Here is a 118,339-nt window from a genome sequence, read left to right on the forward strand (position 1 = left end):
GTTGTGTTTTTATGACATCTTGCTCAATCTTTATAGCCTCACAGCAATTACTGTCACTGCTTTAGAGTTGAAGCTAATGAAATTCTTGTGGTGGCCTCCACCACATATAACTCACCACAAAATTAAGCTGGACATTTATGGAGTTATACCATCAGTGCTGTAAATAAGCAGAAGTTGGAATGTGCAAGTGTATTTTGCCAAACTAGGTGAATTAACTCATTAGAATAAGAAAAAAAGTTGACCAGTCAGAGAAATTAATGCAAAATTATTTCAGTGCAAAACAGCAAAGTGTAGAAATTATAATCTTACTAATTACAGCTGCAGTCCTTGCAGTTCAGGATGGGTTTCTAGTTTGTTACTCAAATTTGGGAATATCTACCACCAGAAAGTCACCATCACAGGTGAGCAAAAGACCAGCATATATCATCCTGACACCCATCAGCTTGCAGTTTGATAACTTTGGTGCCTCTGGAGTCCTCTGATTCCAACAGCCCTTCAGTATCTCTTGGCACAAGGATGAGCTGCACCCTGTTGGAGTGTTTTATTTCTAGTCCCAGTGCAAGATCTTCTTTTTGGATTAACAAAGTCCTGTATGGTTTTTACTCTCAATGCATTACAAGGCTTCCTTCTCAACACAGCAGTGTGACAGGAGGGGGGAGGCTCCTTTCCTGGGCATCAGAGATAAGACACCAGATGCACTTATGGGAAGAGTCCAATGTTTTTAGAAGCAGGTCCATGTGCAGCCTAAACAAAACGGAGACTTGTGACCTTCGAGCATAAAACCAAAAGTCAAGCCAAGGTTTGTTTGGATTCGGGTTGAGTAGTATCTCTGGAAAAGAGGAGACACCAACAATATCCCACCATTGGATTGCTTTCCCTTCACTCAGTCCCACACAGGCAGTGGAGAATTATTATTGACCCCTGTAAGGCTATGATTGTACCTGGAAAATTTATCCAAATGAAAAGGTCTCCACAGTAAATAGTAATACTAAATAAAAATAAATGTTTCCTGCCCTTTTTAGCTTGTGTATTTCAAAGCTACTTTGCAAAGGAGGGAAATAATATGCAGCTATAGCAAAACTAAAGAAAAAAAATCCCACCACAGTGAAATTGTTCAGATATATTTTTCCTTTCCTCTTGTGACTGCATTTGAAAAGCAAAGCAGGGAAATTCTCTGAAGAGCCTTGAATAAAAGCCAGTTTTAAAGCAGAATCCTCCATATGGATCTACTGAATTGTAGGCAGTGAAACCCATGATACCCTCAGAAGAAATGTCAGAGCAACCCCTTCACAGCTATTTAGCCCTTCCAATTCCACCCTCTGCAGGATTATGAGTGAGCAACTTTATGCCAGGCATGTTAAACTCTAATGTGTGACTCTGCAACCCAACAACAGGCTTACATGAATATTATGAAAGTATTATTTACATTGCAGTAATTCCCAGGTACTCCAGTTGAGAGTAGAGCCCCAGTAGTGCTGCTCAATTGTAGGCTGAAGTTCAATTTAAGCTCTGGAGAGCAGCTTTCTAAAGCTAAAAAGAGAGCCCCTGCTGCTGTACAGAAGGAAGTTTAATTGCCTTCTGCTTGGGTGTGCTGCATTGTCCCTGCTGAGGGCACAGCCCAGAGGAGCAGGGACAGAGCAGGGATAAATCCAAGGGCTTGGGCTGCTTCTGGGCACCAGCCATGTGCATTTCCCTATCCTTTTTAACATGCCACAGCAATCTCATGCCACATCAGCCCCCATTCCTCTGTGTCCTCCCTGGACCTCCCTCCTGGGGGTTCAGGTTGACCTTTAAAGGTCCCTTCCCACCCAAACTGCTCAGTGATCCTGCAGCTGCCCCTCGTGTGTTCATGGGCTGCCCTCTCTTTATCCATCAGCTCCCAAATGCAAGCTCTCCTACCAAGGCCTCCTCCAAACAGGTCTCTGTGCCTTGGCCACAGTGGGAGCCTGTAGCAGGCCCAGGGCCTGCAAGGCCTCCTTGGCGGTCAGGAGCCTGAGCTAGGAAATGCCGAGTCACGATGACTGGGCCTTAGAAGCCCCTCTCTTCCGCCTTTCGGACCCTGCTTATCTCTCTGTAAGCCTACAGGTCACTTTCCCCTGACCCTTGCTATTGGACAATTTCCAAAACCCCTGTAGGGTATAACAACCTCTAATTGTGCCTGGTTCGGCAGAAGAGCTGTCACTGAGACCCTTCGTGGGACACCCTCATAAAGAATCCTGCGGAACCTCACACAGCGCTTCTCCTCTCTCTCCCTGTGTCTGCTGCTGAGGCCACAATCAAGCTAAAGAGCTGAAATCACAAAGCTGATAATCACTGAGAGCTGAAATCACTTGAGCTTGCTTGGCTGCCTGCAGCTGGGAATGGCGTGGAAGTTCGGACGCTGTGCTGAGCTCCACTGAGCTATCCTGGCCTCGGCAGTCCATTGGGCCTAGCCCGGCTGGAACCTGCCATGACAGGAGCCCTCTCCAGACAATCCCTTTCCCACCAGAGCTCCTTCCAGCTGGGATTTTCTGCCAGCTGGTGCAGAGGTTCCCAAATCCCTGAGAGAGAATGGCTCATACCCTAACAGCAGCATGCTCTAGGGACATCCAAGAGACAGGGATGGTGCTTGGAGCAAGATTTGGGGCAGTGAGCAGGGAGGAACTTGCCCTCATCAGCAGGGATTGCTGCAAGTCACCTATTAATTGTGCTGAAGGAAAAGCTAATACCATGAAGGTGTTACCCAACAGGCTCTCACCCTGGGAATCAGAGCATTTTTAATTGAGACAGAAAAAGGGGAGTTTGACTTCACTTTCCCCCAACTCCTGAAATTCCAGAGAGCTCAGACATGACTGCTCTCCCAACTGTTTAAATGACAAGTTAAAGCTGCAGGGTTCAGCAGTCAAGGGCTGCTTAGAAGCACCACAGTGCTTGATTTTCATTCGTGTGAGCTTTGCAAATGGAGCTGGTAGGAATGCCTTATTCCCTCTTTTCTCCTTGGCTGTTGATGTATAATGCTGCAAGCTGACTGGTTTGATGCAATTCTGGGAGATGAGGAAAAATGATATGTTAGAGATAGCCCAAAATACAGCAGAGTGTACTAGGGTAGAAAATGAGCTTCAGTCTGGTGCAATGTTCCTTCTCAAAATCTGACTGCGATCACATTTTTGTCTGAATTTGTGAAAAGTGCATCATTTTTGTCTTCTTAGGTGACAAAACAGCAGTTTCACTACTGTCCCAGCAACCCTGCAAAATCCTAGCTATGCTTTTGGCATGGCTGCTGCTTGCTGTGGCTCACACAAGAGCTCTTCCACCAGCATTCTTCACAATCAAAGTCAAAAATTATTCTCTCTGAAGAGAAAAAATGTTGTCACATAGGAAGAGATTTAATTAAGCAATGGGGATTTATTTTATTTTCTTTCCTCTTGTGTTTTGGTTTTTTTTGTTTTTTTTTTTATTTGCTTGGAGAAACATCTTTTGTACACAGTTTTCCTGGGGGCAAATTACTGCATTTAATTTTATTTTAAACCTTGATACACAATCAATAATGCCTCAAGTCTGGAAGCAAAACCATGTTAAGAAGAAGGCTATTTATGTTTGTTAGAAGTGACCAAACTCTGCTGCTGTTCCAAAAAGCTGCAAAAATAAGGTGTGGAAATAACCCAAAGAATTCTCTCTGTGTCTTGGTAGTCTGCTTTTATATGTGGACATATAATTCATATCCCAGTGATGGTCACTCATGTGTGCCCAAATCCTTGGGCTCCAGACTCTGTAGCAAAGTTCTTCTACCTGCCTTGGGTGGAGAGGGAGAATAGAAGCAGAAATGGTCTTTTATTGGATCTCTGTCCTGATTTTTTAAAAATTAAGACTGAGAAAAAAATTAACCCAGAGAGGCTCCCACTGTGACTGGGCAGTGCTATTGCACCATCTCTGTGTGTGACTGCATCATCCACAGGAGTCCAAAGCTGTGTTCACTCATACCACAACTGGATTAAGCTTCCTTCCTCTGAAACTTTTCTTTTTCCAAACCACCAGATGTGAAGCTTTTAGAATTCTCTTCACTCTTAGTCCAATTTCATCAAAATTCTCTCAGCACTCACATTATGGTCCGTTTAGCCCAGACTGCCAATTCGTGACTGGTGGAAATCTGGAAGCAATTCTTGCTTAGTGCAAAGTGCCAGGCTTAAATCCAAGATTTGATGGATGTGACAGTTAATTTCAACTGCAGATATTTCCCTTTGTCATGTGAATCATTTCAGTTTATTTCTGTTTAGATGTACTTGAGAAAAATCTCTCCAGAACATTGTCATTTTACTGGTGCTGCTCTGCACAGCTCTGGGTCTGTTTCTCACACACATTTTTGATTTCAAAGTGAGGATTCCATGAGAATGCCATGGTTTTAACAAGCAGCTCCCACCAAAATTTACTCCTTTAACTTGTGATACACCCTGATAAGCTCCTTTAAAAGATGAGTTTGCACAAAAGAGGGATTTGCAGATTATAAATAACATGGAGTTTTGATTGTGTAGGGTAATCATCTCTACAACACAATCCACCTTCCCAAAAATCTTGTTAAAACCACATATTTTGGGGGGAAACCCATTTTAAAAACCCCAACAAGGCAACAAAGAAACATAATATTTGGGTTTTTTTAGTTTTAAGATTATCAGAAGTAGGAAATGCACTATTCCATTGCTACAGCTTCCTAATGGATTCAAGAAATGGGAATTCAGCATTAGTACAGCTTGGTAATAGTTCTGTATCCTCACTTTTCAGACTTTGCATGTCATTTTTAGTTTGAGTTTATAGCTTCATCTAGACAATTGAACTTTTTTGTTTGGTAGGTGGAAGAGCCTTCTCTAATCAGATTTTTGCTCCCCTGTAGGTAGATATTTACAGCCTATCATATAATTATCACTCTCTCCTTATTAAGCTAAACAGGCTGAGCTAGTTAAGAAATCCCAAATCTCGTTTATTACCCAGTCATCAAGAGCTGATTTATAGGAAATGAGACATTCTTCCTGTCATGTCCTTGGTGCCTTGATTAAATTTCTCTTCAGACATGAATTTATGCTAACCCAATGCCTGTTTGGTGATTCTTCTTTGCCCTCCTGAACAATTCAGTCAGGTTGACTTCCTCTGGGGACAGGTTCTCCTTCAGCTGCAGTGAAACCACTCTGCACAGGTTTCTGTCTGCAGCTGAATCCTTCACTTGCTAGGTGTGCATGCCTTCCAGAGCTTGTGGCTCTCTGCACTCCTGTTCCTGATTCAGAAATTATTTTTATTCAGTGCCTCTAAATTGGTCAAAAGTCCCAAAATTTTGTAAATGTCATATGAGGCTGCTGTTGGTGTGTACCAGTGCAACTTGGGAGGCTCTATGGAAGATTTACACCACGAGGCTCAGCCCCAGGAGAGGGAGAGCAGGACTTCTGTGATCCCTGCTCGTCTTGGGATGGAAATTGGTTTCCTTATTCACAGAGTGAACTTTGCAAGACCAATCACCTCTCTTGGGTGATCAGATTGCTGTTTTGAAAGGAGTTGTGACTGTCTCAAGGTTTCCCTTGAGCAATCAACAGTTTTATCCCATACCACCCTCCCCTCTTTTTGATCAAATGTATCATCAGTTTTTATTTGCTTTCTAATAATGACTTTTGTCCAGAATTCCCCAGAGCAGCTCAGCATGTGGGCCTCTGGTCACAGAAAACACCACCTTGTCCCCTTGGCTGCCAAAGCAACCTCCCTGCCCTCCTCTCTTTGTGATTCATTCCTCTGCACCTTGAATTTGGGAGGACATTGGTGCTTAGAAAGGATCCCCTGCCCTTTCATTTAATGAGGACTTTATTTTGATTTTAACTAGCAGGTGAATTTAGGGAAATGGCAACAAAACTGCCATATACTGTGTAGATTTACTGTAAATATTTTTGCATATTTTCTGACATATTATAGGATATAACACTACCATGCAAAGTGCTTAATGTAGGCAAAATGGAGGAGAAAGAAAGGGAGAGGGGGGGAAATTTTCAGTGGAGAGAGTTGTACTGGAGAGCTCCTTGGAGCTGCCTCCTGCACAGCCTGTGCTGTGTCATGGCAAGGCAGAGATTAGAGCTGCCACTGCTTGACACAGCTGCACAAACACAGCCAAATCAGAGCCCTGATTGCATCAATTCCACTTAATTCCATTTTTTGATTTAGGGGAAGAGGAAGCAACATGAACATGACATTCCCTTCCTCTCTCTGACAAGGCAATTACACTGAACTAAGCTTTCTTAAGACCTGTCTTAATTATTTTCTGGCTGTATTGCTGGGGTTTAGTTGGTTTGTTTTTGTTTGGTTTGGATTTTTTTCTTCTGGACAGAAGCTGCCCTTAAACCCTTGACTTAATAAATTCAGACTACTGTTCAAAGTAGTCTTTGTTTTCAAAGATTTTGCAAGCAGCAGCTGTAAAATTTAATGCTGCAAAGGCAATAGTTAAGTGTGTCTATCTATTATGATCATAAATGCTTATGATCTTGAGGCAGTGAGGATAAAATACCTTTAATTCAAGATTGCAGGAATTTTCCCTTATCGGTGACATTTAAAAGCATAACTTAAGGAAAACTCCTCTCTTCTGTGTCATCTGATGGTGATGGCCAGAAACTCCTGACACAGGTACAGCACCTGATAGTCCAACATTGCTGCTGAACCTTTGAAAACCCATTAAAACCCCAAACCCAAACCACTCTACTGCACCTCCTAATCACAGAAAATGCCAAGGAGCAAGTTGGAGTAAAAACCAGCTAAAGGAAGGAAAAAAGCCAAACCCTTCCATGCAGACATCCATGGTTAGAGTGTCTGTATTCCCCCTTCCCAATAAACAAGGGCTGTCTGTATGGACTGGAGACAGGGCCAAGGCTGTGGGGCACTGCTGGGGGACACAAACCAGCTGGCAGCAGCTAGAAATGAAGGGCAGGGTGGGTTCAGCACACTGAACGTCCTTGAGTTGATGCCCTGTGAAGACTGACCTAGAACAGAGACTGGACAGAGCTAAAGAATAAAGTAGGGATTTATTATAAAGCCTCAGCTGATCCACCTTGGGCAGCACAACCCAAAATGGCCACAAAATGGACAACAGGTCATGGGGTCTCTCACTTTTGTAAGTTCTGGGCCATTTGCATAGTCGAGATCATTGTCCAATTCCAGCTGCAGCCCATGCAGTCCCATCCTTCTTATTTTTTCTCTCTTCAGCCCGCGGTGTTTGTGCTCTTGGGCTGAGATTTGGATCATTTGTCCTTGGTGCCCAGCTGGAGCAGGAATTGTTTTGTCTCCCTGCTCTGTGCAGAGAGCTCAGCATCCCCTCGTATGAAGCCCAGACCCACACACTAAAATCTGAAAAATATAACAGCTAAACCTGAGGCATCAGAGTGAATTTAGGATTGCCTTTCCATTTAACCAGTGAGGCTGCCCCACCAGGGAAACGTGGGAGGATTTACTTAGAAACCACTCAAAAGGCACAGGAGGCATTTTTTCAGGCGCAGAGACGCCTCACCGTGCTTTACAATCAAATAATTAACATCCACTAAAACCTAGAAAGATTGTTTACCTTCCTCTAACCAAGTTCAGAGGTAGGTAAATAAACATTGGGATGTTGGTGTGCATCAGTCACTGATTTAAAGACTGCTACCACAGCAGAACCCCAGAGTCCTGAGCAATTAAAACCAAGGAAAAATTACAGAAAGCAGAGTAGATTTATTTTTAAAGTCTCCAAGGAGTAACAGAAAACATTCCCTTTGTTAAATATGTCTTAAATTTAAAGCAAGGCAAATAATCCATACTTATAACAGCCTACCTTGGGATCTTTTTGCCTTCTTCTTTCTCCCTCTTGGCATAATTTGAGCTGATCTCATGCCTTCTAATGAGCTGGCTCCCAGTTGGAAATGGCAACTTTTATAGTTTTTCCCAAAAACCCATGTTCAGACTGTCTTATGAAACACTCTAATCATCAGTACTTGTTCTGTAAGCTGTGTGGTGGATGGGATATATTGTAAGGAGGCAATATCTTGTTGATTGGAAAAAAAGAAAAATCAAGATATTAATTTCTGCTCTCTTCCTTTCTCATACTTCCAGTTAGCCCTCTGACTGGAAAGCTGCTCTGTACACTCTGGCAACAAATGCATGCTGATCTATGACATAAGGATTTTCTTTTTTTGTTTCAGGTTCCAAACCAGAAGGATTTGGTTCCCCTTTGTGTTTTGTTGCCATAAAAAATTACATTTTTTTTCTCTCTTGAACAGTAACTGGGCAGCTGAGAGTCAGGCAAAATGTACCTGCATATTTTCAGCATTCTGTGTGTGTCTGTATCCTATCTTTACATTTCAACAGCTTTTAAAAGCTCTGCTGTGGGGAATATTCCCTCTTCAAGTTCTGTATGAGGGGGAAAAAAAAAGCCCTTTCTAATAGTTTTTTATGGATTGGAAATTGTAGTACTCAAGAATTGTAATTTTGAATCCACAGTCACTTCAATAATCAGTTAAGTTGTTGGCTATTCACTGATTTATATACTCAATCTTAAGTATTTTTTGTTTTTTGGCCCTTCATCCTTTTGCTATTTTCATTTGGAGAAGTTGGTTATTATTGCATTAAAGCCATTAAAACAGGTTGCTTTGCAATCATATATAATTTTACACTGTCAGACATTTTTCTTGTAAACAAGATCTGTGTATGTACTTACTAAATTAATTACCTGCTCTAACATACATTTATCCAAATGCTTAATTTTTGCATTCCTAATGTGCTAAGTGATATAATGACAGTAAAAAAAATAAATTATTTTGGTATGAATTCATGCCAAGCACTTTTGAAAAAGAATGAAACTGAAAAATATGTGGGAAGTCAATATTTCACATCTGTGATTTATTTGCCTGGAACCTTCTCTGGTACCTGCCTGCATTTAAATTATTAGACAAACAAATGATTACTCACTCTCTTCCTCTAACTCAAAAGCTTCAGAAGGTATTTTTCAGATATTCTGATTGCTCAAGTAATTGAACTTCTTCATATTTTTAGAATTTTCCAATACTTTATTCAGCTACTGGGTAAGAAAATCTTCCAACTACACTTATTCTAGAACTGAACAGCTGCTGATTTTAATATTTTCCAGGTATTCACTTTTTTTTACCTGTTTCATGTTTTGATGACATGGAATTCTGTTGAGATGACAATACACCTGCAGCAAAGCCAGAGCACACTGCTTCTTTCACTCTTAAAAGGTCACACAGCCAAGTGAGACAAGTTTGGAAATATCAGCTCTTGGTATCACTGAAGGCATTCTGAAGATGCTTTTTGGAGATATCTATGTTTTTAGGCTTGTTTTAGATATAACCACCTTCTCTTTGTAGCAGTCTATCAGTTAGTAATTAATGTATTTATGGCAACCTCCTCCCATCAGTGACAAATGCACTTGGTGCAAAAAATACTTGAGCTTCACACAGTTATAGTTAGAAGATAAAGTTGCAATACAAGTACCAATATTCATTGCTTAAATGCACCACAAACAAATGGAATATTACTCTTTCTTGATGAATGCCCATAATGTACACTGCAAGACACTAATATGATACAAGATGCATAATTCCAGCACTATTGCTGTTTTTCTTCTCCAAACCTGAACTGAAAATAAACAGTGCACACACTATGCAGCTGTCTCTCACTTCCAAGCACCCATTCCAGGCTCACTGGTGACTGCTGTGGGGCAAAAGGTGTCTGGAGTTAATCCCTGTCCCCCTCCTGGCTCTCCCTGCACCCACATTTGGCAGAGGCAAGAGTCTTGCAGTGCCCAGAGGCACCAGCCACTGCATGTGGGAATGCCACAGCTCCTAGTGGGAGCTGCCCTGATATCCAAACCTGCGAGAAGTCTGTCAGTAGCAGGGCTCTCGAGGCTCTGCTGACTGCAGAAACACCAACAAGCTCTGTCTCATCCCAAAAGCCACTCATCAGGGTACTTGTATTATTGTAAAAATATTGTTGTTATTATTGTTGTTGTCAGTCTTGCCCAAGACTGTGTTTCAGAAAAACAAGAAGAAAGAAGCAGCAGTTTCCCAATATTCCAATACTGAGTTGAATTCCTTGCTGAATCCAAGGCTTCTGGATTTGGTTTTGAGGTTTGATTTGGTCCCTCATCCTGGAGGATGTGTGAAGCAGCACATCTGTGTGTGTGTGTCTCCTGTGCTGATTTCAGGAGCTCAGCTTCCTCTCAGTGGTTTCTGGTGAGGTTCCATGTCTGGCACAGGGATCTTTGCCATGAAGCTTCTCAATAGAATCTTCTCCATTCTGAAGTGATAATTTGATGAATCCTGGATTGTAAACATACAACAAAGGTCTCTGTTCTCAGACTGTGTGTCTTGCAGGAGAGGAATTTCCTTTGCTTCTTGCAGTGCCTTTATTGGTATCTCCTGGCAGATATCAAAAGCCATGTGAAATCCACCACTTCCCTTCTGGAGTGCTAATACACGTCTGGAAGGTCTGCACATATCCACTCATGCTTTTGATTTGATTCAGTTTGTGCTGCACAGCAATTTCCTGGGATGGTTTCAGCTGGCCTCCTGTTCTCTTCTGCCTGTCCTTTTCCTCACAGTGATTCACAGGGTGTTACTAGAGAAGTCAGCTCTTTGCCGTGATGCTGCTCTGCTCAAAATCTATTGCCTCTGTGTTGCTTTTTGTTTGCTTGGTTTGAGCTCTGAAATATCAGCTATGTTTTTACCAACAGATTTATCCATAGCAAACATTTTCCAAACAAGTTACCTGAAAGTAATTTTTTTTTTCTGTCTTTACAAGGGTGTTTGGTAGTTCATCAAATTCATTCTCTCATTTACAATGGGAAGTGTTTATTCCATGAATCCTCTAAATACTGACTTATATATATGATTTCACAGAGGCATAAATCTCATTGTCAAGTCAGTCACAGTTCTTGCACTTGGATTAATGGATATCCTATTTCTGATCAGAAACTGTTTGCATTAAGGGGCATATTCTAATCTAGACTCCAGACTAACAGTCCCACTCTTAGTTTGCTATCATGACCTCTTTATTCTCAGTGTATACATGGGAGAAAGTACAATCATAACAGCCCCAATCTGTCATAGGAAACTTGGGAAGCACCAGTTGTTCATTTCCTTTCCAGCAGATTTCTTTACTTGGGCATTTAGTCACTGTGCATTACACTTAACAGTACTTGAATAATCCCTGGTTCTTTCAAATATGGTTGCTTTGGGGTTTTTTGTTTGGTTTTTGGTTTGTTTTTTCATTTGAGAGGAGACAGGCTGCTTCATGTGATTATGCACTTGGATGTGCCTCAGAGGCTCCCTATCAGTAATTTATGCTTTTCTCTTCTGACACAAATACATCCAAACATTTCTTCCCAACTGCAGATATGCTGAAGCACTGCTGATGACACCAAATCTGGCATTCCCAGCTCTGGCAAGTCCAGGTTGTAACGTGATGGTGGAACTGGCATTTCTCCAAACTTGCATTTTGTGAATGTAGATTTTGAAGCAGCAATACATCAGCCATGGGATTTCTAAGGCTGTGTGAATTACAAATGCCTTCCATGCTCTTGCAGGGAGGGATGTCCACTGGCTCCTTTCTCTTCTCCTCTTAGCCTCAGAAATGTGACAATGATGCTGAAGTCTGCAATAAAATATGTAGAAAAATGCACCATTCTGCAAAACAGAGCACGAGTAACAGATGTACAGACCAAACAGACAGCATGACATTCAATTTTCATTTCATTGTGTGGGGATTACTCATGCTTAGAGATTAACACATAGAGAAAACCATACAAATAAGCCTGACTAAGAGAAATGTTGTCACACCCTTGTTTTGTGGACACTTAATGTAATAACTAGTTCCCACCTGAGCTTGGGGGTTTATCTATACCTGTACCTACAACATTAATTGACGGCAGAAATAGGGGCTGGTTTTTCTCTTGGGTGTTTTGTCACAATGCCAGTCTGACTCCAGAAGCATCATCAAACCACACCTGGGAAAACAACGAGTCAGGCCCATAAATCAGGTATTGTGAACAATGATGGCAGATAATATTGGACAATCATCTCTGGCCTCATTCATTCATTAATAAATCAACAGAGATTTATGGTGCAGACTGCAGCACCACTAAATCTTTGCCCTTTTAAAACCATGTTTATTGAGTTTTAGGCTGGCAAAGCAATCGATTACTCCAGAAAAGCATTTTGAAGTAAATCAAAACCATGATGGGAAAGCACATCCCCTTCCACGTAACAGCAGCTTACTGAACTGCAAATTCTTCCAAAACCTGGAAAAAAGCAACTTCTTCCTCTCAGAGGTAAGCAATCAAGTTTTCATCTATATTAGGGATCTGGCACAATGCAGTCTTTTATCTTTTTTGTGGTTTACATGTTTATACATAACAGGGCAGCCTGCCAGCAGCTCTGGCCAAAAGAGAAGAGACAGCTTAGCTCTGAGTGAGGAGGCTTTTACTGGAGCAGTGCATGAAATAGGTGCACTGGTTTTTCAACACTCAGCTGTAAATCTGGGGGCACTGCCTGCAGTGCTGACCAGCACCATCAACACAGCACAACCCAGCAGTGTGGGAGTGCCTCCAGAGAGCAAGGTACTGTGGCTGGCAGAGAACCTCTCCTGATGCATTCCCAAAGCTGAGGGACCTAGTTTGCACTCGCATTTTGGCCCAGGTCCACCATTCTGGCAATGCGAAGGGAAATCAATTGACTAAGCTTCCAGAATGACTTTAGAGACTGAAACAGTGTCAAATCAATTTCCTGTGTCTGTGGCAAACACCAGGAAATTCAGAATTAGGAACTCCCACTGAACTCCACTCTATTTCCTTGACCACATGCGTTTAGTGGGGTTTTCATTACCCCATCCTACTTCTCTGTATAGATGTTTTCTATAGATTAACTCTTTTTTACTCTGTGATCTGGGGACTGTGCACAGCTCATGATCTGTCAGAAGGGTGATGGGACAGGGCACTAAAACTCAGGATCAAACCTACATGCATGCAAGCAAGAAAACCAGCTCATTAAAGGAAACCGAGTAAAGAGTCACACAAAGCTGAACCCAAGGCTTTCTATTGCTAAATGAAAGTCTTTATGGGTGCATTTCAAGACTCCTTTATCTTATCTAAAGTGGTTCTGTAGCTCCTGGATCAGATAAATGAGCACTGGGCTAAGTGATCTCCAGGGTCCCTTCCAGACCCAGGCTTCTGCAGCCACACAACACAGCATGTGCTGGATTCATTTCCCACTCAGCCTCTAAAGCACAGATGTTTACACTCCCTGGGCTGCCTGTGTTATCAGTGGGAAACAGGCCTGGCTGGGACAGCGAGCCCTGCTCAGGCTCCTGAGGCTGAAAATAAACTGCTGAGAGAGGGGGTGAATAAATACTGCTAAGAGGGGTTAAACCAAAATAGTGTTTTTCCAGTATTTCCTCAGATTCAATTATGTATAGGATTGTGATTCTGCTTCCTTTGTACAGAAAAGCTCCCACTAACATTAATGAGTGCTTTTTTTCCCTTAAAAAGGTGTACAAAACATGGCCCCTAGACTACAGGCAAAAATATGCAATTTCAATATAAATCAAGAGTGCTTGGTTCAGCTCCAAGTGCCGTGTGAGAAGAACAGAACTAAAATTCACCTCAGGGCATCCAGAGACAACAAATGTAATTTTGAGAGAAAGTGTAGGGATTGTAGTTACAGCAAAATGTGTATTGTGTGTTTGTATTGTGCAAGGTTTTGTTCTTTGCTGAGCAGCATGACCTATTTCCCAGCATCATGTGATTTTTGTATTGGAAGACTCTTCTGTAAAGAAGTAGAATTAATTTTCCAGTGGAAAAGAGAAAATACTGATTTTCTATACTTCTGCCCAGTGAAGCAGTTTACCATGACATTACTTTTTATTTACCTTTTTAAACTTCATCACCCTTTTAAAAGATACAGACAAGTAAAGCATATGCACATGCTTATCTGTTGCTGGCACTATATATTTTCATTAAGATTTCATTCAAAGAAATGTACAAGGCATCAGGAAAATCCAAATTAAACTGCACTAGGACTTAATATGATTTCAAGTCCATTTCCAACCACAACAGCAGCTAAGCACTTAGGCCTCTAAAGTGCACAAAAGGAATTTAAGCTGCCTTCCACACCTCCCACCTCACAGAGGGGCCTCAGTTTCCTGCTTAAATTCTGCTCAGTTGCCTGAAGTTTTTTAAACTCTGCACATGGAGATGAAAATCTAGGGATGTCACCTCTGGCTAAAATCATCTGGCATTCCTAAAACAGGAATTCCTGTGTTCCAATCTCATAAGCAACTCTATCAGAGTTTCTGAGTTCATTCCTAATTGAGCTAACACTAAATCTGAGAGGAGAGAGAGAGAGAGAGAAAAAACCACCAAGCATATATATAACAGAGACATCTGGAAGGGAACTGTTTATACAAACTCAACAGCTTTTGAAAAGCTGGGCCCTTGAAGTGTACACAGGCACTCCAAATCAGCAGTCCCTTCTGAAATGCCCTCTATATATGTATTTTTAGCTTGCAGCTTCTTTATTTCGAGTCATTTCTTCTGCCATACTGGAAGGCTTTGTAATTATGGTGAGAGGACTTTTTTAATGCTTGTGTAACTCAAAAATGGCCAAATGAAAGCTGACTACACTTTCCCAAAGGAAAAAAAAAAAGTTTTATATATTAAGAAATTCAGCTCTAACAGCAATTAGTTTTCAGGTAACTGGTAGAAAGCTGTGCTCATGTTAACAATCAACAGATTTCTGTTCATTTTTCATTAACAACAGCACAACCCTGCCAGGAACACAGCAAAACAGGGAATTTTGCAGCAATGAGTAGAAGGCAATGCTGAACATTTGGCAAGCTAAGCAGATATTCAGTTATGTCAGATTTAAAGCACCAACCACTTTGGGAGATGAATTCTGAATACTCCATCTTTTGTATCACATGCACATTAATGCTTTGTGTCAGCATGTGTTTTTTCTTGAGACCTCAAATTAATTAGAGCTTAAATTTAGGACAGGATGTGCCAACACTAGAAAATGAGTGTTGTTGCTGTTGTGCTTCACGCATGTGACCAAAGCTGTGCATCTGTGCTTGCTGGAGCACCCCTGAATTTTTAAGAATAGATGAGCCCCAGTCCAATGTCAACTTTGAGTCTCCTTGACCCTTCAGTAGCTCGTGCAGGACCTGCTGTAGCAGTATTCAAGTGGTTGCCTGGATTCTGCTCACTCCAGAAGGGAATTGGGGCTTCTCTGCACTTGACTGGAAACAACGAGGAGCTGCCTTTGCACCAGGGTGTTGAACACGCCTTAGACACAGCTCAGGACTGAAAACTAATATGAAAACCTTCTCCAGTGATTTCTAACCAATGGTTTCAGACACCAGAATGAGATCTGGGGAGGAAGGGGCTCCACCAGGTGAAATGGGTACTAAGAGAATCTCTTCAAGTGGAAAGAAAATTTGCTTCTGATTATATTCACACTTTCAGAAACAGTGACAGGTGAAGATCAGTGCAGGAGAGTTTCTCTCCAGGATACCCTGCAGACTTGTTGGGATTCTCTGAAATAGCTGCTTCACTCATGCTCTTAAGTAGATTTTAACTGCTTTGATGTGTTAAGGGGATTTTGCTCAATTGAAAAGGTCAGTAATGCTTTATTTGAAATCTTGCTTCATACACAAAGCAAACTCTTCTGTGGAAGAGTTTATTTCACTCCTGGGGATGATAATGGATAAATATCAGGACAGCTGCTCTTAGTTTCACCCCAGAGGTAATGGCCAGAACTTCAGAGAGCTCTCTTAAGTGCTGAGAAAGAGAAGATGTCATTTGCCAGGAGATGTCAGAACACAGCAGAGCAGGAATATGGCAACTCATTTCTTGGCAAACTTTGTAAGTTTGTGTAAGTAATCCTACCTTTGGGGATTTTTAGAAAGCTCTTTCTTTGTTCGCCATTTTTATTTCTAAAGTACTTTTAAAGTACTTCCTTTTTTTTTTTTTTTATTTATCTGTCTCATGCTAAAATATCCTATGAATGCATCATCCTTTCAGATTTTAGTTTTGATAATTTGATTTTTATGTGCACTCTCACTGGCCACAATCAGCACTGCAAAGTAGGACTGCCAGTATGTAATAATATAGGGAATTTATACTGTGCTGTAGTTAAAATTTGGGTAGACCAGAAACAGGTCAGGCAAGCTTAATTGTCCTGTTGGTGATACAATCTGAGTATTTTTCTGACTGAAGAATTACATCATGCTTAATTTTTGCAGTCAAACTACTGCAGAGCTACTTCTATGAGATCATTGCTTATTTCTATGAGATCATTTCTCTGAATGAGCTATTTCTTATCTGGAAAGGGATTTGTGAGGTACACTGAAATTCACACAGAGAAAAAAAATTGAAGCGCTACTCTATGAGCATCCTTTTCCAAACACAAAAGTTGCAGGAAAAAATGAGTTGCAAATGCCTGTGTGGAACACAAAGACAAAGAGGAGGCTCAGCACTTCAGAGAAACCTCAGAGGAATTGCCTTTGTCCTGTCTCCATTCCATAGGAGGACTGAAATACACCTGTGATGTTCTCCAGGAAGCCAGGGAGGCTGCTGGAATTGATGGCAGCCTCCTGCAGAGCCACATCAGCACAGGAGATCAGCCAAAGGGTTTGTGGTTGGCCAAGGCAGCGTGGGCTGAGCAGCGTTACATGAGGCTGAGCAGAACTGCCAGGAGGAGCTGTGCTGGAGGACAGAGAGGGAAGGAAAAGCAACACACCCACCTGACCTAAGGGCAGAAATCTCTGCCTCCTATTACACTGGAAACCAGTTGAGAGCTCTGGGATGGCAGTAAAAGCACAGCAATAAAGGGATTAAATGGCACTTCATGTTAACACAGAACATAAATATTTAGATATTCCTTGTGTGTACTTTTGTAAAGTAGGTCGAGTTATGATATTCTGGATGTCATATATCACAGGCAAAAGAGGGAGAACATTTGGAACCTAAACCACAGTTACATCCCCTTTTTTTTTTTTTTTTTAAATATATATATATAGGTCTGCCATAGCTGCTGAGGGTAACATTTGCTTTATTGTGAAGACTCAGAGAACACTATGACTCTCTGTCTTTCCATGGTACTGCCTAATGCTAATCTCCTCAAAATCTGTATTCTGGAACTATCTTTTAGAGGTAATGAACACGTGTGATCTTGAAGAAAAAGCTTTAAGAGCTGCAAGCACTCACTATCTTGGAGATTGTACCTAATTATTTAGAGGCATCAGTAAGGTGTTTGAAGGATAACACTAATAACACTAGGAACTGCTATTGTAAAATGTTCTGATTCAACTTTTCTCCTTTCCTTTCCTTTCCTTTCCTTTCCTTTCCTTTCCTTTCCTTTCCTTTCCTTTCCTTTCCTTTCCTTTCCTTTCCTTTCCTTTCCTTTCCTTTCCTTTCCGACACTTGCCATGCTGCATCCAAGAAAGCAGAGGAAAACCTCCGTATCTCAACTCATTATTGCCCATAAAAACCTCTTCATGCTGAATTTCTCTGGCCAGGACAGACCCTACACGCAATGCCGTCACACCCTGAGCAGAACGAGTGTGAGTCCAAACAAAACCATCATCTTTTAAAACTTACTCTGCAAAACGGAAAGAACTTACACAGCCTTAGATGTGTTCCGACCTGCTCCTTTATGTTTATGTGTAGGAACCAAAAGACACCGTCAGCCTGCCGGTGTCACAATCAAATAGCCCAGGTGAGATCCTGCTCCTTTCCTGGGGCGCTTCCACCACGCCCGGTCCTCGGCAGGGCAGGGATTTACAGCGCGTGGAGCAACCGAGCCCCATCCCTCCATCCCGCCCCGGGACTGTGCCGTTTATTAATAAACACCGCTACGTGCCCGTTCCCTGCCTTACTGAGACTTTCCCTCATCGATCCCCCACGGCTCCATCTCCGCCTTTCCCCCACACGCATCCCCCGCGCCCGGGAGCTTCGCCCACCCCAGCCGGGCGCCGCCCGCTCCCTCCCAGCCCCGCGGGGCGGCTGCGGCGGGGCCGGGCCCTTGGGCACCTCCCTCCCTCCCTGCCCGCATCCCTCCCTCCCTCCCTCCGTGCGTGCCGCGGGATGCGCTGCCGGGCGGGCGGGCGCACACGGACCGCGCTCCCCGGGGGCAGCGGCGGGAGCCAGAGCCATGTCTCCGGTGAGCGGCACGGGGCGCGGTGCGGGGCTGCGGGGGAGCCGCTCTCCCGTCCCCAGGGCTGGGTGATCTCCCCACGGCCGCCACCGGCACAGCGGAGCGCGGGGCGATGGGCGCGGTGCGGGGCAGGGGGGGCGGCTCCGCCGCATCGCGTCCCGCTGCGGCGCGGGCAGCGCGGAGCCCCGGCCGGGCGCTGCGGGGCGGAGCCGCGCCTGCCGCCCCCGCTATCTGACCCGACCTTCCCCCTCTCCTCCTCCTCCGCCCCCCGGCTCTCCTGCCCCCAGCGGCCCGGGAGGAACTGAACCATCGCCGCACAGGAAGTAGCGGCTGCGGGGAGCGGCGGCAGCGACAGCCGGGGCTGCCGCACTCAATGAGCGACGCTCCCGCAGCCGCCCGCCCCGCTCGCCCCTTCCCCGCCTCCCGAGGGCAGCGGCGCCGAGCCAGCCCGCCGCCGCCGGGGGCTGGAGGCTGAAGCGGGCAGAGGCAGCTCCGGCTCTTCCCGAGGAGGAGGCGGAGGAGGAGGAGGCGGCGGCGGGGACTGCAGGTTGGTGCCGCTCCGCCGGCGAGGCGCGGGTACCGGGATGCGGGGGGAGGCGGGCGGCGGAGCCTCGGCGGCCGGGGCAGCATCCCCGCCCGGCGCTGCCGCACGCCGGGGGCTCGGCCGGGAGCCCCTTCGGAAAGGCGAAGGGCACAATGGTCCCGGCTGGAACGCATCCTGCCCATCCCGGGTGAGATGGACGCCGTCCCGGGGGCGCAGGCTGGCCGCTCGCTGCCGGGAGGAGGGCGGCTGGGATCCCCGCCGAGTGGGATGGATGGATGGATGGATGGATGGATGGATGGATGGATGGATGGATGGATGGATGGATGGGCAAAAGTGGGGGAGCGGTCTAAAACAAAAAGAAAGAAAGAAAGAAGGAAAGCCCGTTTCGGAAGAGCCGGGCTGTGCCTGGGTGCACGGCTTGCGAGTGCAAAATGGAGAAGAGCAAACCCTATTGATCTGAGAGAGGCAACCAAATGGGATGCTGTTGTGCCTGGATTCTGTTCAGAGGATGCTGATGGATATATTAAGGTGTTAGCCTAACGTGTAGGCATCTAAATAAATAAGCACGCCGATTATCCCCCCTAGAGCTTTTAATACACTGTATTCTGATGGAAATTTTTTGTGTTGAGATGGTTACCTGTTTGGTGCCACACTTGTATGTTCTTCCCCTCCAATATTTTTTTCTCTTTTAGTCTTCATGTTTCCTCATTGATTAGGCAGAGAGCCTGTGTGGTATGAGAAAGGAAAGTGTCAGAGTTTCCAAGAATCTTGCTGCTCATTCTTCAAAGCAGCATAATATAATCTCATTAGCTGATCATGTTATCTTACTCATTAATTTCAAGGCCAAAATAAACTTCATGGCCTTTCCCCCTCTCCTGCTCTGAGGGAAACAGGCTGGAGTCCAAGATGGCATGTTTGCTGTCAGTGAATTTCTGATGTGCCAAGCGTGTTTGGGAGCAGAGTGGTAAAGCTCTCCTCTGACTTGGCACTGTTTCTCTTGTGATGACACTCTTCACTTGAGACTGTGCTTGAACCACAGGTCATTTAGGTGAAGTTCAATGTAATCTCAGATATATGTGGGGGGTTTTTTTCCCAAGTTGGATTCTACAAGCAGTAGAACTTGTACAGTTTGCATTAATTTTCTTGCAAGACTGCATCTGTGTAGGAGATGGTGAGGTTAAATGGAGTTTTAGTAGAGCTTTGGGCTGTTCCTTGTGCTGCAAACTGTTCTGACCCTTGGATTTTAAACATAAATATTCTAATATTTCCTGTAACTTTCACAGGAGCCTTGGCTTTTGGTTCCCTTCTGTGTACTCTAGTCTTCTTTCCCTTTCACATCTATTGTTACTGAGCCTTCATGACTAACATTGTGCTCATTACTTTCAGTATGGTTTTCAGCCTTTTCTAAGCGCAGTTTTATGTACTCTTAAGAAAGTCTCATTATCTCTTCCTTGCCTGATTCCCACCTTCACCTCTCCACCCTTATACACACAGTTAATTGGAGAAAGCAGGACAGAGAACAGTTGGTCTCCAAATATAGCTGGAATTCAACAAGCACAGGAAAAACACCTGACCAGATTGTCCCCGCTGAGCATGATAAAAATGGCAGGACCACTTCTCAAAACTTTGTAGTGCAGTTTAACAATGCATTGCAGATAGCTCCACTGAGAGTGCTCAAGTTGTGCCTGACAAGGGCTGAAATCAGAATGGGCTTTAGTTGAGGTAACATTAGAAAAAAGAATGTCATTTCTTCTTCCCCTTGTGGTTTCTTTTATCTCTGAAGAGGTGCATTAGCAACCCGGACAAAATTCCACTTATAATTACAGGGAACTCTGCTAGCACAAAGTATATGTTCTTTTCCCAGCCAGAGCTGGAGCTTTCTGCTCTGTGTTAATCTTCTTACAAAATGAAATTATTGCATAGTCTTGTGCTGGCTTCATTTTTCCCCCCCTTTCTGCCTCTGTTAGCAGAAAGATGCATTGTTTTCAAATCCTAAATGGTGTTTTGTTTACTTATAAAACTGTTACAGAATAATTGGATTTGAGGCTTACATTTTGTGGGGAACCAGTGTGAATAAAGTATTGCTGTTAACTGTAATGAGTTCACCTGTTCTAAATTTATGATAGCCATAAATTTTGGGACGCTGCTTCTACACTGCAAATTAAAAAAAAAAAAAAGGTTGCATTCAGTCATGCTGCTTTGGCTTATGAGAACATAATTCTTAATAAGAATGGCCAGGGTACTGATGAAGAAACTTAATTATCATCTGCAGTGGTTAAAAATGTCCTGTTCTTGCTCTGGTTTTTTTAGTGTCCATACTTGGTTAGTGCATGTGTAGCCTGGTTATAATCAATTCCTGAGCAGAGACCAGGTGTCCGGGCAATTGGTACCCGAGCGCTGGGAGATAAAGAACAAAAAAAATGACAAAACCCAAAGAGAACCCAGGACTTGGTTGTTTCTCAGACTGTTCTACTACCTTCTGGTGCAGACATCAGTAATAAGTACTCTCTGTCTACACTTGCATTCCATGTTAGGGCCAGAGAGCTTTTGCTTGTGGGTAGCTCTTAACAAGTAATAACATTTTTTTTACCAAGACAAAAACGAAGGGAATAGAGAGATATTTAAAGGCGTTGTCCAAATTTCTTCTCTACCCATGATATTAACCAAGATAAAATAAGAAAAAGGAACACTAATCCCCAGGCCTGTGCTGCATGCTTGATGAAGATACTCTTAAATGTGTTGCATGAAAATCAGTTTGCCATCTGATGCAGGATCCTGGTAGCATTCCAGGCGTGAGTCAGCACCTAAGTTAGGGACTGATGATCACTAGGACACAGGCACCTGTGGGCAAAATCAAGATATCTAGGAAGTGTTTAATTTGCTGGTGTACCAAACTTGGGTTATTAATTGCAGAGGTCCAAATTTCAAATGGTTAAAAAGGAAGTGAACACTTGCTTATGTATTTTTTTTGACGCCTCCAAAGTCAGCATATATTTACGATTAATCTATAACATTTCCTTGTTACAAATACGATTTATCTGTAACATTTCCTTGTTACAAATAAGATTTATCTGTAACATTTCCTTGTTACATTTCCTGTGAGTCTGGACGTATTTAGGAGTCTACAAGACATGACAGTGATGAGAAGATGAACACTTAGACGTGTGACACACAAGTCATAGCAAAGATGAAAGAAATATTTGTTTTTTTTGTAAAGACCAATCTACAAGTGCTGCCTTTGGATCCAGTCCTTTGCAGCAGCTCTGCCTTCTGCTGTGCATGTATTTGCAGCTGTCTAACCAGCATAACTGTGCTGGATGGCACATTTGTCTTGGGCAGCAGGAGACTTGGGTTTTGTTCTTGTCCAAATGAGTATTCAGTGTTACAGAGAGAACTGAGAGCCTATGGGGCTCTTTTTTGCAGGTAAACCCAAGAAAAACCCAAATAGTTCTAGGAGTTCAGTGCATTGACCAAGGAAGTGCTGCGTGGCAATTATGATGAAGCTTTCCTGGCCTTTTCCCTGGAAGGTACTGAAATAATTCACAGCTCAGGGTCCCTGGGGATACTTTGCACTGGGCTAGTGGGCAGAGGAGACAATCAGAGTGACCTTTCTGTTTTGTGCCTGCTTTGTGAAGGGGTCGGTGTTGTCTTGTACCTTGAACTTTCCAAAGTTGTTGATCTTTATGAGACAAACCTGGAGAAAGCAGGAATTGGCAGTACATCTCCTTACTGTTGGTAAAACAGCCCTGTTGTTCCTGTTGCTTTTTTTTTAATTTTATTTTATCCTTTCCCCCCAGCCCTTGTAGCTATTCTGAGGCATGCAACTTTAGGGAGAGCAAGCATGTAATTTTGGGCTTGTTCCTCCCCTGGAAATTGGGGAACTTGGGACCTAGGCTCTGTGAGGCTTGCTACTGCAATGCTGCATTTTTTGTGCACCCATAGGTGTCAGTTCCTCTGTAGAGAGCCAGCATGAAATAAAGAGAACAAGCTTTCTGTTCCCTCTTGGATGGGGAATGAAAGCTGGTGTGCTGACTAGTCTTAATACTGTTATTTATCTTGCAGTAGTATCAATAATGTGGTGTTTGCTTTCCAAACAAAAGATGTGGTTTGTGTCCCAAAGAGTTGAAAGATCATTTGAAGCTTGGTGTGGTGGAAATCTCTAGTTTTCCCTGCCAAAATTGGCCCTGGGTTGCAACCTTGTTGCCTAATTGTGTGATAACTGCTGGAGTTTCAGACTGCTCAGAAAAAAAATATAAATAAAAGAAAATGCTTATCCTTGAAGTAGATGTTGATTTCCCTGTATTTTATGAGAAAGAAAAGGCATATAGATTCCTTATACATTTGGACTGAAATGGTAAAAGTTTTCCATACCAATGAGGTGGATCCCAGCGTATTGCAGAACGTTTAGAGTCCAACAGCTCCTGTGTATTCAGGGAAAAAAACCAAACCTATTCAAACTGCTACAATGTTCTGCATCAATGCTAAGAGCTACTTAATGGTCAGGCATAAGCAGTATGACATTGGACTCTGTGTGTAGCAGCTCTTCTCCATGCAGACCTTCTCATTTGCTGTAAATGAAATGAGATTTCAGGGACATTTTTAGTTCCTTTTCTTCTCCCCTTGTTGTTTTTGTGTGTTAGCATTGCTTAGGTAATTATAGTGTGCTTGCTAGAAGCCCTGACAGCCTAAACTGAGTTCTTTGTAAAAAACACGGTGTTTCCCTTAATTAAGAGAGACTAGAAACAGCACCTGAATCTATTAATTAAATAGTCAAAGTTGATCTCTATTTAGGATATATTAACAAGCAAAACAAAATGCATTTCTGACTAAAATGTTGCCCAGAGTAAATGAGCTACTGTGGGGTGGGGTTTTTTTGGGTGAAGAAAAACAATCTATTGGTGCTGCAACTGTCACACATGCACAGTCATGCAAAATTCATGTGAGATAGCTCCCAAGTCTATGGCACTGAGAACAATAGCCACTGTTCCTTCTTCAAAGCTCTTCAGAGATGTTAAATAATCCTTGTGACAACCCTATGAAGTGAGTATTGTAGTAATTTTGTATGGATGGCAAAACAATTAATCGGCATTGTCTCCAGCTGTACTGAGAAAGTGGAATTTGCAGCGTGCCCGGGGCTTGCCCTGCTGCTGGAACTCCTGCTTGTGGGAGCACAGGGTGGGTGAGCCTGTCCTGCTGCCTCTTCTTCTGTCTGTATCTGTGCTGATGGAAACAACCTGCAGATGCTGTGGCCATCAGCATGCAGGTGTGTAGGTCAGGGTGGAGCGTGCATGTCCTGATAAAGGATGGATTTAGCTCATTTTAAATTATTCTGACCACGTCACTGGCATCACTTCTTGGAGGAGAGGTGTGTGGAGCTGTTGGCTGCGCTGTGCTCTGGAATGTCCATCTGAATGTGAAAGTTGTGCTCTGGAATGTCCATCTGAATGTGAAAGTTGTGCTCTGGAATGTCCATTCCTTCTGGTGGTCACAGCAGAGGTTGTGCCTCTGGTTCCTCAGACAGCTTCCTGTGGTTACTCATAGCACAGAGGGTTGGAGCCCCTCTCTTCCTAGGGAGCACAGGAGTCTCCTCTCTATTTGAGTTGGTTTTTTTTTGGATTTTTTTTTGTTGTTTTTTTTGGTTTTTTGTTTGTTTGTTTTTTTGTTAGCTTGCTTTGTTGGTAAAGTACATTTGAATGTTTTTTCCTTCTGGTGGTCACGGCAGAGGTTGTGCCTCTGGTTCCTCAGACAGCTTCTTGTGGTTACTCATAGCACAGAGAGGTTTTTTTTTGTTTTTTTTTTTTTTATTTTTTTTTGTTGTTTTTTTTGGTTTTTTGTTTGTTTGTTTTTTTGTTAGCTTGCTTTGTTGGTAAAGTACATTTGGCTAAATGTACAAGTAGCAATGGAACTTTAGGCCAGATTGCAGATTTTCAGTGAAATATCATCACTGGGATCATGGGATTGAGGTGGCTTTTGTGTTTTGAGGTTTTTATCTTGTCTTTTGCTTTCCTGGCCACCCCATGGCAAGGGGACAGGGCCATGCCTTTTTGCGTCTGTGCTCACAACTAACTCTTCTGAAACCTGTAAATGGTTTTCTTATTGAATTTGCCTGTGGTATTGCTCTTACTTGTGGAGAGGACAACTACTTGAAAACAGATGCATATGATATTTAGGTAGCAGTGTAGCAAGGATGTTGTTTATATAATCTTTTAGGAATTGAGATGGCTTAATCTGAAATAGGATGTACTTTGACTAACTCAGTTTGCTTTTTATTGTCTCAAGTTGAGTTGTTTCTGTCAGTGGAAGCTGAACTGGCTGGCCTAACTCTCCAGCTGCATTTTTCCCCAGTGTCTTCTGTGTTGATACAACACCTATTGCTGCCAAACACTGCTGATTCCTTTCAAGCTTTCCTGCCCAAATATTCATTAGAAAGCACTCAGTGAGCCCTCTGTCTGCTCTGCAAAGACTGAGTTTGCATTCAGTGCCTAACAGCAGTGGTGCCTTAAACTGAGCTTAGAGGGCAGCAGCAGAGAAGTGCCTTGGCTGCAGATCCCTGGATGTTGGGCAGCAGCAGCAGGGTCACAGTGTGCTTGCCCTGGTCCTCTGCTCCTCCCTGGCCATCAGTGGCTGTCTGCTGCCAGGGATGTGTCATGAGGTGGGGTGGACCTTGGCTCTGACCTGCTACGGATGGGCTTGTTTGCTGCCTGGGTCCTGCTCAGCCTCCAGAAAAGGCATTCAGCCTCACCTTTAAAAATTGGATAAAATGTCATTGCTTCAGCTTGTCTGCTGCAGCTGTAGCTGTGAATTGAGGACCATAACTTATGGTAAAGGTTTTTGGAGCTTAGAGTCTAAGAATGAAAACATGTCCATTAAAAATGTGTATTTATGATGTTAGATGTGTACTGCTCTCCTGGGTGCAGCTCTGCCTATACCAAAATCCTCTTGATGGTACCTCTGTTTTTTTTTTAACATTGAAGCTTTTGCCAACAACTTTCCAATGAGGAGAAATTTCATTTTTGTCTGTGTACTGTAGGTTTTTTCTGGTGTATTCCAGTGCACTGCCGGAGTGGTGTGTTAGCTTTTCAGAAGCAATATCATGCTGGGGAGCAAGAGCTGACCCAGGTGGTGGTGATGAGTCCAGGGGCACTCACAACATCACCTCAGTTACACTTCACAGTAAAAACCAGGTAGACACTGTTCATCTTTGAAAAAACAGGACTGCTGTATGCAACCCACTATGAGCCTTACTTCATTCAGGTAATGAGCATTTACCTTTCTCTGCAGCAAAACCAAGTGGTATAATCCTTTCTTACCTTTCTTTTGTCTTGCACTGTTTGTATTTCATAATTTTTTAAATGTCCTAAACCTTAAACATTTTCTGTTTCTGCAGTGATCTCAGTGTTTGTTGGTAGATCTGGTCTGGAGGTTGAACCTTTGCTTTTCCTTCAAGGCACTGAAGGGTGCAAAGGCTGTACTTTACATCCATCTACACTCTTCCAATTCTACGCCTGTCCTGATGGCTCCCAAAGGAAGCTATAAACTGCTGTGAGGGGTTATCTGTGGGTAACTTGGCTTGCTGGGCCTGGGAGAGGAGGAGGATGTGGTTTTCTACCAGGGAAGCCAGCAGAAGCTTCACTGCACTTGGCATTGCATATGCAACTAGCACTGGTTGCTCTTCACACCCTTGCTGCTGTGAAGGAAGGCACATCCTTTGAGAACATGATTGGGTTGATAATGGCAGTGCAAACTTCTTTCTCAGTGAAAGAACATCCAAAAGAATGTGGTTTCACATTGGTTTAACAGGCATTTCCTCTGTTGATTTATTTTAATAAAATCTTGCCTAGATGGCTTTTTTAATTGAATGTTTAAGCAAGCTGAAAGCAGGCATTTTACTGTCTCTCTTTAATTTGTGCTGATACATGGTTTAGCATAATTATTTTTTAATGCCCTTTTTTAAAGTGTAGTGCCCTCATCCTCCTGACCCTCTTCATTCAAGAAGTGGATTTAATTTGGAGCGAAATGTCTGTTGTATCGCTGCCCTGTGGCAGGGAGGTATGTGGGAGGGGTGGGCTTGGTTAAAAAAAAAAAAAATTGCTGGCTTTTAAAGCAATGGGTTCAGGCCAAAAAGCATTAAGAATGGCTGAGGCATACTGTGGTGTTTTCTGAACCTCATTAATTTAATTCTAGATGTGAATCTTGCAGCATTGCACAGATGCCTTGGTTTTACTGGGTGACCTGAAATAACCAACTTAGTTTTTCTCCTTTCCCCCCCACCCTCCCCATTCCTCTCACAGGCCTGTCCCTTCTTGTTGGCCAGCATGAACTGTCCTGGATCCCTAAAGAGGAAACAGAGCCATGTTCCTTCCTCTCTTTTGAGGTTTCTGCCTGATCCAGTGGGTGGAGTGGTGGAGTTCTCCTGGGTAGGAGGATTTTGTCACTGAGCAGATAAAATTGGCTCCCTCCTGATTAGTTTGCTCCTTGCTCTTTCCCAGTGCAGTAGGAATACCAACACTGGGGAAAAAAAGGTTGGCACCGTCATTTATAGTGGCATTGCCATTTAGTCTGGAATGTAGGAGTCTCCTGGTACTCTTGAACCCTCTCCTAGAATAAAATTAATCACAACAGCCTCAATTTTTGGTGATACCATTGCCTACATTCATTTGTGCCTCTGTATTTACTCTGGAGGCTTTTTTTCAACTCTGTTCATTAACACAGCAAGGTTGGCAAAACTTCTAAAGGGGAAAAAAGCTCTAGGCTGTCTTGTATTCCTATCAAATACCTTTTTGATAATAACCAAAAATGCAGTGCTTCCACTTAGCAGTTTGAAACTTGAATGTGTGTCAAGATGCCCAAGAGCCCCAAACCCTTTCTTTCTCTCTGACTCCAAAAGAAAAAGAGAGCACCCCATATGAGGGTGCACACACACACACTTGCAAAATGGTTGTCCTTGGCATGAGCTGGACTGGGGCATGCAGCTGAAGGCACCTTTTCCTGTGAACCAAGCTGTAAGAAAAACAGTGGGAAAAAAAAATTCATAGAGATGTCTAGAAAACATGAATAAAGGGAAGTATTTAAAGTATCAAGATGGTTATTCATAGAGAACACCTGAAAGCCTGCTGCAGGAGCAGAAGGAAGTGAACTGTGGAGAGCACAAGTTAGGGATTTAAAATGCAGAATGGAGAGCTGCAAAACTTTGAAAGAAGCTTTCTGTTGCCAAGCAGGAGTTGTAAAATTGATGTTGCCGGAAGGAACTCAAAAAGAAAAGATCTTGGCAGATGCTGGAGAAGAGTTGGGGTTTGGTGTTTCTGGGTATTGGAGTGCCTGGTCCCTGGTGGGAAATGAGCCCTTATGAGATGTGGCAGAGGGCAGGGCATTCCAAAAAATGTGAGCTCTGGCCTTTCCTGCTCATCCTTATGTTGCTGTGCAAAAAAACCAAAAAAACCCACAAAAAAACAAACAAACAAACAAAAAAAAACACCTAGGAGGGGGTGGGGGGCAAGAAATTAGTAGTCATGATGAAGAGAAGTAAAAGGTGATGGAGAAGCTTTGCTGTCAAAGGTTGGGGACAGCTGGGTTAGGTGACTTATGGAAATCTCCTTTAGCTGCACAGTCTGAAATTTTATATTGGGAGAGACTTGTGTTCCAGCCCTGCTCCACTCTTGGAGCCTCACATGCTGTGAATTCCAGCACAGGGCAGCGCTGCCCTGACTGTCAGATCAAATGACCCTGGGAAGGATACTGGTATTTTTGCTTTGCTGTCAAGTGCTCCTTTAGATAGGGGCTGCTTCTTACCTTCCTCCCTGAGAACGTGAAGCAATTCACTGGCAATCCGTGTGTGTTCCATGGAGAACGTGGAGCAAAGCCTTGAAGGTGGTGACCTTAGAGATCAGCCTCAAAACAGGTGCACCAGAACGACCATGGTGCCTTCAGCTTGCTGTTTTTTTCAGCCTTTGGGCTCTCAGTGAGTTTCTGTGGCACAATGAGTTCCTGATGACCAGCCAGAGGAGAGTTGTAACTACCAGGAATGCATGGAGCTCACTAAACAAAAGCTGAAAGGCCGGATAAGTGCCCACAGAATTTAAATGCAGGTGCTGGTTCTCTCTACAGCACAGTCCTGCTTGCCTTTTTGGTATTGCAGCCACTGCACGAAGCTGGTGGGTGCTGAAGGAGTTTTGCAGAACCATAAGCACTGAATTAAATCTGAGTCAAGTTCCTGGCTCCCTGCACCAGCGAACGCTTCGCTAGCAAGCATCTGAGATGAAGTACCAGAAAATTTATGGACTGTGATGGTCTGTCACTCTGTGAGCTGAAAAGAAATACCATCCAGCTTCCTGAATTGATTTCTTTGGTGCGTGGTGAGCCTAAAATTATTCGGCAGGACATGTGGTCTCTGTGTGTTGGTAAAACACGGGCGATCTGGGATGCTCCATGCGAGGAGGTGCAAGTGGAGCATCTTGTTCTTGGAGTTCTCTTCCCAGCAATGACCAGCATGTCACCTTGGAAGTGCTGAGCTCTCATCAGCTGTGTATCAATAAAGCATCAAAAATGTGTGTATTTCTAGAGTAAATGAGGCACAACTTGGCTCCTGACCACAAGGAGATTCAGTCTTCTGCTGCTGGCTATGGGGCCTACATAGGGCAAGCAGAACTAAGAGAAACTGAGCCTCCAATGGATAATTCAGTAGCTTTTGGGGGAATCTGTAATTTGCTGGTTTTCAAAATACCAGATGCTCCGAGAGGGGCACCCTGCTGTGTTTCTACCTTAATTCCAGGACAACATTAAGATGGGGTTCTGTCCACTGGAAGCATTTTGGATGTTATGTGAGGTAAATGGACCCTCCACCTTGGAAGACTGTTTTGCAGATAATGTAGTGTTTGGAGTTCACAAATCTGGTGGAATTACACGTTTGAGAGAGGGTATGAGCAGCAGAAAGCCAGTTACCTGCACTCCACAGTACATGTTTCCTCTGGATAGCCAGCGAGTCCTCATTAGCTGTGTGCTTCTAAACCTGCAAATAGTTGTTACACAAATTAAAATCCACACTACACCGATACAGGTCCTCTCTGCAGGGGTGTCTGGCTGACAGCAGTGGTGTTTAACAAGTTCCAGCAGCCTCAAGAAAATACAACCCGATTACAAACTATTTTTTTTTTTTCCCCTGCACTGAGCTTTTTTGCTTGAAATTTTAACTTGTATGTCTTCTAGAGAGGGGTGGATCTTCTCAGACAGGTGAAATTGTGCATCTCCAACTTATCCTGGTGTAATTTTCTCTTGTTCACATCCTCCTTCTTCTCTTCCTTGTTTCATCCCACTTATTGTGGGTTTTGTCAGGGCCCTTTTTTAGGCATTTAGAATCAGTTGCCAAATCACAGTAACAAGCAGGTAAGTTTAATGCTGCACAGCATGACAGATGCAGTAATTGTACTGGCAGTGCTTCATCTTCGTGGGCTTCATTTCTGTGCTTCCAGTATACTCAGATCAGGTTTTCTTCAGGTTTCTTTCCTGTTCATGCACCTCTGACCATTTTATGGCACAAGTTTTGTGTGGGGGAAAGAGGAGGAGCATGAAGGGGGTGAAAATGGCCTTTATTCCTGGTTTTTCTTGGATTTAACATTCATGTTGCTGTGGGGTGGGGGCTGCTGTTCTCTGCCAAGTCCATCTGTAGGCAACCTGAATGTAGCAGGTCCACATTTGGGCAGCTACTGCTGTTTTTTCAGCTGTGAGCTAAGCCAGCAGGTCTAGGGGTGGTCTGGGTTGGAGGAGAGGAGTGTGCCAGGGAGATGCTGTGGGGTCTGTGCAGCATCATCTGTTCAGCCTGTTGCTTTCTGGTGCTCCTGTTGCCTGTCTTATTCTAAATTCCTGTGGCATCTTTCCTCTTGCTTCCTTGGGATCTGTCGCATCTTGAATGTGCTGTTTGTCAAATTCTTTATTTTCTCCACTGGGACCTCATGAAGTTGTTTCTGCTGCTTCTTCCCCCTGTGTCCCACCAGGGCTTGGTGCTGCTTTGTCAGAGGCCAAGAGGCTCAGCCTGCTCCCTGAAGGGCTCTTACAGCCATTTAAGAGCTGCTGCCCATTTTTTAAGATCCATTATCGCTTCCTTTTTTTGGGAGTCCTAGTTTTCTGCCTCGGGTCTGGACGCAGTCCTAATTTATGTAGAAATCCTATCTTGAAACTTGTTCAGTTGTTAACTTATCACAGACAGCTTTGCAGTTCTTGTGATGGAAGTGAGAGTTTCTGCATGTGGAAGGGGCTGTGCTAACCACTAAAGATTTTGGTTATGTTGGCCAGTTCTTGACTGCTGCTTTTTTAGTTCTTTAATGAGAGGTTATTTTGGGAGGAGGAATGTAATCGGGTCAAAAATCAAATTTCAGTCAGGGCTGATTCATTTTGTATGGGCATGTTTTGGTTGCTGGGCACTGCTCACAATAGAAGTCAGAAGAAATTGGAGTGTTCAAACTAATTTTTACTTGGTCCTTCCCATTGGCAGTGATCGGCTTTCCTGACATGGTTTCATTTCAGACTTTGGAACACTAATTTCTGTTTTGTATTAAATGTACTTTTGACTGAGAGAAATGTGTTGGAGAAAGTAATAAAGCCCAAAGGGGGACAAAACCATTTCCTCTTGGCGTAGTGGCTTTTCTGTATATCAGGCATGGACATATTTTGTTTTGACCTGTTTCATTGCTAGTATGAACTTGAGACTTAAAGTTCTTGCCACTCAGCAGAGTAAACATATAAAGCATTCTAGTAAATTAAGGCAGAGTATTTGGAGTCTACAAGGTGCCAGCTTTGTTCACCATATCATGGTGGTTCCCATTAGCAATCGTTGTGGCCTTGGAGAGCAGGATGGCTCCGTGAGCTTAGAAAACACTTTCCAAAAGCATGAAGCGTGCATATCAGGTAGTTAATATCTATAATGTCTGATATTTAAAATCTGGAGGGGATTTGAGTTCATAATGTATGCTTTTTCATATTGGAGCTTGATTGATTTTCTTTTTTTGAAGAGAGAGAGAAACTGCCATGATCTCTCACAAAGTAACAGAGGGAAATAGTGTTATAAATCCCTTGATGTGTTGTGAAAGCCTAGACCTTTCCTGTTGCTACCTTCCACTTTCCTCCTGTGATCTCAGGTTTTTTATTATGTGCTCCTTCTCTCGTGCTCACTGTTCTCAGAAGCTTATTCAGACAGACTGATACCAGGCAAAATATAAAAAAATATTTACTCTGAGACAACAGCTTTTTTCCTGCACACTGAAATCATGTGTCCATCCACCAAATGAACTATCTGGAAGGCAACAGGATGGAGGGACCAGGCTGGTTTAAACTGTTATCACTGTTTAATTAAACGTTGTAGAGACTTGTGGCACGGCTTGTCTAGCTGAGCATCTCCCTTTAGATAGTTCAGGTATTTCTCCTGGCCTGGAGCCACCACTCTCAAAGGGCACTGGTTTCCCAATGGTCCAGTGTGGCATCTGCCAGTCCTGTGTGGATGTTGTAGATGTGTGTTGGAAACATCTAAAAATGTCTCTTGGTCCTATATTTAGAAACCCAGATCTCTTCCATAAATGTTGGTTAGAAGTTCAAGGAGCAACTTTTCTCTGCCCTTTAACCTAGAAGCATTATCCTCTAACCTCAGCCATCTTTTCATCTCCCTGCCTTCCTGTGTGTGTTCAAATGCTTTAAGTTCCAATATGTAAATACACCCATAGGTCAGTGCATTAATTCAGTTCAGATTATTTGACTGTCTTGAAGATGTGATTTCATGGCTATAGGACTCGAAAACCACTCTGAAATTAAGGTCTCTGAGTAATCAATAATAAAGGGACATTGCAAAAATGCAGATGTATAGAAGTAGGAGTACTCTGCCTTGAGAGATAGATACTTATGGAACTGCAAGTGCTGTAAGCCTTAGTATTTTCATTATTGTTGTGATCAAGTTTTTTTATTATGCATTAAATAGTTTATAGGCAGCTGAGCAATGCCTATAAAGTGCTTGCTTGCTGTCTCCCCTGTTTCTGGCCCCCAGTATTATTCCCATTTCAGTGAAATAAAATTCCTCTGCTATGATCAAGGCAGAAGGAATAAGGTAGTGATTGGTATGGTGAGATTTCCCCCCCCCTACTTTCCCATTGTCTTTTAACATGCTACTTCCAAACTAAACACTGTGTGATAGCTTTGTGGTAGCTGTGATGGTCTGAAGAAACAAAATAAAACAATTCCAGGGATTAGCAGCTTTGGAAAAATATTTGTCCTGTGAAGAGAGAAGTCATTCCCTAGCAAAAATGACTTGCACCTCTGTGCTTTCCAATCCTCTGTTATCCAGAGGACAACACTGATAAATGTTTAAGTCCTTTTGATTTCAGGATTCCTGAATGAAGTTGCTTTTTTATTTTTAATTTTATCATCATTCCTAAAGAGTGACTTGGACTTAAAGGGATTGTTGTTGCAAACTGCCTTAGAACAAAAAATATGACAACCATCCTGAGCTGTGGAAAGAAAGATGAGTGTAGATAGTAGGAGAAATTGGGGTAAGGTTCAAGAAGTCTCTGAATGTTGTTGTTCTTTTTGTCTGAATACCTCTCAGATGTTAAGGTGGTACAGATTACTTGTTCACTAAGACTGTTTTTGTTATGACTCCTCTTATATAGGTCTATATAGATTCAGTTGTTCAGTATTTTGGGTAAGTATTTCCTATTTTTGAATAACCTTCTGGGAGGCAAGGCATAGAATGGAAGGGGAGAAGTTTGGAGGGGGGGGGGCAGTTTACATATATATTTCTTTTCTCTTAGTTTTTTTTCAATGTCCAGGAGAAAGACAGGAGCAGAGCTGTTTTTAAGAATCAATTGCTAAGCAGAGCTTTAAACCTAGAAATTAGTAACTAGAAACCTTCCCTATAGATTAGTAACTCATGCCCATCTCTCTAGTGACCAGCATTTAAAATTATGCTTCATCCAGATTATTGCACTGTTGGAAGTAAACATTCTTTCCTTTGAAGTGCATCAAATGCTCATTGCAGTAGTGGTTGATGTGCCTGATTTCAGAAGTCATTCTGTTTATTTTTACCTAATTTTCTTTGTCTAAAATACAGCCACTACCTTGAATATGTGTCAAAATATATTCTGTTTGCCAGTATGTACATTGAGAAAGTCTCACAGCAGTGTGTTATAGAATTGTAATGGGTAAGTAATATGTAGTTCGTGCTTTCTAAATATTTCAAATGATGTTTGGGGGTTGTAATGAAATGCTGCTTTGTGGTGTGACAAATCACTGGCAGCGGGGCTGGTAGAGTTTGCAGAGGGTGGATTTAGGTCAGGAAGGAGGTGACAGCAGAGCCTGCAGCGCTGTGGTCAGGGCTGGGCAGTGGGGCAGGACACGGGGTGGAAAAGCCAATTCTGGCTCTTGGCAAAATGCACTCGTGAGGAATCATAACCCTTCCTTGTGACCGTAAAAAAAAACCCATCAGAGGTCCAGAGGGCAGCCGTGTGTTTGCTTTACCTGTGCCCTTTACCCTGGTTGTGTGCCTTTTCCAAGGGGTATTTATATTTTAAGCAACATGAGATTGCAGCAGGGCCCTGAAGGACGCCAGGGCTGCTTTGAGGTGTGGTCAGAGCTCGCGGGCTGCTCTTGCTGAGCCTGCCCTGCGGCACACGGCCATCCCAGCTGGGCCTCCCTCATCTCTGACCTGCAGCTGGACACATCTGGAGGTGGCAGGGTGTGCAAACACATCTGGCCAGCCTTGTGCCTGGGATACACTCCAGTGGGGCACTCCCTTGGAGAAAGATCCCTGGGTTTAGGAGAGGGCATGAACGTGGAGCTGGCCGTCCCTCTGGGGCACTGAACCCGAGGTGAGCTCTGGTGAGCTGTGTGAGCAGAAGGTGTTGCTGAGGCCAGGAATTCTGGCTGTGCCTGAATTCCTCGTGGGTTCCTCTCTCCTGGAGCAGCTTTCCCTGCAGTGGGTAAGCCAGGGGTGGTTCCTGTGGATCTCTGCCACAGCAGCTCTTTGGTGGGAAGAACGGGGCAGCCTCGTTTCTCAGCTTGTTAGATGTGGTTTGGGATTTGATATTTCAAGGTGATGTTTGTGCTGGAGGGCAAAGTGGAGTTGGGAACTTGTTAAAGAAAAGCTGTAATCACAGAATCATACGATGTCCAGTGGTTGGAAGGGATTTTAAAGATGGTCTTGTTCCAAACCCTCCTGCCATGGGCATGGACACCTGGAGCCAGGTGGCTCCAAGCCCCATCCAGCCTGGCTTTGAACACTTCCAGGGCATCCACAACCTTCCTGGGCAACCTGTTCCAGTGTCTGACCACCCTCACAGTAATGAATTTCTGCCTAGTATCTAACCTAAATTTCTTCTCTTTCAGTTTGTACTGGTTACTCCTTGTCCTGTCACTACAATTCCCTTACATGTCACTTCTGGAGTGAATATGTGGTCTTAATCTATTTACCACTGAATGTGCTATACTTGGGATGATCTGTCAGCATGGAATTCTGTTTTCTATATGCCAGTAAATATTTTAATCCTTAAGTTACTAATACTGTTTTATGGATTCCATATTCCTGAAACAGCAATTACTTTTTAAATTTCTCATCCACTTAGGAAAACTCTGTCAGCATGGAATTCTGTTTTCCATATGCCAGTAAATATTTTAACCTTTAGTTACTAATACTGTTTTATGGATTCCATATTCCTGAAACAGCAATTACTTTTTAAATTTCTCATCCACTTAGGAACAGTTGTCTTTACTCATGTATTTCTGTTCCCTCTGAGGATAATAAGGAGACATCTTTTGCTTCCTATATGGAAATAAATGAATGTGACGGATATAGAGAGGCACCTCACTTCTTTTTAATTTCTTTGTGTAGAAAGTGGCTCTACTGTTCCATTTTAGCCTCTTGTGGCACCTGGAAAATAAGAATCAGGGAAAGCCTAACCCTGTACTCAGGCTGACAAAGAGGTGTGAAAACAGACTACTGATATGTGGATGCAGTTGAGTTTTTTTGGTGGAGATTGAAGGCAGTCAGTCTTACTGCAGGACCCAGATCTGTCAAATTTAAATGACAAGGAGAAATCAGTTTTTTGAAATTTGATTGTTCATTTATCTTTTTTTTTTCCATTGCCTTTCTTTGTGTTTAGAAATTTTATACAGAGAAAGGGAAAAAAAACCCCAGCTTGCTTATTTGGGTAGTGTTAGTTTCCTATGGTCAAATGTTGTGATTTTTTTTTCTCTTTGATTTTAAAACTTTAAAATCCATGCTGTGAAATGAATCTGGAAAACAGTAGGTAGATTGAAAAGGAATACACTTTACCACAAATAATGGAGCTCCCAGGAGCAGAGAGACTGGAAGCACAGGAAGAGAGAGGCACACACAAGAAGGAATAAATCTCTTTGACTGTGCTGCTGAATGCTCAAAAGTCTTTCTGCATGTGGTGTGAGTAAATTGCCAGCTGTCTGTAGTGCTCAGGAATAATTATTCCCTTCTCCTTGAGTCATTCTGGAGTTGTTCAAGTCTATCTGTACATGAGCAGGGCTTTTTCTGTTTCTTCTGATACCTCCAGAGTGAAAGCTGCTTGGCACCACCCCGTGCAGCGTGAGGCTCACTGAGCTGATCCAGCTGTGTCCAGGGTAGTTTTGCACCATTTGCAAAGAGACTGTAGGATTGATGGGAGGCAAAACATATTTTTTAATATCTCTGCATATTGCAGGGGCTTTTGTCTTTGGGTTGGGTTTTTTTTTTGTTTTGTTTTGTTTTCCTTAGTGGATGAAACATATAGGTGGAAGTAAAAGAGGATGTAGTAAAGCTGCCTGGTTTTACTTCCCTTAGACTTTTAGCAGATTTATTTTCCCTAAGTGAGTTTTTGCCTATGGGTTTTTGTGTGCATATGATGCTGTGTGCGTTTTCTGCCTAGGACAGGGCTCAGCTGCTGTTAGCTTTCACGCAGTGTTTGTCCTCTTGGAAGTTTCTGTTGTGTGTTTTGCTGGATGTGATTTTTAGAGCAAAGACAGAAGTAAACTTGGATCTGGTGAGGGAATTGATCCCTTCCAGCACCCCTTGGAAGTTGCTATCATCCTGTGCCTAGCAGAGGTGAGAGGAGCCTGCTGTGCTGCCCTAAATAAACTTTCTTGCTGTGTTCAGGGAGGCTGATTGGTTTCATTGATAGAGCTGTAAACGAGACAAACCAGTCTGCTTTGAAGCCTCTGTGCCTAATGAATCAGTCAGGATGTTTTGATCTGTCCTGTACAGTTTTCCACCTGAGCTACTCTTGACTATAAAGACCTGAACTTACACCATGATGTGGCAAACCCTTTTAATTTGGTTGTTGTTACTGGATCCTGTAGCTATTGCTTAAAGAAGGCAGTAGAAAGAGCCTGGCTGGGCAGTCCCTTGCTTTTGTGTCCCTGTTCCTGGTGTCCCCTTTCCCTCTGCATAGATCACAATGCCTGCACACATCTGATCCCACCCTAGAGCTGGTGTCCAGGTAAAGTTTCGCTGCTTTCCCTTGTCATGGAGCTTAAAAAAAGTAAATGAACAACAGCTGTATTGATCAGGGCAGCATGGAGAGGAATAAAGTGAGTTTAAAAGAGCATCTGCTCCCACATTTTGCTTGGTACAGGGGATTTGTCACCCAGAAGAGTCAGGGTGAATATGTAGCATTTTTCTGGCTTATTGTCATGTGGGGTTTTGTACACACTGGTCAGTGTGTTGGATGTCCAGATGGAGCCAGGCTCCCTGTCTCTGGTACAGGAAATCTTGTGCTTGGAAAAGTCATCTTTGAAATACTCAGTGATCTGAGAGAAAAAGCAAATAAAGTTGTCATCTTTTCCCACATGGCCCCTGCTTGCCCTGCTCCAGCCCCAGAACTGTTTCCTGCACAGAATTGTTTTCTCTTATTTCATTTATTTTCTCCCACACATCTTCTACTAAAAGAAATCCACTTACTGCATACATACTTTTAGTTTATCTTTTTAGGCTGCTTTTACTCATTCTTCCTCATTATCAGTATGGTTTCTTTGTTTCCTTCTGTATCTTTTTCTGTGCTTTCTCTTACTTTCTTTTCCTTCCCGTTTTTCATTCCCTGATCCCTTTGCAGAGCCCCCTCCTTGGCTTCTCAAGTCAAGCCAAAATTAGAGGGTGTAGGAATTATCCCAGGCATGAACCCATGTCTCATAAATCTGTGTGCAAGCTGTAATTTCTCTCAAGGAAAGCTTCCAAACTTGATTTAAAAATTTTTTGGTTACAAAGACTATTCTGACCCTTGGGAAGTTGTTCCAGGGGATGCTGGTCTTTGCTGAAGTATGTGACTTGTGATCTCTTTGTTTTTTAGTTTCATCCAGCATCTTTGTTCACTCCCATTGCTTCTCCTCCCTCTCTGATGGAGTTTTCTTTATCTGCTCTTCCTCCCCTCACTCAAGAACTGTCCCAAAACCTCATGTGCATGTTTTCCTCTTCACCATTTCTTCAGGACCTAATTTTTATGCCTTTTGGGTAGAGTTACTGACTGGTTTGAAATCCATTGAGTGAATACTAGAAGACTGTTAGTATGGTTCTACTCTTCAGGCTGACTTTGGAGGAAACAATCATCTCAAGTCCTGAGTCTCACCAGGCTCAGGAATTTGCTGTGTATGTAGAGTCCTCCCTTAGTTTTCAGTGGCTCAGCATTTAGAATTTATTTTTTTTTTTTTTAATCTGCTGCTTTGCTTTTCCAGGTTCCTGTCAAGGCTTTTTTTGGGGAAAGTATACCTTTTGGTCACATGGAAAAAAACGCATGAAAAAACCAGCAGGACTCCTTCACTGGACTCTGTATTTTTACAATCCTGATAGGCAGTGCCACGGTTGTATTTGTATTACAACAGTATGGCCCTGTTTGCTTTAAGCCCTGTGTTTTGCAGGACTGGAAATAAGTCCTTGAGGCTGTTGGTTTCTCAATTCATGAAGGCAGAACTGGAAGATATTTGAGGAGAACAAGTGGATTTTTACCACCCTTCAGTTTGACAGGCAGACCAAGGCTTTTCTGTGGAAAACTGGTGCTTGCCTTGGAAAGGTCAAATATTTGTTCAAATAACAGCGTGCAGGAACAGAAAACCCTTTCAGAGCAGGTGTCCAGAGATGCAATAGAAGTTATCTGCTTGTCTCTTATTATACCTGTCACCAGAGAAATCTGGTGAATGAGTCTCCAGTTTCCAGCAGGAGAAATAAGTTACAGTGAACAATAAGAGACCCATGGGGAGTGCCCAAGGCATCGTCTTTCACACAGACTGAAAGCTCTTTTCTTCTGTGCAGGAAAAGAACAAATAAGGAAAACATTACTCTGCTACTGATGGGACACATGTGAAGCATTAGGAAAAATTAAAAGGTCAAGTTACTTGCAGTTCTCTGAAGTTAGATCCTTATCTCTGTGCTGAGAGAATTGAGAGAAGGTTTTTTTTTTTTTTTTACTTCCAAGGAAAAAGGAGATAACCAGTCAGTCTGGCACAGGAATATAAACCCACTTCTGTTCCTCAAAGTATAAAAATTGCTTGGTGGAACAGATTGAGTTGTGTGAAGAGCCCTTGGAGCACATTTGTAGTTGTAATTTTCTGTTATGTGCTTCATAGAATCATCAATAGCATCATGGAATGGGAGGGGTTGGAAAGGGACTTTGAAGATCATCTCATTCCTACACCCCTGCCGTGAGCAAGGACACCTTCCACTAGACCAGGTTGCTCAGGACTCCATCCAACCTGGCCTTGAACACTTCCAGGGATGTTTTTTGCCTTTGCATGGAGAGGAGGAAATTGAACTGCTGATTCTGCATCCCTTACCTGTAGAAGCCTCTCCTGAAGATGTTTTTGCCTATGGAAGTGAACATTTATAGGGTATAGAGGCCCTACCTTGTGCTTCATACTCTTGTTTTATTCTGAGGATCTTTAAGGGTTTCATAAAATAATTTTATAGAAAAGACTTGAAGTTCATTTTGCATTTAACTTTATGAAAGGTTAGTGAGTGAAGTTAACAGTACAGATTTAAGGCCAGTGGACCTCAAGGTGCTGTAAAAACTACCCTCAAACTTGTACAGGTTTCATGAAATACAGATGTGGGCATGTGACAAGCTCATCGCTTTTGGGTGCACACAACTGCAGTCCTTTCAAGGACAGAATCATGGATATGTGTTTCCCTTGATATTTGCCATATGTTACAGAATATTTTCTGTCTTGTTATTACTTGCATGTGCAGTACCAAGAGCCTTGAGTTTTGCTGTGCCAGCACTTTGGAGTTGGAACGCCTGTGAATTTCCTAAGGGAAATGTGCTTGTTCCTTTCATGCTGGAGGATGTGCTCGGCTGGGGATGAGGATTTTGGCCAAGAACACTGCACCAAAATGTTCCCCACACGATGGGCTGCTTCTGCATCAAATTCAGCAGCTGTTTCCTTGTATTGCTGTCTTCTGCAGTGCTGTCCTCTGCCAATTCTCCCTTTTCTCCCTAAGGAGAATGCACACTGGAGAGCTGATTCATCAGCCCAGTGAAGAGCTGTGCTCAAATTAGTCCTTTCCCCAGGCTTCAGAGTATTGTCCAGACATGAACAGGAATGGATGGCACTAGGTAGGAGTGTACAGCTCTGGTAAGGATTTATCCTGTGTGTTTCTGAGGGTCCTGTTATCCCATCTGGAAGTAGAACTCTTTCTGTCCCCCTTTGCAGGCAGCTGCCAGATCCGCTTAGTTTGTTCCCTACACTGACCATTTTTATTCTTTTCATCCCTGTCCCTCCAGATTGGCTGTCCTCTGTTGTCCAAACCCTGTAAGAGAAGAGAACTGCCTGATAAAGAGATATACTCCTTTTGTTCTGCAGCTGGTTGTTCTCTAATTGGGGAGCCAACACTGAGGATTTACATCTAGGTGCCAATAAAGTGAGTGCATGAGAGATCTGCTTTCTCTCAGATTTCAGTGGCTCAGTGCTTCTGGCTGGAGAATAGGCCAGCATCTATTATATATAGAGCAGGAGCAGAGAAAGCAAAGAAACAGAACAACAGATTACTGAAAAATTCTTTCAGTCTCTAATATATTCATAAAGATTTGGGATTTCCCACACACACTTGAGTTAAAATATTGCTCCTCATGTTGCTCGTGTCAGGATGAGCCTGGATGTAAGGAAACCTTCCCTCTCTCCTTTGTTATCTCCTCTCTGTAGGTTGTGGATGAGTATCCAGAATAGTGGAGACAGGGAGTCTCAGGGTAGGAGACATCTTCAGAGCATGTCTGAAGCAGTGGGAGTGGGTGATGCTTCATGGCAAGCTGTGGAAGGGAGATGTTTGGAAAGCAATGGTCCAATGAAGTGCTTGGTGGTGTTACTTGCTGCAGTGCTCTGGCTGCTCTGGGACACAAGAAGAGAACTCTGTAAAAAAAAAAAAAAAAGTCAAAAAAATGATTGTAAGGATTGGCCCCTTGTCATCCACCCTGCTTAGACTCTATTAGGTTACCCACTGACTTGTTTTTGACCAAGTTTGGCCTTCTGGCCTTTCTTATAGCAGCACTGCTCAAGCTTTAGAGTAGAACTTGGAGGAGCAGTGGCTGCATTGCCTGGCAGGGTGCGTGCCAAAGCGGAGTCCTGCCCTTGCCCTGAGCTCTTCATGTGCCTTGTGAATCAGCACAGAGTCCACTGAAGGAGAAACAGGCTGCTACAGCAATCTGCCCTGAGCCCATGGGATTCATATCCTGAGAGGCTGCTTAATACTAGCTGTGTGTGTGATAACCTCTGGGTGTTTGAATGTCGTGCTTGGAGGAGGAAGGGGGGAAAATACACCCATGTGAAATGCTCAGACTCAGGATATTGCTCAAACTGGAAATCAAAGGACTATGTGCTGTGCTTTTCTGTCTTTATCAGTAGTTCAAACAGACATGCTAATCCCTGTTTTTTTCTAGTAGCTGTGGCGATTATAACCACAGTGAGAAAGGTACATATTGTAAGGAAGATTGAAAATTTACCTGTCCATCAGATATCTGAAGAAAAGTTTATAAAGACAAACAAACCCCCAAGAACAGAACTGTACTGCAGTACGGCACATAATTCTCATAATGCTTTTTAGCAGAAGTCCTCTCTTCTCCTCAGTGCCAGTGCTGGGCTTTGGCTGGGATTTTGGAGCTGTTCTCTGGGGATTTTTCTCCACACAGGAGAGGATCCCTTTGCCAGTGGAACTCAGTGGCTGTGTCTGCTTTGATCCCATGTGCAGTGCAGTATGAGCAGGCCAGGAGAGCAGATCCCGGTTTTCCTTGCTTTGTCTTCTTCATATCCTTTACATTTGAGGTATCCTGGTCCCTCGACTGACTGTCCTTCCTGTGCATGTGCTGCAGAGCTCTCTGGAGGAAACCTGTCCCCTGGATCTCTGCTCCTTGGGCTGTTGCTCCAGGAAGTGTCAAATTATCCTCTTCCCCATTTCACGGGGATGAAGCTAGAGTGTCATTTCCCTGACAGTGGTGTCTGTGTAAGCCCCTTGTGGGAACAAACTCTATTTCTCTTCCTGCTCCCTTGAGTGACCTGTGGGACTGGCTGCCTGAATCCTCACTTGGTTTCTGAGATTAGGGTGGTGTCAGGGGCTGGGTGATTTTCACCATCAGCTCTCCAGAAGCACACCCAAAAGACCAGGGTCTCACCTTTCTGCACATCCTGTTTTTTGGGGAAGACAGAAAAGGAGCTTTCTCTCAAGCTTTGCAGCTGCTTTTTCTCTGGCCCAGTGAAGAAGCTTGATCCAGCTGGATGCCATTCCTCTCAATGTGTGCAATGATAAGGAGCAGGCTCAGAGTTTTGCTGTGAGAAGAGGCACAGTCAAAGCCTTCTTCTGCCCTGTGGTGTCCTTGAATGGAATTTTAGCAGCTCAGGCCTTGCTCAAGAGAGCGACCGTCACCTGTAGAGTCTTGTGAACCTCAGTCCTTAGGAGTTGTAAGCTGATGTGGGGTAGGTGTAGTTATGGTCAGGGTTCCCAAGGATGTCTTCCAGACCTTTTACCTCCATGTAATGGGAGTTTTCAACAAAGTAACCTAGTCCTTTGCCTTCTGTGGATCCCCAGGCAGCGTGAGCAGTATTGACTCCAGCCTGTGCCTAGACCAGGACCACTGTTAAATAAAAGTGGGGACAGCTCTTTGCTATTCCTGCTGACTGCAGGCCATGGGAAGGTATTTCCAGGCCAGGACCTCGTGTCTTGCCTGATGGAGGTGGCACCTTCTGCCTGGTTCTGCCTGCACAAAAGGCTGGATGCAAATATCTGTGTGACTGCTGTGGACACTGAGGAGGTCATTTCAGCCTCACACATCTGCTCCAAAAAGTTGGAGTCCCCAGCATGGGTCTCATCTTGTCATAAGACACTTGTCACAGAGGAAAACCATTGTGATGAGTATCTTGGAATGGACATAGTGGAACAGGGGAACAAAACTTTGTGCCATGACTTATTAGTGCTTGAGCACTGATGAATAAAAAGCAAGAGATGGATCCTGAATCTACTTAACCTGCCCTCCCCGTGTTTTCATGCCCGTGTGTGCACATGTGTGTGCACATTCACCTTTTGTCCCTTTTGATTACCCTATACAGCATTTTTGCTGGGCCTCCAGCCCTTTGGATCTTCTTCATTTCCAGGTTTGTGCCTCCTGTCCCCTTCCTTGAGGAGACCTCAAGGGGAGCGGGCTTCAGGGCATTGAGACGCCTCGCGTGGAGTGGTGTCTGTGCTTTGCTGGGCTGGGGAAGGGAAGGCAAATTTAGCAAAACCTTTGTTAGCTGTTGGCATCTCAAGGGAAGGAGTTGCTGAGGGAAGGCAGTGGTGCCTAGAGTTTTTAGGACTAGGATAACCAGTGAATATAACAAACCACCCAGGTGTCCCATATCCCAAGTGTGCCTATGGGGGATTTAGGCCAGGCTTATTTGGAAGGCAATATAAACCAACAGACCATGCTTCTGTGCTCATCTTTGTCTTGGGAAAGGACATTTTGAAGCAGAATGATACCAAATAAAGCTGAAAATAGTGGTGGTCAGCAATGACGAGGAAGATGACAGAAGGCAGGGCAAATACTGAGGAAAGAACAGTGGCACAAGAGGCTGGAGAGGCCTCAGCAGAAGGCAAAGCAGATCACAAAGGACTGAGAGCTGCAGAAATGGTGGTTAACATCAAATATAAAAGTGCATTACTTATAAAAGTGCAAAGGGAGCTACTTAGCCCTCTGTTTAGCTGCTGCCTTTGATGCTGGTGTGTCTGGCATTGGATGTGTTCTTGCTGGACTTCCCTTGTTGCTTTCTCCACCTTCTCATAGCAGGGGCAGGTGCCAGAGGTCATGTTGCAGTCTTAATTCCTCTGAAAAGTTATTTTTGCCCCTTGTGTGCTCACGGCTGGTCCAGGGAGTGACCCCCTAGGTTTTTTGTGTCCTTGGGAGCTTTGTGTTTGTGGCCTGTGTTGAGGAACCAGCTGGGATCTGGGGGATGTCTGCTCAGAGGAGCACATCAGGGAGCAGAGCAGGACGTGTGAGCAACTCTAATTACAAATGGGTTAGACCTGTGTGTTGCCTTTCAGTGCACAGGTTGTATGTGGTCACTTTGACACTCAAATACTAAAAAAATCCTCATAACAGCTAAGTTTGGGCATTAAATAATAGAAGAAAATGAAGATTGCAAAGAGGCAAACCCCCATTCATTCGCAGTGCAGGTTTCTGAACAAACTTCTCTTGACATGCTTATTCTGAAATTTAATCCATTTTGAAGAAGGGAATATTTAATTCACAAAAGATAGACAAACTGCCTCAGAATCGTCATGTGAGCTAAGTAGCTTTTAATCTAGGAAATAAGAATAAATCAGATGCTCCTTCTGCCACAGATGAACTTTCCTTAAGCAAAACTAACTTCATTTTCCCGTATGTGTTTTGTTGTTTGTTTTTAATAATCAGAGAGGATAAAAAGCATCTGATTTCCCACTAAGGTTTTGCTTGCTTCTACTTTCTTGCTTTGGGGTACTTTACAGTGATAAAGAAACTTTTTCTTAATTAGTAGAGGAGGAGAAACAGTGAGAGAATTGCCTTTTTTGGTGAATTCTATGTTGCTAGACAAGAGGATCCTTGAATTCAAACTAGATATTTGCTTGTCTTCAGTTTTCTTCAGAAGACTAAAATGAAATTCCAGCTGCATGGGAAACATTTTAATCAGTAGAGAAAATATTTCACAACAAGACAGAGTTAGGTGGGTTTGCTCAGTTAAAAGCTTTCAGGACAGCTTGTTTTTAAATTAACCTGGAGTCGTTCTGGCTTCCATAGTGCAACAGTTACGTAGTTCAAGGTCTTTGTAGACAAATATACAAAGGTCAGTCTGAGATTGAGGTAATTAGGGCATGTATGTTTTTAACTTCCAATTTTTTTGAAGATCCACACTTCTACCTTGTGGAAAATCTGTGACTTGGGTGATTTGCACTCCATGAAGGTTGTAATAACCTGCCACTGACCAAACCTATTTATCTGATATCAGTGTGTGTGCTGAGCATGGTTTCATACTCTGGAGTCCCTCAGCCATCTGTTGTTTACCCTGGGATCAGAGAGCTGTCCATGTGTAGGTAGTGCCAGTTGGTAAAATACTTAAAGGGCACGGCTGAATGATGGAACATGTCTGTCTTATAGGTAGGGAGTACCTGGAAGGAAAACAGAGCTCTTCAAGATCAGAGGAGAGAGAGATTTCAAGCTAACACACAGAGGTATGTAGTGTCTTTCCCCACCCCATCCCAACTCCTGCTGTTTCAATGGGTGTGTTGAGAGATCTGGCATAATGCAAAAATCTAAAATAGCTGTGGCTAGATAACAGCTGTCTTTCCAGAGCAGCAAATTCAAATACTGTTAGCTTCAAAATGCAAGTCTTCTTCCCAGTTTTGTTAATGTAAGACCATGTCTTAAACTATTTTCTTCTTTTAGTGAAAGTTTACTGCAACTAGCAGAAGCTTCCTTGACACAGTTCTGCTTTTCCTGTTCATTTGACATATCACTTCCCACACAAATAAGCCACACCACACCTTTGATTAACTGTACCTTGTCCTTGAAAATAAATCTTCAGCTAATTTGCATAAGATCAGAGGCACAAGGTTATTGGGGTAAATATACTGGTGGTAGAGGGCCAGGAGTCTTCAGGGCGAGAAGGTAAAAGCCGTAAGGGAAGAGGATAAGGAAGAAATTAAGTTGTCTTTTATAGTTTGAGTATTTGTATGAGCTGAGCTGCTGCAGTTCCTGCTAATTTAAGGGTTTGTTGCAGTATGGTTTGTCCTGGAGTTTGGGGTTGTGGTTTGTGTTGTTTTTAACAAGTAACTCACAAGGTGTCTGGAGGGTTTTTTTGGGGGGATTAGACAATTAGAAGTACTTAAAAGTGGTAGTTTTTAAGCTTGAGTCTGAAGAGTGGCATCTAATCAGAATGACAGATTATACTGAGGAGTTTGCTTTCTGTGTGGATGGGTTGGTGTTTGGGTTTGGGTTGTTATAAGCACTTCTTTGGAACTGAGGAAGCATTTTCTGTGTGTACCCTTAATCTTGTGTGGTTGAATGGGTGGTGTGATGTGTGATGTACTTGTTGCAGTGCTCAGTAGTCATAAAGCAGACTTCCCAATATGGGTGTATTTTATGGTAATGCTTCATCAGAGATTGTGCTTCTTTTAGAAAGACATAAAGGAATAAATATAGAACAACTCAGGTGCTAAATATAACCACTGGCATTGACGTCTCCTTTTTTTTTTTCCTTTAAAAGAGACCTTTTGGATATTTAGCAAGATGCATCATATCTGCTCAGAATCCTTTTGGCTCCAGTGATGTCTTGAGGGACAGACAAGTCAGCTGATCTTAGAAAATAGCTTATCTCGGATTGATTAAGGAGTGCAGTGTGGGAATAGAGCAGATGCTGAGGAAGAGACTTGATGTGGGTAATAGAATGAGAAGTTGGTTTAATTACTGCAGCTGTAGAAGATGGGCATTTATGATATTGAAGATTAGAAGACTGCTCAGCTCTTGTGTTTGTGGGGGGGAAAAAAAGGATGCTAAATACTTCAGTCAAACCCTGACATATGTAATGGATCTCACTGAAAAGATGGTCCCTTGATGGGAAATCTGCTTTCACTGAATGGCTTCAGTTACAGTCTGGGATACAGTAATTCTGGCATGCTAACTGTGAGATGAGGGAATTAATAATCTTCCAAAAGATCTCTAATCCTAGAAACTGAGATTTTCGTAGCAGGAGGATGACTTACTTGAAGTGGATTTTCAAGTCACTCTCAATTTGCAGATGAGCTGCTGTGGACACGATTCCTTGCACATACCTGGCCACTTGATTCTGTTCCAAACAGGGAACTTTGTGATCTGTAGTGTGAGAGTGAACTGGTGAATCAGCTAACACTTGTAAATCAGTTTAAGATTAGATTATTACTTCAGTGCCCTTTGAAATGCAAGAATTCAGTGCCAGGCTCCTTTATTTATGTGCAGACATTTCAGTATCCACAAGCCCTGAGATCAGCCCAGGCTCACCCCCTGCCCTGGTGCTGTCAGGGGTGGGTGGAGTGGTGCAGGGGGATGAGGGCTCAGGCCTTTTGGGCATCTCACGGGTTGTGCAGCATCAGCCAGATGCTGGTTTGTGATGGTTGGAGCAGCCCATCCCTGCAGAGCACTCCAGGGCTCATCCCCAGCCCCTCTTCCTCCACGGCTGAGCCTTCATCCCTCTGCTTCCCAGGGGGGTTGCTGTGGCTGCTTCTCCCTTTGAACTTGAGAACAGGGCAGATGTAAGCTGCAGTTTGGACATAAAAATAGCCAGCACCTGCTTCAGTCAGGCTGGGCTGGGCTGAGCTGGGGCCCGTGCCAGCCCTGGCTGGCCAGGCTGAGTGATCTGGTGAGGATTTCTCTGCCTGTCACAGGTGGGGTGGCCATGGGGAGGAGCATGGACAGACCCTCGGCAGGGCTGCTCCCTGAGCTCTGCAAGATTAATAAAACACCCATGCTGTGTCACTCTTTGGTCACAAGTATTTTTGTCTCCTCAGCCCCATGCTCTTCTGTTTGACTTGGTTTCTTTCCCCTCCTCCCTGCTTTTAACCAAATTTACTCTCTCATTCTATTTGACCAAGAAGGGCAGTGTATAGAGAATGCATCCTGGTAGGAATTAATTACATTGTTACTTTAGATTGCAAGCCTCATCAGGCTTCTGGAAATCTATTATTTATGTATATTTCCGGTTAATTAAAAATGCCATTAAGATGGTATTAAAAAACTTTCCTTGTGTAAACACAGGGGAAAAAAGATGGTTCAAAACTCCAGTGTACAGGTCCTCCTACAGAAGATGAGCTAGGCCTCCTCCACCTCCACTGTTAACTCTATTGAAGATTGTATTTTGAATTTTTTATCATTATTTTATTGTTAGACACTGTTCTCTGGTATGAGTATGAATATCTATAGTATGAGTATGCAGATGTATAATTTTTCTGAGAGCCTGGAGAGGTGATGCATTCAAAATTATCATCTCATTCACTATGAAATGGCTTCACCCATAACAAAGAATAATATTATTTTTCTCAGGATAGAGGTGTATTAAACTGGTTTTTTCCTTGTTTTGTCCTGGAGTGAGATATGATAGCAAATGTTTCACTGTTGTCTCTTCAGATCTTACCTGCAGCAGTTCAGAATTTTAAAGGTTTCTTTAAAAGACTTTTACCTTCTTAGTGCAGAATGCTAAGGACAGGGAGCAACCTTCATTAGTTTAAGTGCTTTATAATAAATTTTATATCTAAAGTGCACTTCATTAAAGTTCTTAACTAGATTGCCATTCTAGAGCCTTTTAATTTCACTCGAACTTGAATTATGAATAGTGAATAAACAAATATTGGTAGTTGGTTTAATCCAGCCAGGGGGAGTAAAGTAACTCCTGAGGAGGAGGATCCCTGAGCTTCACACAGGTTTGTGCCCAGTGAGTGTCTCTTGGATGGTGTCCAGGGTGAGGTGCATGACAGTGAAAGAGGCAGAGCAGGGACAGTGCTGGGGGATATTTATCACAAGCCTGCTTGACTTGTGACCCTGGTGACAGCCTCTTGCTGAAGGGGGCTGAAAGGAGCCTGGGAAAGGGTGTGGGTGAGCTCAAGGTGATGTGATCTGGCGTGCTGGGATGTACAGGTGGCTGAGAGGTTTAATCCTGATGTCACTGCCACGTCACCTACAGATTTTCGTTTTGGAACCTTGCGGAACCTTCAGAGCTGGTAAAGGAAAGGAATTTCTGCCAAAGCCTCGCTGCAGTTCTCAAATCCCATGAGACAGCTCCTTCCTGTTACCTTTGCCTGGGAGTTCCTAAGGAAATGATTAATTTGGAGGAACTGGAAGGTCTGCTTGTGGAAGATCAGAGCATGAAAGTTAATGATCAATTGCTTCTTGTTACTGGGTAATCATGAAGAATTGTATTTAGGATTTTCTTTTTTTCCTCACTGAAGTCCACTTAAAGACCTACAGCTCTAAAAGCTACCTATAAATCTATTGCACACCAAAGAAAACATCACAGCATTAGGGGAAAAGCTGGTGCAGCACCTGGGGGCAGTTCAGGGACCCTCAGCCCCAGGGTTTGAGGCAGGGCACGAAATGAAGCTGGCAGAGGACCACTGTAGTGAAAGGGATGTGCTGGTCAGCCAGAGGAAATGATGAGGAAGGATGGAAGCCAGAGGAAGGATGTTTGCAACTGATTTTTTTTGTTTGTTATTTAAGAAAAAGTGAAAGAGGAGGAGAAATTAGTGGGTTATGCTTATCCCTTACTCTGCAGATCACTCCTGTGTGTGTCCCACACTCACTCCACTCAGCTCTCTCTCAGTAGTATTTCAGTGCTGATCACAGCACCTCTCCTTGTTTCTGTGGAAGGCTGTGCTTTAAAAAGCTCTGTGTTCTGCTATTGCCATAAACATTTTCTATTCTAAGAAAAGAGTGTTCCAGTGTTTAAAAGAAAAAAGCAATTCTTGGAATTACTCTGAAAGTGACAGACATTATATATTGCAATAAGAAGAAAAAAAATTGTATAATTAGTGGTCATTTAAAGAAATAATTTAGGTCCTTTCTCAGAGCCTACTTCTTCCCAGAAGTCAATTTAGGCAACACTTACGGATGAGCTTGCATCCACATTCAAGATTTATTCACTATTTAAATTTCATTAATAAACCCATCTAAACCCCAAGCATTCCCAAACACAAGGAAATGCAGAAACCTTGGCTAAGCCTGCTCAAATTCCCCTCTTACACTTATTCTCTTATGCTGTTTGTCATGTAGGTCTTTAATGAGGGATAAGTCAGGGAAAACCTCAGAGGCAATCAGGCTGTAAGAAATTGCTGTAAGAATTTACTCTTGGGACTAAACCTGTCTGGACTGAAACTGGGATTGGATTTCCCAGGACAGGGCACACTTCACTTGGTTCAAAGATGTTCTGCCCTGGTTGCTTAGGGCAGCTGTGTGTTTCCCAGCTTCATTTTCACATGGCCATGGTTTCCTGTCCTGTATTTGAAATTCTCTCCCATTTGAAACTCAGAGTGAGATGAAAGTTTTGCAGCACTGTAGTGCTAAACTGAGTTAACCTGCCCAGGACTTACCCTGATTCTGGGCTCTAGCAACAGGAGAATTACAGCCTCTTTCACCAAGAATAATTCAACCTCTTCAAGCTGGATCAAACCTGCTGCAATGACCTCAGACATGGCATCCTCCAGGTGTTGCCAACCTCTGCAGAAAGGACCATGTGCAGCTGCTTCAGCCCCTGCAGCTCACAGCTTGAAAATTACAGAGCAGTTTGGCTGTAAAAAGTGAATGATGATAAGAACCCACCACTGTGTGCTGTGGATTGGAGCAGCTGAGCTGGGTGCTGTGGAGCAGTGATCCCTGGCAGAAGGCTGGGATGGACAAGAGGGGGCAGTAATGTTTTAGGCTGCCACAGCTGAACCTGTTCCATGTGTTTATCCATCAGAACCTGGCTCCACATGGTTAGGGACAGAGTTAGATGAAACTGATGGGCTGCTGGAGCTCAGGTTCTTCCGATGAGTGAACTCAGAACTTTGTGGAATTATGAGGCCACAGATACATTCACCCATTTCATTCTTGCTTGTCTTTGAGAGAAGCTCAAAACTGAAGGGTTTTGTTGCAAGTTGCAATGGAAAATGAATAGCTTTGTTTGCTGAAGGAGTCTAATTTCCATCTTGGAAAGGAGAGAATTTGTCTGTCATTGGTCCATCTAGGTCAGTAGTCTGGCTTATAATGGATTTCTCTACTAAAGGATTACAGTCAACACAGTGGCTGGTATTTGCTCTGTCATTTCTGTGTCATTCAGGATTCCAGTTCTCTTTTCTCCCTACTTACACCACCTCTGACAGCTGTGGCAAGAGGGTTCACAGGTCAGTTATGGATTATGAGGGGGGAAACCACCTCTGATTGTTTGTTGTACACCCACCCATCATAACTTACTGACATCCTCTCTGGTTTTCCTTCTGACTTCTTTTTCTGAAAGCACCTTCAAGTCAATAATTTCCAGTTATCTTTAAGGCAGTGTTTTGTTTTTAGAGGCTCTGAGAGGTGATGGCTTTCTGAGAGGTGATGGTCCTAGTTGTAGGATGGTAGCAGGAAGGAAATTTTGAAGTCATTCTGTCAGTGATGGATGATTCCATAAGACATTGAAAGAGGGGCATGCCATGAAATCAGCTTTGCTATCTAGGGAGAAATTCAGCTTGTGATTAAAAATACAATATCATATCTCCCCCTTTTCCTCCTGACATTAGTCCATCAGTATCAGGTTATTATATAGAAGATGACCTTTAGAGAGAGAACCAAGCTGTGGAACCAGGGGAACCAGGGATTTAAAGAGATTGATGCTTCCTACAGTGAGGAAGAAAGCTGACCAGAAAATACTTTCAGTAGTTTTAATAAATTATTTAAGGAAAGAAGGGGTGGAGGAAATAAAAAGGAATGAAATGTTCTCCTTGTGAGATGATGCTGAAGATAGAGTTGTGAATGGCCACTTTTAAGTCTTGTATGCCTTGGTTGTTGGAGCACTGAGAATATTTTCAAAGCTGTGGTATCACAAAGTAGCTAATGGAAACATGGGTTTGAAGGTGATATTGAATTCAGTACAAGGTACTGTGCGAGAAAGAAACTGTGTGTTTAAGTGCATGCACATTTATATTTAATTGCAGAACTGTTTTGAAATGGAAAAATACTTGTGCGTGTGTGCTTAAATGTGACTCTCATCCTCAGTGTACTGCCTAAATCTCTTTGTTCCATTTTAGAAGACATCAGAAAAGCAATTTGATACAGCTTGCAGTGTCCAGTACATGGTGTTTTATATATATATGTCTCAATATTTTTTTTTCCAAGTGAGAAAGGTGAGGATCTCAAATGGGAAGAGCTTCTCTCTCATTCTTTGGGGCTCAAGTACCTCTTAGCCAGCACGAGTGCAGTAAACAGTGCCAGATCAAAGCTTGCTTTCAGATCCTGTTCTCTTGCATAACACTGCTGTGCTTCAGTCTTGAACCAGAAATTATTCTCTTACCAGTTGCACTCTTTAATTCTGGGAACTTTGACCTCGGTTTTATCAGTTTAACTGAAACGTCTGCACGAGAGTTGCTGTTCACAGGCAGTGAAAAAGGCAAAATTCCTTTTGCTAGCCCATGGAGGAAGTTTTCAAGAATTGCCTCAGGACCAGAGAATGTGTTTGTTCCAAGGAGCAGCTCAACTTGTGCTGCATGGGTTTTAGGGATCCCTTTGCTGTGGGATAATGGGAAGCAGGATGAGATACTGCTCATGGCTTGCTTTAGCCTATAAGCCAGCTTCTCTCCAGCTCTGTAACTCACAGTATCACCTTCCCCACCAGCACTGGCAACTGGACCACCTGCTTTTGGAGATACTTTCATGGACCCTTTGATGAATGTTAGATGGAACAGCTAGAAAACCAGTCAGAGCTAAAGAAAGCTGGTAATTTGTCATAATAGGGCTTCCTTAAGCATATAAGCTTATTGTCCCCAAAAACTTCTCCCAGAGATTTGCTGTTCTCAAAGGTTCAAGCCTGAACTCAACTCCTGACCAGCTGATACCTGTTTGTTCTGGTTTCAGCAGCCTTTTTTGCCTGAAGTGGTTTATTTCCCTTCCTAGTGGTTGTCTTTACTGTCTTATGAGGAGCAATTGCATCCCAGTCCTGTGGCTCTGTTCTTCATGGCCGTGGTGCCTGTGGTGTTAACACCTCAGTGCACCCTCATGTTCAGATTGCTTCCCAGCTTTGTCACCAGCTGCCACAATTACTATTTTTTTGTATGCAAGCCATTAATCAGTTAAAAATGAACCAGAAGATTGATTGTTGGGGTTTGTCTTTTCATCAGTTACTTCCACGAATTCTGCAGATTTTTCTTTCTGTGCTGTCAGGCACCATCTCTTTTGGGCAGAATCTACTGCTGTCACAATTCCTCTGTCTCCAAGTTTACACTTTTAATGTGATGCCACATGGAAAAGTATGTCTGTTGAATATCCAGATAGCTGAGACTTGTATTTATTTTAAACACACTCCCAATAACCAGCCTGTCTTGTTATGATCTTGTAGCCTCATGTTCTGACTCTTCTTTGTCAGTCTTTGCTGAAATCTCATGTACTGTTGATGGGTTCTGTAGCCTTTCTTACATGTGGCAAGTCAAACTGGTTTGTGAAAGTACTGGCACTAAAATCTTGAAATAAATCTGCATCTTCTGCATTTTTAGAGATTTAAGTATAGTTGACTTTTAATTGAGTGAGCAGTTGCATGTGTTGGTTTTGTTGGATGATTTAGAAAGCAAAAAGTTGCAAAAAGCACTGTGTGTTTTTCAAATATTTGCCTGGTCATGTTTTCCTTCTCTTTAGTGGTAGTGGTGGGAGGTGATGCCCTTCCAAAAGCCAGGAAATGTGTTTTGACATAAAACTGGCCTTGGACAATGTCCCAGCCTGGATGGGTGGCATCAACTGTCTGCAGAACTAAAGCTGAGCTGGGTGGGCAGGAGTGTCCAGGGTAACTGGTGTTTCCTGGTACAGTTTGATTTCTACAACACAGTTTTGTCTGAAATAGGTTGGAATTGAGCAGTTTTCCACTGGCATCATGTCCAGGGTCAGTGTGTACAGTGTGAACCTACCAGCCTGGTCCCTATTTCTCTTCCTCTGATGACACTGTCACAGAATTCTTTAAGTGTCTGAGTGTTTCATCACTAGTTACATCCTGTGGCAGGTACCTGCTGGGCGTCCTAATCAAACATTTCTATTTGCAGACTTTGCATCCTGGTTAAAATAAGTTATAAATGAAGTGATCCGTGTGAGAGGGGCACTCTTTGTTCTAACAACTTGCTAAAGGAGTGGTGGGTTATAGAAATGCTTGGTGTTGGCTTTTGTGATGCGTTAACTTGCTGGGCACATGTTTGGAGAACATTTTTTCTTTTTTTTTTAAGGAAAAACAGGTTTGCAGTCTGGTAAATCTTGAGTGTCTTCAGGGCCTTTTCTCATTTTTGAAGTTTGGGTTGTAGATTTCTGCATGAAACTTTCATGGTGTGAGGCTTGTGAAATTAGATAACATGCTTTAAACAAGCCACCTCTGGGTAAAGTACATCTCTAATTACTGAAACTAAATTATGTGAAAAGTGAGCTTGTGTCTGAAGTAAATCTCCAGTTCAGTAATCTAAAATTAAATAATGATTAGCTTAATTGCTTGAGGATCATAAAAAACACTCTTAATAAAATATAGGGATTAATTGTGTGTCCTCAGAGCAGATAATTGCTTCTACTTCATTTTTCAGTAACTTCTCTCAAGACAGGGTTTGGAGGTAAGAGAAATAAAATAACCTTTTGTTATGCTGATTAGTAAAGCCAAGAGAAAAGTAGGCTAGTTCTTATGTATGCAAGCCCTTGCTCCTGTCTGAATAGAAGCTGCAATTTCACTATTAGTGGTAAATTTAGAACACTTGCTTTCAATTTCATAGATATGTGCCAGTTAGTCCCTCTGAAAGCAATAGTAGTTGGTACCTGTGGAGCTAAGTGTAGTAATATATATGTGAAGAAGGATCAAGTAGGGTTTTTTTCTTCAGACAAAGGAAAAAGACTCCTTATTTTACTAAGAAGTGTTTGGGTTATTCATTACCTGGGTTGCAGCTGCTTGTTTGCATTGCATTTTGCTTCTAAACAAAATATTTTTACCTTCATTCACTGGAGAATGTCTTTTTTGCTTATAGGCAAATGAGAAAGCAAATCTCTTGAGACATAAGCAGTGGTACTTCCCTGGAGGGAGGAGATGGGGATTCTGCTGTTGCTCTGAGTGTTGCCAGGTGCCAGAAGTGGTCCCCAGTGGTGGTGGTAAGAAAGAAATCTTCCCCCACGTTTCTGTATTTGCGTTCTGTCTGTAGCAATATGCTTTTTGGGGGAGGGGGAAAATGGGTGTGCAAATCCTGTTCTTTTCGCAGAGCTGCATGAACTGCTGGGAGAGGTGTCAGATGTCTCCCACTCAGAGTTTCAGTTTAGGAATGAAATCCGCACTTGAGCTTGTTGCTTCTGCTGCCTCATGTATGTTGTATCTGCTGGTGACCATTGTAGCAGAGATTTAACCACAAATAAACCTCCCTGGGACTCTGGAAATACTCATTTCTCTCCTCCTTCCTTAAATGTAGAAGAAGGGGAACTAACTATGTCCTTACAGTGCTTGAAGGACCTCCTTTATGGGGTTCATAGAAAGCTCATCAGTGCTCACTGGGGTCATTCTAGGCTGCCTTTAAGCTGAACATCTTGAAATTTTATCCAATAACTGGCTATGAAAATGTTAAGTATATCAGCAAGCTTCCTACTTTTTGCTTTTTTTCTGTAGTCTGTCCTACAAACAGTGACAGGGAAAGTGGAAAGCTGCAGAGACCCTGCTGGCACAGCAGTAGAACAGTTTTTTTTCAGGACAGGATCTTAAAACCTGTGGTTACTGTCAGATGTTGGCATTTTAATGGTGATCTCTGATACCCTGCCCCTTCAGGGGCTGTTAGTAGATTTTTATTTATTTATTTATTTATTTGGTAAGAAAATAATTTCATCTTGGTGATTTTGCAAAGACTTGAATTATTGCTTTGGTATTCTATGACCTTCAAGGTCTATTGTAGGACGTCTCCCAAAAAATGTTAAAAAATGTTAATTTCTGTGAGATATTTCTCAAAGCTGTGTTTCATAAAGCAGCACATACTGGAACAGCCACAATCTGTGTTCAGGGCATGTACTGACCTTGTGCAAAGTTACATCCCTGTAAGATGTACATTTTTCTGCTGTAGAGGAAGTGAAAGAATTGATCCCAGCTCATTAGGTGGGCAAATAGACACTTCCTGCAAGCCCAAAATGTCCTTGGGTCAAAAATTTTACCCCCAAAAATTAGCTATTGCAGCTGAACCTGGCTGACTGCCTGCAGCTTTGGTGTGTGGAGGGACACCCAGCAGGTTGATTTACTAAAGCAGCCCTGTCCCAGTGTCATGGTGACCAGCTGCTTTCAAAACTGCTTGTGTAAAATGTTTTTGCCTGTGCTTGTTGACACTGGTGTAGGAGCAATGCCCCAGAAACACAAGAAAGCCCCTTTTTATCTAGTTGCTTTTTGTAGGATACTTTTCAACTTACATGGCCGCAATATTTGCTTTTCTTCTTTGTCTGTAAGGTTTGAAAAGGCCATTGATGAGTTACTGAGAAGCTAAAATATGCTAGGGTTGGGGGGAGCAAGATTTTGGATTGTGACAGCTCTGGAATTCTCAAGCTGTGCTTCTGTTCAGAGAAGAGAAAATCTGAGTTTCTCATGCCCAGGGTGCCAGACCTGTTACCTTGTGTGGTGCTGCCTGGGTGTCTTGTCTTGGGTCACTAGAACCTGAAACAAGGAATAATCTGGAAATTAAATGTTCTCACGGAAGTGAATGGCCATGCTGGAAGCTGCATGGATTGGATAACTCCCTGAGTAATTCCTTCAGCCTTCGCTTTCCTGATTGTCACCCAGATGATGAGAGGGCTGGAACTCCTCCACTGTGGGGAAAGGTTGAGAGAATTGGGATTGTTCGGTCTGGAAAAGAGAAGGTGACCTAATTGTGGCCTTCCAGTTTCTAAAGAGAGCTGCAAGAAAGATGGAGAGAGACTATTTACAAGGGCCTGGAGTGGCAGGACAAGAGGGAATGGCTTCACACTGGGAGGGAGCAGGGTTAGATCAGATATTGGGAAGAAATTCTTCCCTGTGAGGCCCTGGCATGGGTTGCCCAGAGAAGCTGTGAATGTCCCATCCCTGGAAGTGCCCAAGGCCAGGTTGGATGGGGATCTGAGCAACCTGGGATAGAGGCAGGTGTCCCTGCCCATGCAGGGGGCTTGGAACTGGATGATCTTTAAGGTCACTTCCAGCCCAAACCATCCTGTGATTCTGTGATCTGTCACCTGCTGCTCGTGTCCTTGTTGTGTGTCTTACTGGGGGGGATTTGTATCTCAGACCTGTCAGTGTTATAATTTGTAGAAATTGCTGGAAAAGTCAATTTACATAAAAACTTAGTTGGGACCACAAAGAGGAGAACAAAGTAATCTTTGGATTCATCAGGCTAGACCTGAGAGCAGCTCACAAAAGCAGCCATGGCAGTCAGAGTTTCAAGAGTTTCTACAATTCAAGTGAGATGAAATCTATATTGGAATACCAGTTAGAGTGCCTGTTTTCATATTTAATTTACCAGAGGGGAGGCTGTGGTTAGGTTTCAAAGCCTCTAAGACAGGCCTCTCCTCTGGCAGTGATGTTTTGAAAAGCTGCTCCCAGAGGTATGATCCCTGCTGTTAGTCTGGTGTGGTCTGGTTTTTAAGCAGAGTCAGTTCTGCACAACTTGCAGAAGTAATATTCTCTCCTATCTGTTTTTAATAAATAGGCACTGAGTCGTTGCACCTCTTATTTGGAGGGAGCATGACAGTGGTTCTTTTTTTCCTGTAGCACTCACTTACTCTTCAAAAACTGCACCCCATTAAGCTTTGTGCCTCTTTGCTAAGGAAAACCTTGCTGAACAATGCTGGATACGTTTATGGCTGGACCCCAGCACTGTTCAGCCCTGCCAGGGTGGTCACTGCTCTGGGCCAGCCCAGGATCCACTTCCAGCTGCGGGAATCGGCTGGTGGAACTCAAGGACCAAACTTGATCTCCTGGGGATGTTTATTTTGAGAAGAAAAAAGTAATGCAAACTGAAAGTGCTTCCTTAGAAGCCGTAATGGCATTTACTCTTTCATAATTGTTTTGAAAATGTCAAAGTTGCTGTGGGAGCAATTGTTTTCACACATGGAAGTTGTGAAGGCCACACATTCAGAACCTTTGGCAGTACTTTCCACAGCAGCAGAAAGCACAGATTTAAATACAAATACTGTCACAGGATGTGCTTCAGGACAATATAACTGTGCCTTAGCAGCAAGGCCCCTTTTGATTCGAGGCTTCATTTGCCCAATCTCTGCACCTGTGTCTCCCCTTCCTTTCCTCCTTGGTTGTGGTGTTCAAGTTTTGTTGTAGTTGAGATGGAGACAATGCAAAGCAACACACTCCATTTTCAGAAGGCTTCAAACTGTTTTTATTATAGCATGCATGCTTTTTACACATTCCTACAAAACTGTGAGTTTACACTTTACTCATTGGTCATGAGAGACAAACAAAGTGCTTATTGGAATAGGCAGTTGCAGGTTTCTCTTATTTATCCTTCTTTCTTTTTTGATTTATGTGTCAACGACCTTGGTAGGAAATCCTTTCAGAGGTAAACGTGGATCCTCTTATCAAACTTCTCTCTGGCTCACAGAAGTAGCTATAAAACCTCTTCCAAAAGTTTAAAGGGATAAGTGATGCACAAGAGTGTGTCAGCCTGAGACTGAGGAGTTAAAGATTGCACAACCAAACTGTGATTGCAAAGGGCTGGTAAGGGACACCCTCTAGAAGCTGAACAAGCCCCATCCTGTGGGATGTATGGAAAGGACAGAGGGAAGGGGCTCAGGGCAGTGTGAGCTGGTGATGGGGCTGCTGGGCCCTTGTGGCACTGCAGGACCTGGGACATTTTGCAGGTCACTTCAGGGTGCTCTTTGCCATGGCTTTGTGAGCTTTCAACTTGTTCAGTTCAAAGTCATCTGGACACTTTGGATCCATGTTGCAAGATGGGAACAAAAAACCTAAGCATCACCTTGTGCAGTTCTTTTTCCTGTGCTGAAGGTATAATAATGCCTCTTATTACTGTCCTGTGTGCCCTGGGTTAACTGTTCCCTAATGTCTACTGAAATGATCTACTGTATAAAATACAAAACACCTCAAACCCAACCCAAACCTAAACAAAAAACCTCAAACCCAACAGTTTAGCTTGAGATATATCTTGTTGGTAGAGATGTGGGATGAGTAATAACTGTCAAAGCAGTTATACAAGCAAACCTTGAGGACATGCTGACCTTAAACTTGAGTTTAGAGTGAGCCTGTAGTCGTGCCTGGGAGGAGAGGCTTATGAGCAGTCAGTCAAACCAGGCATAGAAAAAGCTCCCAGTTGCCTGGAAGTAATGAACTTACTGACAGTAAAATACTTCTGATTAAGGCAGTGCAGTTTCAATTATTCCACTTATTTAGAAATCTGGTTTATTACAGTTAAGGTAAAAAGAATTTAAATAGAACTCATAAAAAGTAGTTCATGTTTAATGGGCTTAAAAGTGAACAAAATCTGCAGATTCAAGAAGTAATTATACATTGCTGAGTAAATAGCATGAAGTTTCTTGTTCTGTGTTTTGATTGGAGAAATATTGATTCTTTTAGATTAATTCTGGTAATTAGACCAGGCTGCTTGTTTGTTTATTTTAAATGAAGCTAGTCTAGTTTGCCAGACTCATTGTCTATAAATGTGTCCTATATTAACACATTGCATTGAACTGCAGTCAGTTTGTAATACCCTTGAATATCTGACTTTTTGGGCATATAATTGCAGATGAGCTGAGGGTTATTCTGGCAGATAAAAATGAATCATAAGAGCATAAATGCTGCTTCTCAAACTGCTACTCAGCCTGACTGAGGAGCTTTTGAAGAGCAGTGCCAAGCTAGCAGTGGTGACATCCATAATTCCAGTTTGGCACAGAGGGTCTTTTGAATATGAAGCTTTGGTACAGTGAACACCTCTCTTTACTAATTAGCTTCTAATTTTTCAAGTGATGGGGAGCAGTTTTTGACTTGGCAGTCAAACTCTTCTGAAACGCTGCAAGCTCCAAGAGAAGTGGGTGCTCACTTTTATACCAGTAATTTCACGTTCTGCATTTCTTCCAGGACTTTATAACTCTTCCAGCAGGAAACAATATCTGCTTCAGTGGGTTTTTTTGTGTCTCTGACAGAAGTGGAATCAATACAGAGGAATGTATGGAGATGCAGAAATTTCCACATCTGCCCAGCTGCCCACCTGGCTGGGGTTGTGATCACTGAGAGATCTCCTGTGGTCCGATTAGTGTCAGTATTTGTGGCACTTGTAGGACTGAAAAAGTACTCACAGTGGCAGAATATTTGAATGTCCTTTTGTCTGGGTCTGTCAGAGCCAGTTTACATGAGTCCATGATAAAGAGAGCATATGTGAAAACTCCCAAAGTCTCACTCTAAGCTGTGCTGCTGTCTGAACGTTGCTGGTGGAAGGCAAGTGTGGATTTCTAGTGGGCCAGTCATTCCTGGGATTCCTGCAGCCCTCAGTTAAAGGCTATTTAGGTCATGTCTCTCTCAAACATTGCATGAAAAGGCTGCTGTTCAGAGGAAGCTGAACAAGGGACACTGGATCGTGACAGGGCTGACCAGTCCTGGATTTGTGGTCTTTGTTAGCAGCATATTTCAAAGACTCTGTGTGTTACCACAGAAGGGTCTGCAGAACCCAGATGGCCTAAATTAACTATATTTGCTGCTAGAGGTCTATTTAGCAATAGAATGCCAAAGCCACCCAGGAGATGGGAGATCTTAAGAAGAGGTGAGAGCTGTAGATGTTTCTTTTCAGGTTTTTGTCTGATGTGGATTTTAAAGACAGATGGGATATTTACAGAGTGGCTGCTGTTTAGTTTCCCAGCTGAATGGCCAACAAAAGCCTGAATTTACACAATGTGCAGCCTTCCCACTTACAAGTTAATTTTTTTGAATTGTGAGCTACTGCATTTGTGAAGAATTCTGGTTGTAATTTATAAAGATTTCACCAGGAGCAAAAGTGCACATTTATGCACATGCAGTTCAGTTTTGTGTTCAAAACATGATCTTCAAATTCACACAGGAGAAGGGGTTTTTTCTTTTATGGTGGCTTGTTTGAGGGTTTTTTATTGTTGGGTGAAGAGGTCAGTGTAAAGGTTGTGTGGTGAGTGGCTGCTGCCAGTATTGGTACAGAGACCAGAAGGGGCTGGTGTGATCTTGACAGAAAGCACAGAACAATAAAACTTTGTTCAGCATATATTTGTTTTTGCTATCAGTCTGCTTGATAAGTCTGGTCTATCTTTTTAGGAAGATACCTGCTTTTGTGTATATGCAAAAACAGATCTGACCACAGGGGTAATTGTGGATTCAGACTGATAACAGCTTTGTGCAATATTTGTCAGTGAAATAATGCAAAAGAAGAACAGATGTCTTATTCAGGAATGAACACACTGCTGTTGGCAGTCAGGGTGACATCCAAGAGAGTGGAAGTTGGATCCCATAGAAGGAGGAAGGGGATGATGTGGGTCCCTGCCCTGCTCTTCCTTTCTTGCTTTTTCCCCCTTTGGGCTGTGACAGCAGATGCACAGCTCTGTGTGAGCAGAGTGAATGCACTGAGCAGGATCCAGCTCCCCACCCACTGTAATCCAGTCTGCCAGTTCAGCTCACTGAACTTCCTGAGAAACTGTTTGCTGGCGTACCTGCTGCATTTTCAGGTCATATTTTTCACCTATTATTTGTTCTTGACTGCAGAACAGTGGGTTTTATCTGAAGCTGGCTCAGTGTGCCTATCTGCATATCTGCTGGCTGCAGAATGCCTGCTTTTGGTGTTGGTATTTTTGCTTCTTTGTCTCCCCTGTGATGAAGATCTGAAACATCTGGATTTGGAAGAATGGTGACTTTTGTCTTCGCTCACTCTTCACATGGCCTCTGTCTCCTTCCAGGCTCAAACCATGGAAAATTTCATGGTGAAAAAAATGAAAATGTATAGACATTTTATGTAGATAAAAATGTATAGACAAGGTGTCTTTGTCCATGTGACAAATGCCAGCCTGGTGACAGGAGGCTGGCTGGTCTTTATCACTTGTCACAGACCTGTCAGGAAGACTGAGGGCTGCAAAGTCAAAACTGCATGGCATATATTCTGCTTCCCAGTTCTAGAGCTGCCTTTCTTCATTGCTGGTAAGCTGTGAGCATTTCTGGCCTGGAGGTGAATTTGTAGGTGAGATCATGCAAATGCTCTTCTGGGGATTTTTTAGGTTTAGTATAGCAGGGCACTGGCAGGGGAAAACTTTCCTTCTGTCTCTCTTTGGTCTTGCAGCTGTGATTCCCAGAGCACATGGATAGCTCAGGTGTCACCTGATGCCTTTGCTTTACCCCGTCCCTCTTACTTACTTATTAATCATAAAACTAATAAATAATCCTATTTAATCTTTTCCATCCTGGCAGTACAGCTCGTGGTAGCAAACTCTGGAGCAGAGGCATAAATGAACAAAGAGCATGTGCTGAGCCCTGCTCTGTCTCCAAGCTGGCTCTTGGGAGGTGGTGGCTTTTCCTCTGGGCACACTGGGTCAGGAGGTGGTGGCTTTTCCTCTGGGCACACTGGTTCAGGAGGTGGTGGCTTTGCCTCTGGTCACACTGGGTCAGGAGGTGGTGGCTTTGTCTCTGGACTCACTGGTTCAGGAGGTGGTGGCTTTTCCTCTGGTCACACTGGTTCAGGAGGTGGTGGCTTTTCCTCTGGACACAAGGATTCAGGAGGTGGTGGTTTTGTCTCTGGTCACACTGGTTCAGGAGGTGGTGGCTTTGGGCACACTGGTTCAGGAGGTGGTGGCTTTTCCTCTGGGCACACTGGTTCAGGAGGTGGTGGCTTTGTCTCTGGACACATGGATTCAGGAGGTGGTGGCTTTGTCTCTGGACTCACTGGTTCAGGAGGTGGTGGCTTTGCCTCTGGACTCACTGGTTCAGGAGGTGGTGGCTTTTCCTCTGGACACATGGATTCAGGAGGTGGTGGCTTTGTCTCTGGACACATGGATTCAGGAGGTGGTGGCTTTTCCTCTGGACACATGGATTCAGGAGGTGGTGGCTTTGTCTCTGGACTCACTGGTTCAGGAGGTGGTGGCTTTGCCTCTGGACTCACTGATTCAGGAGGTGGTGGCTTTGTCTCTGGACACATGGATTCAGGAGGTAGTGGCTTTGCCACCAGACAGCCCCAGGAGCTTTCCTGCCCCTGCCCTTTCACTTACATCAGGGATCCTGCATTGCTGAGGATCAGAGAGCAAATCACTCTGCTCCTCTTCCGCAGAAGGCAGTGTGTTTAATACCTGAAATTTAAAGCAGCTCAGCACTTCTTGGAAGACAGAGTTTCCATTTCTTCCCAATTAGTGCTCAGTACTTCAAAGGGAAGCTTTGAACCTGGGCAGGGGCTTGCAGGCATGAATGCTGTGCTTGCTGAGACTCTGGGTAGCAGCAGTCAGAGGATTCTCCTTGCTCAGCCACAGCACATTGCATGCAGACAGATGTCTCCTGGCTGGCTCTCTCTCTGTCGTGTGTTTGAGGCTTAATTTTCTTTTTTTCCTGCATAGTTTTCCATCCAGAAAGCAAAATATTTCATTTTCCCTATAACATCTCACAGGTGAGACTCTCTTGTTTATCCTTTATTTTGCATCCCTGTTTTAACACGTGATGGGCCTGTGCCACAAAGCATTTTCCAGATTCACCCAATCTGTCTAGCAGGTGGCTCCCTAGGTTTCACAGCTTGGTGTGTAAATGCATTTAACACTCCTGAAGTTTCTTTTGTAGTTTATTTTTATCTGAATACAAAAGATGAATTCCCATTTGTCTTGAAAATTGAACCACTTGGAGTGAAGAGGAACATTGGATGTAGTCTTAGAGATGAGTAGACATTACTGAGGTTTTCTCTTAATAATCAGAGACTAAGATTGGCAGCATTTTGTAATTATATAACATTGATCTATTTTATACATTGCAAGAGGCCTATTACTCAAATAATTTTGTACTAATAGGGCTTCTGTTAGATAACTCCTTTTCTGTTTGTTATGTAAGGGCTGGTATTATAGAATTGCTGTTTGAATACCAGCACTATAATTTTAGAATAGCTTTTATAATAGAAATACCAAGTAAGCCTTGTTCCAAATATAGGCAATTATTCCAATATCGTAATTATTTTTTTTTTCCAAATGAGGTCTCTTGATAATTGCTACTTAGGGTTCTGTTTTCATTATAAAATCATGATGCTGTCCTGTGCCCAGTCATAATCCATTATGTGCATTTTCTGTAATGAATGTTGTGCATTGGAAAAGTATTGATCAGCAGTCCTGGAAACTGGTGATTGAGCTTCACCTATCAAAACATTGCAAGTGCCAGTTTAGTGATTCTGCATGTCTGAAACTCTCCTGTCATCTTTGAACTGTGTGTGTTTGTCTCTTGGGCTTTGGGGTTTATTTTGATGTTATTTGATATAACCTGATTTCTGCAACTGAGAACAGAACAGTGTGACCAGTCTCAAAATGAGATTGGGGAACACAATCAGTACAAATTCCTTTGGAGCCCACAGAAACAGATTATTCCTCAGCAAGGAATTTAATTGCAAGCCATCTCCTTTACTGACAAAGATGTAGATAGTAGTAAGACTTTTACCTTGGAGTTGCTTGAGAAATGGGCTTGAGCTGTAGGTGAGGCTGCAAAAGGTCTTACAACACACCTGGACTTTGTGCAGGATATAAGAGGACAGGAGGACCTATTGACTTGGTGCATGGACAGCACCTGAAATTTCCCTTTATTTTATGAATGCTGTGGTGCTTCTGTCCTGGTTTTCCACTGGACCCTTATTCACCACTTATAAAAGTGTGAGACCCCCTGACGTGTTCATTTTGTGGCCATTTTGGGTTGTAATTAATTACATTGTAATTAATTTCTGTGTGCTTTGAACTCAGAGGCAGCTTTTACGTTCTCATTCTACCCAGCTCTGCTAAATCAGATAAAAGTTCCTATTTGTCTCTAACTTTTACATTCACAGCCTCCTTTTATTTTTTTTCCTTTTTGGCTGAATAATTTTTTCCTTTTTGGCCAAGCATTGTCTGTTTCTTTTTTATTTTTTTTTTTAAACGTAAAAACATTCTTACTTATTTCATCTTAAGTGGTTTTGTGCTGCCTCTTTCAACTTTATTGAAATCTTCTGATGTGACTCTACCTCCAGGGCAGCCAGGGTTTTAAGAGGGTCTTACACCATGACTTTGCTCTCTTTAGTGCTGTTGCTAAAGTTTAGTCAAAAAATGGGAGTGTCAGGGACCTGTGACTACCACTTAAATTTTATTTTTGGTATTTAAGCTAGATTTTGTTTGGATTTTGTTTCTTTAGAGGTCTAACTCTGACCAGGTGAGTTATGCTGCATCTTCATAGGGCTGTGTTGATAAATGGGAATCAGTCTTCAGTCCAGCTGTTGAGTCCTGGTACAGATGTGCCCTCAAGTCTCTCTTTACCTGGACTGTCCAGATTATGGTGCAGAGCATCTGGATGGGGCTGATGCCTTGTGAAGGCTGACCTAGAACAGAGACTGGACAGAGCTAAAAAATGAACTAGGTATTTATTAAGAGGCCTCCATGGATCCACCTTGGGCAGCACAACCCAAAATGGCCACAAAATGGACAACAGGTCAGGGGGTCTCACATTTCTGTAAGTTCTGGTCCATTAGCATATTGGAATTAATTGTCTAATTCCAGCTCCAGCCCATGCAGTCCCGTCCTGCTTGTTTTCTCTCTCCAGTCCACATTGTTTGTGCTCTTGGGCTGAGATCTGGATCATTTGTCCTTGGTGCCCAGCTGGAGCAGGAATTGTTTTGTCTCCCTGCTCTGTGCAGAGAGCTCACCATCCCATAATATGAAGCCCAGACCCACACACTAAAGCAGCACAGAATCTGAAAAATATAACAGCTAAACCTGAGGCATCAGGGCCCTGAGCTTTACCACCCCATCAGCACCGTGTTCCTGCACAGGCTGCAGCTGCTGCCTCCTCATTTCTTCCCTCTCCAAGCTCCAATATCTCCTTTTTGTTAACCAAACTCCTGGACTGTGCCTGCTCAGGCCTTCCAAAAGCCCTGATTGTGGAGCAGGGAGAAGAGGGAGGAAGCGCCATTATCACCTGTTGGGTCCTGTGATGGGAGGTTCCTTTGTGCTGAAATCTAGATTTTGTTAAAATCTTTTGTCAGGTCCTGCAGACACAAAAAGTGTCAAGTGGCCGTGCTGAGCACACGCAGGACACCCAAATGAGTCCGGTCGATTGTAGCCTGGTAATTTCCTGTAAGGAGCTTACTGGATTAGAGCAAAGGCTTGGTTTGCCAGCAACACCACCTGACTGCAATATTATCGAGCAGTATTACCTGTTTCAAATATTAGTCCACTTCTGCCCCATTCATGCCTTCATTCTTGAGGTAAGAGGGGCTTTTCTAGTTCAGTGGCGTACAAAGCCATGTAGTGGAGAGGACACCCAGCTGATTTTTCGGGCTGCTGAGCAGGCAGTTTTAGTAGCTGAAGCACTTCCAGATTTACCTCGATGTGCTTTTGTCACCATAATCCCTCCTCCATGTCAAGACTGATTCTCTTTCCTAGCCAAGACTCACATCGTGCGTTTTTGCCGTTCCATTTCTTCTCCCTTTTTTTTTTGTTTGTTTGTCTGTTTATTAATCAATAACAAATTGGGAAGATGTTGGTAAACCAGTCAAGTATATGCTTATTAGCTGGAGTCTGCGCTACACTGATTGTCCTGGCTTTAGCCTATTACTTGTATTGGTAAGTTGGATTTTTGTACTGCAGCTCTGCTGGTGGTGGCTTGTCCTTTAAAGTGCTTCCTTGGGGTGAGCTGGAGAGTGGTGGTCCTTTTTGAAGTGCTCTGGAAGGCTGATGTGTACATACTGATGTGTGGCTGGGGTAGATACCTTCCCTGATTTGCTTTTGTTTCTTGTTGTGGGACTCGGTTTTGTTGCCTTCCGAGTTTTTGTGTTTTTATTCAGCTGAGAGCATAGTGCTAAGGATGCCACTTGGGCAAGGTGCTGACTGTATTTCCATTTTTTCTGCAAGCCTTTATAGAGGTCTTTCACTCTTATTTTGTGCTCTTAGTGTTCTCACAGCTGTCTCTCAGCACGTAACACAGAAATTAGGCGGACAGGCTCACCATGTATTAGGGTGTCTGTGGGACACATATATCTTCAGCATGGAAAAGGGATGTTTCAGGCAGGTGAAAATTAAGATTCTGCCTCTTGGGGGTGAGCTGGCCTTGAAGGGTGGTGGCTGGGAGCAGCAGAGCCAGGAGCCCACACGTGCCCGGGTGTTTTGTCTGGGTTTGGGAAGGGTGGGAGCAGGGCAGGGCTGCCCTACATTTCTGGGCTGGCCTTGTTTCCCTGTGTCTCCACATATGTCCAGGATGTTCAGCCAAAAGAAATCTTGAAACTTTTTAGAACCTTGTCTGGAGCAAGCAGCGACTTTTAGAAATGCAATCTGTTGACTGGCTTTAGTGAAAAAATACACATCAACTGTAAAAGGAAAAGCTTGCTGGAATTGGAATTAATATGGCTGTGCCTGGACAACTTTCCAAGGAGTGTGACATTGCTGGGAACAAGTTTCCAGCATGACACATGAGTTTGTTTGTTTGTTTAATGAAGTGTTTAAAAAACAAAAGAAATGAAAATCTATGTAGGATCATCTTGGTTTTACTTTGCCAAGTTTTTCCTCCAGGCAGTTACGCCTGTACTGCTTACAAGCCTACGATCCTCTGTGTGTGTGTGTATGCACACACTTGTAATATTAATGAGTTTATTTACATTTAAGCTTTACAGTGATTCTCTGCAGATATGTAAACCCTCAGCTATACAGTGTGGCAGCTCAAATTAAAATGTATGTGATTACTAGTCCGTGTAGTCCTCAAAATGTGCAAGGAAACAACATTCTTGACTTGAGCAGGCACAGTCCAGGAGTTTGGTTACAAGAAGGAGATATTGGAGCCTGGAGAGGGGACAAATGACAGACACGTGTAAGTGATTTTACAGTTTTAATGTTAAAATCAAGAAATCTAGAGCTTAAGGACACCTATAGCTGTCCTGCTAAATGTTATTTTGAACAAAAGGAAGTTCATGTGGTAAGTACATACATGAATCCAGTGTGGTTTTTAATTAATTCTTCATGTCTTGAATCAATATTGGGGTGTGATGTGTGCATCTGGCAGCAGTTAGATTATGTACTGATGCAAATATAAATTTGTGTGCATTATGCATACAGAATAACATGCACGCATCTCTTAGAATTCTTTCTTCCCCCTTATTTTGTTCCCTCTTAAAATTCTTGACTTGAATCCAGGTCAAATCTGGTTTGCAGGAGAGATTACAATTCTGCACACAGCAGGAATTAGCTGGTATTAGGTCAGATCCTCTTCTTCGACATCCTCGAGGTTCAGGAGAAAATTAATTACATCACCTGCTTGTTTGTGAGAAGAGAGCTCATTCAAACCTCTTGATTAGATGTAGATGAGATTTAATGCAAGTACCTTACAGCACTTTTTTGCCTTTGTTGGTTTGGGTATTTTTAACTCTTTAGTTGGTTGTTGCTTGAAGAAAGCTGACTTTGATAAATATTTTAGTTCATTAATTTTTAACGTAAGTCTGCCCTGTAGGAAGTAGCTAGAAAGCCTAATTATTTCCTTTTTCTTCTTAAATATGTTAGTTTGGCTGCTGCAATTCCCTTAGAATATCCTCAGATGGAGCTGGGGTGATTAAGATCAGAGATCACCAGTTCAGCAGGGAATCAACCTTGAATATTGAGAGATTAACTCGGGGTTGGTTTTTTTTTTCTGTAATTCCATCTGATCTTTTGCCTCTCCTGGCTTGGAGCATCCTTGTTAACTTGCTGGACCAGATGCACTTTGTCACTTTCTGGGCTAAATTTAATTTGTCCTCTCTAAGGAATTCATCTAAGGAAGTGAAGATTCTTTGGAACTTGTGGCACCCTCCAGGTCTGGGGCTCCCTTGCTGCATTTCTCATGCAATGCCACCCCAAGCCTTGGAAATCAGCATGTCCCTTCTACTTCCCCCCAGGAAAAAAAAAAAAAAACAAAAAAAAACCAAAAAAATAACCACCAGAAAGAGGAAGATAAATATGCATTTCTTGGATATGTGGAGGCTGGTGCTCAGGCAGTGGTGAAAGGATGAGGGACAAGTCTCAAAGTTACAGGCAGCTGTTTTAGGGAATAATCCAGAGGATTCCCCATTACCCAGCCACGTCTCCTCACACAGGCTCCTTCTGATACCAGGTGTGGATCCTCACAGGAAGCACTCAGCAATCCAGCAGTGCAGAACCAAAGTAGACAGAAATTACAACAGCATTAGACACCACGTTTTCTTCTTTGCTCAGTCATTGCTGCTTCAGAGAACCTTTTTGGTTAAATTCTCTCCACAACATGAGCCCCTAAAAGAATTGTCCTTTTTTACCAATCAAGAAATCTCTTAGCCCATAAATAATGGAGTATCACTCTGTGTAGGCTTGTCATCTCTTAATATATAGGATAAACTCATAAGAATCCTCTGTACTTTTCTTTGTCTGTTTTAATTGACCATTTCCAAGCTACAAAATATTGGAAACAAATGTTTTTCCTTTCTTTTTCCTCTACTGCCAAATCTGCCTTCTGTTTCAGCTTCTGGCCACCAAAGGAGCCTGGAATACCAACATGTATTTAGTGTGATTAATTGGTGTACTTTGTATTAGAAGTGAAGATAATTTGACACAATGATTTTACCTCATTCCTAGAGCTACCTTATTGCTTGAGTGAGGTGCCCAAATGCCTGAACTTGCCATGAATGCTTTGATTTTATTAATGCACCTTAACAGCAAAATAATTCAGATCATAACATTTTGGCTACTGTTCTATTTTGTGCTGCAATAGATTAATGTTTTTTGAGAAGGGACATCTATGCTAGACTTCTAGTTTTAATGAGCTACATAATTTCACTGCCTCATGTATTTTTTATTTTTTGTTTATTGACTGTAACAGTGCTTTGCTCTCTCTGTTTCTATTGTTTGAAACAGTAGTTTAGCACATAATGTCTGTCTTCACTTGGATTTTATTAGCAATTCCCATAATGGCATTTTTGGACTGAATTTATTATCTGTTATTTCAGCCACAATAACCTGGAGGTTCCTAATTTCTGTGTTCTGGGGGGTGATGCACAGACAATGGGGCCAAGTTGTCTCCATGGGAAGACATGGGAATGGTTTGGTGCTCTGGGAAGGGCAGTGCATTTCACACTAAACTGGTGAAATGTGAGCACTGAGACCCATTCCTGTCACGCTGGGGCTGGGTTTGTGTTATCTGTCATCTGTGGATAATGTGCCCATAATCTAGCAGCCCGTGCTTGAAATATATCTGTGTTTGTGTAAAAGCCACTGTGTGCTCTGCTGCTTTATTTAGGCAGCTTAAAGGGAAGCATTGAGCTGATATGTGTCCTACATTGACTGAGTAGTTGTCTCTGAGATAAGTGCCTGGAGATTAAGGCAGCCTGTGCCTTCCTAGCACGCCCGTAGCACCAAACCACGCACTTTGAGGAGCGTAGAGTATTCCTCTGAATCAGGAGTTTGCAGGGAAGTTGGAGCTCTGAGCAGCTTTCTCAATGTGGATTTCAGGGGGGGGTGTTTCTGTGCTGTGGCTGCTGCTTGTGGAAAATATGGAAACCTTGACTGTCTAAAAGCTCAATACCCAAAGAATTCTGTGGCCATGCCCACGTGCCTAAACCGTGAATTTGTAACATAGCATTGCTGTCTTTAAATGTGATGAGCTGAAGAGGTTGAGCTTGGCAGACTTTTCAGCCTGCTATGGAAATAAAACTTAGTGTTGTCCTGTTCAAATACATTTATCTGTCTCTCTTCAGTGATATGTTTTGAGCTCATGGAGGAATTTCCAGGCACACTTGGCTGGCTGGCGAGTGTCCATGAGGGTGTCTCCAAAATAACTGGAATACTTCAAGTTTCATGGAAGTAGCCAGGGAGAGGAGAAAGGGGCTGCTAAGAGCCTGTTATGACAAAGTTGGATGTTCTTTGCTACCCGTGTCTCTACATGGATGTGAGCACTGTCAACACAAAATCCAAGTTCATAAGGAGCCAGGCTTTTGGAACAACATGCTAAATTCCATTCTCTGGCAGGCAGTTCTCTAAGCTACTTAAGCTCTTCTCTGCAACCAGAGCAATTGTTATCCAGGAACTAAACAGATTCCTATATATGGGTTTGAGGTGTTGGGTAGATAAAACATGAGATATTAAAGGCTGGAGGAAAGGCTGGAAGAGCAGCTGTCGACACTGCACAGGCTGCTTTTTCCTTTTGAACACAAACCAAGTTGACCTCAGGGACTTGGCTGATCCTGCTCGGTGCAGTGGCTGCTCTGCCTCTGGTACCTCTGGTGCAGAGAGGCAGCAGTTCCCCTTCCACTGAGGATGTGCAGCAGCACAGTTCCCCAGGCATTTGGTCCCCCATGGCTGATTTGCTTGCCCTTTGCAAACAAACGCTGTCAGACTGTGCTGTGAGAGAGATGTGATTTAGTACTGTGAAATCTGGAAGACACCACGAGAGACACCCATCATTTCAATGCTGGCAAAGGGATTAAGAGGAGTGAAATAAATGTAAGTAATACTTAAACTTAGGTCTGTCCTAAGAACGATGAATGTGTTTCAAATCACAACTTAGATTTAGCTGGTAGGGTTAAAAATGAATCTGTGGCTGAGTTACCTGGTAGGGTGTGTCTGTGCTGCAGCTGGATGTGATTAGTTTTAAAGGAGGGGTGAAATGCTTGTAAGAGTAGCCATGACAACGTGAAGCTCATTGCAGGCTGCAAAAACCACCTGGGAAGGGGAGTGAAAACTCAGGCAGTTTGGACTTAATTATTATTGCTCCATGTGCAATGCCTGCCTTCCTGTACAGCCCACTGATGGCATTTCAAGGAGAGAGGTCTCAGGGTGGCTTCACATGGTCAAATGAGAGATCTCAGCATCTTTTTTTTTTAATGGAGATTGTCACTGTGGGCTTGTCATTAAAAACAGACATAGAATATAGTTGGGTGGGTGTGATTTGAGTATGAGGCAGCTTTCAGCCAAGCTTACTTCAGAAATAGGTTGGTTTGCTCAGGCTTTGTCCAGTTGGGTTTTGAAAATATCCAAGGATGGCATTTCCTCAGCCTCTTTGCACTCAACTTGCTGCAGTGCTGAACCCTCTGTTCTGTGTTGTTAACACAGCTGGCAGTAATGTAAATTGGTGTCATCTTTTAAAGAGAATCTTATTAGTCTATGTCCAAAAGGGAATGGTGAGTCAGTTTTTCCAGAGGTGGCTGCTCGGGACAGGCCATTTGAAAATGCAAACATCTGAAGTTTGGGAGACTTTGAAACTGAAGTAAACCTGGGAGAAGCCTGTGGGTTTTCTTTTTTGGTGACCCTTTTTTGCCTAGAGAGATTCAAACCAATGCAGGTGTCCATGGTTTGGCCTCCTCTGTGTGAATGCTGATTTCTTATCCTGCAGTAGGAGTGGGCCAGGAACACAGATGCTGTCAGCCCCTGGAGTCACTCCCCTTCTCCTGTTTGCCCTATAGTTTGAAATATATATTCACCTCTAATTGTTTGAAGATGCTTTCCCTCAGATCCCTGTCATACATGTGTTCTTTTTGCTTTTACATAGTCCAGTACATTTATAAAACCAGAAGGTGAAAGCAAGACTTTGATGTGTGTAGCAAAGATCATAAAGTGCTTGTAGGAAGTGTCATCCAGGGAAGGATTGAGGAGACCAGCTGTGTACATGGGAGCAGGTAGAATGATAAAAATAAATACATTAACACAGAGGAGAGGGAGAAACTTTGCAGAGAAAACTAACTAGAAATGATGGTATGAAATGTCAGGGAAAAAATAATGCTCTTGAAATATAATGGCCTTGTTCAAAATTTCTTTTGAAAAGAAAACAGAAAACATGACTGGGGAAGTGGCCTGTAATATCAGAAAAAATTAATGGGTACTTAAGTTCTTGTGAAATTACTGTAGAAATAAAACTTGCTAACCATGAAGATACTGTTTTGTATGTTGAGCTCAGAAATAGCATCAAATGCACGTTACTAAATAGACCATCTTTCTACTTGGTGCACATATTGCCATGGTGAGGGGAGAATTAAAAACAAATCATTTGTTCTCGAGAGATCAATAATAGAAGCTACAATTCTGAAAATAGATGTTTACGTGGAGAAGGAGATGAAGCAAGGATATTTTAGGTTTACTACCCTCTTGATACGTCTGGGAAGTTTTTGGATTAGCTGGTGATTGCTCTGCTTGTGCAGTGGGAGCAGGTCAGAAGGAAGCTGAGGAGCAGGGCAGAGCTGCGCCAGGGTGATGTGTGTGGGGATGGATGCAGCTTCCTTCTGGGCTCAGTGGCCTGGGAAACAAACAGCCCAGTTCAGAGGGCTTTTTCTGGTGGTAAAAAAAAAAAAAAAAAAAAAACCCAAAAATCCAGTATAATTTACTGTGTCTAATTAATTTATTACGTTCCAGTTCATCTGGTTGCTCCATAGCTCTGCTCTGGCCACTTGCTGTCAGTGAAACTGTGTCTTCAACCAGGGTGGAGAAACTGAAATTTTTTGCAACCTGGGAGTTGTACAAAGCAGAGCAGGTGACTCGGGAAAGGGCACTTCAGCAAATCTACTGTCAAACTGAAAATCCCTGCATAGAAATTCAGAAATGCTGAAGTTAGAAATGCTGAAGTTTCTCTCTGAAATAGTTGTATTTCAGCCTGGTTTGTTTGGTTAGGTTTGAGTTTGTCTTTTTTAACAAAGAAAACTTTTTTTTTACCTGATTAAACTTCAGAATTTGGGACCTAATGAAAGGTTTAATTACCAGATACAAGGCAGATGTTAATCTCAAGTTAGAAATAAGGAGTCAAGGGGATGACATATTATCTAAGCATGTTACTCTTGAACTATTTCTTAGTATTTTCCCCACAGTGTTCAATTAATGCTTTAAAAGTGTCATTATCAGAGTCTAGACATAAATCTGACTAAATCCTGTTTTATGGTGCCAGTTGTAATTGTGGTAGCTTCAGGTTTTTGTATTCATAAAAATGCATTTTCACCCATGCAGTCAAACTGTCAGTCTTAATAACTTCAGAAAGAATGAAAGGCTTTGGGAAGATATTGAATTACTGTGAAAATCCACTCTGGGTAGTATTCTTCTCACTAAAGAGCAGCCACAGCCAGAATGTAAGGGAGGAAACAAGACCTTAGTGCCAAGGAAAGTCTGGCTGCTTTAAAATTCAGAGACCTCATTTTCTCCCACCTGCTTTTTATTCAGAGATTGCAAGAGGCTCTTTTTTTTTTTTCAACTCCCAGTTGGGTCTTCAACTTTGAATTAACTAGTTGAAATGAAGAAAATACTCACTACACCTGCTAGCTCTATCAAAACCAGAAGTAATTAAGGCAAAAAAGTCTTTCTTTGCAAGAGAAATGGAAAATGCTTACATTTGAGGGGGAAAGTGTCAGTATCAGCATTTGCTCCATGGGAAAGGCTGAAAATAATAGAGCTGCTAGATGCAGAATGTGATTTCCTGGTGGTTAAATCTTGACATGATTTCCAGTCGGGGATGCAAAAGTCCTGAGTTTTTCAAAATAAAAAAAGTACCCATTTCTCATCTATATGAGAAGAACTTGCAGAGATAACTTACAGCTCCAACTGCTTCTGTGAAATAAGATGTTTGTAAGTTTTGGTCTTGGTCCTCTTTTATAATTCTAAGCAGATAGAGTTTGTTTTGCTTTTTTTAGTGTCTGGTGTGTTGTTTTGTTGTTTTTTTTTTAATCAAACTAAAATCCTTAGTTGTATTTTTGACTCACAGTATGTAATTTATTGGTGGTTTTGCCCACCTTCATGTCAAGTGGAGGGGAGGTTGTAGCTCCCCCAGGCCTGTCACAGCCATGGGAATTGTGTCAGCACCCAGCCTGGTCAGGGTTTCACAATACTCAAGGTGTTTGTGCAGAAATGACAGTGACCTGCATGGGAAACAAAAGTGGGAAAACCAAATATGTGTCGCATTTTTAGCATTTGAGAAGTTAAGGCCAGGGCAGGAGTCTGTTCCAGTTGAGAACTGGGAAGAATTGCTTCCTTTTGTCTGTCCTTTTTGCACAAGTATGTCTAAAATGTTCACCTTAACTTTCTTACTGCTCTGTACTGGTTGATCTATCCATTGACTTAACAGGAAAAATTCCACTGGCAGCAATCACTTTTGTGGGGAGGGAAGAGATTTGATGCTCTTGCCTGTTAAAAAGAAACATTAGTGCTTCTGTCCAAATGCAAATTTTATCAGACTTGTGGGATTGCTGATACAGTGCAGCACTTAGAAAGGTGTTCAGGCTGCAGCAGGATGGAATAAATGATGAGCTGATTTGAGAAGAGCATTGATTATGGCCAGCCATAATTGTGGCATTACTTTTCAATCATGAGATCCATGCTCTCCTGGTTTCCACTTCTCACCCTTTCTCTGATTACAATGCTGATTTTCTAAAGGTAATTTCTTACCAAATACCAGCGTAACTACTGGGTTAAAATGAAGTTCCTTCAGGCCTACAGTTCCTATCCTGGAAATTGGTGGACCTCAGCATGTTTTGCTTTTGTATCTGTGTGCATATTGATATATGAGCAAAGTGATTTTCAAATCCAGGGGTTTCTGCCCTAATAGTGAGACCTGCCTTTGGCTGAGGGGCATTCTTTGGTGTGTCAGTACAGTGCTACCTACTGAATCTGCCACACTGTGAGCACTAAACATGGCTAAAATTGATCATCCCCTCCATCCTCCTCCTTCCAGGGACAAACATTGCTTCTGCTCCCTCTCCCTCAGCTCCATAAACCTCAAAGCCACATCAGTGTGGTGCTGAACACAAACTGTCTTGCCTTGGCTGCAGAGGGCACCACAAGCACAAGTGGACAATCAGCAGGTCCCTCTGGGGATGTTTTACACCTGCAACATCCTAAAGCTGTGTGCTGTCACTAAGAAAAGGATTTCCCATTCCTGAGGTACAACCTTGGGAGTAGGAAGCATGCAAAACTCTGTGGTTATTGGAGATTTGTTGGCTTATTTTTCATGATGAGCATTCAAAACTGCTTATATGTCTTGTGGTGCTGCTGGTGGAGATTTTGTTCACTGCAAGTGCAGCATTGAATGATGTGTGGGCTGTGCAGGGAGCTCCAGCTGGCTCCTGGCTCTCCCAGGTATCCTTCCCTTGGTGTACAGGGTTAAAGGGGTGCACTGTGTTTGCCAAAGGTGCTCTGCTTGCTTCTCCAGCCAGGATTTTCAGCTGGAATGCTGTGTACAGTTCTTGTGCTCCCAGAATAAGGAGGATATGGAACTGTTGGGGCCAGTCCAGAGGAGCCACAAAGTTCATGGGAGGAATGGAGCACTTCCCCTGTGAAGAGAAGAGAAGAGAAGAGAAGAGAAGGAGGAAGGAGAAGAGAAGGTTCTGTGGAGACTTCAGAACAGCTTCCAGGATCTGAAGAGGCCTGCACAAAGCCAGAGAGGAACTGGAGTGACAGAACATGGGGAATGACTTCAAACTGGAAGAGAGTAGGGTTAGATTAGATGTTAGGAAGAAATTCTTCCCCGTGAGGGTGGTGAGGCCCTGGCAAAGGTTGCCCAGAGCAGCTGTGGCTGCCCCATCCTGGGAGATGTCCAAGGCCAGGTTGGACAGGGCTTGAAGCAACCTGGGGTAGTGGAAGGTGTCCCTGCCCATGGCAGGGGGTGGAATGGGATGAGCTTCAAAATGCCATCCAACCCAAACCATCCTGTGGTTCTGTGATGTCCTTTCTTATTTATCACTGCTGAGTAAGCCTGTCTGATGGAAAAAAGGGAGTGCTCAGCAGCAGGAGCATCCCAGTGCTGCCATAATTTTACCTCAGGCAGGACACCCTGCCATTGCACTCAGGGTGAGATTCCAGGGAGCAGTGACCAGGACTGAAAATGTGTGCCTGTCCTTTAAAGAAGTGCAGTGGACCTGCTGGAGCGTGCTGAGTTCTCCAAGAGCTTCTCCCAGCCTGCTTTTGCTCTCAAAGAAAGCTGGAAACTTGAGTTTTTCAGAACTTGGGGCTGACCCACAAGCTGAGCACCAGGTGGGCAGGCAGTGCCTGCAGCACTGTGCTGGGATGGGCTCCAGTCCACTGTGGCACAAAGCAGGGCTCCTGCCCAGGCTGGTGTGTGTAAAAGAGGAGAGTCTGACACAAGAGATGGAATAGGGAACTGAGGAGCTAGCAAGGATTAGCATCCTGCTTCCCCCTTGAGGGAGTTCTGTCCAGAGTGGCAAAGTGGGGAGAGTAGCTGCCACCAAGCAAACAAGGCCAGGGAGAAGTTTAAAAGTTCCCAAGAGGAGGAACAAGGCTGGCAGAAGGTGTTTGACAACCATTCCTCAGTGAGTCACGCCTAGCTGCCTGTCTGGAGCCAGGAGGAATTTGCAAAGCTGAATAATTGTTCCTATTTATTTCTCAAAATATACAGAATATGACAGCGTTCTAGCTCGTGCGTTTCAGTGTAAATGTCTTGCAGTGGGCTGGTATTTTCCCCTGGTTTTAATCCTTTTTTCTTAGAAATTGCAGTCTTGCTTATCTTCTGCTGCTCCATCCTGCTGTGTCTTGCTGTGCTGGTGGGAGCATGAATCCCCCTGCCTTGGCTCATGTCTCTGTGCCTTCACTAAAGATGAAACCAGGAGTAATCTGTGTCTACCTGAGTTTGGTTTTTGAAATCAGGCTAATTATGTGATTGTATGGTTTGTAGAACAATGTAAGTTGCAGGGTGTTTATTTTTCCTCCTGATAGCAAGCAGGTAAAAGAAAACTTGAGCTCAAATGCTTGCAGTTGGGTAAACCTTGGTGTTCAGTAATATTTGGGACAAGGTTTGTTAAGTCTGAGTTCTACAAGAGCTCTCAAAAGTATCTGTAAATATGCATATACCCACAAAACCCATCTGAACCTGTGAGAAACGAGCCAAACTTGCCACATTTGCAATTATTATCTAATCTAAATTCAACAGCAATTAAGGTTCAGTAATTATAGTTTTAAGAAAAAATTAATTTTGCATTGCTCATACTGAAACAGAAGTGTGAGACTGCAGACTGAGGGATGACAAATGTGTGTATCCAGGGGAGAGGCAGCACACAAACACCTACCAGCAGTTGTAAGTGACATACTCTAATAGAAACTATTCTAAGTTTATTAAAACATAAGGCAGTGATTGTCTTCCTGAATAAAAACAAGTTGTGGGGTGCCTTCCCTGGAAAGCTCAATGCAGAGCCCTGTGATGTCTTGGGAGTATGGGAAGCTGTTTTGTGGGAAAAGTGATGTCAGCCTGCTTTGGTGAGACTCTGCCATGACATCAAAGTTGTCTGAGCTGGTTTACCCAGGGAACTCGTGACAGAGCCTCTCTCGTTTCCCTGCTGTGAACAGAAAATCCCTATGAAAATAACCATTATTTTCTTTGTCAATAAAGAGGTGCTCGCGGTGAGAGAAATTCTGCAAGGAGTTTTGCTTCCTTGTGGGGGTTGTCATGCAGCCAGCAGATTTCTAAGCAAGTCAGGGTTCATTTTGGTTATCCAATCCATTTGTTCAAATAGAGGCAATGTTAACTGAAGGGTGTACGCTGAGAAGAAATCGAATTTGTGCACACTTACTCTCTCTTTTTTGTGCCAAGTGTGATGCAAGGAAATGGTTGAAATTAAATTTGGAAAACAGCCATTTTAATATTGCTGGTGTTTTCAGCTGTAATAGTGTAATGGAAGTTAGAGAAAATATAATTTCATCCCTAGTGGTGGCATAAGCACAGTGCTTTCTGCAGCTGTTGAGGAGGCTCAGTCATGGCAGTAACATTGCATTTAGGGCAGGGAAGAGGGAAATCTGCCCCTCAGGTGCAGTGATGTGTACTGCTGAGAGCTGGTATTTTTCCCTTCTGGTTACACTGAGTTGTTTGAATACTTTTCTTTGCTTTGTTATTCTGTGGCCTTCTCACTACAAAATGCAAGTTAAGCAATTGGTCATCTTGGTGTTTTTTCTTACAGCAACCTGTATTTTGAAGATAAGGAAATGTAAAAACTTCTCATTAAGTCAAATTCTGTATGCCTGTGAAGTGATCATGAGTGTTAGAGCCATAATCACTCCTTCCTTCCTTCCTTCCTTCCTTCCTTCCTTCCTTCCTTCCTTCCTTCCTTCCTTGTGACAATTCCTTCTTTCCTTCTTTCCCTCCTTCCTTCCCTCTCCCCCTTTCTTCCTCCTTCCCTTTCTCTCTCTTCTCAAAGTATTGGCATCTCATCAGGATGATGAGTCAAACCAAAGGCTTTTTATTTGATGGGAATAGTCTTATCAAAAATCTCTAGAGATACTTAGCCAAACCTATTGACATGAGTGGAAGTTTCTGTGGCTTGAACGCCTTCAGATCAAGCCCAAAGTAAGGAATATATTTCAAACAGACAGTGGTGATAATCTCTCACTCTTGACCTTTTCTGGAAATTGGCTGTGGTGCTGTTTCAAGGCCAAGATGGACGACATTTCAAGGGATGAGTTTTCATCTGATTTCATGATGGCACCATTTTTTCTTTTTGAGATCTTATTCCTAGTTCTTACAACTCAAAACCAAACTTACATCTCTGTGACCTCAGTTTAGCTTAAGCTTCTTTTCCATACCCTTCAATTTTAAAAATTCATGACAAGCAGGATTTTTAATGAACTCTGAATCAGCCTTGTACCTCACTGAGGCACATTCAGGGAAATTAGCCCTGTAATGTGTGAGAAACTAAGATAATCTTTCTGTCATGCTTAGGTTTAAAAGGCTGGGTCTGTAGTAGACAGTTTGTAATGCTGTGTGGGATGCAATTGAGTAGCTGTCTATTTTTACGGCTTATCTGGAGAATCCCTGGTACAGACTGTTCAAATGGGTACCAAAACTGTTGTTAAACCTTATTTGCTTATTTGTTTATTCTCTCTGAGTCACTGCTGTTGATCCAAGCTCTGTTTTCCAACCTACTTAGACACCTGTGGTTGCCAGTGCTGGTTCTAAAATAAATGAGACCTGAGTGGAGATTGCTTTTAGTGGTGCCATGGCAGAGTGGGCAGGAGTCTTGGGATGCTTTTTTAAAGTCTGGGGCAAAGCCCTGGGTAAATATTTTCTCCATGGGTTTTGTGTGGCTTCTGCATCATGGGGGTCATGCTTCCAAATTCCTCATCCCAGAAGGAGATGTGGTACAGTGCAGGAAGTGGGAGCCCATCAATGACCTGTTGTCTTCCTGAATATTTTCCTGTTATCAGGGTTGTTTGCTGTGAATATATAATTTCACTTTTAAAAGCTTGATAGTCACTTTTGTATTTCAGCTAGGGAATGTCCCAGAAATGTTCAGGAAAATAACCTGTTAGCCCAATGTGGTAATGTGGTATTTCTGAAGGATTCTACAATAACCAGACTGGGATTTGTATTTTTATTTATCTGACAAAGAAGTACAGGCAGGGCCATTGAAAACTGTCCCTCATATTTCTGCCCTGACTCTTGGGTAGCTGTTGAGTATTCTTGGATTTTCTGATCTCAGGAGGGGTGAGGGAACAGACACTTAGGCTGGTGATGTTCATGCCTTTGAAAGAGAAGTAGCCTGAGTCGGGTTATCAAAAAGGTTGGAAGGGTAGAAAGTATACTCAAAAAAAGCCATTTTCTTGAGCTTCTGGTTTCTGCTGCTTTTATCTGTCCCCATATCCCCATACTCACAAAGCAGCTCGTGCAACAGGTAGATCTCACTTTGAATGAAAAAGAGATTTTATTTTCCGTGTGTGTTTTTGATGAGCAGTGTTTGTAGAATTCTGAAAAATCGTCAGGGAACTCTTGATGGGCACCAAAATGCCTTTTTTGTACTGCTTCTGACTTGCAACATCATTAACCCTTTCTCACAGGCAGGGTTTGCCAAGTTTATACAGATATCAAGGAGGCTTAGAAAGCTTCATCTGAAAAATACAGGATTTTAAAATGCGGTGGTAAAAGGTAAAATTCAGTGATCTAAAAGGTTCACTCATTTCTCAAATAGCAAAAGTAGGTAAAATACCAGATTTCAGGGTTGGGGGCAAGATATTCAGGGCAAAAGATATCTGTAATTGGTTTCATGGGTGGAGGTAAATATGGCACAGCAGAGGTGGCAAAAGCATGTTCAGAAAAACTGAAGGCAAAGGTCTGGAGATGTAAATACTGCCTATCACAGTTTTTGTTGTTGTCAAGCACATTAATTCTCACTGGGTTGGAATATTAGGATCAGTGGACCAGTTTCTAATTTCATTCTCATATTCATGTAAACGTCATGGACTTCAGAGGGATTGCACATGCATGACAGCAAGAAATTAATTAAAATCTGGAGTTCAAACTGAATATAGTGTCTTGCAGAATGATTAGTGGTTTAATTTTTTATTTTGAGTTCATAAATAGCTACGTGTCATGAAATGCTGTAATGTGCATCTTGTGCATTTGACTGATTTCTTAACGAGTGCAGTCACACTTCCGTCATTCTCCCTTCTAATGGCTTTGAACTTGAATTCTGTCAAATTCCAGTGACATTTGGCAGAAGTAAGTCTCCAGGAAGTTTAATCATTAGGACTTCCATGAATGTAGAAAGCTGGGTAAAGGAGAACAGTTATATTCTGACTTCTATTGATAGGCATGTTGTATCTTTTGGAAACCAGAGAATCCATGGGAACGTGGGGCTTCAAGACACAACTCTGTCCTCAAGTCCAGGACAGAGCACTGGCCAGGGCTGAGCCCATCAGAGATGGTGGTGCCACCCCTGGGATAGTGTACTGAAGAAGGAAGGTGGGTGAGAGCTCCACAGCAGAAATTGTGGCCAGAGAGAGGAGTGTGAATAGGTGGGAGAGGCCCAGGAGGTTCCAAGGTCAGTGCAGGAGGAGGGGCAGGAGGAGCTCCAGGCACTGGAGTGGAGATTCCCCTACAGACCCTGTCGAGGCAGCTGTGCCCCTGCAGCCCATAGATATCCTTGGGGATGCAGAGATCCACCCTGGAGGAGCCCACACGAGAGCCTGAAGAGGGCTGTGACCCTGTGGGAAGCCCAGGCTGGAGCAGGTTTGCTGGCAGGACTTGTGACCCTGCAAGGGACCCACTGGAGCGGCCTGCTCCTGAAGGATTTCACCCCATGGAAAGGAACCAGGCTGGAGCAGCTGGTGAAGAACTCATATTGGAGAAGTCCATTGAGGACTGTCTCCTCTGGGAGGGACTCCCCTCTGGAACGGGGGAGAAGTTCTCCCTCTGAAGAAGTTCTCTCTCTGAGGAAGAAGGAGCAGAGATGAGTAATGGACTGACCACAGCCCCATTCCCTGTCCCCATGCACTGCTGGGTGGGAGGAAATACAGAAAATCAGGAAGCTGAGCCCAGCAAAAAAAGGGAGGGGTTGGGAGAAAGTGTTTTAAGATCTGGTTTTATTTCTTATTACCACACTCTTCTTTGATTGGTAATAAATTGTGCTGATTTCCCCACACTGAGTCTGTTCTGACCATGACATTAATTGGTGAGTGATCTCTCCCTGTCCTCACCTTCACCCACAAACCTTTGGTTGTGTTTTCCCTGTCCAGGTGAGGAGGGGAGTGATAGAGTGGCCTTGGTGGGCACCAGTCCTCCAGCCAGGGTCAGCTCACCACACCAAGACATTTTTCTCCCTGCTGTTTCCTTGAGAGACACAGAAATAAAGGAGAGAGCCCTGAAGGATGCAAAGCATTTAAGAACTTTTTCATCAGAGCAGATAGACCAGGACCAGGCTGGATTGGCTCTGAGCAACCTGGTCTAGTGGGAGGTGTCCCTGCCCATGGTGTGGGGGCTGGAATTTGGTGATATTTAATGCTTCTTCCAACCCAAACTATTCTCCAATCCTGTGAAAGCAGAGAGAGTACTAAAATTCCCCACAGTTCTCAGTGTGGCTGTACAGGAGGAAATGAAGGTTTTGTGGTGAAAGATCAATGCTGGGAAGTTACAGTGTTTAAGGAAAACAAGGGCAAAAATATGATTTTACCAGTAGGTCTTTAAAAAAAGCAGATGATATGGATAGGTTAAAAAAAATAAGAAAATAGTGCTGAGACTTGCTGTCTTAGACTGGGGCAGATGTTTACTTCCTAGATACTTAACTAAGCTGATCTTAATACACATGTCAAATGCAGAAGTGGTGCTTTTCCTTGTTTCAGCAAATACTGATTTCCCCATCCTCCCCTGACCCTGACCATAGGATACAGCAGAACAGCTGCTGACCACCTTTTGCCTGTTGTCCTGTCCTTAAATTGCCTGGCTGTCCTACATGGGCAGGGATGCAGAAAATGAAATAATTCCTAGATTAAGGTTAACTTCTAATGATCTTAAAAGTCAAATATAGTTAAGTGAGGGATTGTCAAAACAGAGACTGGCAGGTTCTGTATCCAGCAGGGAAACTGGAAGGATCAAACAACAACAGGACCAGAGAAAGTGGTCTCAAGCTGTTCCAGGAAGATTGGACATTGGGAGGAATTTCTTCATGGAAGGTGTTGTTAAGCATTGAAACTGCCTGGGGGGAATGGTGGAGTTGCCATTCCTGGAGGTGTTCAAGAAGTTACTGGATGTGAGGTTTAGTTTAGTTGATGAGGTAATGGTTGGTCCAAGATGGGACTCAGTGATCTTGGAGGGCTTTTCCAACCTTATGATTCTGTGGTGCCCAGCATGTGGGGCAGGATGCTGGTGCAAGAGTGATAAATCCTGTTTTCCATGTCCAGCAAAGCTGGAGAAACCATCCTGGTGCAATGTAAGAAGGAATGTGTCCTTTGGGGTCTGTGAAACAGCAATGTCCATAATGGAAGAGACAAACACCAGCCACAGACTCTGCTCAAAGCCAAGAGGCTGTGGAAGTGGAGCCAAACCATTTGATTTGAGGATAGATAATACCTGACATCCCTGTTTCTCCTTGTGCCATCTGTGTGTGCTTTGTGCCCCTGTCTGAGAGGGGCCAAGCTGTGTGGAAAAAGGCTGTGAGTGCTGCTCTAATGACAGTCATAGATAGAATCATGTTGGAGGAGCTTCTAGGATCCTCAAGTCCAGCCTTTGAATGGTTTGACACTGGACACAGTTATCAGCAAAGCTGCTTGCACGTGGCTCTGCAGAGGGCAAGCAAGAACTCAAGAAATAGCTTGCAGGGATGGAGGGAATTGTTCTTCTCTTGTTTGTTTGAACTGGCTTTTGAGATATACCAGATGAAGAGAATGACTCTTGGAAGTGGAGAACTTGGTGTTTAATGTTTGGCAGTATTTATTAGAGCATGCCAGTGGAAAAGACAAACAAGCCCAGTGCTAGGGAGTCACTGGATGCCACAGCTGCCTCCCACATGGCAATGTCTGAACACTGGTGGGGTGTTTTGGCTGTGTGAGACAACTGCAGCCTTTTGGGGAGGGAAGAGGAAGGAAGACTCCACTTGCTCCTTTTCTAACAGAAGTCTCTGCTTCCCAACAGCTGCTCTTAAAGTAATTTATTAGTAGAAGAAATGTTTCTTTCATCCTTACAGGAAAACACTGGGAGAATTTAGATTATTTGTCATGAGCTCCAATGCAGTTCATCTTGCTTTGCTTTGCTTTCTGTGGTAGGCACAATACTGACAGTGTTCAACCAGGCTTTTTTTTTTTGCCTCTCTTATGTGCTTCTGAAGTGGGTAGGTTACTAATGATGCAAATGGATGTTAATTGTGCAAAAACTAGACACTTTGTGCCCTGAAAGGCTGTACCTGATTGGCAGAAGAGAGGATAGAAAATAAGCTTCCACAATAAAATTGCTGTAGTTTTACAAATAGCAGCACACCGTAAGCAGGTGGTGAGTAAAAATTATTTGATTCCTCACAGCTGGCAGGGACTTTATTTCAGACAGTGGGTCCACATCACCTTGGGATGCCTGGTTTGTCAAAAGTATTTGTTACCATCTACTGCTTGATCTGGTCATTTGCCACACTTGCAAAAGCTGAGCATGAAAACCATCAGTAAGCTGTGGCTGTGGCAGAAAATCAGGGTCAAACTTTAACTTTTTGGGTGAGACCTCGAGGCTGTGGTTTGACAGCCTGGCTGGCCTTGCAGGGCTTCCAGTGCCCAACAGGTCAAAGAGGCCAGTGCTGGATAACGTGGGGTTTGCAATAAACTCAGTTTGGTGGCTTGGTAAATAGAGTTTGCTGGCTTAACTTTGTGCTGGCAGGATTTGTAGTGGATCAGGCTTGTCTAAGCTCCTGTGGCATTCTGCTGGTTCAGACCTTGCCAGTCTTTCTGCACCTGGTATAAAAATGGCACATGCTCAAAATGCTAATTTGGTGGAAACAAGATTCTACACCAATGCCCTTTCCAGATCAAGTTTGTACTGCTACATAGCCTAAGGCTTTTTTATAATTTCACTTTTTTCCCTACACTAACTGGTATATTTGATCACAGAACTGTGGCTTGACAAGGTGAGAAGTTATTAAACCTGCTCCAGCATGGGTTTTGAATGTGGAAATACCTGATTTCCATTTCCATGCCTTAGTGTTGGCCAGACTGATGGTGTGTGTGAGCAGCCCTGCTCTTTGCAGGGTGAGGCTCCAGTTACAGTTCAGGACAGCATCCCTGCAGATAGATCCCTGTTTGCCCACTGCTCACTGTGAGTGCAGGGCTCTGTGTTCCTCCCAGCATTAACTCCCAATTATGTGGTATTTGTTTGAAGAGAGGTGTGAGATTAGTCTCTTCAGCAAACAATAATCTTCCTGGTGGGCTGTAAATTGTAAATAATGATTCCTTCCTATTTTGGGCAGGGATGTGCACCATCACCAGTTTATTGTGTGAAGACCTGCATGAGGCAGGCCTGGAGAGCGCAGTGTTTATTGGGCTGGGTTCCTCTTGATGAATGAGCCTGAACTGTTTCAGGGCTTTTGCTTTGTCCTTCCTCAGAGCTTGTAAATCCACTCCATTTGACTCTTTTGTTGGGTTTTTTTTCCGTTTCAGGACAGTTATTCTGAGTGACGGCCCTTGCACACGCTTCTGAGTGGTTATCATGGGCTTCATTGCCTTCCTGAAGACCCAGTTCATAGTTCACCTCCTCATTGGGTTCGTCTTTGTTGTCAGTGGACTGATCATTAACTTCATCCAGCTATGCACGCTGCTCCTCTGGCCCATCAACAAGCAGCTTTATCGCCGAGTGAACTGTCGCCTTGCCTATTCCCTGTGGAGCCGTGAGTATGCTGGGATGGGAGGGGATGGGGAGGGGCTTTTCTTGTTTTTGCCTTTGTCAACCAAAAGAAATACATATATATATATGCATATCAATGCAGGACGATCCCCAGCCAGAGGATAATGTGCAATGACTCCGTGATTCAGAAAGCTGAACAAATGCTTTATTAAGCTATATTATATTATATTAAAAACTATACTACTACTATACTAAACTAAAACTATACTAAAGAAAAGCCTATGATCCTTTACAGACAGTCACGACACAGCTTTGACCTAATTGGTCAATCAATCCAAAACACCCATCATCAGTGTCCAATTAACAAATCCCTCTTCGGTAAACAATCTCCATAATGCATTCCACATGTGCCAAACAACAGATGCAGCAAGTAGAGATGAGAATTGGGTTTTTTCTTCTCTGAGCTTTGTCACTGCCTTCCCCAGGAAAAATCATGGGGAAGTTGTGCCTGCTGCTCTCTTTGTGGAGAGAGCTGCAGCAACATATTCACATCTATCTGTTTGCACACAGAGGTGAAAGAAATGGTAAGTTAGATGTAGATTCTTTCAGAGCAGGTCAAAACAGCTTTTTTTTTTTTTCCCCCTGGAATAGTGGTAAATCATACAGAAGTCAAGGGTCTAAAGTGTGTTGTCACTCTGTCAGTCAAAAAAGTGGGAAGTAAAGCTCCTCTGCACCTCCAACCTTATCTGGAGTGATAGGAGTTGTTACTTGTGTCTCAATGCCATCTTCATCCAGTATCAGCACCTGTGCTAAGGGACCATTGTGAGACTGGCTCAGGTACTGAGCATGTCAGCAGTATTGATCATGTAGGAGCCCAGGTTTATTGTGTGGGCTGCAGAGGGAGAGATCTATCCTGAATTATCTTCTGTAGATGTCTCTCTAGCTGAACTGTGTGACAAACTTCAGAATCCACTTACACCCTTCAGTGCCCATCTCTGAGGCCAGGGTCTCCTCTTGGAGCATTTTTTTCAATGGTTCTTCTTCTACTCTGCCCTGAGTGGGTCAGCTCTGCACTGAGTGCAGCTTCTTTGTTCTCTGTCAGACCTTTGCAAAACTTCCTCCCTGTGGAAGCCTTCTTCTTCTCCTCACAGAGCTTAACAGAGGGCTAGATTTCTGAAAATGTTCAGAGTCTTTAGAAGGTTCCTGAGCCCAAATGTCACCTCCTGTTTCAGCAGTGAATCATCTAATTGGTTTCCATTCTCCATCCCTTCCCAGTATGCATGGCCACTTACCTTAGTGCTCAGCTCAGCATCCAACTCCCACTTTGGGTAAATGAGTCACCAGAATGAACACTGAAATTACAGTTCAGCAGTCCACTGACAGGCACCCACATTTTATAAATCATTGATGTGAAGTATCACCAACAAAAACTCTCTGAGGTGTCTGCTTCAGTCTCTTTTTAAGCTTGTTGTCCCTGCCTTTACTGTGCTTTTTGACCTGCCTACTGAGAAGCACAGGAGAGAGGAAATTAAATAGACTAGCAGCCAAATTGTCAGGAAAAAAAGGTATTGTAGTAGAAGAGCTTAGTAGTAACTTCAAAATGAAGTTGGTTGGATGAGAGTGGAGACATATAGGAGTTTTTATTTTTAATTTGCTTGTAAGAATTTCCTTGTGCTTTTAATAATCTAGAATCTGATCTCATGCTGAAAAATATTGCTTTTCTGAGGATATAAGCTGCTTGCTTCTGTAAGGCTTTCGGCTCAGCCCTTAGTTAGCATTGTGCATTAAAAAAATCACACTTTAAATGCTGCTGCCTTACATCCTCTAAACACTGGAAATAACCACACCATTGTTCAATGAGGTTTGGAGAAGCTGAGTAGATAATTGGTTGTACATAGGATAACCCCTAGTGTATAGCCTGTTATAAATTAACACGTTAGGAAATTAAACTATGAAAATCAATGTAAATGTTACATGGGATTGCAGAGAGCTGATGGCCTGTAATGGAAGAGCCAGAATATGCTCTTCAGTTGTGATTTATAGCAATTTAGGTAAGCTGAGTAAATGCAGTAGCTCTCGTGTTGCCATTCATAATGAAACGTATTTCAGTATGGAGAAGCCTTTTGGCAAGGAACCTGTAGGTTGGTGCTCTGCTCTGGATGCTGCATTTTGTTCACTTTCTCCAAGCTCTTTGTGATTTTAGGCTGAGGGTCTGTAAGAGAAGCTGCTCTGCCCAGCTGGCAGAGGATCAGTGCAGGGAGGGATACACAGGTGATCCTGTATGTGGCTCTGTACTGAAAACCAGGCTCTGTTCTTCCTGTATCTCCTCTCAAATACATAAAGCCCAGCTTCCAAAGGGGAGGGAGAGAGACTTTATCCAATGTTCCTGACAGACATTTGGGGATGGAAGTCTTTCAGGCTCTGGCCCCAACATAAACCCATAAATTCACGACAAGTAGTCTGTACTTGCAGCTCTCCCACATCAGCTCCTTTCAGATGAATCACACCCTTGGAGAGAGCAGCGTGTTTGGGTTAGTCCTGTTACAAAAATAACCTCTCAAATGTTGGTGCTTCCAGCGGAGGGATGTGCTGTGCCCCTTGTTTGCTTTGTTTCTGGGGGGCTTGTGAGGCTGTAAATGCACCTGCTTTGGTGTGTGGGACCCTCAGCTGCAGGGGGTGGTTGGTGCCAGGTGTTGGTTACTCCCTGTAGGAACTGTCCTGGGCAGTGCAAGTGTTGCCATTCCTTCATTCAGAAGGATTTCTTGTGTGGCATTGATAGGATCAGTGCCACGCAAAGGAGCTGTAACCCACACACTGAAAAAAGGAAATGAGCCCACTCCTGGTTATAATTACATCATTTGTCAGCACACTTGTGAAGGACAATCTGTTTCCTCATGTTAATCCTTCGGCTTGTCAACCCTCCTCTCTCAGTATGAACTCTGGCAAATCCTCCACTGTTTTAGGGAGAAAGGTTTTGCAGAAAGTCACATCCACACTGGCCTCTGCAGATTTTTTTTCCTGATTTTGAAGAAGAAACACATCCAGATGATTATAATTTTTATAAGAAATTGTAGCAGGTCCTGGAGATGTTCCTCCTTGGTACACAGTCAGCAATGGAAAGGGGAAATTGCTCAGAGTACCATGATGTGTTTGATACCCCTGCTCCATTCTCCTGGCCACCTGCTTGGAAGGTGATCTGAGGACACTCTTGCTGTCCTCTTTCCCTTTTTACTGAGCCAGGAAAACCAGAGAAAAGAAAGGTGAATGAACACAAAAGATGCAAAGCTGGGAAGCAGTGATAGAAACCTGTACCTGGTGTGAAGGAACAAGACAATTCTGTCTTTCCACGGCCATATTTCCAGTTGACTGGGGTTAAGCTGTCTTGGCCAGCAAGGTGCATAACTTTGTTGTGCCTCCAAATGAGCAAGTGCTGAAAGTGATACAGGGGAATAACCTGGTGGGTGAGTGAGTGTTCATGAATGAAAAAAACAGTGCTAGGTGAGCTCTGTACCCTCAGCAGACCAGGACTCGTTTTCCCCGTTATTCACTTAAATCCTGTGTTTGCCTTCTCTCTGAAGTGGTACAAGATTGGATCCCAAACTCCTGTTTAGCAGTATGGATAGATGACCTTGTCTGATCCCACTGATCAGAAACCCTTGTTTGGGAAGCTGAAAAACCTCCTGGCAGAGCCTGATAGAGGGAAGAGAGGGGGAACCTGCAGGTGTAGTCATGTGGGAAGGGTTTTAACTTCCATATTTGTGCAACCACATTTTTATTTCAACCATATCTCACTGAAATGAAAAAAAATACCAATGACTACAGTTTGCAGGGAAGCAAATCTTCCTACTGGGAGGATGAACTATTCTCATACTTTTTATAGTTGTCCCATGATGCAAGCAATGCCTTCCATCTGCCTCGATGTACTGAAAGGAGGGAAATAAGCTAACCATAGCAACTACAGTCAGTGCATTCTGAATTTAAATGGAAGGGGGTTTTATGATGAAAAAAGGGGAGGTGGAAAATTAAAAAGGGTAACAAATGTTCAGGGTGGAATAAGAGTTGCTGTGATACTTCAAAGTTGGAGTAAATGGAGGGAAAAGGGCTCATTCTTTTGCAGTAAAAGAAAGACAAAATTTACCATTCCTGGCGTTGGCCAGGTATTTTGATAAATTAGCTCAATTTTCTGCTGTTTTTAACTCTGTCTTGATGATCATAATGCAGAACAATTAGAATCTTGTGTTGTAGTATTAAAATCTATCACAGAAGATCTATGTCACTGCATCCCTTTAAAAGACCTTTATTGGTCTGTTTACCTCCATAAGGCTTGTTTCATGTGGAGTAAAAACATTAGGCTGCATCTATGCATAATTTCTATTCCACCTGGGGGGAACTGTGCTCATTTAGTGGAGCAATCAACAGCTCCACTGTCTGTTTTCAGGCATAAAAGTATTTGGTCTTTTTTTTTGGTCATCAAATTTTGCATTTGTAATGCAATGCCCAAACTTGTCACTGTTAAAAACTTGCTGAATTATCCATAATGCATGTGTCTGGTGCCTTAAATACTGCTCAGGGATGGTAATGTGGTGTGGTCTGTACCCTTCCAAGCTTCTGTTTCATCTCTGCTGGGTTGGTTTGGGAAGGTGATGGTGTTGGCAGTGAATGGGGCTGAGGAGGAAACTCAAAATGTTTTCTGTAAGGGGAACCCCTAACTCCTCTCTCCACGTTCATCATGTTTGCTAGAGTTGGTAATGCTGCTGGAATGGTGGTCAGGCACAGAGTGCACCCTGTTCTCAGACGAGGCCACGGTGAAAACCTTTGGGAAGGAACATGTCATCATCATCCTGAACCACAACTTTGAGATCGACTTCCTGTGTGGCTGGACGATGACGGAGCGCTTTGGAGTGCTGGGGGTATGTGTGCCATGAGCTTTCCCTTCCTCTGCAGGGTGACAGGTCTGTTTAAAACCCATCTATAAACAGTTTCTTTGCATTTAAATCCCCAGATACAACTCCATCATCTTAGCTTTAATGTGTTTGACCTCGTTGCACAAATCAGCAAATGACATTTTTGGATTGTCACTTTCGTTTTCTCTCCAAGAGTTCCAAAGTTCTTGCTAAGAGAGAGCTGCTGTACGTGCCCCTCATCGGCTGGACGTGGTACTTCCTTGAGATTGTTTTCTGCAAAAGGAAATGGGAAGAGGACAGAGATACAGTTATTGAGGGATTGAAACGTTTGTCTGATTATCCTGAATATATGTGGGTGAGTGTGGAGTCCCTGCTCTGGTATTGGCTGCTGGGAGTGAAACGGTGACAGACTGGTGGCTTTGTGTGTCAGGAGAAGGCGTGCTCACTTCCAAGAGTTGGCACGGAAAAGCCATGCTCTGTGTCAGGAGGTCTTTTGGGATATGCTGGTAGAAAAGTGCTGTTTGCCTGTTGGTAAGGGAAACCATTTGGGAAACAGTTCCGAAGCTTGAGAATCATTTTTAAATCAGGCTTGTGTGATACTACCAATTCTGTCCAAACTTACTTTTGCCTATTTAAAAAAAAGCTTACATTTGATTGCTATATCTGTGTAACATTTTCTGAGGTAGGCTGAAAAGACACATCAACAAAACATCTTTCTTGGAGAAGTGAGTGAGTTTGACTGCACAGGCCATGGATTTTGATAGAAAGTTCCTGTTAGTGTGTTCATTGATCTGTGAAATTGCATGTTTCCCAAAAAGTCTCTGTGAGAACATATGGCAAGCTTATATCTGCTTCTGCAGTTATTTTTTTTTTCCTTTTTATTTTGTCATTATTTAAAATCAAGGGTAAAACATCTCTGTTTCATTGTGTGTAATGCTATTAACTTCACTGCAGCAGCACAGTGGTGTAATCAACCCATTAACCTTCTTAGAGCTTTGAATGCAAAGGTTTTGATAAATTCTCAATTTTGCTTTTATAGCAGCACATGTAACTTACAATTATTTGGCTTATAAAACATTAAGAGGCTTTTTATGCATTTTAAGTGAGTTTTCAGTATTATCCAATACAGCTTGTTAAAATGTATAGTGAAACATTAAGCCTTAACTAGAACATTGTGAATGCATTGTAATTTTCTACCATTACAAAGATAGAAAAAAGTAAGAATCTGGAGAATGTATATTAAGCTACTTAATTGCTTGAATATATGGATATGAATTATATTGAATACATCTTCCTGATGAGTGTGGGGAAGAAAAGAAAAAACAATAAAACCTACCAATTAGAAAATCTCACAACTGAACTTGAGCTTCAAATCTATTCATTTTAATGATTCTACAACTGAGAACCAAGGACGAGTCTCTAGGGAAAACAACTAGAAAATATAAGTGCAAAATGTAGTTAGCATTGATTATTTAAATCAAGACTTCCTGCTTGGTAATTGAAATCATGATTAAAATTGACTTGAGTGGATCAATTTCCCAGTTTCTGTGCATTCTAAATGCCACAATTAGGGCTGTCTTTTTGTCACCTTAAATTTGTACAAGTGTTGTTAAATGTAAAGGTAATGGTAAATGAGCTGGGAGGTGGTGCTTATGGCTAATACTTGGTGAAGAGATGAGACAACTGTAGTGTGTGCACATGTATGTTCATCTTGCACAAATTTTCAGTATACTGCTGGATTTCTTTTGATATCTCAAGATATCCTTGGGTTTTTTTTTTTTTTTTTGCTTTTGTCTTGCACAGTTTCTGCTGTACTGTGAAGGAACTCGTTTCACAGAGACCAAGCACCGCATCAGTATGGAAGTAGCTGAATCCAAGGGGTTGCCTAAACTGAAATACCACCTGTTGCCCAGAACCAAAGGTTTCACCACTGCTGTCCAGTGTCTCAGGGGAACAGGTACTGCCAAGCTTTGCAGCACTTGTAATGTGTTGTTTAGCACCAGCATAGTCTGCTCTGTTGTTCGTTACAATTAGTGAGCTGGCAGTAATGAGGATCCAGTGTGTCAGCTGGTAATTTGTAAATTGCCACAGAACTGTCAGATACCAGTCTTAAGAAATACTAAAAACCTTTTTATGTTGCTTAGTTCATCAAGTCGTCTGGTGTTTTACAGAGCTGGGAGTGTCAGGGGGCTGGTGCAGGTAAATGTGATGTGTAAACACAGAATAGTGGAGGACTCTGACACATCATTAGTGCAAGGCTTGCACGAGGCTCTGTTGCTGTCTCAAGCAAGGATGCCAGATGGTGCTTGCTGGAATTGCTGCTGTAACAGCCCTGTTTTATTTTTTTTTCCCAACAGTTTCAGCAGTGTATGATGTAACACTAAATTTCAGAGGAAACAAGAACCCATCTTTATTAGGAATTCTTTATGGAAAGAAATATGAAGCAGATATGTGTGTAAGGTGAGCATTTACTGATGGAGGTGAGCCCTAAGATGCATAGTTTAGCATGTTGAAGTGTATTCAGATTTTACAGGGTAATGTCCTTTCCTCTAGTCCACTTCTCCTTGTCCTTCAGCTTCAGTGGTCCCTTGTAGTAAATAGTCTAAAGGTCCTTTACATGCCAGTTTCTCTCCCTCACTCACATGGTTTGATCAGCAGATTAAAATTTTTAAAATGCTGACATTCAGACATCCTGTGAATGAGGTGGGACATTGCTCACATTCCTCACTGTTCCTTTGCCTCAAAGAGTAGCTGCTAACACCTAACACCATGCAGCACATTTGCATGCACGCACATCCACTCCTTCTCTTTCTTGCTTTCTCCTTGCTGCCTTCTGCTTCAAAGGCTTCCTTGTGATCATAAAAACGACCAATCGTGTTGAATTTCGTCTTTTCCCTTTTGTGTTTGTACCTGAGACATGACCTGGTTATTCTTTCCACAGTTCTTTAGACAGTTTGCTTCTTCTCTGTGGGATTCACCCACCCTTTGGAAACCATTGCTGTATTCTGGTGATGATGCTGATGTTTGGTTGTTAAAAGTTTAAAAAAAAATAAAAAAGCCTTTCTCCTTCCCCCCACACCTTTCCCCTCTGGCCTTGGGTCTGTGTGTTGCTGCAACATCCACAACATTTAGTGTCTCAGCTGAAAAGATGACTGTGGAGCTGTGCATGGAGAGGTGGAGTTGCTCATTTAAATGCAAGGGGTTTCATTTCACTATTTACACTTGCCAAACATATTCCTGATGAGGAAAGTGAGCAGACAATTTGCCAGCCAGCAAAACAGCTGGTCAGGCAGCTCCACCTGTAATTCCACACTGATGGCAGGTGCATGTAGGATAGCTGGCTGGATCTGAGGTGCACATGCATGGATGCACATCTGTATAATTATTAATTATACACCGAATTGTGGCAGCCTTCAGTTAAATATCCTTTTTTGCTAATGGACGTGCAATTTTCTTCCATTTCTTGGAGGGGTAATGGGAGGAAAGAAGAGAAATGTAATTTTCAGTAGAGTTAGAAGAAGTTCAGGTTTGTAAAATTCTGTTGAGGATGATGTTGCCAGGTGAAATTACTAATTGTACCTTACAAATCGCTGTGCTTAGATAATTTTGATTTAAAATATTTGTGGATGGAATGAATATTTTCAAGGTGCTTTTCTAGACTTCTGTTTTGGGGAAGAAGCTATGAGAGTAAGGAGACTGTTTTTACAGACGTTTTGCTGAAAATGGAACATGTCCTTGTTGTGCCAACAGCCTTATTGTAGCTCAGAGAAGGGAAGCACATAAGCTCTTGTTCTTGGTATGTGCAGACGTAGTTACCTGTGCAGAGGTAAGCAGCTTAGCTCTGCAGTGGATCCAGTCTTTATCCTGACTACCTCCAGAGGAAATAATCAGGAAATCACCAAAGTGATTGCTGTGAGTCCCCTCTAGTGGTGGCAGCAACACCACGGCAACTTCACCAGAAAGCTTTCAGCAAATGACTTTTCACTGAGCTTTTATTGAGCATTATTTATATGAATTGAGCAGTTTCTCTTGTTAGAGCTCATGTAAGTGAATCTGCCAGATCTGGTGTTCAGTTGACTTATGGGATGCAGAAATCATTAGAAATGTGTTAGAACAAATTCACAGAACCATACAGGGGCTTGGCTTGGAAGGGTCTAGAAAACAGAAGAATGCAGGGGAATGGTTGGCTCTTCACCACTACAGAGAGGCTCTGACAAGGCACCTGTCTTCAGTGAGGTCAGGTCAGGGCTGGCACTGGGCAAAATTGTCACACACCCCCAGAACTGTGTGCCTCAGTCTGTGGGACTGCAGAGGCAAAGAGGGACAAGGGCAGTCACTGCAGATGTCTTCTTTAGAGATGGTATAAAGTGAATGTTTAGTTGCCTCTCCCATTGCTTCCAAAATAGGGTTTTCACTGCCAAAATGTAACCAACAATTATCCTGGGGTTTTCCACTTGCTTGTCTTTTCCCAGCTCCAAGTGCCTCAGTCTGAGCTCGCTGGGAATCAGCCAGTGGTGGATCTGGTGAAGAAGGAATAGTGTTTGCATGAGAAATGCTTATTTTGCTGGTGTGCTCTGAAACTGACAGGAGCTTGTGCAGTTTCTTTTGTCTTAAATAGCATTCAATTCCCAGCCTAAAACCTCAGATTTTAAGTCCCACTTATCTGTGTTTAAGACCTCTGCCATCATTGACACTATTGCCTGTGATTTCTGCCCTTTAGTGAATGGAAGATCTTCCCTAGGGGAGACATAAAACCAAATACCTGGATTTTCCCTTAATTCTTCTTTTTTGTTTTTCTTCTTTCCATTTTTTAATCTCTCTACTAAACTAGGAGATTTCCTCTGGAAGATATCCCTCAAGATGAAAAGGAAGCTGCAAACTGGCTTCATAAGCTTTACCAGGAAAAGGTAAATAGCTTTGCTTTCTTTTCTGCCTTTTGGGACTTGCGCAGGGGAGTGTATTAAGTCAGTGAGTAATACACACTCTTGCACTGGATGGAGAGGATATTATGTATAAGTAGGGAGCTATCCCTCAAAGTGCTGGAAGGAGCAGGACCAAGGAGCCCCTTGGCAGCAGAGGGCTGGGTAGTGAGGTCTCAAATTGCCAGGAAGCACAATAGAGTTCAGAGATATGCCTGAGCTGTGGAAGACTAATAGCAATCCAGTGTCTTTTTACATTTTTCAGCACTTGGATCTCTGTCATGCATTTCTAAAAGCTCCATTTTCCCTGTGGGTGTTTTTAGGCACTTGAGAAGAGTGATAACTGTCTGTCAGGGACAGCCGGTTCCAGCTTTCAGCTGCAATTGTTCTTTGCTTTCATATTTCTTCCACTGTCACTTTCCTTCTGCCTCCTGGTAATACTTCTGCAGTGGTGTGTGACATGGGACAGACAGTCCCTGGGATCTGCTGCCAGGGACTGATAAAACACATGCCCAGCATGCCTTCAGATGGCTCAGAGCTTTTCCTTGTGTCATTTCTTTTTCTAACCTTAGATGGTTAGAAAAATCCATTTTTCTCGACCACAGATTTAACACCTCTGTGAGGAGTAGGAGAGAGCTGTAATTGTCCAGCCCTAAGCGGTGGATTATTGAACTTGAAAAGTGTATCTTGATTTCTGTGTTGTGGAAAGACAGCAGAGCACAGAAAGTTTGAGTATCCTGGGCTTTCCCCAGCTATGATGACCTGTGCTGCAGCATTGCCAGGCTTATGTTCAGTCTCTAGGTAGGCAGCAAATTGTTCTGAGTTTCATTATATTTATTTCAACCTAATTTGTTTGAATATCTGAACTCTGATTCAGTTAAGGAGAGAGGTAATCTTACAAAGAGCAGTAGCTCATCATCTTTTCCCCCCACCTCCCCTTAGCAGGTCTATAGAACCAAAGAGTCTTTGAGGTTGAGAAAGGCTTCTAAGAACAGAGAGTCCAAATGTTGACCCAGCACCACCATGTTCACCACTAAACCATGTCCTCTAGTGCCAAATCCGTAGGGGTTTTTTTGAACACTTCCAGGGATGATGACTCCACCAGTTCCCTGGACAGTCTTACTGCTTTACAACCCTTTCCATGAAAGCTTTTTTTTCCTAATGTCCAATCTAACCTTCACCTCGTGCATTGTGACACCATTTCTTCTCATCTCTCCTGATGTTGGCTGTATCTCTGTTCTACTTTGTTGTGAGATGTTGACAGGGAGTTATGGACATGAGTATTATACATATTGATCTTAGTGTTAGCAGTACTTTATTACTGGAATCCTCTCATTCCATTTATTGCAATGACTTTATAACTGGAATCCTCTTCCTGCACAGAGAGTGTGTCCTCCAAAGGCTGGTTTTGGCAAGAAATGCCTTGCACTTCTCAGTTCTTTGTAAGGGAAATTAAAAAAAAAAAAAAAAAAAGGCAAGAAATAGCCGGACTTGAGCCATCCTTGGTAATGACTTGGAAACCTTAAAGAACCTTAAATCTTACAGACTGAGGGAAGGTGGTGGGCACCTTGTTCCTTTGGTTGATGTGTTCCAGGATTGCACCTCTGCAGGCTCAGCTTGGGATGCAATGGCTCTGCAGGGCTGGGATTAGGGCTGGTGTGGTGCTGTCTCTGCTCTCAGCTCATTCCTTGCCCTCCCCTCCTGGCTCGCCATACAGATTTTTTTCTGCTGTGCTTTGCTGAATCATGCTGACCTTTCTGGAAGTAAAAACAGGAAGGAAAAGCACCCAGCTAAGAGGGTTGGTAGGGTCTGAACTGGTCTCTGGCCTGAAGCTGCCCTAAATTCTTGAGCAATTAACAGGCAAGATGAAGGTATTTGGTAGTGGAGAGGATGATGAGGTTTCAGTTTTTGATGTGCCAAAATTGCCTTCAAAAGGCTTAAAGGTCACTTGGATGATCAACAGAAATGCCCAAATAAGTGACAGCAGATGGAATTGGATGCTGTGCATTCTTGATGAGTTTGTACCACAGATACTGTCCTTGATGTTGTCCTGGAGCTGACTAATCTTGGGCTGCTTGGGGCAAACATTATGACCCGTTTTCTTTTTTCTTTCCCCCAGGATGCTTTGCAAGAGATGTATAATCAGGAAGGTGTATTTCCTGGCAAGCAGTTTAAACCTCCTAGGAGACCATGGACTCTCCTAAACTTTCTTTTTTGGGCCACAGTTCTCCTTTCTCCTCTCTTCACATTTGGCTTTGGAGTTTTTGCAAGTGGATCACCTCTCCTTATCCTTGCATTCCTGGGACTTGTAGGAGCAGGTAATAATAGCAGAGAGGATGCTAAGCCCAGTGTGACACATAACAGGATCCTTTAATAAGTTCTGTGTATTAATTAATGAGGATGGGGCTTGTAGGAAAATATTTGGAGCTCACTCATTAGTCTTTCTGTTGTACAGCATTTTTATTGTTTCAAAAGTTTTAATCTGGGCAAATTTGCCTTCATATCTTAAGCAAAAACTGCAGTAGTAGCAGGTGAGTCATGTAGCCCATTATTATGGTGCCTGAAGGAAAGAATACTTTCATTGGACAACTTGTCTGTAAATTAAAAAAAATAAAAAACAAACAAAACCACCAGCACAAACAAAAAATAAATAAATACCACCAAGTCCTCCCTTCCCCCCCGTCCCCCAACAAAAAAAATCCCAGCAATAAAAGAAGGGGAAGTAGAGGGAGGAAGTAGAGGAAGTAGAGGAAGTAGAGAGTATGCTTCAGTGTTCATGCTACATGTCCTGTTAACTAAGAGAAGCAATAATTATATTTTTAAATCTGGGTTGTCCCTCTCTTTGAGTGCCATTTGACCTGTGATCCCTGTGCAGCCTCATACAGAGCACTGTTGGTCACTGCTGACTTGGGGATTGGGTTCTGCTTGTGAGCTTACATGTAACTTCCTGGATGCTTGGACTGGTTTTAATGTGCCTCTCATTTCTCTGTTATATTTTAAAGCTTCCTTTGGAGTTCGTAGACTGATAGGAGTAACTGAAATAGAAAAAGGCTCCAGCTATGGCAACCAGGAATTCAAGAAAAAGGAATAACTGACGGCTGCAGTTCAGCACATATAACCAGACTATGGTATCCGATTAACTTCAGTTAAAAAACAACAACAAACACTTAGAAACTATCTTTTTCTTAATAACTGATGACTAATATTAATGAATAAAACTTGAGCCAAGAATGAAGAAGTTGGAGGCATCGGCTGAAGAGAATGCACCAACCTTCTGCCTGTTCAAGGATTACTGTAGTCAAGCTGTGGGAGAAAATCTGGGGTGGGGTGGAAGAAGAAACTAATTTTTCTTGCTTTGTTGGGGGACTTGGGGTGGGGGAGAAAAGAGGGCATTGGCCATGGCCACGTGTATCTTCAGATGACTGAAAACTGGTTTCTGTCAAGAGCACTACACTCACTTTTACAACAGGAGCCATTGAATGTTTCCTCTTGCTAAAGCCAACGTAACATTTATTGATTTCCAACTTCTCTTACTAATGAGCCAGGAAAAAACACTCTCCTTAAATGAATTGACAGGTGTTCATTGGGTTAGAGTCTTTTTGGCTGTGTTGTCATGGCTACAGATGAAATCCTGTTCGTATGTTACACTGACACTTTTTATTTTCAGGCAACATCTTAAGACTTCTGTAATGCAGGAGAATGGATAGTGGAGTTTGGAAGCAGCGTGTTGTCCATCAGCACATCCCATAGAACAGATCCAATAGGATAACACCCTCATCCTATCTCCTGCTAACTGCTCAAGGCTGTTTAATTTCTAAATATGACTTCAGTCTTGAGTACTGTTTGCCCTGTTTCACATCAAACATGTTCCATAATTTTGAATCTGTATGGGCTTGTTTGGTTTTTTTTTTTTAAATTAGTGGTTGGCCGTGGGATTTAGAATTGTGCAAAGAAGGAAATCTTTTCAATTCTCCTTTAGTTTCTGTTTGCATCTCTCATTACCAAAGTCCGGTTCAGCCAACCTCTCTCAGTAAACGGGGAGGCAGCACTAGAAATCAGCACAATAGTTTTCAAAATGTCTTCTTTTGTAAAAAATGTGAAAAGGAGAGGTTTGTAGCAGTCAAATTTTGAATGCTGGTATCTCTTGAACTTCTAATGAGAGTTTCAGCATGGATTCAGATGGGGCCAGGACTTTACCCTGTGTGTCAGGATAGGGTGTGCTGCTCTTTTGACTTGATCATGCTTTAGATGTTCATGTGAAGTTTTTTGCAAGGTGAGCTGTGCTGTTAAAGCATTAGAAAGAGTATAAGGTCTCTTCAGGGATTTTAAGTATCTTTAGTTTTGCTTGTTGACATTTTGGTCTTTTTCTCTGAAAATTAGAGCTCAGAATCATGTCTGTACCTGTCTCCCTTTTTTCCTTCCTCTCCTTTCCTTTTTTTACAAACGCACATTTGGAGGTTTCTGTAGGTTGCTGCTGTGTGCATAACTGAGAATTATTTGCAAACAGATGGTAACTATACCTGTATGTTCAAGTCTGAAGGTCACAATCTGCATTTGGCTGCTCACAGAAGTGGGTGAAATGAGTTGCAGATCTACAGCTGAGGGCAGAAGCTAACCCTCAGGGTCTGTATCTTTAACCCAGCTGCCACTAGAATATTTATCTCACTTTTGTAAAGAGCAGATTTTATCAAAGCACTGGTTGTTGTTTTCATCTTTGCTCCAGTAACCAAGATAAGAGAGTAATAATTTACCTTCTTTCCGAATTTGCTCTTAACCGTTGGAATGTAACCTCTTCTCCCACAGGTTTTTCTGTTTTCAAACACTGGAAGAGCAATTTTGTAACTTAGAAAAATATTTTACTTGGGGTCATTAATCACTTGTTCTGTCATGCACTTGATTTTTATTTGTGGTCTTTTCAACAAGAGCATTTGAAGGCTGACCTGAGTTCTGTCTGTCTCCTGTTAGAGTCCACCTCGCTGAATCCTTGTACCCAGACCCCCAACGTTAGTGTGTCATCTTTGTCCCCTCAATAAATCTTCCCTAAGAGAGGGGCTGCAAATCTGTTGCAAATGGTAGTGGAATTTGAAATATGCTTTGGGAACTGAGGAGAGCAGAGCCTAGCTATAGCTCTGTTTTCCTTGCTGGATGTTTTTGTAATTTGTCTTCAAATACAGTCAGACATCCAAATGCTGATAAAGTTCACTCTGTCTTTTCCCTGTTTTTAACCAGAGGACTGAGAACAGTGGGGGGTTCTTTTTTTTTTTCTTTTTTTTTTTCCCTGAAGTAATTCAGTAATGGGTATAGTTCTTGCTTCCTAGAAAGATGTTACAAATGCTGTATACTTGCTTCCTGAAGATGATATTGAGTATATATAAATTGTACTGGCTTAGCAGAAGAGGCTTGCTAAGCAGGCTGACCAATGACTATGTTTTATACTTACATTTTGAGCAGTATATTAATGGGCATGATGAGAATTTCACAAAATAAATCCCTTCTTAATGCTGAGAAGAGGGGAGCTGCTTAGAGGAGAAAGGAATTAATAGCCTTTCTCTTTACAGGATCCTTTTCTCCTCTTAGTGCATGTAACTCCCTATTCAGGATCATGGGATTAGTGCATGTACATCAAGGGGAGAATAATCAACATTTCATATTTTCTTATCATAACTTATTGGTCATGCTTTCTTTTTGGAAATATAATAAATACATCATCAGATACTTAAATTATGCTCTTCTAAACAGACATATCAGTAACCACTTGAAAAACTGAAACCTACAGTGCACAAAACAGTACAAAACCAACACGAATCTCTTAATTTTGAATTTTCTCTCTCAAATAGGGGTTTTTATACTCGCGCGCGCACACGTACACAGATTATGTATAAATTAAAATGACTGGAAATAGCTGAAGTTAATGTCACTAATGAAGATTAGCAGGTGGATTGGATTGGAAAAGTGAGCATAGATTTTATATCTTATTTTCTTCTGGTTTAATAGAGCATAGCTTGTATATTTGACTACCAAGCCCTTTAAGAGCAATAATAAACAAAAATATATCATGTTTTTCGTCTTTTGCTTTTCAACCATGCTAGGTTCAATAAACTTACAGCTGTGGGAGTGTTTTTTCTCTCCACCTTTCAGAATTTTCATTTATTGCTTATTTGTTTGGAGTAAATAGAGTTTTCCAGTATGGACTTGCAAGCTGACTGCCGTGGAGTTCAGCACTGACTCCGAAGAGGAATGGTTCTCAGACTAACATGGACAGATGATAGATGTCTGGTCTTGGCCTTGGCAGCACTTGTCATTGTCACCAACAGCAATGATGCTGCTCTCCAAGTGGGATTTGCAGTTCCAAAGGATCATCACATTGACCTACATCTGAGAAGCTGGTGAGAGAGCTTGGGGACTGCTGGCCACGTGGCATCTCTGAGTTAGGAAGGCACAAAGAGCTGATGGTGAAGAAGGATGTGGTATCCGGAGGCCTTGGCTCGGTAGGATTACAGTTCTCTCTTGCTCATTGTGGGCTGAATGTGCTCCTGCAATTGACTTTGCATCACTCCTTGAGCAAAATATCTGTCTCTGGCACAAAGAGCATGGGCAATGTTCCTTTGTTCTGCTTTAACTTATCTCGAAGGGCTCTACACTTAATTGCTGACCAATGAATCTGACTGCTGCCTGTGTCCTACTTGCCTGGTATTCACAGGAAAAGTGAGTGTGACTGCTCACTTCCACGTGGTACCTCTTGTCTCCATCACCAATGTCTGTATCTTTGCTCACCTGTATCTTCTGCAGATGGTTTGGTTACAACCTCTTAGCAGGAACTCGGAGCCCTCCAGCTCAACCAGTCCAACAGCAGCTGTCTCACATGGCTGGGGTCTTCTTTTCCTGAATTTTGGCGCTGGTTGACAGGTCTAGGTCTGAAGTGACAGGACAGTTTGTGTTACATGATAATGCAACTTTGCTGCTTCAAAACATAACTTAGCAGGGAAGAGAAGAGGCCTCCCTCACACAGGCCCTCCCTACCTGGCAACCAGTCCCTCTGGTGAAAGGGAGCTGGGACAAGGCTTTTATTAAGAGTTGGAATAATGAGAAAGCAAGGGAGTCGCTGTCCATCGGATATTTGCTGAAAGTACTGTTTCTGTCTTGGGACTACACCAAAACCTGGTTTTGCTTCATGTACCTTTTGAAGAAATGTGGGGTTGGAGGCTTTTAATCATGCTGACTTGATGCTACACAGAGTGTTTCAGATTGAAGACACAATCTGATGTATTTTGGCACCTTGGAGAAGTATTTGCTAAGAAGTCTAAAGCCAGGCTTGGGCAGACTTTGCCCAAATGTTTCATGCAGATGCTGGAGGCCAACACAGATCAAAGTGAAGAATCCATTCCTTGATCATCTTTGAAGATGGGATGCAGCAGGATAGCTCACAGCATCTCCTGGATGCCATATGCTTCTGTCCCCTGGTGTGAAGGTTCTGATTCCTCGCAGACAATTGCTGCAAGTTCTGCTGTGTGCCTGCACAAAGAAGCTCATCCCTGTGATGGGAATGCTGAATTTGTACTCCCACCCAGCGTGTCACAGCTGCTTGTTCTCTTATTCCTGAACCTTCTGATCATAACAGGCGGTGCTCCGGAGCTGCTGGTGCTGAGTGAAGCTGGGATTTGAAGCAGGTGACAGCCCTGCTGGGAGCTGTGAGGGAGAAGGAACATGGCAAGGTGCATCGCTGGGAGGAGCAGGAACACTGACAGGTCCGGCCAAATTCTTGCTCTGAGAAAACTGAATGATCACCAGGAGCTTTGCAAAACAGAGACAACTATGTGGGAGGCAAGCTCTGGCTAATGTGGATGTGAGACCTCCATGTAACAACTTATGAAATAACCCTTGCCATGTTCGTGTGATTTGGGTCAGAATTCCTCCTGAGGGCTTGTTTCAGATGCGGACTCTCGTTCTGCCATGTTTATCTTTAAGGCTGGTTTATCTGATTGTCTCTGCAGCAAGATGCTTGCAGGCTGTTGGTTGTGTGTTATTTACCTGCTGTGGTTTGGAGGGAGAACATTCTGGAAGTCAGCATTACAGGGTCTGTGCCATGTGTGTTAGCCACCAGAAAAAGTCATGAAAATATTTCATATTTCAGAATTGGGAAGACATGGGATTGGCATCTAAGACAAATGTGTTTCTCTGATCCTTGGCCTCTAGGCTTTTAGAAAGCTGCCTGTGTTTCTTAAAGTGTTGTACCTGTAGTTACCAACCACCAGTTCAGTTTTTGAAACTGTAAAGAAAGATTATTTGTGCACTTTCACTGTTGAGAGCACTTGAGTGTAGATAGCCTATTTCTATAAACCACTAGCAGAAGCAGCATTTTATCTTTTTAGGAGAAAAGTGACTTTTAAAATTAGACACTTCAGCAGCAATCAGAATATAATAGTACTTTAAAAATTTAAATTAGAAGTATTCCTTAGTGTGGGGGCTACCACTACCAATTTTCAGTCTTACACAACTTTTTTTTCATTTTGGCCAGCGTGCATTCTTAAGGAAAACACACTGAGTTACAAATTACGAGTATACATACAAATACAAAATTTGCGAGGGAAGGAAGAGTAGGTAGCAGAGCCTAATCAGGAATTAAATTTTACACCCCAAGGCATGAGCGGGTTCTGTGTACCTCCTTTATTCCTTGCATGTGCATCTGTGCAGAGAGCCAAGCTGTGTCCCTTCGTGTCCCTTCGCTTCAGCTGTGTCCGAGCTGTCCCTTGTGACATCTGAATGCTGAACTCGCCTGAACGCCCGGCGGCCGCTGCCGGCCGGCGCCTCGCTCACTCCTCAGATCACCAGCAAGTACTGTAGCTTTAATCAAAACCTTCTCTCCGAGGAAAATCGCCCTCCTTGAGCTGATTGATGTGTTGCAAACCTGTCATTCGGAGGGAAGCGTAAGTCACCAGATGATCATTATTAGCCAAATCTAACGAGTAATAAAACTGTATACAGGGTATGCATTTACTGTGCATGTGTATATATTTTTGTACATTTTTACAGTTGTTTCCTACACTTGATTTTATGATGTTCAGAAGAAGTGTGTCTGAATCTGGTGAAAAACAAGAAGCTATTAAGAAAACCCGACCCTGTCACCTACTGTAGTTTTTACGGAGAACTGTGCCCAAACAAACACGCTGATTTACAGTGCTATGCAAATTTTACTTTGTAAGTTGTCTCTTAAATTTTGCTTAAGTAGTTTACGCTGTTTTTACTGGGCTTTCAGAAAAAAGATGAACGCAAAAGCCTCGTCTTGTAAAATAAAATAGCTTTGGCTGTGTGAAAGTACTGTATATTAGAATCTCATTCACGCTTTCAGTTGTTTATTTAACTGTATGTGATTTTGTACATACTATGATGGAATAGAGGGGGTTTCATTGTGCTTGAATGAAATGGTGACTGCCCAGCATCTGGCTTTTTTTCAAGTGTTTATTGAGCAGCCCATAATGTAACTGGGAGACCTGCATCCTTTTCCTACTTACTACTCTGGTTTTTGTAACTAAACATGCACTAAGGGCTATTTTCTTTTTGCTTTGATTGGTTTCATTTCCATTTATGCTTTTTGGTCTCAGTCTTGCAAACTGACCCATGTGAGGGCCACATGTCTGCAGCAATTACATGGATAGATTGTTTTGTTGGGATGGGAGGCAAGAACAAGAGTAACCCTATGGGCACTCCCTGCACAAAGCCAGTCCTTGAGAACTGCAGAGGGATGGTTCACTACTGAGCAATAGTGATGGTTCACTTACAGCAGCAATATATAAAGTTTTGCATGACTCCTCCAAAAGATCAGAAGAGGGAGGGAGGTATCTTCCTTTCCTGAAGAATCCTCCTAAGTAAGCTCAAAGCTGTATAATCTAAGAAGCTGAGACTGCAGCAGGGTAGGGTGGCTGTATGCAGAGATGCTGTAGATTAAACCAGTTTTACAAATCTGACATCTTTAAAGTTTTTATTTTTCTCTAGAAGATAAAGCACTTCCTCCTGTGTACACCAACATCATACACTGGACCATGCTCTGACCCCTGGACCATCAGCTCTTCTTTAGCCTATGTGATCCTTTAGCAAAGACACTTGTGTCGCAGTATCACATTCCTGGGTCATCTTTTTGCTATCCTGCAAGCACTGGGTTCTTGGTTTCTCCTGTAGATTTTCTTTTCCCTGATCTGTTCCCCCTTGAACAGTCTAGGTTGGGCTGAGCTGCCTTAAAATGACAGATGAGTGATGTCATGTGTCTCTGTGTGGGAGGACCTATTTTTTGTGGAGAGGATGGGCTTCCATTCTAAGAGTGCACAAGCAGAAACTTTTTTGTCTTCCTTTTGCGTTCTCATGAATACAGCTTTTCTTACCTCGAGATTCTATTGGATCTCCTTGGATCCGTAATTAATTTTTAGAGGATGTAATTTTGATCTGGAACCCACCAGTGTCAGACATCACAACTACACCTGTAAGAAGCAGCCAGCAGTGGGGTTTATGGGCAAGGGCAGGTCAGTGGGGCAGTGTGGCACTGCAAGGTTTGACAGCCAGCACTGCATAAGGGAGCCGTGGAAATGGAAGAACACATTTGCTCCGTGGATGAGGGCACAGGGAATGTTGTTAGGTGGTTTGTTTCTGTGCTAAGCAGTCCACATCACAGTGGCCTTCAGGCTGTGGGAGCTTCTTACACACCCTCTCTTTAAGTTGCATACACTGTTGGAGGCTGCTTGTGGTGGTGGCATTTTCTGTATTTACTTTCATCTCACTAATTCCACTCCTTTTCTTCCAACACTGCATTAATGTATTTTGGAAAACAGCCTGGAATTCCATAAAAGCAATGCTGTGTTCTCAACACCAGATACAATCAGCTGCTGCACTGGGAGCAAGTTCATAGTTCAGATGTGCCACCCTCCTCAGTGCTATGTTGGGCAGAGGGCTTTTGGGGTGAGGAACAGGCTGAGGCACTTTCTACATGCTTCTAAAACTGGAATCCGCTCCTGAGAGGCTTGACAGAGTGCCTCTGTAAAACAAAACTTTGTGTAACAGGATTTTGTAGGTAGATACGTGTTAATAGCTGTGGTGTGGGTTAACGAAATGCTCTCCTGGATTTCATCACATTCTATATTATATGTCAGAGTCCAGTGCTGTCTGCCCAGGTTCTTTTAGCTATCCCACACGTGGAGGGGATAATGTTTAATTCCCCCTCTCCATGTGTGACTTGGGGAAGTATTCAGACCATCAGTTGATCCACTCAGCTGTTGGCAGCTCTTCATCTGAACCAAAGGCCACCTCTGGTCCCTGTTGTGCAGAGCTGAAGTCAGCTTGCAGTGCCACAGCTGTGGTGTGTCACACCCCACAGCAAGGGACCTTGGCAGGCCTGACAGGTGGGGCTTAGGAACTTCATAAAGTTCAACAAAGTACAAGGTCCTGCATCTGCGCTGGGGCAATCCCAGACACACCTACACGTTGGGTGGGGAAGGAATTGAGAGCAGCCCTGCAGAGAAAGACCTGGGGGTGATAGCTGAGGAAAAACTCAACATGAACTGGCAGTGAGCACCCACAGTCCAGAAACCAACCCTGTCCTGGCCTCCATTGAAAGGAACATGGGCAGCAGGTCCAAGGAGGAGGCTCTCCACCTCTACTCTGATCTGGTGAGACCCCACCTGCAGTGCTGTGAACAGGTCTGGTGTCCCCAATGTAAGAAGGATGTGGAATCATTGGAACAAGTCCAGAGAAGGGACACAACATTGACAAGAGGACTGGAGCACCTCGCCTTTGAAGACAGGCTGGGAAAGCTGTGGCTGTTCAGCCAGAAGAAAAGAAGATTGTGTGGAGACCTCAGAGCACCTTCCAGAATCTGCAGGGGCTACAGGGAAGCTGGAGAAGAATTCTTTGTCTGGAACTGCAGTGACAGGACAAGGAGTGATAGGTACAAATGGAAAGGGGAAATTTAGGTTAGACAGGAAGAAATTTACTGTGAGGGTGGTGAGGCCCAGGCACAGGCTGTCCAGGAAGGTTGTGGATGCCCCATCCCTGGCAGTGTTCCAAGCAAGGTTGGATAAGGCCTTGAACAACCTGGTCTGGTGGGAGGTTCATCATCAGAACTAGATTATCTTTAATGTCCATTCCAACCTCTTAAAATTCTATGATTCCATTATTCATCCACCACACACATCACCCTCACTGATCTGCACTGAGCCTTCTCTCCTGCTAGGGGTTACAAAAATAACATATATGATATCAACACATTATATGAGATATGTGCACATATGGAGGTCCCCTGTACTGCCAACATCATTAGTTCTGCTGTGACAAAGGTTTGTGCCAAGAGGACAGTGCTTCTGTGATGAGGCTGCTGGAGCTGGAGCTGGAGTTGTGACACCTGAGCTGACAGGGCTGGAGAAAGCATTTCTGCTCTCCACTGGAAAGACAAAGCACGTTGCTTCCCGAGGCATTTGCTAGACAGCAGAGTGCCAAAAGCAGGTGCCCCTGTGCCACCTCTGTGCAGACATGGCCCATGACTGACGGGATACAGAGCTCACTCTGAGGACAGGTTCTTTTACTCTGCTGTGACTTGTGGTGTGAAAATGAACTGCCTTTGTTTTCCAGCTTGCTGATGTCAGGTAACATTTGCAAAAGCCAAATTCAGTACTGGCCTAGTTGTGACATCTCTTTTTTTTTTTCACTTCTCCAATGAAGTTACAAGTAGTTAAGTGCTAGTGGTTGCTCCATTTATAAGGAAGATCAGTAGAAGAAAGAAACTAATCAGTTTAGGAACACATACAAATCTCCTCCTACCCTTGCTGCAATGAAATATGAATCCCACAAGTATTTCCATGAAAATGCTAATTCTTGTTTGCTTCCTGTCAGGTCAGAGCTCCTTGTCAAAGGTAGGAGACCTGTGCCCTTTGCCTCTGTGCAGCAAAGCTGCTTTGTAGGTGATAAAAGTAGGGTCCACTCTGCCACAGAGCTGAGCTGATCCCGAGACTCCCTGGGAGAAAATCCTTCTCTCTGAGGTTACTCCTCTCTTCACACTGCTGCAAGTGTCATGTTTGACCAAACAAGGCTGACTTTTTTCAGGCACAGCTGGGCTTTCTCCCAGCTGTGAAAGGCTTTACTTTAAACAATTGCACAAAACTGAGATATAGGGAAAATAGAATTGATGCTGAATGGGCAGGCAAAACTCTTTCCTGTTTCGCTGCTTTCTTCTCACGTTCCACTTAGCACATAATCATGTAATTCTCATTATTTACAAAGTTTTATAGCAAAATTCAGATTTTAATTTTTTTTTCTGTTATTTAAAAATTTGTTTTCAGTACAGAGCATTTATTGGGATTATAATGGCATAATCTGCCAGAACAATGCACTGCTTCCTCTCTGTCAGCAGGTAGGTTCAGAGCAAGACTCTCTAACTGAACATAATAACAGAGTTTACCTGGCAAATCCCATATTTCTTTTCTGATTAATTTAAGGATGGAGAAGACCTCAAACTGTTAAGAAATGCTTTTATGAAAAGGCTTTTGAATATTTTTCAGCTGTGAAGACCAAAGACACAACCCTGTGCTGCAGACTGGAACTCTATTTTTGGGGAGGTAAACTTGCTCATCCAGGGTTAGCCCCCTGCTAGATGGGAACAAAGAAACCACATCCCCCCAGCACCCTTGGCCCAGAACTCCAGTAAGATTAGAAAGGCAGGCAAGGGAAACCTGCAAATTTGTTATTTCCTGAGAGTGTGCACTCTTTTGCTGGCAGCCATGCAGGAAGGCAGCTGGCCTATCTAAATTAAGTACTGCACATAATGGAACATAAATTATTGCTGTTAACTCCAAAGCGGTAACGTGGTTAGGGAGAACAAATTGCACAGAAGCAATATGGGGGGTTTTGCTTACTCTCAAAGGGATCTCAGTGGAGTAACCTCTGGAGCTAATGTTAGGTCTGGGAATTTTACAGGCACTAATAGGATTAGGCACATGACTTCCTTTTCAGTCTGATGGGAGTCAGTGTTTAATTCCCTTGGGTTTCTCAGAGATTTCAGCACAGGTTCAGAAGTGTCACCCAAACAATCAGTGCACCCAGATTTTCCCTTCTGTCTCCCCCAGACAAGGAGATTTGCTATTCCACCCATCAGAAGGGTAAAGGGCCTTGTACTTGTTGTGCAACCTGTGAGAAAACAGTACTCACTCCCACTTCAGATACAAAACAAAACATGGTAACTATATAGCACCTTTACAAAAATGAAATACCAGAATTTTGTTGTTCCACTTGCACGAGGAAACCTCATTTCTCAACAGCTCACTGAGGAGGGTTCAAACTTAGTTTTACTCAGCTTCAGTTTGGTGCTCAGGGCGAGGCTCTCAGTACATTTTGTCTTCAGGCACAGCTGAAAGGGACTAACAGGGTTTTAAAAGTAGTGAAGGTTTGTTTGCAGTGCTGCTACAGGACCTGGATCTGAGCAGCATCATCTGTTTAAAATATTTGCTGCTGTATTACTGGGGGGTCAGAGCAAGAATTGATGAGATTTCATTGTCCTTTCTCTCCCATCAATTATGTATTTTGTTTTACAGCTGTCTCGGTAGCTTTATTCCTGAGAGCACCAGAGTCTAATAGGATCAAAGCCTGGAATAGAAGCCTGCAGTGGAAATATCCTCTGTGGCCTGGATGTCTTTATGATCTCAAAACTTACATTATGCTGAGTCTCTGGTTGTTTATCTCTCCTCTTTCTCCATGAAATCACACATACCCTGTCAATTTAACCCTCTGAGAAGGTCCTGCTGTCATGGCAGGACACAAAAATAAAAATAAGCATTCTGAAGGGGAGGATTCTCATCAGAATATTTACTTCTATGCTTATTACGAATGGCTTTCTGGGCCTTTTCTTCAGACTTCATTATTCTTGTAGTACTTCAATTTTGCCACCCAGGGAGGACCTGCCTAAGATAAGCTTGCAAGGGAATCTAATTTCTAATTAATAATGCATTTTAATTTAACAACTAATAATTTTACATTCTAATTTGGAATTGAGCTTTCCCTTGATGGATGTAGAGAAGAGTATTTAAATAATGGTGTAATTCACTCTTAAGATTCTCTCCTTTCTTATTCCCATCAGTTTTACATTATCCCTTGGACATGTGTGAGCTCTTCCTCAGGGGTGTGATGGGCAGAGATTAAACAATCATCCTTAGACAATCCTTAGAATAGATCCTTATTGTCTAGAAAATTGAATTAGAAATTTTATGATCTTATTCTTACCAACTTCAGTACTCTTCAGAAGCTACTCCTAAAAAGGATGATAAATGAAGTAACAACCCAGAACTACTATGTTTGTACAAAAGCATAATTAGCAAAGGTGTATTTTAATAATGTTTCCTGTAATGTGTTTTATAAAGTGACCACACATCTATGTTTCTAATCGTGTAGTAAGTAAAAATTAATAGAAATTAATATATTCTGGAGAAAAGGGTTGTCAGTCCCCAGCTGAGAGAGTCCAGGTGCAGACTGCAGAGTACAGCTGATAAATGAACAGTGAATTACCTTGTGAGCTGGGAGCAGGGAGCTCTCTGGCTGTGCACAGATTAAATACACCGTGCTCTCTCCAGGCCCTCCTGGCAGGCCATGACAGGCTTGCTGTGTCTGCTGCTGAAATCTCCTTGCTGGTGGTGGTACCATAGCACCTGCATTTGAGTTGTGCATGGAAACATCCCATGGTGGTGCCCCTTTACCTCCCCCTTTTCTAAGGAACAGCCAGTGTTCAAATGTTTATCTTCCTGTGCTTCTAACTCCTCTCAGGACAGGGTAACTTTGCAGACAAACAACCCTTTTCTTCTAAGGTCTCCAGTCTCAAGGGGAAGTTCAGAATTATGTTGGTGTGACTGTCCTGGGAATCTACCTTGGGCTTTCTGCCACTCATACCCATGGCATAAATGAGAATGAAACTCCTGACACAAACCTCTCTCACGATTTCCATTTTCACACAGTTTGAGCTGATGCTCTCATGAAGCTCCATGCTCAGCAGGGCTGGATAGCAGGGAAAAGGTGGGTGCTCAGGGAGCAGAGGCAGGTGATACAGAGAAATAGCATCCATTTCTCTAAAAACCAGGGAGAGAGCTGGCTGCTCTCAGTTTGAATCTTGCTGTTCAAGACCTGCTAATTAGCCCTGTGCCTCCCTGCTGGCAGATGAAATGTTTCTGTTTTGCAGCTCGGGTCTATCCTGAAAATAGTCCAGAGCTGCAGGAACTCCTGGGGCTTGAGGGCCTTCTCTGCCTGCTGGCACCTGACCTTGTTTCTGCCCATACTGGCTGAAAAGTTGTTTGGATTTCGGGGAGCTGTGAAAGGCTCCAAGATCACAGCACTATTTCTAGTTAGTTATTAACATGTTTGAGTGGCTTGGGAAATGGATTTAAATGATATGTTGGGGAGAAGAAAAGGAGGCAAGGGCAGTGGTAGCTCAGCTGCAGATGGAATTCCTTTGGTCTTCAGAATTAGCTTGGAGTAAGGGCTGTCACATCTGCTTTTTCCTCTTCTTTCTTTTATGTGATTCATGTGGTACAGAAGGAGCAAGAGCAGTTGCTGACACCATTAAACATGTAACATTAACATCCTGGTAATGATGTTTATACTTTCCTACTCAAAAATTCATACCTTGAACTTGTTCCTCTTTACTGAGGTGGGTTGGCGTGCTTGTAACACACTCAGCACTTGATCTGAGTCCAAATGCCTTTCTCATGTCTGCAAGGTAGAGCTGCTCTGATAACTCAAAAGTGCTGCCTTTTTGTGGCATCCTCCCTGGATGAGTAGGATTGTAGAGAACTATTCAAAGCAAACTGTTTGGAGGAGGAGGAAAGTCTGTCTCAAGGGGTGCTGGAAGAAAGGCACTGCCAGAAAAGGAGGTTTCTTGGACTCCCAGAAGGCACAGACTGATGTTGAAAAGTGAGGTTGTGAAGATTATGCTGGACAAATAGCAAGGTACTGATTCTCCCTTCCAGGCCAGCATCTCCTCCTCCCTGCTCCAGCTGCTCTGCCCTGGCTTGCTGGCCAGTATTTCTGCAGACTCATTTCTTAAATATTTTCAGCATTTCTATGATTGCTCTCTTTTTCTCTCCCCTTCTTCTTTTTCTGGCCCTTCCTGAAGATCATTGATTGCAATTTCAATTTTGAAATGGTTTTTCCCTCTGGTTTGTCTGTGGTCATTTACAGGTTTCAAAACAGGGACACACAGCAGCTCTTCCAAAGGCTGTTCACTTTTTCTGGCCTTTCCTGAAGATCTTTGATTGCACATTTCAATTTTGAAATGGTTTTTCCCTCTGGTTTGTCTGTGGTCATTTACAGGTTTCAAAACAGGGACACACAGCAGCTCTTCCACAATTACTGTCACCTTCTCTGCATTCCCATGTTTTCATAACTCTGGTGATTGGCAACAGTTCACAAAACACATCAGATTCTGCTGCAGAAATCTATGGATGGAATGAAAATACTCTTGAATAGAGCTTCTATGGAAATAGGTTCCCCACGCTGGTTTTGTTGCTATAAAATACATTTCTGTCAATGATTCATTCCCAACAATATGAAATAAAAAGCCAAAATTTTGATCACTATGTACCACTAATAATTTGTGGCTGACATACTAATTCAGAAAGACAAGGTGGCTTTTGAAGTACTAATTTAAATAAAAGGAATTTACAATCTTAAAAAATTATTTTCCCAAATACAAAAATCTTGTAATTGTTTTTCTGTTTCTGCAAGTGGCTATTATTTCATGAAATTAGTTAATTAAAAATAGAATTCCCTCAGCTAAACTTTCTGTGCTTTTTTGGTGACAGTCAGTTTTCTGACTGCTGCCACAAGTCAAAGTGAAAACATAAAACTATACATTTGCTTCTCTCCTGACTCATTGAATAATTCTTCCTTTGGGGTAAAGTTTCCTTCACTAAATCTGTAAAACTTAGTTACAGTTATTATGTTGTTTTATCTTTAATCCCAAACACTGAATAGAGTGATTGTCATCTCAGTGGAAGCCCATGGACTTCAATATCCATTTCTCCCTAAATATTAATTACCAAAAGTTTTAAAGGAAAATGTAAGAAATCCCTACAAGCAAAGACTTATCCTTTAACCTCACTGGAAAAATTTGTTTGAAGTTTCCCCAGAGGTGAAAGTCGATGCTTAACCTGAAAAGAGAGGCTTTCTCTAGAAATTCCTTCAGTTTTTCATTCCAAACCTTGCTATTGCTGAACGTTCAAATATTCATCTTCCCCATAAAGTTTCTCATCTGTAATCATTTTCAGGTCAGACAGAACATAAAACTTTGGTAAAAAAGCACATGTATAAGCTCTCTCCTACCACTGCACCCAGGACTGTCCATCTACAGGCTCAGTTTTAAGTCGTGGTGACAATATGTCAAAGTCTGGGGTATTATTTCATTAATATCCCTGGCACAATCCTACACTACGTCATCGGAGGGAGACCAACATGATCTGTTAAATGAGATTGTTGTAAAAACAAGCAGACCTGGACACTCTTCTCCTCCAGCAAGTAGGCTGGGATAGGCAAGAGATTGTGAGGGGAGTTTGCTGGGCCAGCTGACCCCAGCTGACCAAAGGGCGTTTCCTTACATACAATACAGTGCCATAAAGTCATGGTCACCAGTAAAAACTGGGACAGAGAAAGGAAAACTTCTGGCTCCCAAGATGGCTCCTGCTTGGAGAATGGCTGCTCTGCATGTGGAAGGTGGTGAGTGATTGCCTTTGCTTCATTTCTGTCTCTTTCCCTCACCTAATAAACTGTTTTTATCTCAAACCATGTGGTTTCCCATTCCTGTTTTTCTTCTTTTCTTCCCCAGTCCTGCTGGGGATGGGAGAGTGAGTGTTTGTGTGGCTGCTGGCCAGGCTCAACCCACTACATCCAGCAGAAATGTTATAGACTGTGGTCACACAGAGAATATAAAGATAAAATTGTTCATGGCAAATCTTTACTTGGATTTTATATGAAGGAGAGGACACAAGAAATTAATGACTGCTATTACTAGCAAATCCTGGGATCCTAGGATCTACCATGATACCCCTGGGCCCTGGTTATCTTACAGACAGTCAGGAAACACTGAGAAGAGGAATCAAATTGTCCTGTGGACACTGCTGGTTTTGTCTTCATCCTGACTGAAACCTGGCACAAGAATTTTACTTTCCTCCTATCAAACCCTCACCTGCTGGTGATCATTTCCTTTCATCAACACCATTCTTTCTGTTTTTCTTTTCTCTCCCTGCCTCCCCAAAATAGGATGATTGTCATAATTTTGAAACTCAGCAGGAACATTTTCAAATGTGGATTTTCCCCTGTAATGGACATTGCATCAAAACATAAGGCAATTAGGGATACACTTAAAGTGCGTTCCTTTCATCTTCCTGCTGCTTAAATATTTGAAAGAAATTCACCAAGAGTTGTCCCAGTAGAGACCTGAAAACTGACATCACATTTTAGGATTTAATGTTATAACAAAGAGCCAGGATTTAATTAACCTTCTTGCTCTTTGGGAGACCTGAGACATGGGGTCCAGTTCCTCAGAAAACCACTGCAGCTTCTCTTGCAGTTACTGAACTCATTAATCTCTGTGATATGGTTCTTAAGGCTACAGCTATGTTTCATTTTGATCAAGTGCCAAGTATTTTACAATGAAATTCCTTGTCCTGCCTTGCAGAGCACATTATTTAAACAAACCAGTAACAGAAGAGAAGCAAGGGAAAAAAGAAAGAAATGGAAATTCAGGAGCAGAAAAAGATGTGGGATATGCTGACTTACTCTGTTTGCCTGACACCTGTGCCACTGGGTTTGTGCATACAAAATATGATAGAACAGGATAGTGAGAAATTTAACCCTTGGTTTACATTAACCACCACATAATATATACAAACAGCACCTCTGAAACCAGTTTCTTCCTCTGAAACAATTCCCACCTTTCAAGTCAGACTTCATTCCTCCTCTAGGAGGGAGAGTTCCCAAAAGCCACAGAAACTGCCCATGAAGCTAGCCTAACCCAAACCCAGCCAGGTACTGATGGGACTGCCTGGTGGCAGTGCCTACTGGGTGTATAAATCTCTAAGTCATCAATAAGAAGAAATGTCACAGAAGAACAACTGCAAAATTTGATGGGAGAAAATTTTGAATTGTGTATGGTAACTTATAAATGCTATTGCAGAGAGAAGCTGTGAACTGAGAGAAAAGTGACAAGGCTGCACGATCAGAATGCACAGACAAAGTGAAAGCTGGAAGAAGAGACACCAGCTCCTGCTAATTACAATTAATGAAGTGCAGTTAAACCAAGTGAGAGTGATGTGCAGAGTCTGGCTGTGGAAATGTAATGAGTTTATGTGCCTTGTTTTGGGAGAGAGTCTGTTTTTCTGAGGCTGTTTTTCCTGCTAGAGCCCTGTTCCTGTAAACACCCGAGTGTTGATGGTGTGTTCTATGGCCCTGCTCCATCAGCACACCTCTGCCCTGTGCAGATGCCAGGCTGTGGAGAAAAGAAAGGCTGGTGTGCCCTTCTGTCCACACCGACCTGAAATCCACAGGAAAATGAGATGCACAGACTTGGAAAGCAGGAAACTCTTCCTGGTTTAGTAATATACATGCAGTCTTTCCATCCAGTCATACAAATGCCTCTTAGATTAATCTGCTCCTTTATACTGTGCCTCAAAGTCAAGATCCATCCCAGAGGTGACCTACTTGGGCACTAAGCCTGTGGCTGGAATAGAAATGATCATGCTGATACGTAAAAGCACTTGTACAGGCTCTGCCTGGCCATGAACTACCTCAAATTCAGCTCCTCCTCTCTTACTGACTCCTCATTCAAAGTGCAGGCATCATTCTGCCCTGCTAATGTGGTAACAGAAAAGTTTTAGGCACCTGATACCCAGCAATCTGAAATGGTGAAGAGAATTTGCTTGGCTAAAGAGACTGATTGGTAGGCAAGAATTAAATTTTATCTTGCCGTGCATGAGAGGTTGAAAAATTGGAGTGAACTGTAGCACCACAGTGGCCTGGTGTCTGTGGATATATGGACACAAAACTAATATTCACTTAAGACATGTAATGATTTCTAGTAGAGGCAGAGAGTATTTTAGCTGGTGTAAAGGTAAAAGGAAAAGCAAAATTCTAGTTACCCTTCAAGTGGTCCTTTTTCCTCTTTTCCCCAGAAGGAAAATTCCATCCATTCATTTCAAAATGCAAGGTAGAACCAGAAAACTGTCGAAGTTCCAATTTCCAAATGCTTATTTATTTTTTTCTCTGTAGTAGTTTGCTAGAAAAGATCTACCTCTCCCATCAGAGACCAGTCTATTTCATTCTCTGTCAAACTGACTTTCAAGTATTTTTGGCAATTACACACCTGAGACATAATGAGAAGTTGTTTTCCTGAGTCTTCTTGCCTGTATTAGTCTGTCTTGTTTTTTGGGAGGGAGAAGATGGTTCAGGAATAAACCACAAATAGAGATGTATTTGCTTCACTTGCTATCAAAAACAGCAAGCAGGGCTAGGACAGGGCTTTTCTTTTTGCTGGTTTGTTTGTTTTTAGAAACAGCTATACTGCAACATAAAAACTAGAGAGGAAATTTAATTATCAAATTCTATAGAGAACAAAATGTTAATCCCAATGAACTATTGGCTTTAGCTCTAATCTCTGAGAAAAGGGGATAAATACATTTGACCTGGGTTTACTTGTTTCCCTGCCTGTGCTGTTCAGGACCATTTGACAGATGTACACAATCACTTTGTGCATCTGAGTTACTTTGGAACTTACTGGGAGGAATTTATAATTTCTTATGAGTGCATAACAAGTGTTTTTTTCTTTTCTGTTTCAATGAATAATTTTTGCCACACACCTATCACTTACACTGTAAAATAGTGTTTGTGTTGACATTTAAAAATATAATTGTACCATGATATGTCTTGACTCTCACAGCACTAAAAATGTTTGTGTTCAACTGCTCACCTAAACCTGAAAATCAGATTAAAAAATTTTATTGTGCCATATAAAATTCTTAAAATTTGACTGTGCCAAGGAAACAAGTTACAATCAAGGTGAAAGCAAATTTATGTGCAAATGTTGGTGAAAATACTCAAATAGGAAACAACCAATAATCCCCCCAGTAAAATGGCAGAGATTAAACTGGGAGCATCAGCAGTATTAAGGGATGAAATATGTTACACGGATGCTGTAATTATTTTTGAATCAACTTTGTAAGTCCAGAAAATAGGCTTAAGGTGGTTTTACTGAAAGAAAATTCTAAACAAATTGACTTCTATTAATATTTGAACACCCAAACCACCTGAGCACAATGGCACTGTGCAATAAAGAGTTATGATTAATTCACAGATTACTTACAGTCCTACCTGAGGTTACATTTG

General features: G+C 42.9%; 1 protein-coding gene across 11 annotated transcripts; it reads left to right on the forward strand.

Annotated features, from left to right (window-relative positions):
* Positions 1-18,184: 18,184 nt before the first annotated feature.
* Positions 18,185-105,262, forward strand: AGPAT3 (1-acylglycerol-3-phosphate O-acyltransferase 3). 11 transcript variants are annotated; one of them, XM_041487834.1, is made up of 11 exons: positions 18,457-18,744; positions 45,357-45,430; positions 54,941-55,063; positions 85,943-86,170; positions 90,868-91,037; positions 91,225-91,386; positions 92,835-92,988; positions 93,389-93,491; positions 95,863-95,938; positions 98,070-98,268; positions 98,953-105,262. In XM_041487834.1, the coding sequence occupies exons 4-11, from the start codon at positions 85,993-85,995 to the stop codon at positions 99,039-99,041; spliced, it is 1,131 nt and encodes a 376-aa protein (XP_041343768.1). In that variant the 5' UTR covers positions 18,457-18,744; positions 45,357-45,430; positions 54,941-55,063; positions 85,943-85,992; the 3' UTR covers positions 99,042-105,262. The 11 variants fall into 11 exon arrangements, with proteins under 11 accessions (XP_041343767.1, XP_041343768.1, XP_041343769.1 ...); XM_041487835.1 differs by having other exon boundaries at positions 54,941-55,058; positions 85,944-86,170; XM_041487828.1 differs by lacking the exon at positions 18,457-18,744 and adding an exon at positions 34,339-34,694 and having other exon boundaries at positions 54,941-55,061; positions 85,944-86,170.
* The last annotated feature ends 13,077 nt before the right edge of the window (positions 105,263-118,339 follow it).

Source organism: Pyrgilauda ruficollis, unplaced genomic scaffold, assembly GCF_017590135.1.
Source record: "Pyrgilauda ruficollis isolate IOZ18807 unplaced genomic scaffold, ASM1759013v1 scaffold85, whole genome shotgun sequence".
Lineage (NCBI taxonomy): Eukaryota > Metazoa > Chordata > Aves > Passeriformes > Passeridae > Pyrgilauda > Pyrgilauda ruficollis.

Excerpts from the sequence above, each read along its gene's own strand:
- AGPAT3 (XM_041487833.1), top strand. The coding sequence starts at position 85,993 with ATGGGCTTCATTGCCTTCCTGAAGACCCAGTTCATAGTTCACCTCCTC. Across the intron at positions 91,387-92,834 it reads ATTATCCTGAATATATGTGG|TTTCTGCTGTACTGTGAAGG; the intron begins GTGAGTGTGGAG and ends TGTCTTGCACAG. Across the intron at positions 98,269-98,952 it reads CCTGGGACTTGTAGGAGCAG|CTTCCTTTGGAGTTCGTAGA; the intron begins GTAATAATAGCA and ends TATATTTTAAAG.